At 56.1% G+C, this 137,970-nt stretch overlaps 8 protein-coding genes across 11 annotated transcripts in view; 4 read left to right on the forward strand and 4 right to left on the reverse strand.

Annotated features, from left to right (window-relative positions):
* FGR (FGR proto-oncogene, Src family tyrosine kinase) overlaps positions 1-1,667 on the reverse strand; it is a 19,240-nt gene extending 17,573 nt beyond the window's left edge. The window contains exon 1 of the mRNA XM_065421803.1: positions 1,635-1,667. The gene's annotated coding sequence lies outside the window, so the exon portion shown is untranslated. The remainder of the gene's footprint in view (positions 1-1,634) is intronic.
* A 26,941-nt stretch (positions 1,668-28,608) lies between these two features.
* Positions 28,609-45,238, forward strand: LOC135893874 (digestive cysteine proteinase 2-like). Its single transcript, XM_065421831.1, has 11 exons — positions 28,609-28,660; positions 31,452-31,511; positions 33,608-33,700; positions 34,260-34,432; positions 38,353-38,596; positions 39,782-39,977; positions 40,890-41,083; positions 42,811-42,902; positions 43,258-43,419; positions 44,083-44,272; positions 45,051-45,238. Exons 1-11 carry the CDS (start codon positions 28,609-28,611, stop codon positions 45,236-45,238), a joined length of 1,644 nt encoding a protein of 547 aa, XP_065277903.1.
* Positions 45,239-49,317: 4,079 nt separating this feature from the next.
* On the reverse strand, positions 49,318-78,282 carry LOC135893925 (uncharacterized). The gene is made up of 12 exons (XM_065421895.1): positions 78,048-78,282; positions 67,625-67,693; positions 65,898-65,957; positions 62,722-62,814; positions 61,434-61,606; positions 59,875-60,115; positions 58,372-58,564; positions 57,506-57,699; positions 55,590-55,681; positions 54,688-54,849; positions 52,641-52,830; positions 49,318-50,329 (listed from the first exon to the last, which is right to left on the reverse strand). The coding sequence occupies exons 1-12, from the start codon at positions 78,280-78,282 to the stop codon at positions 50,142-50,144; spliced, it is 1,890 nt and encodes a 629-aa protein (XP_065277967.1). The 3' UTR covers positions 49,318-50,141.
* A 6,286-nt stretch (positions 78,283-84,568) lies between these two features.
* On the forward strand, positions 84,569-96,062 carry LOC135893878 (digestive cysteine proteinase 2-like). Its single transcript, XM_065421834.1, has 11 exons — positions 84,569-84,620; positions 85,842-85,898; positions 87,384-87,476; positions 88,279-88,451; positions 89,178-89,418; positions 91,037-91,238; positions 92,038-92,231; positions 92,914-93,005; positions 93,565-93,726; positions 94,788-94,977; positions 95,875-96,062. The coding sequence occupies exons 1-11, from the start codon at positions 84,569-84,571 to the stop codon at positions 96,060-96,062; spliced, it is 1,644 nt and encodes a 547-aa protein (XP_065277906.1).
* A 5,372-nt stretch (positions 96,063-101,434) lies between these two features.
* Positions 101,435-111,523, forward strand: LOC135893717 (veficolin-1-like). The gene is made up of 8 exons (XM_065421624.1): positions 101,435-101,537; positions 104,283-104,423; positions 105,445-105,498; positions 105,914-105,949; positions 107,201-107,334; positions 108,432-108,561; positions 109,217-109,351; positions 111,276-111,523. The coding sequence occupies exons 1-8, from the start codon at positions 101,435-101,437 to the stop codon at positions 111,521-111,523; spliced, it is 981 nt and encodes a 326-aa protein (XP_065277696.1).
* A 3,768-nt stretch (positions 111,524-115,291) lies between these two features.
* On the reverse strand, positions 115,292-121,196 carry IFI6 (interferon alpha inducible protein 6). The gene is made up of 5 exons (XM_065421853.1): positions 121,141-121,196; positions 117,877-117,983; positions 116,617-116,679; positions 116,087-116,248; positions 115,292-115,563 (listed from the first exon to the last, which is right to left on the reverse strand). Exons 2-5 carry the CDS (start codon positions 117,947-117,949, stop codon positions 115,457-115,459), a joined length of 405 nt encoding a protein of 134 aa, XP_065277925.1. The 5' UTR covers positions 117,950-117,983; positions 121,141-121,196; the 3' UTR covers positions 115,292-115,456.
* Positions 121,197-126,611: 5,415 nt separating this feature from the next.
* On the reverse strand, positions 126,612-128,564 carry LOC135893644 (heat shock 70 kDa protein II-like). Its single transcript, XM_065421496.1, has one exon. It carries the CDS (start codon positions 128,562-128,564, stop codon positions 126,612-126,614), a length of 1,953 nt encoding a protein of 650 aa, XP_065277568.1.
* A 4,402-nt stretch (positions 128,565-132,966) lies between these two features.
* The window catches only part of FAM76A (family with sequence similarity 76 member A), a 20,296-nt gene continuing 15,292 nt past the window's right edge, over positions 132,967-137,970 (forward strand). For all 4 annotated transcript variants that reach the window (XM_065421644.1, XM_065421645.1, XM_065421646.1 and 1 more), the window contains exons 1-5: positions 132,967-133,114; positions 133,572-133,636; positions 135,210-135,264; positions 135,836-135,988; positions 137,074-137,231. In XM_065421644.1, coding sequence (XP_065277716.1) covers positions 133,034-133,114; positions 133,572-133,636; positions 135,210-135,264; positions 135,836-135,988; positions 137,074-137,231 — 512 coding nt within the window. In that variant the 5' untranslated portion in view covers positions 132,967-133,033. The remainder of the gene's footprint in view (positions 133,115-133,571; positions 133,637-135,209; positions 135,265-135,835; positions 135,989-137,073; positions 137,232-137,970) is intronic.

The following is a 137,970-nucleotide window of genomic DNA, read 5'->3' on the forward strand; positions in this document are numbered from 1 at the left end:
CGACACGCTGCACTAGGGGGAGGGTATTTATTTCCCAGCTATGGCCCCATAGTCATCGCTGTCTTCTTCCTCCCCAGGCTATTTCCTCGCCCCCCTCCCATGCCAGACAACAGAGAGGACCATGCAGGGCCAGCTGCAAGGCAGGGACACTTCAGAGCCGGGAGGCAAGGAAAACATTGGGGGGAGAGGGGGAGCAGGGGTGCCAGCCATCAAAGCCCCTGCGGGATGCTCGTCCGGCTCCCCGCTTGGTTACTCATCCCCACCCTCGAAGCTGCTCCCTGCCTATCCAGCCTCCCCACCGCGGCGGCCAGCAGCCAGGGAGGCTGTGGGACAAACACTGGAATCTGTCGCCAGTGCCGGCCAGGAGGGGGAAGCCTCGACCAAGCGGAAAGGCCTTGCCCTCAAGAGCGGCGGTGGGGGCACAGCTCAGCCCCCGCCCCCAGTCTCTAGGCCACAAACTCTAAAGGCTGGGAACAGAGGAGAGGTACCTAGGCCAGGCCCTGCCACGCTGCTCTGGGCACCTCTATCCTCAGGACACCCCTGTGAGGGAGGGGTTGTACTGATGGCACAGAGACTGAGTGACTTGTACAAGATCATGGAGGAAATCTGGGGTGGATCAGGGATTTGAACCTAGATCCTCCCAAGCCCCAGGCTGCACCTCTAACCACTAGGCCATCTTCCCGCCCACAGTCTGGGAAGCAGAGTTCTCCTTAACTGCAGCCGACTTCTGAATCTCAAGCTCCGGCTCCCAACAGAGAACCTGCCCCCAACCCAGCGCAGCCAGGCCTCAGCTGACGTGACCTGGCAAGGCAAGAGGAGGGTGGCCTTCAGCCTCTGCAGTCACTCATTCCTGCGTTCAGGGCACGTAAAGCACCATCCCCCACGTAGGGGCCCAGCCAGAGCCAGCTCCACATTTGGACACACAACCTATTCCCCACACCTAGAACATTTCAACAGTGGCCCCCCTCGTATGAGACAACGGCCACCTCTTAACGGAGTCCAGTCCGGCCCTCCTCAGCTAGGACAGACAGCGTTGAGGGGGAACATGGTACGGCTGGAATCTGGCCTGAATCAAATGACCTGGATCCAAAAAACAATCCATTGGAGCGGGTTCAGAGGAGAGCCATGGGGAACCATTACAGCAATAGCCTTAAGGAGTTCAAGCTACGTCACTTAAAGAGACGGTTATGGAGTAGGGAAAACAAAGTTTTGATAAGGGGCTCTCCTGTCTGCAGCCAAACCGCTGACAAGATAGAGTGGCTGGAAGTTGAAGCCAGCCGGATTCAGATGGGAAATAAGGCGTACATGTTTTAACGGTGTGGGTATCTATCCGCTGGCACGGCTTTCCAAGGGTGGATTCGCCATCGCTAGCCATTTTTAAACCAGGATGGGACGTCTGTCTAAAAGATCTGCTCTCATTTGAGCAGGAGTCCATTCAGGGCAGTCCTCCGGCTCGTGTTATGGAGGTGGTCAGACTCCATGAGCCCAGGGCTCCGTTCCGGCCTTTGAGATCTGGGGGAATCTGGACACCCCCCACTGGTGAAAATGAAGGGGCCCACCCCCCCAAGCACAGAGAACATCCCTTGTGGTGGAGGAAAGAGCTAAACACACACAGCTGACCCGACAGGACTCACCCTGTGGCTGGGCTCAGAGCTAGCACCTCTCTCTGCACCTCGGTTCACTCAGCCGAGGCAGGAGCTTTCCATGTCCCCGTAGTGCAGCGGCGTCGGGAAGCCCCCAGAACTAACCGCCGGTTTATTCCGGCTCCCACTTCTGCACGCCCGGCGCGGCCGGCTGCCCAGCGTCTGTTCTCAGAATGGAAGAGGAAGGGGAGGCGCGGCTAATCGGCCTGACGCTGCAAGATACTGAACCTACAGCGGGGGTTATGGGGAACCTGCTCCTCGCACGGGGATGTTCCCAGGCAGGTGAAGCAGGAAGGGAGGTGCTGAAATTTCTTTCCCCTTTCTTCCCCATCAGAACGCTCGCTGCATGGCTGCCTACAGAGGGGTTGGGGCTGCTTCTTGGGAGAAAGGGCCCTCTCTCACGTTGGGCTGAACTTTTCTGGCCCGGTCTACATGAGACTTCCCTCCCCCACCGATAGCCCTACAGCACTCTGCAGTGTGGACACTCCCCCTCTCCATCATCATCGTGATCAAAGGCCTCCCTTCTACCGCGTCTCATCCAGTGCAAAACCACCTGGGCTGGTTACTGGCTGGGAGGAGCTGCTGCCTCACCAAGAGGGTGCTGGAAGTGAGCCCAGAGGCACAGCGAGAAGGTGGCGAACAGCAACACATGGGGCACGACTCTCCAATATCCCGGCACCTTGCCCTCCAGAGCGTTACTATTATCTGTATTACAGGAGTGCCTAGAGACGCCAACTGAGATCAGGGCCCCACTGCACACATATTAAGAGACAGTCCCTGCCCTCAAGAGCTTATGATCTAGACAGACAAGGGGTGAGGGGGGAAAACGGAGGCACACAGCAGGGTTGTGACTTGTCCAAGGTGACGCAGCAGGGCCATGTCAGAGCTGGGAAGAGAACCCAAGCCTCCTGGGTCCCAGTCCGATGCCTGATCCACTACGCTCTGAATAGTAGTAGTGAGACACGACATGTCTGTATTGCCCCAGGAACCCAGAACGGCTTTGCGGAGAATACACTGACAGGCCCACTGAAATGCAGCCCCTTCTGTGGTGGGGGATGGCAGCCACCTGCCCACAGTCCAGCACTGCCGGGAGGAAGAGGTCAGGTCAAGGGCACCAGGCAAAGCCCCTACGGAGAAGGGCCAGGGGTCTTTAGCAGAGGGGGCCTGGGTTCCCAAGGGCTCATGCCGAGCACTGTTCACCCACCCTGCAAGGAGGAAGGCCGAGTTACCTCTGAACCTGCCACCCAAGTAATCCCAGCTACCCTGCCCCTAGCTGCTGCACCCCATGCAGAGAGGGTGTCTTGGTACAGGGGACGCGAGCCTCAGCATCTCTGCCCCTTTAGCCTCATGCTCTCCAGCCGGCTCCCCAATAAGATGGGGGGGGCTCATTCCCTCCTCTGTATATTACCCCACTTCTCCATGGCAGCAGCTTGGGGGGGGGTTACTTTTTTGTGGGGGAGGGAAAAGAGACCAGGCAGCTCCCCAGCAAGCTATTCTCAGATGCAGCAATTACAGAGGCAGAAAGCTGGGGGGGGGGGGGGGGGGACAGGAGAGGGAAGAAAGAGCCCCCCCTCATCAGCCCACACCTCGGTCCATAGCGTCTTGTCTAAGATGCAGGGAATTGTTATAGTAAAGGCCCATCCTGCGCTGGGGGAAAAGGCCTGTGCCCCCTGCCCACCCTGCCGCCTTGGGCCCCCTTCCCACAGGCAGTGAAAGTCCCCGCTGCCAAGGTGGCACCCCCGCCCAGCCCGCCACGAATATGTAAGAGGGAGCGGGTCCCAGGAGCCGCACAAGGGCCGCTATTGAGCTGTGAAGATGCCGTCTGCCCTCATGCGCCCGCCCCCAGCTGTGAAAGTGCAGGACTGGCCCAGTGCCAGACCCACTGCACAGGAGCACCCATTGTTGGGGAGGGCCCTTCTGGGGCAAGCCGGCTGGATCCCCCCCTCAGCGTTCAGTTCCGGCAGCTGAGCCGGGGAGGGGAAGCTAGTCTCCCCACCTGCCAGGGGCACAGTGAGAGAACGGCTGAGAAGAGGAACAAGAAACCGGCTGTGGTTGGGCTGGGGAAAAACTGGGGTAAGAAATCCTTGCATGGAGCATCCCTCCGAGCTACCTGAGCTAGGACAAGGCATTGCAAGCAGCAGCTCCAGTGCCCTAGGCCTTCCCCTCGCCCGCCCCCCGCCCGCCACAGCCCCCCCCAGCCCCAGGCCCTCCCCCTCGCCCCAGCCCCCCCCAAGCCCTCCCCCTTGCCCCGCCACAGCCCCCCCAAGCCCCCTACCACCACATGAGCGCAGCCAGAGCTAGACCTTCCCACTGCGCCCCCCCCCCCAATCAGCATCCTCTCCTCAGGGGCTTCAGGCAGCCGGCTCCGGTCACTGGGCAGGAATGAGACCTGCGCCTGTGGCTCTGTGCCCGCTGCAGACGGCTGCCTGTCATGCCAGCCCTGGACCCATCTGCTCCCCCACACCTAGCCAGCGGGGATCGTCTGAATGCCGTGGGCCTTTTATTGCAGTGCAGATATCGAACTCCTCCGTCTCCCTCTTGCTACGGCGGTGTCCACACGGGAGCCGGAGGCAGCCGTACCAGCTCCACCAGACATACCCATGCTAGCTCTGAACGAGCCGGTGCCCTCAAAATAGCCGCGTAGCCGCAGCAGGCCTAGTACAGTCCCGTCTGAAACCCTGGGGACCTACTTGGGCTGCTAGCCCGTCCCGTCACTCGTGTTGCCGTGGGCTAGTACGGGTTCATGAGCTGGAAATTCCACCTCCACTGCAGATGTACCCAGTGTCTGTCCAGCGCCCAGCACAGCGGGCCCTGATCTCAGCTGGGGCGCGAGGTGTTCCTGTCAGACAGATCATACCTCCCCCCGGCCCGCACCATCTTCAGCACGGTGGAGCCCACGGTCCCTAGCTCTGGTGTTTCTAAGGTGCCCACTACCATAGGATCCAAGTGACAGCCCTATTCCAGGGCAGAATTATGGGATGAACCAACATATACAACAGGGACCGGTCGTTTATACAGCCGGATGGATCCAAGAGTGCTTTGCAGGCAGTGAGGCAGACTCCGCTCTGTGTCCCCTGTAGGCCCCGGTTCCTACAGGGCTTTGCTCCCCCGCAGGTGAGCCACAGCCCTTCCTAGGTGAGCCACCTCCACCATCCTGTTCTAGTGACCTCACCCAATGGTGGGAAAGGGTAGAATTATTCCCCCACTTGGGCACTCAGGTAGTTACCGCCGCCCATACGGGGCCAGGACTAGTGCCCCTCTGTGGGGAAGGGGCCAGGAGCTTTTTCAACATATAGGACCTTTGTTTAGATCGGATCAGTAAGACCCTGACTTGTAAGAGCAGAAGAGCATCCTACTCGGGCACTGGTCCAGGAGAGACCGGGGGGGGGAGGAGAGGGGCGTGCTGTGGGCTGGGTCACCAACGCTTCCTAGATGACCTTGGGTTCCACTCCGAGACCTCCCAGCCCAGGGAGAACCAGCCCAACCCCATTTAGCTCGCGAGCTGCCAAGAGCGACCGCAACAAGCGGGTTAGCTGCAGTTCATCTGTGCGCCGATGCAGATGGCGCCCCCTTTGAAACCACCTCCGCACCTTTGGCGGCTTTCTCTGCGGTCGATCCCGCTTGCTCACATCTTTCCCTTTAAACCACAACTGCCCCCTTACCAGCTGTGCTCACGCACCCTACCCCAATGCTCAGGGCCTCGGGTCAGTCACCCCACCCACACAGCTCCTTACACGGAGAGTGGTACCCCCCCATGCCACACGCATTGCGAGGATCACGCCATTAGCCTCACAGTGCCAGGACTGGGAACTGACTGGGGAGTTTCCTGGACATTGGCCTGGAGCAAGCTCTGCCCAGTTGCTCTCTCACCTTTCTGGGCCAGAAGCATCTTGCTTGCCAGAGGATGTGGAGCAGGACGCTGGTGAAAGCATCTCAGTGTGGCTGGTAAATAGCCCATCAAGGTTTCTTCTCCTGCCTGGGTTCAGGGAGATTTCAGGTTCCGATACCTGCCAAATCGCCAGGCTCAGAAACTCCTGCTGAGCCCTATGGGCCAGGTTCTTGCTAAGCAGCTCCCTGGCTCACGGTCCGTCCATCTCTGCTCTAGGGCACGAAGCTTCTGGACATATTCATGGGCCGGGCAGGGAAAACCCGCCTCCCGGTTTGAAAGAGACACGCCGGCTGGAAAGTAAAGGAGATCCTCTTCCCCCAGCCCCCGCTGCGAGGAGAGGAGAAGGGAGGGCCTTGCTGGCCTGTGGCATCGTGCTGACGGACGGGGATTGCTATGCACAGAGGATGCCGCGCTCCAGTCCTGCCGTGCCAGAGGAGAGAACACCCCGCAGAGGCACATCTTGCAGGGAGGCAGAAATCGTTCCTCGGACTCTGGCTCTGCCGAGCGCCGTGGCTGACAGCGCATCCTGCCGTCATGGCCCCTCCACACGCTGCTAATCCCCCTGCCAGCAGCTGGGCTTGCCCAGTAATTAAGGTAACAGTAATTGGAATCCTATCGAAAGCACCAGAAGGCTTAAAATAGCCTATTGTTTGCACTGCAGCCATGACGGGAGGAGGGCCTGACTTCCATGCCCCCCCTCCCCCCGCCTATTGCACTCCCCTTTGAGAGATCCCAGCAGGCCTGCTGTGCCCGGCGCGGGCTGCATAGCCACAGTATGGCATGGGCACTGCCTTGCACAATGGCTGGGGAAGGGCTGCTCAGCCTAGGGGGTGAACTGGGTGCAGTAGCCACTAAGAGGCAGCCCGGGGCTGTGGCTAATCCTCATGCACCCAGCTCCCCCCAAGGGGCTTCCAGGCCAACGAGGACAAGGCTGGCGCTTTGCCTTCCTCTGTGTCCCAAGGGCGACGGCTCAAGGGACGGGCGGCAGAGCTTTTCAGCTCAGGGCCGCTGATTGAAATCCAATTCAGCCGTCGCTATAAGCTGGCACCGCTGGGTACCTGCTCAGTGGCATGTGAGAGAGGAGTCTCACTCCAGTGGAAGCCAGAGCCCCACGGGGAGGTGTGCCATCCTATCGAGCCACCGAGCAGAAGGCAGCTCAATCGGCACAAGCCATTGCCAACGTGACCTAGAGGGACAGCCCGTAGGGGTGAGCGCAGAGCGTTCACCCTCCAGCCCATCCCGCTCTTGGCCTCAGGGCCGCACCTGCCCCGTTTGTAGCACGCACATTGGCCATTCCTCCAGGGACCTGCGTGGAGACGCACCTGCCACAGCACCACCGCTGGCCTTGAACCAGTCAGGCGGCCATGAAAAGCCCTACGGAGTCCATCGCCAGCCCAGGCCCACTGGTCTCTTCGCTTGGATTGTCTTATTCATTGGGGAAAGCGGTCCTGAGCCCCGCAGCGAAAAGGCAGAGCGCAGGGGAACTAAGCAGCTACGGTTCAATCAGAGAAGAGCGTTGATCTCTGGGGAAGAGACCCCGCCCCCACACACACTTTATGTACTATGCAGTGCGCTGCCCACAACACACCCGGTGGTGTTCTGTCCTCGAGCCACTTCTTGGAATACAGCTTCCAACTAAACTCGGCCCTTCCGCCTTATGTGGTAGATAACTTGAGTTCCACGCATTGTATGGGGCTGTCTTTTGAATGAAATCTTTAAAAAAAAAATTATATATATGTCTTGTCTGCCCTGCGTGGATTTTAAAATTCTGGTGTCCTGAATTCGATTTCTCCTCCACTTATTACCAAGCAACATTTAGCGGCTGTCCTCCACCCCAGAGATGGCTGCATGGTATGGACGCTGAATAGTCTGCGTAGTTCACGGCATGTTCGGAGATGAACAGCACTATCTTTATACATTTCAGTGTAGCCACACGGTGTGGAGGGGAAATAAGGACATTTTCTCTCTCTAATTTAAAAAAGGGGGCACTGGTAGGCTAACAGCGTAATATAGCTTTTAAAAACCTCACATTTCAGCGGCTACATTACCAGTAATGACACCTCCCCCAGTGAAAGTAGCCTAGTCACTTTCAGTTTTCTTTATAGTCAATTTCTAGTCAGTTTCCTTTTCCAGTTCTCATGCATTGGACTTGGGTTTGCATTACTACAAGATAAGGCTAAAGTATCCATTTAACTCCAACACCGATGCCTAACAAACACTTGGCAAAAAGCACATCTTTGTTAGAGAATCATTTCCCCCCCCCTTCCTACAATTAAGGTAGGAGAACTCGCCTCTGAAACCTCCAGGGTGTCCCGCCATTAAAGCAGGCCTGGTCACACAGGACATTCCTAACGTAACATACAAGCAACAAAAAACAAAAGCCTTAAAAGATGCGTGAACCTAAACTGCCTGACACGGTGTCTCTTTAAGAGAGGATCTAGCAGTGACTTTTAGACCTTGACATGGTGCTGACTCCAAAAACTTACAACCGAAAGTTGGGAACCCGCAATCAGGGCACCCGCAGATACTGTCAGAACAACTTGGCATAAGTGACTTCCTCAAATCAGTTGCAGAATTAGGACGAGAACTCAGGAGTCTGGATTCCCAGCCCCCTGCTCAAATCCCTGGAAGCACTAGAACAAATACTTGTCTCATCAGTGATGTTGGTCTAGGCACAGCGTGACGTCACCAAAAAGTCAGTGGAGTGGCTTCAACTTGACACCAGTGGACTGGGTACTTCTGGGTTCTAATCCCAGCTCGGACGCGGACTTGCTAGGTGACACTGGACAGGTTTCTGCAAATCCTTGCCTCAGTTTCCCCATCTGCCAGGTTAATGATGCTCTGGAGTGCGGTGAGCAGGAGTTAATGCTTTGAGAGTACTAAGTGTTCTGGGGTCATGATTTGCAGAAGGTCAGAGGCCGTGTGCAACCGTGCAAGCAAATCTGGCATTTGCACATGCAAATTGTTATTTATCCACGCTTACGGTAATGCCTAGGATCCCAGGCATGGACCAGGGTCCCGTTGTGCTAGGTGCTGTACAAACACAGAGCAAAGAGATGGTCCCTGCTCCAAAGCGCTTACTCCAATGCGGAAGCTGACTGCGTGCGTGCAGGCAGACCCTGGGCATTTCTGTGCACGGCCCCAGGCACGTGACCTTTTTAAAATGGGACGTCTCCTCCTCAGACAGGAACCTGCGGGCTCCCTGCAAGGCTTGCCTTCCAGCGCTCGAATGCTGACCAGTGACACTTACCCACGCGCCGCCGTGGTGGTGGTAGGGTGGGCGAAGCAGCTCGTTTCCTGCTGGGGGACGAAGGGGGCGGGCTGGCTGGCAGCTATGATTCGAGGCCAGCGAGGCAGCTCTCGGGAACCGCTCCAGCATCCTGAGCGGAGATGGCAGCTCGGGCTGCAATCTGTGCACGCAGGCAGCCTGCGCCGCAGAGAGCTGGCCGGGCGGGGAGCTGTCACAACTCCAGCAGGTCTCACCTCCCACAGTTGCACCCTGGCTCTGTGAGCTGAGTGCGAAGTCGAGAGCGTAGCGCTGTGAGAAAGGGAGGGTGCCGGCTGGGGGAGGAGGGTGCTGAGCCTTCCCAGAAGCTGCCGACTGAGTTTTGTCTCCTCCGTGCAAGAGACTCACCAAGCTCCATTCTCTTTGGGGGAAGCGGCAGGACAATAATTCAAGGAGATGCTTCCCCCAGTGCCCCGTGACTTCAGGGCAGGGACCATTCCGGGGCTACTCAGGGTGCAGGAAGAGTACAAGTACAGGGTTAGAATAGGGGGCACTGAAAAGCACCAGGCTTCCCCCTACATCCATAATGCACCATTCTTGCCCCTTATGGAACAGCCCATCGGCACCTCAGCCACAGCGCACTGCCCCAGTGGCCCAGCACGTCACGCCAGGGGGCACGACCCCAGAATGCACTGTGCTGCCCGAGGCCGCGGCAGGGCAGTGCTAGCCCTCAGTGACTCGCTGGTGATCCTGCTGGCTTACCCAGAAAGGGGTGAGGTCGGGGGGTGGAGGGACGCAGTGGAGAGTGGGGGAGCCCAGTGAGTCTGTGCGAACAGCGCTCCTTGCTTCGCAGGAGGAGAGCTGCCCGGGAGCCGGAGCAGACGTGGGGTGGGAAGGTTTTGGCCCGTGAGCTGTGCCTCTGGGTACGGAGACAGCCCCCCTCTCTGGGGCAGGGGCGCCCAGAGACACTAGTGCATTCCCCTCCACTCAGCCATGAGGATGGGTGACCCAGGGCGACCGGAAACGGCGCAAGGGCCCGTGTAGACAGGACTGAGCTGATTCCACGGCTGGCTCAAGAGGAGATGCTTGCAGGGGGTGGGGAGGTTTATAGGCGAGGGTCCAGTCACCTCCCAGTGAAAAGAGGTACACGAAGTGAAAGTGGGTCCGTGGCGCGGGGGGGTGGGGGGGCAAGCGCTGTCGCTGCAGCACCATGGGACAGAGAGGAAGCCACACCATTCCGGTCCAGCATGCTCAGCTCACGGAGGAAGCTGGGTGGGAACCAGTAAGGGGGTGGGGGAGGGAAGGCTTCAGAGCTGCCCGCAGAGGGGAATCCCAGGGCTGCCTTGAGAGCCACGCTATGAAGGGGGGTGGGGGAGAAGAGAGGTACTTTAGGGGAGATCACAGCTTGGGTTGCGGCTGGAGGGCTGGACGTGGGGCCTCCTGGGCCAGAAAGCCCTTCCTCGTAGCCTTTGGGGGAGCGACTCTCGGGGCGCCAAGAGGGCTCTGGGGTACACTTCCCCCCCTTGGCTGGTTCGTCTGTTTTCCAGGCACAGAAGCCGACATACTCAGGGCTCATCTGCCCCAGACCCCTGGGAACAGAGCCCCCCCGCTACCTCTCCGCCAGCCACGGGGAGGCAGGAGCGGACAATGGAGATGGGGCACCCTGCACCCCCAGCAGTTCAGCTCGCTGAGTAGCTATGGGGCTTCCTGCCCAAAAGGGAGCGGGGGTAGGGAAAGGGATACATGGGGGGGCCATGAAGGGAAACCACACACAGAGAACTCACCGCACCCAAAGCGCATCAGTTTGGCAGCCCAGGTCGTCCAGGGGCTGGAGTCAGGGCCGGCTCCAGGCACCAGCCCAGCAAGCAGGTGCTTGGGGCGGCCAAGGGGAAGGGGCGGCATGTCGGGCTCTTCGGCTGCAATTCAGCGGGTCCCTCGGTCCCTCTCGGAGGGAAGGACCTGCCGCCGAATTGCCGCCGAATTAGAAAGTGGCACGGTGGAGCTGCCGCTCATCGCGGCTTTCCCCCCCCCCCTTCTCTTTTCGCCGCTTGGGGCGGCAAAAACCCTGGAGCCAGCCCTGGCTGGAGTCTGGCTGTCATCAGCCCAGGTCTCGCGCTACCAGGGCAGATAGGGCCAAACGCTGCTCTCAGTTACACCAGCGCAACCCCACCAAAAGTCAACACAAAAGCAGGAGGGATTGTGCCACGCCTGGGGGATGGGGGAGGCATGCTGGCAGGACTGTCCCTCCCCCACAGCTCACTCCCCGCACAGCCTGCACCGTTTGGATCTGGATGGGCGGCTGGTGCCCCCAGGTATGCCAGCACCACCACCGGGCAGGGCGGAGGAGAGCTCATGCAGTAAAACCCACAGGCTGAAATCAACATGCCGCACACATCTTACCCAATGTCCAGAGCACCCACACACACAACAAACAGCCCCATGATAGCGTTATCACCCCACACACACCCCACGCCTGCCTCGCCTCACGCAGTCACGATCCGGGCCCAGAGGAACCGAGAACGCCGATGCATACGGGAGCCGTGTCACTGCTCAACTCAGAGCCCACCTGGCTCCCTACCGCCCCCCGGCCCTGCCGGGGAACAGAACCCATCACCCGGTTACCTTCCCCTTTCCTGGGCAACCAGGGAAAATTATGGGGCTTTATGAATAGCTGTTAGGGTTTCCTTCCTGGCATCAAGGACCTGTTTCTCCAGGCTTCACAGCCCCCAGTGCCACGTTCAGGACACATTAGACAGCTGTCTGGGTGGGTGGACACAGCCACATGGAGAGTGAGCGTTATGTGAAATAGTTAGCGAGAGAAATGGACGGGCAGCGCCCTGTGCGCTCAGTACATGGGAGCCTGGTGCCCTAGACGATTCCAGCATATAGATCTGGCCAGTGGCTCAGGCCGCAAGGGCAGATACGTACATCCCGTAACCAAGGGAGTTAGAGAAGGGAGTAGCAGGCTGGAGGCCAGACCAGGTCCTTTCCTGCAGGGCCTGCACAACTCGAGGGCAGGGGGGCGTCTCCTGCTGCCAAGTGTCCCAGTCTGAACCCAGCCTATAGTGACAGCATCCTTGGCCATCAGACGGCCACTGTGGTCACGGGGTCTCCAGCTGGTCCCTCGTGGGCATGGGCCCCTATTGCACCCTTCTGCCTCTTGCTGAAAATCCCCAGCAGAAAGACCCAAGGGCTGGCTAGCCAAGAAAGCTGCACGGACCTCCCATTTCCCCGGCCTGCTGCGGAGGAGACATCTAAGGACAAGCCATGGTTTTACCAGGGATTCCTTCTCATGGGCTGCTCTTCGTTCCCCAGGAGATGGAAATGCAACCTCCAGCCCCTGGGGGAGGCGATCACCTCTCTTCATGCGCTGGGAACAGGGAGAAGAAAAGCTGGACCCGCTCCCTGCCTCCCGCTTCCCCCTTGCTCCTAAATGGCCTGGCGAGGTCTATGAACGTGGCCCACCAGGGACGGCTGCACGTTATGGTCACTGCACTGCTGCGTTGCGTCAGGCCCTGCCGCTAAGCGCGGGTGTTAATGTAGCAGAGTGCAGTACAGATCCACAGACATGGCACAGGGGCCTGCTACCGCACCCAGCTATTGGCGTTGGCCCTTTAGCTCAAATACGAGAGGCCCGTGCTTTGGGGCCGGACGTCCCAGGTTCAGTCCCGGCCAGCAATGAAACCATAGGGTCGCTGCATAGAAACAAACGCTCCTTCAGAGCCTGCCTTGCTCTGCGTCTTGCCGAGTCCTGGCTGGCTGTTCGGGAAATGCCTACGTGCGCACTGGGGGAGGCCATTCTCTGCCGGTGCGGACAGGGACAATCGGTCACGGCCTCATTCCTAAAGACCCCCCTCAGCACAAGCCTCAGGGCTGGGAGCGGGCTACTGGCACGAGCTCTGAGTTCAGATCTACAGGTGGGTGGGACTCAGCATTTACCTGTGAGGAAAAGAAGGGGATAATTGTCCCCAAAACATCAAGAAGGAAGCGGGGGTGGGGGGGGAAACCAGAGCTTGAGAAATAATGGTGTGTTTCTCTGAGTTTAAGACACGCAGGGAGTTTTACACAGGCCAGCCCTGGCTTTCTTGTCCCTCTGTCCCAGCTAAACTGCATGGTATATGCCTAGGACCCAGCACTGCGCTCAGCGAGTTGTGTGCACACAGCTACTTCCGCTCTCCCCCTCCCCCATATAAATACAGCGCACTCGTGCGACAGACCGCAGCTCAGCAGAGCCCACAAATGCTTTTTCTGCTGCACAACTCCCCAGCCCGCCCCCCGACTGACCCAAAGCTCTCGCACCATCCCGGCTTGGGAACGGATTCTTAGTTTTAGCAGATCTGAGACAGCAGAGTTTGAATCCAGACCACCCCAAAGTCTGGGGTGTCCGTGTTGGGGACTCATCTAAGGAAGCCGATGGTTTCCCCCAAATGGGGAGGAAGCCATGGTCTCGCTAAAGCCCACTGCTCCTATAAGGCAGGAGAATTGCTGGGCTTCCCATCACCTCACTGCCCTCAGGGTCTCACGCCACACCTGGGCCCGAGCACCCAGTCCAGGCTAAACTCCCCCCGAAGTCCAGAGGGGCTGTGGCGGAGTACGAGGTGCAGGACAGAGGCCTTTACGTAGAAGGCAGCAATCCCTTCCTTGAGAAGGAGGCAGGCCTAGTGGTTAGGACAGGAGACAGGGAGTCAGGACCCCTGGGTTCTGCTCCAACCTCTAACAGCGGCTCACTGGGTGACTTTAGGCAAATCACTCAACTTCAGAGACTTGTTCCCCACCCCCCATGAAATGGATTCAATAATCCCTGCACACCCCGCTCCCAGAGGGGCCTGCATGGCTCCATCACCGAATGTCCATAAAGCGCTTGGAGCTCCCTGCTTTCAGCAGGTGCTTGTCCCACTCTGGTCCAAGTCAATGCGGGGTTCTGTTCGATCTAGATTCTCGCACCATGCTCAGAATATCAGAGTATCACAATTACCCCTTCCCTGGGGATCGAGCCGTGTGACCACCACGATTCATGCACCCGCCTTCGTCGTTAGCTTGTCCTTCCACCCTCTATTTAGTCACCTGTTGCATATTCACTAAACCCTAGATTGTGAGCTCTCTGGGGTGGGGACTGTCTTTTTTCTTACTTGTTTGCAACTGCTTAGCACACCAGGACCCTGATCCCTGACAGGGTCCTAAGACCTTGCTGATAATTCCTTTTGTTGTTGCTTTTGCAGTAAGGTAAAGTTCCACTTAAACCTTCGCCCTCCACTTGGTTGCTCCTGGAGTTCCTCCCTCTAGAGTGCTCAGCCCACACCCTGGATCATCTCTGTAGCGAACCCCTTGGATAGGAAGTAGGACTTTGTGGTTAAGGCACTGGATTGGGACGCAGGAGATCTGGGGCCAGTTCCCTGCTCCACCAAGGACTTCATGCGTGACCCTGACCAAGTGAGGGAATCGCTCTGGGCCTCAGCGCCTGATCTGTAAAATGGGAAGATTTTATCTTTCTTCCACTCTTGGCCTATTTAGATGGTGGGCGCTTTGGGGTCTGTCTCTGTGCATCTGACACAAAGGGGGCTCAGGCTCCGATGGAGCCCCCCACGTGCTACCATCCCCCTTAGATCTGAATGCACAAATGAGGAATCTGCCCCAGTGAGTCTCCACTACCCACTTTGTCCTTCATCAGCCGAAGGGCACCTGCTACCGGCGTGGGAGGTTTCAAGCAGACTCTGCCAGCCTGTTCCAGTCAGCAGGAAAGTACTAGCCACCCAGCTATTAGTCCACAGACGCTCTGTTGTGGGCGTGGGGAAGGGGAAGATACCAGGCGGAACAGGGATAAGGATTTTTGAGCGAGGCGGGAGTTCATTCAAAACAGCAGCAAATCGAATGAGCAAGGGGGTCCAGTGAAAGGCGTGGGTGAAACCCGGGAAAGGAGGAGTTGGCCCAAAGAGGAGTGGAAAGAAGTTAGAGCTTTACTAATGGGCAGAGGGGCTCCCCACGGCCAGTAGTTCCCCCCCAGCCCTGGCCTCGGGCTGTACCTCTCCGACCCAGCCGGCTGTCACCACCTGACAGCTGTTCCGTGACCTCTATAGGAAAGAAGGTGGCAGGTTCCACCCTTGGCCTGGCATCACCTGCAGCTCTTGTTCGCAGCCTGAGCAGAGCAAACGGGTCATAGAGACGTCCCCCTTGGCGCTCCTGGAGGGCATCCTGCTCAGGTCAGGCAGCCAGCAGCTCACCCTGCTGCTGCACCTGTCCCTAAACAGGCAGGGAGCGGCTGCAGTGTAAACAGAGCGACTCCAGCGGAGTCAATGGGGCTACCCTAGTGTATCCGAGGGGCCGGAGGTCTCCTTCCATCCTGGACGCTGCCAACAACTGTTCCCTGCGTCGCAGCCCCGAGTCGCCACAAGCCCACTGGCTCCAAGGAGCGCCCCTTCTGCGGGCGAAGGGGACAAGTGCAGAGTGGTGTCAAGCCGCTCATCCCCAGGACCACAGCCCTCCCCCGGGGGACTGATCGGACGTACACCAGCGTATGAGCAGAGCAGCCGCAAAAGAGACCAGCCTCGGCCGCCAAAGGTCAGCACCTGAGCCCCTGCCAACTTCAGCTCTTTGCTCTGAGCATCTGATCCGGGCCCATTAAAGGCAGCCCCATGACACAGAATAATCCACAGGCGCACACCCTTCCCACAAGAAAGAGGAAGTGTACTATTAGTAACAGCCTAAAGGAAAAGCACATTACAGGGGTAGCCATGGTAACCTCTTGCCACCACCACCCCCCATCCCTAGCTCTCGCTTGCTGGCTGGGAAAAGCAGGATTTCCGCTGGAAGAAGAGCAATTCCCGGATCTGAGGGGCTGCGAAGGGAGGAGGAAATCGGGCTAGGGGAGCAGGGGACACACAAATACAATCCAGAACCGGGCCCGGAGCGGGGAGGGGAAGCGAGCCCCCTTCCCCACAGGCAGGGGGGACTTAGACAGGAAGCTGCAAGTTCCTGCTCCCAGCTGAGCCACCGCCAGGAGTTAGCGCAGAGAAATCAACTCAGAAAAAATGGGACCAGGGCTGCGCTGAAGGCCCCTTTCCCAGACACTGTCAGCATCCCCGCTGGGGGCCCTTGGGACAAGGCTCCCAGAGCGAATGCCCACCCCACACTCAGCCAGGGGACAGTGGTGCGTAGGGTTGGTTCCAAGGACCAGTCGTCTCAGTGGCTGGGGATGGGTCACCATGCAAGCATTTTCCGGGGGGGGGGGTTGGGATGGAGATACAGCCCCCCTCCCCCGAAAGGGCAAAATCATCTGAATTGCGAGGACTACAGGGGTGTCCCCTGCCCACCCCGCCCCGGCCATAGCCAGAAATAACAGTTCTGCCATCCCCCCAGGTCCAGATCAGGCAGGAAAACAAGCCGCTTGCTTGTGCAACATCCTTTTGTTGCTGCTGCCGATTAATGCCCAGCAAAGCGGAGCGGGGGCTTCGCTCCCCTCTGGGCCAACCTCGCCGGGGGGTTACGCCGGATTGACACGGGGGGAGACGGGAATGGAGCGAGCGGGGCGCCTCGGTCAGAGGGGCGGCAGCCCCCTGGAGAAGGCGGAGACACCAGCCCCCCCACACCGCGATCCTCATCCCTCCCCCCCTCCATCCGCCCCCCATCGCGCCGCAGCTCCCGGAGCGGGATGCCCAGAAGCAGAGGGGGATTCGGACAGACCCCCCACACACACACACGCCTTGTGCGGGGAACCAGAGCGACCCCATTCCCCAGCTGGCTGCATTCAAACACACGCAGCCCCCGCCGCCTCCCTCCGCGCCCCCTCGGCCCTGCATCCCTCCCCAGCGCCCCCGACCCCCGCCGCCAGGCGCGCACCTGCCCGCCCAGGACTTGCCTTACCTTGCGCGTCTTCCGCCCGGCTCCAGCCGGCGGGCACGGGGCTGAGCTGGCCTCTGGCAGGGAGGCGGGCAGGGCACAGCGCGCCGGTGGGTGCCTGCGTGTTTCCCTGTCTCTTCAGTTCTTCTTACTGGTGTACAGCCCTCAGCCGGCCCCCTTCTGCTCTTCCCCCCCCTTAGCAAGGTTTCATTGTGCGAGTGGGAGCCAGAGAGAGCTGCGCTGGGAGCTTACACATCCCAGCAAATCCCCATCAGCTGGTGGAAGAGACCCCGCCGCTAGGTCCCACCCAGTCATTGATTGCTGCTGCCTGGGGTCCTGTCAATCAGGAGCGTCTCCGGGAGGGGGGATTGGAAAGCCCTTCCTGGGCACACCCCACCCCAATCCCACAATCAATCCCACAACATCGGGCTGCCCAGGCCAGGGGTAGATTGCAGAGCTACCAACCCCTTCCTCCCCCACATCTCCCCTGACCTGCAGCGGGTCACTAGGGTCCTGCAGACCTGGCCTGGTCGGTATCTTCGGAGGGAGAAGGGAATCCAGGCGACCTAGCTCTGGGCATTGGCCACAGCTAGTGGGGGCGGGGGGAGGGCCTGCCAATCAAACCATTCCAGGGTGTGGCTATATCAAAAATGTATCGGTAGGAGGGGGACTGAGGAAATCCCTAGTACCACCTGTTAATGCGACCTCTGGGCACCCAGCTCCTCAAAGGGATCCAGACTCCTAACTCCCATTGATTTCAAATGCATTAAAAAATCTCACTGATTTCAATGGGTGTTAGGTGGGATCAGACTCTGAATAAATAAATCATAGAATCTCAGGGTTAGAAGGGACCTCAGGAGGTCATCTAGTCCAACCTGCTGCTCAAAGCAGGGCCAATCCCTACACAGATCTTTGCCCCAGATCCCTAAATGGCCCCCTCAAGGATTGAGCTCACAACCTGAGGTTTAGGTAGGCTAATGCTCAAACCACTGAGCTATTCCTCTCCCCCTGTTGTTTGTTGCTACTAGGAGCTGCAAGAAACCCCACAATGAGCAACTGTGAAATAACCCGCTCACAGGGTCCTTCCTAATGCCAGCTAGTTAGTGGCTGAGAGGTGAAGTGACTCCCCTAAGATTGCGAGCAGGTCAGTGACCCCCATGATTCCCGATTCCGTGCCCAACCCACCTGGCTTGACCCCTTGTGAGAGTATGGGCTGAAAGGGCTAAGGGGGCTGCCCCCTCCACTTCTTGCTAGAGGACACGCCGCTGGCGCAGTTTTGAGGCAGAGGAGCTGGGGGCAGCACTTGGCGGGAGCTTGCCCAGGTGTGGTGCCCGTCCTGTAGAGAGCTGGGTGAATAACAGATCTCTCGGTTCACTTGCCATTCCAAAAGATTTTTTTTTTTTTAAGGTTTCAGGTTGAATCAAAATCAAAAGTGTTGGAGATTTTCGGCAAATGGAGGAGTAGAAAAAAAATGGCAACTCAGGTCAAACAAAATGTTTTGTTGGACCCGAAATGAAACGTTTTGTTTAGATTTTGAGCATTTTCAACTATCAACCATAAAATTGAAGGACATTTCAAAGCACAAAGTCACCTCGAATCAAAATGTTTCGATATTTCCTGAATTTGGTTTTTTAATTATTTTTTTCCCCCAACCAAAACAATTTGGCAAAACCGACCCAAATTCACGAAATGTTTTGGAGTCACTGAATCTGCATTTTTTGCCCCCCCCAAAAAAGTTTCCCTAGAAACAGTTTCCTCAGCTCTAATTCTGCAGGTAATGAACTGTACTTCTGCAGTGGATTTCAGTCCAGCGTCTGTCAGGAGCAAGGCCCAGATTTCAGTGGAAGCTAGGAGCCTAAATACCTTTGAGCATCTGGAGCTCAGCTCATTAAAGCCAACCTGTCATAAATATAGGGGGAAGAGTAGCAACCTTTATGTATGCAGTAGCATAAAATCCCTCCTTGGCAGCTGTACTGGTTCAGAGTGTGTGGGGGGGGGAACCCTGATATGGTGTTAGCAGTGGGATTTTATGCTACTGCATACATAAAGATTGCTACCCTTCCTCCTATATTTATGACACAACCCAAAGTCCATAACAACCAGTACGGACCACTCCCAAGCACTAATGCAATTCTTCCCCTCCCCCTCTGGAAATGGGGTATCTTTCCCCCAAAGAAATATGGGAGGTGGGGGGGGAAGCAAACTGATTCAAAACTGAATGGAGGATGAAATTCTCGCCTCCCCTCCCCCCCCGGAGAGAGGCTGTGCAACGCTTACTCACTGCTTAAGGGGACTTACAGGATGCAGATCCTTGGGCGGGTTCTTGGCACAGTGGGGGTGGGGCATGGAAAACGACCTTTGTTGCACAATACAACCATCACAAGTCAGTATCGCATCTTTCCTCCAGAAGAATCTCAAACCGCTTTGTAGGCGGCCTCCGAAGGAAGCCGTCGCCCATCTCTGCGCTGCAGCCACCTCTGGGGTGGAATGCAGCTGTTCTGTGTTAGCAGCCAGGCCATGGTTATCTCTGGAGGGGAAGTGCAAAAGGATTTCCTTAGCCAGGTCAGCAGTGGGAAGGCAGGTGGTTACCCAAACTCAACTATAACCAGCTTCACACCTCTGCAGGAAGTGCCTCTGTGGTTTTGATGAGTGCAAATACCCCAGGAGCCTTTTTGCAAAGCTCTCTCCAAAGGCCTCCAGCACCACAGCAGCCCCTGGACAGTTCAGTACCTGCCCGGAGGGAAGGGCACCCCTTGCTGAATTACCACCAGCGCTCCCCGCAGCACCAAGGTTCAACCTGGCACTTTCCCGGTCAGGCATTAACCAGGCCCAGCTCTGCTTAGCACCTGGGAGCTGGGACAGTCACAGCCCACAGGGCTGACACCTGGATGCTGGAGAAAACCAGTGAAAACACTGGAGCCCAGAGCTTCATTGCAGCAAACAGCTCCCTTCCAGGAAGCCCCAATCTTAGACATGCCGACACCCCGACATAGACACGCCCCAAGGACCCCAACGTTAGCAATGCCAGCCTCCAAAATAAGGAATGCAGATCTCCAGTGGCTCCCTCGACAGCCCCCCGTCTATCAAAAGGGTCTTAAAGCCCAATGCCAGACTCAGAGGGGAGACCCGACTGGCTTTAGGGGAGCCACTCTTGAGTTGCGAGGAGAATCAGGCCATTAGAAAACCATCAGAGGCAGGTGTGACCCCCCAATGCACTGGGTGTCAGGACACCCGGGTCCTATTCCCTGCTCTGCCATTGACTAGCTGTGTGACCTTGGGCAAGTCACGTTCCTCATCTGTGCCTCGGTTTCCCTTCTTGCTCTTTCTCTGTCTTGTCTATGAGATTGTCAGCTGTTTGGGGCAGGGACTCTTACTTTGGGAACGTTATCGCTGTAATGCTTAGGAGCGCCAGTCATGGACCAGGCCCCCATTGTGCCAGGCGCTGTACATTTTTGTTGCTATTAGATGTATTATGGTAGCTCCTAGGCGTTCCCGTCATGAACCAAGATCCCATTTCACCAGGCGCTGCACAAAACACAGCTCAAAAAGAAGGGCCCTACCCCCAGGGTCTTACGCTCTAAGCAGTAAGAAACAACGCCCCAGGGATGTGCATGGAGGGGCTCTCTGTACATAGCTCCCATCTGCCTTTTGCTCCACTTCCCCCCCTCCCTGTTTTTGCTCCGTGGCAGGGGGCCGCGGGTGGAGCCGGTGAGGTCCCCTCTCCACAGCATTGCCCCATGACGTGGACCCATGTGAAATTCCAGGCAGGCGGTCACACCGCTTGGAGCCGTGTTAACTCGAAGGCAGCCCGGCTCCGTTGTGAACTGCAGAGCCAGGGAAGGGGCAGCTGTCCCACCCAGACCCAGGGTTGCTCCAAACTCACAGTGCCTTGCGGGACAGTCCAGGGAAAACTCTGGAAGGGGCTCTTTTAGGGGGAAGGGGGTTAAGGGAAAGGGGGGCTTTCCCCTCGCAGCCCTGCAGCAGGGCGAGATTCGAAACACTTGTCTGGGATGGGTAACTGAAAGAGGTGGCTGGTGTGTGACCCCACAGCCGGACTCACCAGGCTCCTTCTTGGAAATAACTCTGGACTCTGCTGACAGCTGCGGGGGCTTTGATCTCGCAGATGAACACTGCCCACCTGGGGGAAAGGTGAACTCTGAGCACGTGCCCTCACCTGCCTGCACCAGGAGCTCCTGGAAGGCCAGGTGCAGTTGCGGAGGGTGCCTGAGCCCTGGCGCTCTTCCCCTGTCCCAGATGGGGGCTGTGTGTTTCATTCACTAATAGAATCAATGGGGGAGACCGAGTGGAGACACCTGTCTGACCCCTGCTGGCTTTAAGGGAGCCACCCCTGAGTTACAAGAGAATCAGAGGCAGTGTGACCCCACTGCACTGGGTGTCAGGACACCTGAGTCCTATTCCCTGCTACTGACTAACCTTGGACAAGTCACTTCTCCTCTCTGTGCCTCAGTTTCCCCTCCTGCACTCTTTGTCTGTCTGGCCTATTTAGATTGTCAGCAGTTTGGAGCAGGGGTGATTACTATAGGCACATACAGTGCCTAGCACCCTGATCTATATTAGGTCCTTATCTGCTCCCTATTACTGCAGTAATGGCGGTACCTCAGACACTTAAATATATTCAGCTTCACTACACCCTTGTGTGCTATTATCCTCAGGTCACAACTAGGGAAACTGAGGCATGGACAGAGCCGGCTCTAACTTTTTTGCCACCCCAAGCAGCAAAAAAAAGCGCCGCCCCGCCACCCCCTGCCGCGCTGCCGAACCCCCCCCCCCCCGCCGAGTGCTGTGCCGCCGAAACCCCCGCCGAGCGCCGCGCCGCCGAACAGCCCCCGCTCCCCCGCCGCGCTGCCGAACACCCCCCGCGCCACGCTGCTGAACCCCCCCACGCGGAGCGCTGCCGAACAGCCCCCGCCCCCCAGCCAAACACCCCTCACCCCCTGCCGCGCCGGTGAAACACCGCCGCGCCGCCAAACAGCCCCCGCCGCCGAACACCCCCGCCCCCTGTGGAGTGCCACGCCGCCAAAACCCCCGCCGAGCGCCGCCAAACACCTCCGCCCCCCCGCGGAGCGCTGCACTGCTGAAGCCCCCCCCACGCGGAGCACCGCCAAACACCCCCCGCTGAGCGCCGTGCCGCCGAACACCCCCCGCCAAGCGCCACGCTGCCGAAACCCCCCTCCCCCACCAAGCGCCACGCCGCCCCCCATCACCCCAAGATTGGCCGCCCCTTACCAGGTGCCGCCCCAAGCACGTGCTTGGTTGCCTGGTGCCTGGAGCCGGCCCTGGGCATGGAGCAACTAAGTGACTTGCCCAAGGTCAGCAGCAAAGCTGGGAACTGAACCCAGATCGCCAGAGTCCCAGGTAATATCACTAACCACTGGGCCATCCTTTCACCTGAATTCCACAGGAGCCTCTTGATGGCTACAAATAATTACTGATGACACTAGCTCCTAACTCAATGTTCATAACAAAGGATCCCAAAGCCCTTTGCAACCCAGGCACTCAGGAATCACCCCACATCACCCTGCGACACAGCACCTCGCCCCTGAGAGATTTTTTAAACTCTGACTGTAGAAGAGGCAAAACGATGCCCAACCCCCTGTAGACTGTAAGGGGAGGGGATGACTGGCACAGCCCAGGAACATTATGGGGTGACAGGTGAGTTAGACTCCCTTAGGCCTCCTCTTACCCACATGCGGATGGGTAACGGACCTGACCGGCTGTGGACGCACTGGGAGAATAATCCGAATGCTCGTTCTGCCAGCTGTGAGGTAATGGGGTCAGTGAGGTGCATTGTTTGGCCATCAGCATGCTCCCGATGTCAGCCCCTGTTCCGGTTCGGTCCATGGGGAAACACCCCCAAAGCTGGAGAATAACAGGGCTCAGCCCGAGAGCTGAGCCCTGTTATTCTCCAGCTTTGGGGGTGTTTCCCCATGGACCGAACTGGAACATGGGCTGGGCGGAGACCCACTGGCAGGACAACATGGGCAAAGCTGCATGCCTTGCTCGGTCCAGCTGGTCCCTTCCAGATGTGCTAAACTCCCTGGGAACCATGGTGTCAGCATGGAAACCCAGGAAGATTGGCAGCTGGGCCAGGCTGTGAGCCTTTAGCTGTGCAGGAGAGGGCTTAGGCCTTGTGACTTGAAGGGGACAACAAGCAGGGGCTGCACACCCCAGTCCAGTCCTCCCTGCCCAGCACCCCAAGGCCGCTGGGAGGGAATGGGAGTGCGTGGAGGGAAATCATTGCAAAACAGATGTTTCCTGCAGTGTGAACAAACCAAGTCCCTGATTCTGTTTTTGGACGAGTTGGGGAGAGGAACCTGCTGCTGATCAGCCCGAGGATGCTGCTAGCACTTACCACATTTCCAGCTTCAAAATAACTCCAGCGACCAGCGCTAGCTACGTCCCCTCCCCCAGCCCGATTCTGGCCGCTGTCTCCCTGCCTGCAGAGACGATCCAGCCTCCGGGACCGGAGCACAAGGCGCCGAGGTATTTTCGGCACTAATCAGGTGCTATTTTTTGCACGCCTGGTGGTTATTTTTAGGGGTGCGTTTTAAAGACCTGTATGGCAAAGAGGCTGAGTGCTGCTGATGCCTCATGAGCTCACAGTGAGGGATTCTGAGCCCCTCCTGCCTATAGGGGTAGCTTAAGGTTCAGGCTGAGTCCCCACTCAGACAGCACTTATGGACCATCAGCTTCTGCATTCGCCTCCCTGTTCTACTTCCTGTGTGTCCGGCCCACTACCTTTGTGTCCTATCCCTTGTTGTGCATGGCTGCCACTCTCCACCCCCGAGGTGGCTGCATTGCACATCTGTGTATACCAAGGGACTGGGATTTGCCAAGGACCCTGAGGCCAAGAATTTCAGAAGTGACTAGCGATTCAGGGGGTGCCTGAATTTTTGGGTCCCGCCCTGAGTCACTGTAAAAGGACCTGGATTTCCAGAAAGCGCCGTCTGAAAAACCAGCCCCCTGGAAAGGGGCTCTAGCTGGGAGCCCAGAAGCTGAGGCCCCTGAAGTTCGTCAAGGTTGAAAATCTTGGAGGTGCCTGATTCCCCTAGGCGCTTTAGCAACCCCCCAATGCCGCATGCCCTGAAGCTCCAGTTGACTGCGGTAGGAGCTGCAGGGTGCTCAACACCTTTGCAAATCAGACCACTTACCCAGGGGCCTCAACAGGGACCAAGGAGCCTGACTTTAGGCCTCTGGGGTTCAAAACCTTGGCCCGGATGTAGAAAGCACGTTGGGATTGGAAGGCCTGAGAATAAACGTAAGATGGACACGAGAGCGGCTAGAAGAGCCCATGAGATCATATGGTCCGAGCTCTTGGATAGCAGCACAGGCCAGTTCATTCCACCCACATACCCCTATGGGAGGAGACAAAGGTGCCACCGATGCCCGGCGGTGCATTGCATCTCTTTGCTCAGCAGCGGACCCGTGAGCCTCGGTGGAATGGATGGCAAGGCAGGACCGGCCTCAACGTAGCCCCCATGTTCAGCGGCTGGTGACGTTTGAGCAGGCCTGGTGCTCCGCAATGGGTCACAGGAGAGATCCCTTCTACCACATGTCACACAACAGGAAGGGGCTGGACCTTCATTCACACAGGAAGGCGCTTGTGTTGCAACTGAGTTAACAGCTGGGCTGCATTGCAACATCCACTTGCAGGCAGCCTGCGATCTGCTATGGCAGGGAAGCCATGGGGAGGTGGGGGAAGGGGGCGGTCATTCGGGTGGTGAACAAGTCTTGCAGAAGGTTAGGCCTCAAGCCTGCAGCTGTGGAGTGGCTTGGCTCCTCACACAGCTGCTCCAGGCCTCGTACAAGTGGGTTGCAACAGCAGGGAGCCAGGATTTTGCTCTGCTCTGGGTCAGACTGGTGCTGTCCACCGCACTCAGCATGGATGAGACGCCACCGGCCTTGCAGGTGCACTGGGTCAGCCAGTTCTCCTAACTCCATCCCACACGCCCCGGCTGCCTCCCAAACCTCCCGGCGGCAGCGCAGGGCACTATGGGAGCGGCTCTGCTGCAGGAGCTGGGAGATCCCGCCTGGCTGGGAACCTCATAGCGTGCACCATGGAAAGCATTTGGGTGCACGCCAGCTGGCGCTGGAATGCCCAGGGCCCTGAATCTTCACCGCCCTGCCCTTTGTGCCAGCATTTCCTACCTAGGCCAAGTAAATGCCAAAGGCTCCCAAGGCAGAGCTCACCACGCGCTCTCCCCAGGGGTGGTGCTTTACTCCCCCTGTGCACGGGCACCGGAAGCTCCACAACGTGCGGGCAGCGGTGAATCAGGCCTCACACTTACGGGTGGCAGGGAGCAATGCTGGCTGCAGGAAGGGGGTCCCATGCTGGTGGAGGCGGTGGGATCGGAGAGTCCAGCTGATCCCAGCCCTTTGTCCGAGACGAATCCCTATGCTAATTTAGTCCCCAGTGGCATCACCCCCTCCCCAGCGCAGTTCTGAGGCCCTGTGTTTTCGATCAGCCCAGGCCCGGATTAGCTTTAACCCAAGCCAGGGGACGCGGCTGTGAGATGTCCCCCTTTGTGGCTGCAGCATGTCCTGGGAAGAGCCATGTGCCTTCACTCCAGTACAGCACCTGCAGCTGTCGCGTCGCCGGAGCTGAGACAGGCTGGGCTTGCGTGGCAGTACCCCAAGGACGACCCACCCAGTGTTTGCGATTCCTGTCCCCGTCAGCACAGACCAGCGCCCCCAGCAGGCACTGAGCCGATTAGTGAAGGGCGTGGGAAGCGTCTGAGATGAAGAGGTGCCACTGTAGTCAGCAGATCCCTTCGCGCTGGCCTCTTCAGGCTCCTGCTGAGCTCCGGAGAGATTCCGGCTCTTCGGCGTTGGGAATAACCCCTGGCTGGCTGCCCGTCCGGGAGCCGCACCGCTCAGTGAGCCATGGAGGACCGCCTGGAAGACTGCCTGGCTGGGGTGGGGGGTGGGGAAGCATGCGTCGAGCCGGAACCCAACTAACCACTTGCAACTTCTTATCACTGACCCAGTCACCACGGGCTGCTCGGCACAAGATTGTGGAGAGGAGGCTGCAGTTCCACCTCAGCCACTTGCATGAGACCCAGCGCCGAGGCTGGCCCGGCTTCCTCATTCGGCATCAGCTGCCTCGGCTGTGGCGACAATCACCCTGCACCGGAGTGCTGACGGGCTGCAGTCTGGGTCAGGGTTAGCGTGTCAGCGAGGAGACCAAAGGCAAGAGCCTGTTGCACTAACCGCCTCCCGGCGGAGTTCTGGCACCAGAGCCGCGGGGTCTGAAAGGTCTTTGGGAGTTCAACAGGGAGTCATGGGACCTATTGGGCGTGACACGTGGTGGCTTCGCGGGGTCATTCACAGCCAGCCTGGCACGCCCAGCGAGGGCTCACTCGGCCGTTCCATAGGGCAGCGGGGGATATGGCTCTCCCAGGTGGATTTGAGGATGCGGGTGCTGCAGGGGCCCAACTCAGACACAGACAGAAGGCTGGCACGTTCACCCAGGGGCATGGCGACCTTCAATGGCCACGAGCTGCTGGGGAGATGGTACCCAGTCGGCACTGCCAAGGGGGGACGGCCCTCACTCCCACGCCTAGAGGCAGACAGCAGCGATTGGCTGCCATTCTGACATCACTGGAGGAATTGCCGTGTCCACCTGTAGCAAGGCGGAGCACTCGCTGCCGCGGCGCCTCCTGCTGGTTGGTCTGGGAATTAGCTCTTCCAGCTTCGGAGCGCCTCCTGCTGGCCTGCTTCTCCCTTTTCTAGTACCACCCTTTAGTTCAGACCCCACGTCCCTCCCGGCACCTCTGTGCCCCTTCAGTCGGGCACTGCCCCCTGGCAAGACCCCACACTCAGGGGTCCTCCTCTCCCTGGGGACCCCAATTCCCTAAAGCCCACCTTGCCTCAGTGACCGACTGCCTGTCTTCATCTAGCCCCTTCCCTCAGGGGCAAACTGCAGTCTGAAGTGGCCACTCAGCATTGCCCACGGGTTTGGACCTGCTGCCGTTTCCTGGCCTGGCAGCACCGCTGCAGCCCCACAGGCCCTTTTAGCCCGGCCTCAGCCTGGGGACTCGCCTGGCCAGAGCTCCCTAGCTCTGCCTGTCCTTCCCCAGCACTGCTCTATTTGAGATACCCTTCCCCAGCCAGGTCCTTCCCCCGCCACCACTGGAGTGAGACTCCCCCTGCCTAGCTCCCAGCCCTTTTATCAGGACCAGCTGGACCCTAATTGGGTGCGGCCACCCCTGCAGCTGCCAACCAATCAGCCTCCCTCAGCTGCTTTCAGCCCCGCTACACCACCCAATCAGAAGAGAGCAACTGGCCATTGTCCCCTCTGGGTCTGGATGTGCTACAGTGCCTCAGTTTCCCCTCCGGCTGGGCACAGGAATGTGAGCCCCGGGCCAGTGCATGTCGTGCGTGCCCCAGCCATAGAGGAGGCGGGCCTGGCTCTTTACTTCCAGCTGCAGTGACTCCTGCCGACCCTCCTTCAGTCCTGGCCCCCAGCCTTGGGGAGGGAGAAGCTCATTTGTGAAGCCAGTTGACGACCGTCATGCAGCCCCCACACAGCTGCCATTCCAATGCCAGGCACCCTCCTGGTTTATTAACACAAAGCAGCGTTAGGTCTTTTTCGTCCTTTCTGGCCCTTTCACGGACACACCCATCACCCTGATCTCGGGGCTGCGATGCCTCTCCCCACCCCGGCCCCCTGCGGGGCTGGGTCCTGCCCAGCTCTGAACAGGCCACCAGGCTTCCCTGGGCCTCTGCTCTTTCCCCTCTGCCAGTCTCTGGAGCGTCCATCCCTGGCCTCTCCCGCACAGAGCCAGACTCGATAGTCCTGCCTGATTCCTCAGTCCTGGGTTCTCCCTGGTGCCTAAGATTCCCACCAGCTGCGTTCCCACAGCAGGCAGCCTAGGCCCTGCACACGCGGAGAGGACAAGGGCCTTGTTGCAGGCTCATAAGGGGGAGCTGCCGTTTCTGCTGAGTGCTCTGTTCCCTCCTGGTCTTCCTTGGCACGCGGTGCAGCCCCCGGGACCCTTCCCTAGCCCGCCTGGTCTTGCCTTGGCCTAGCAGCTGCGGGGGGTCCTTGTTCTGGGCCAGGCCCGTTGCCTTTAGTGGTCGCATCAATCATCTAGGGTCTCAACTAGGATCAACTAGTTTTACTTTGCATTAAAGTCACCCCCCAGCATGAGTCGCGTCACCTTCCCCCAGACCCCCGAGTGGGGCTTGAACACCTGACGTGGCAGGTGAAATTCTGACCAGGGGGTTAGGGGGAGAAGACCTTCGTGACAGGTCTAAGCTGGCTGGAAAAGCAGCTTGAAGCGCCCAGGTGTGAGTCAGTCTGACCCAGGCTCTAGGGGCCGGGCCGGCTGGCTCTGGAGCTGATCGGCCCACGTGCCGAAATGAGCCCGCTGCAAGAGACGCCTGGTCCAGCTCGGAGGCAGGAAAGGCTGCACGGGGCTGCAGGAGGTGCCTGGAATTTTGGTCTTGAGTCACAGCCTCCTTGGCTTCCTCCCGCCCCTCGCTCCTGCTCTTCCAGTCCTGGGCCCACACCGCTCTGCCAACGCCCCTCAGGCCTGACCTGCAGCCCCGCTCCCCATGGGCACAACAGGGCTGCTAAGCCGAGTCAGCAAGTTCAATCCTGCAAACGCGTTGCCGGGCCTGTCTGTAGCAGGGCTGCCCCACCACCGAGGCCCCATCTGCCCCCCACCCCCTGCTCTGACTCACCCTCCCACCCTTGCACCCACTGAGCACTCATGTCCTCTGCTCGCTGCTCCCCTCCATGCCTCCGCTCTTCTCCCTGCCGGAGCTAGGATCCACTCTCGCCCTTTCATTTCACCTCCCCACTCCTCCCTCTTTTGCCCGATCCACCCTTCTCAGCACTGGAGGCACCAGCAAATGAGCTGTTTGCAAAGACAGGCTCCTTCCCCTCCTCTGGGCAGGGCCTGGCCGTGGCCATTGGCTCCCTGAGTTCCTGGTCTTGCCAGCACTCAGACGGCTGCAACCCAGGGCAGGTTGAGCAGGGAGCTGCGAGGATGGGGGCGCTCCAGTGGGCTCTGCTCTTCGCACTGTGGAGCTCTGTCGCAGGTGAGTCTGTCTCTGCAACCGGCTACGCTGGAGCTGGGGAGAGTGGAGCTGCCGCAGCCCCGAGGGATGATGTTACAGGGAGAACGTTTGCTCCCTGCCAAGTGGGAGCAGATGGAAGGCGACAGGTGATGGGAGCAGGGGAACCTGTAGGGCTACCTGAGTGTCTCTCCTCCGCCTGCTTGGGAGGAAGGATGGCGGGGTGCTTAGGGCATAGGGCTGAGACTGTGGCTTCCCCCGTGACCTTTGGGAAGTCACTTCCCCTTTCTGGGCCTCAGTTTCCCCAGGCGAGAACCATACTGATCTTCCACGCCAGTGTGTGAGGCTATGCTCTGTGAAGCGCTTGGAGATCCTCACCTGGATGGTGCAGAGTAGCTGGGACGCCTGGCTGTGCCCAGTGAAATGTGGCCAGACAAGCTGGACTGGATGGTTAGTTCTCACCCGGGGCCACTGGCTCCTGCAAGCGACCGACTGGATAGTCCTCAGCCTTATGCCCCGTGCAGCGGCGCTGGAGTAGGGGGAACATAGCAGGCGGGGGGCAGCCGTGAGGGGCAGAGGGGGCTGAGTGAGGCCTGGGAGCAGGGACCGCCGTGAAATGTTCCAGGGGGGATCCAAGATTCTCGCGTTGATAACCTAAAAGCAAACCTGTGCGGCCGGGCTCTCTCTGGGTGTGAGCTAGAGCCCCTCTTCCGGGCAGCACGTGCTCTACAGCCCAGCAGCAGCTTGCCCTGACGCTGTGCTTCAGCCTGGCATTAGCTGCGGCGACGCTGGCACTCCTACGGCGCTCCCTCGCTGTCCGATCTGGGACGCTCTCAGGGTGTGCAGCGGCCCTGACCCCGGCCAAGTCCTTTGTGTAGAACTGGCCTGAAACTGGCAAAAGTGGCACAGAGCCACCTGCTACCCCCCACCCAGCATCACCGCCAGGGAGGGGCATCAGGGGAAAGGCAGCTTCCTTCTTCGGGCTTTGCACTCTCTAGCAGAGCCTGGGTCCTGCGTGATGTGCTAGCCCCTAGGCACTGCTCTTACCCAGAGAAGCGGAGGGTAGGGTGACCAGATGTCCCGATTTTATAGGGACAGTCCTGATTTTGGGGTCTTTTTCTTATATAGGTTCCTATTACCCCCCCACCCCCGTCCCGATTTTTCACATTTGCTGTGTGGTCACCCTAGCGGAGGGCCATGGGCCACCTTCTCTCTGTGCCACGTGCCAGCTGCCTTTCCTCTCGGCCCCCCAGCCTCCTTTGGGGGACCAAAGGGTGGAGGGAGCAGAGGGCTCTGCAAATGGGGGGCGTTGCTTCCAGACAGGCTGCGGTTACCCCTCCAATTTAAGGACCTGTCCCCCTCCAAGGAAGATGCTGACATGAGGGAAAAGACGAGCTCCTTAAAACACAGGGCGTGTTGGCTTTTTAGCCTGTGGCTGATGAGTAAACCCCAGCCAAATTGTTGGGGAGCAGAGATCCTGCCTGCACGCCCACGTCCCCTGGGGTAAAGGAGGGGAAGCATGTGATGTGTCTTAAACTGTGAGGATCAAATCCTGACCTATGCAACGCACAGGGCAACGGCGTAGGCCATGGGACCACACCTTCCCAGCCCCCCTAATGCAACCCGGTGCCGCCCAGCCGTGGCCAGTGGGAACTGGTGGGCACTCGTCACTTTTGAGACCCAAACCCATTTACGTAGGTGCCTAAGTATGCATGTAGGAGCGTGGCATCAGGCACTCCCCTGTGGAAATCTTGGCCAAAGCTTTTTTGATCAGCCATGCAGTATGGAGAGAAGCTGGCGAGGATCCGAAGGCAAGCGAGGAAGCTGATGGAAGGGATGGAATAAGGCAGTTGAGCAAAGGCTGAAGGAACGGGGCATGTTTAGTTTGGAAAAGAGGAGAGTAAAGGGGGGACATGAGAGCAGTCTTCAAATATTTGAAAGGCTGCCATGAAAATAGATGGAGGAAAGCTGTTCTCTCTTGCCACAGAGGGCAGGACAAGAGGCGCCGGGTTCAAACTACAGCACAGCAGATTTAGATTAAAATCTCAGGCAACACTTCCGAACGATAAGGACAGCGGAACCAACGCCTTGGGCGGTTGTGGAAGTGCCTTCGCTGGAGGTTTTCCAAAGGCGGCTGGGTCGCCGTCTGCCTTGGATGGTTTAGACACCACAAACCCAGCCTCCTGGCAGGGGGTTAGACTAGCTGACCCTGGCGGTCCCTTCTCACCTTGTGTGACTGACGGGGCCTCCCGCAAGGACATGCGATCTGCACACCGCCAGCGGATGCTAGCGTTTCCCAACTGCAGTGAGTCACCTGTTCCTAGGAGAGGGCGAGCGTGCACAGACACAACACCGCTGCGGGGGGCAAGCGCCAGGTGCAGGGTTCTGGGGACATCCCCTCCAGGTACCCCGCCTGGCGTCCCAGTGTACTCTGGGACCAGACTTTGGGGGACTGCGTACTGATACCCATGCAGCGCAGACAGCTCAGTTATGTACCTCACCATTGCATCTCAGTGCCTTGATTTGAGGTTGCTCCCACCACTACAGGACAGGGCCCAGGGCCTGCTGGCTTGTCACCACTATCTTACCCACCCTCGTTGGAGTGAGTGCTCCATGCAAACCCCGACAGCGATTTCGAGAGCCAAGAGCTGTTGTAAACAGCTGCAACTCCACTGAAGTCCATGGCACTGCACCCACCAGCCCCAGGTCTGAAACTGGCCCTCGGGTGTAACTGGAGTCCTCCAACAGGGGGAACATGGTGGCTATGTTAGCAGGCCAGGGACAGCTCCGTACCTCTGTCTTTCTTTTCTTTCAGGAGTACGCTGCAAAGTTTTAAGCAAAGTCCCTGAATTTGGAGATATCTACCATGTCAAAGGTAACATTCTCGCTGTACAACTCAGGGCCGGATGGGCAGCAACCTGGGGGGGGGGGGGTGTGTAACCAGACTGAAGTGTACCCCTCCCTGTAGCCGGGGATAGGCCTTAGACCGGAGTCCTCCTCTGCAGTCTACTCTGTCCGCCACAAAGCTCTCCAGTAGCCCAGGTTGGCTGGCATCCAAGAAGCACCTCAGGCTCCTCCCAACCCAACAGAGTCACAGGTGTGCCCGGTGCAGTTGTGCAAAGCTGTGTAGGGCTAATTGCTGCTGAGGTTAATTGAGGCCTTGGATCTGATCTGCCCTTCCCAGGAGAGCTCGACCCAGTAACTCCGTCAAGTCCCAGCTCTCCTAGCAAACAGAGCTCGGCACCCAGCCACGCTCCGGAGCACCGGGGGCCACATCCTCAGAGGTATTTACGCTCCTAACTTCCAATGGACAGCAGGAACCTAAATACGTCTGAGGATCTGGGCCCGTGTTCCTCTCCTGCAGGCTTCCAGTTTGGCTGGTTTCCTCCGACTGGAAGGTCCTGGAGCAGGGATTGTGTTTTCCTGGCTGTGTGGGGCCTGCGCCCAGTACACTCTGGGTGTGTTACCAACAAACAAAAGAATGAGAATGATTGTTCTAGACTCAAGGCAGAAGAATGTCTTGAGACCGGGCCTCTGAGGAGAGTCTGCGGCTTTCTCAATGGCGTGGCTTTTGGCAAGCCGGCTGCTCGGGCCGCACGTTGCCTGCACAAACCCTCTTCAACAACAAAGCTGCACTTTCATGTCTAGCTTCCTATGATTATCCCTCCAACGGCAGAGCCTGGCCTTTCGACACACACCGATCGCCCCCAGCGAGAGCCTCACACCGAGTGCTTGCTCTGGATAAATTCGCGCAGCAATTACAAGCCCAAGAAACCAAGGGTGTGAGCTGGCAGCGCTGGGGGGGGGGGGAGGCTCGCTAATGTTCGCTTAGCCTGGGTTCAAGGCCCGGTCTTTGCGTAATCCATGCCCAGGATTCTGTGTTGTGCTGGGCATGGAGGAACTTGAGTGGCCTGCAGAGCCCCCAGGAACCGTCCATCACTGGCGGGAATGAGCATGGCTTAGCCCAGGGGCGACTCTGAACCCCAGGGAGTGAGAGCCGGCACCAGAGCTGTCAGGAAATGCTCAGCCCCAGACCAGAGCCCTCTAGTCTCATTCCCAGTTCTCAGAAATAAACCCGACTGAAGCAGGCACCTCCCCAGAGCTGCACACTCGGGGTAGCTAGCCCCTGCTGCGGCTGGGCTCTGGTCTCAGCGCACGAGGTCAGAGCTCGCCTGAGGATTTCTCCTCCAGCTCAAAGCGTAGCCATATACCTAACGTGTTTGGAGCGTCGGAGCTTCCTCTGGGTGATCTGGCAAATCCACCCACCATAGCTTAGGGCAGCGGTGCCCAAACTTTTCTTGTCGCGCCCTCCCTTACCAGTAATGGAATCTGTCCACGCCCCCCCCCCCCATTACTGCACAGTCAAGGCTTCCTCAGCAGAGCAGCAGGGGCTGAAGGTGGAGTTGGGGGCAGAACTGGGGGTGGGGGGGAGCTGGGGCTAGAGGTGGGGAGGGAATGAGGGAAGAGCTGGGCTGGAGGCGGAACGGAGTTGTGGCTGGCGTTGGAACTGGTCTGGGGCTCCCTCCCTGCCCCCCAGAGGGGCTGGCCCGGGCCCCGCCACATGCCCCCTGAACATTCCTCCGCGCACCCCCCAGGCGGGTGCACCCGACACTTTGGGGACCACTGGCTTAGGGCAGTGGGGACAGCTGGTCGGAGGCTTGCACTGATTTATGGCAATTCTCAAGCACATGTGAGAACAGCTCTGGCCTCCTGCACCTTGCAGAGCCCAGCACTTTCCGCTAAGCTCCTCCAGGCGCCTCATCCAGAGAGCACCAAAGCGAGGTGCGCCCGCACGCCTGTGCTTCCGAGCTGTACATCAGTGCGACAGGCTCACCCTTGTCACCCGTGTCGGCTAAAGGGGCCGGGTAGAAGTCAGCGTTCTCCCGGGGAATCTCCGCTAGCTACAGATGTGCCCTTGTCCCCCGACTCCAAGGAAAAGACACTGACTAATCTGTCCCTCGTGTGCTGCAGGAGTCATCAGCCTGCCTTACGCCGAAATCGAGGAGCCCTTCGAAGCCTGGTACAACCTGAGCGGAGGAAAGAGCCGGATCCAGTACTACCACGGTAAGCTGCCGGGGTCCTTGCGGGAGGAGGACTAGAGAGAGTCTCCTGGGGCTCTGTAGAGCAGGATGTGCCTATGGGTGGTTCAGCCGAAGGGCAGAACTTATCACGTGCCAAGTCCGGGGTGACACCATCTCCTGCTCGTGCAAGGGGCTGGCTGGGTTGTTCAATAGCTCAGGAGTTGCGGCCGTGGGCGAAGAAGTCGAGGCTGAGAACCATTGCAGATGGGCTGCTCAGTCCCGCTATGGGTCAGGCACGGGTTGCCTCTGCTTGGACGACTGGGTGGATTTGGACAGCAACGCGGACGTCACGTACCGAGGATGAAACAGTGGAAGTGCAGGGTCCTCGAGTAACATTTCCTATTGTCACCTGCATGCGGTGCCTGGCTCTCCCAGACCCAACGACCACGCCCGTGACTCAGGGCAGCGTGGCATCTCCTATCCTGGGGAGGAAGCAGGATCCCACCCCCTCAGTCGGTGCTCTGTGGGAGGAGGATGGAGAACACTTAAGAGCAGCCCTGCGTAGAAACTGCCTGCCTCTATTTTCCCTTCCTGCCTTGCAGGGCAGGTGATAACTTACCAGTTGGGATCGGTGAAGCCGTACGGTACCAGCTACAAGATTACGCCGGAAACTACTGAGACGGAGGTGAACGTCGTGAAGTGCTTCCAGCTCAATGGCACGAAAGAGAAGCTGGTCAAGCCGCAAAGCGTCTTTCCCCACACACATGGCTTCAAGGTGAGCCCCTTCCGCCGGGGATCTGGGCGGGACGGGGGAGGAGTGCAGGACTCCAGGCACCGGGCCAGACCCTCAGCCGGCGTGACTCAGACCCACCGGCCAGACTGACAGCAGCTTGGCCGGGTCACAGCAGCGATTGGGTTCACTGTAGCTGAGAGAACCGTTAGCCCCATTCCGATCTCCAGCCCGTGTGGCATTGTAGACAGCGCCTGACAGTTGGCCTGCCCACGCCTTGCCTGCCTCCTCCTTACAGGTATGTGGGAAGCCGCAGACAGTTGTTCAATAGCTTATCGGTAAATGCCAAGTCTCTGTCTCCTTGCTTGAGTCCCTGTGTCTTTCAATGTTCTTCCTGGCCTCTCCTGGCCGGTGAAGGTTCATGCATACACTTTGTGTAGCTTCCCAGATCCCCGCTGTGGGGTGCAGCCGGGAAGGTGGCCTGTTACAGCTCCCCAATTATCTCTCCCAATACTTGGAGCAGTTTAGAGCAGCCTCAGGGCTGCTCTAACCCTAGCTGAATATCCCTGGGGACATTCCAGGTAGAGATTGGTGGCATGTTTTACACTCGGCCCACTCCTCTCCATCCCCTGCTGAGAGCCAGGAAGCATAAGCCGTCTTTCCCCACACACATGGCTTCAAGGTGAGCCCCTTCCGCCGGGGATCTGGGCGGGATGGGGGAGGAGTGCAGGACTCCAGGCACCGGGCCAGACCCTCAGCCGGCGTGACTCAGACCCACCGGCCAGACTGACAGCAGCTTGGCCGGGTCACAGCAGCGATTGGGTTCACTGTAGCTGAGAGAACCGTTAGCCCCATTCCGATCTCCAGCCCGTGTGGCATTGTAGACAGCGCCTGACAGTTGGCCTGCCCACGCCTTGCCTGCCTCCTCCTTACAGGTATGTGGGAAGCCGCAGACAGTTGTTCAATAGCTTATCGGTAAATGCCAAGTCTCTGTCTCCTTGCTTGAGTCCCTGTGTCTTTCAATGTTCTTCCTGGCCTCTCCTGGCCGGTGAAGGTTCATGCATACACTTTGTGTAGCTTCCCAGATCCCCGCTGTGGGGTGCAGCCGGGAAGATGGCCTGTTACAGCTCCCCAATTCTCTCTCCCAATACTTGGAGCAGTTTAGAGCAGCCTCAGGGCTGCTCTAACCCTAGCTGAATATCCCTGGGGACATTCCAGGTAGAGATTGGTGGCATGTTTTACACTCGGCCCACTCCTCTCCATCCCCTGCTGAGAGCCAGGAAGCATAAGAGCCGGCAGAACCAGTTCCATGCCCTCTGGGGAAGCCCCGTGTCTAAGCAGCACAAAAATAGCACAGCAAGCCAAGGAGCCCAGTGTGGTTGTTAGCGGTGTCAGAAATGGACGGCCCCAATCAGAGCAGGGGGGTTGCCTGGCCAGCCAGACCCTGCAGAAGGAGGTGAGCCTGGGAAGGAGGCACCAGTGCTGGCCAAGAATCTCTTCTCCCTTCCCAACCCTGGGAGATTTGTTGCAACTAGTCCTTACTGCAACGAGGTGGCAGCTTGGGCGAGCCCGTGTGGTGACTCAGCTGCCTGCTACCGAGAGTTCCCCATTGTGGGCGTTGGGCAAAGTTGCTTTCACATGTCCCGGACTCTGAATGAAAACTGAAATCTGCTTCGCCCGGATGATAATTTGGCAATGGCTGTTTAAAAGACCTGGGCGTATGGGGAAAACTCACGGATATACGGCTACTTGCTTAACGCAGCTCCCTGGGGAACGGGGCTGTGGAAAGATTCAAGCTCGTACTCATAGACTCATAGACTTTAAGGTCAGAAGGGACCATTATGATCATCTAGTCTGACCTCCTGCACAACGCAGGCCACAGAATCTCACCCACCCACTCCTGTAACAAACCCCTAACCTATGTCTGAGTTATTGAAGTCCTCAAATCGTGGTTTAAAGACCTCAAGGTGCAGAGAATCCTCCAGCAAGTGACCTGTGCCCCACGCTGCAGAGGAAGGCAAAAAACCTCCAGGGCCTCTGCCAATCTGCCCTGGAGGAAAATTCCTTCCCGACCCCAAATATGGCGATCAGCTAAACCCTGAGCATGTGGGCAAGACTCACCAGCCAGCACCCAGGAAAGAATTCTCTGTAGTAACTCAGATCCCACCCCATCTAACATCCCATCACAGACCGGCCATTGGGCATATTTACCTGCTAATAATCAAAGATCAATTAATTGCCAAAATTAGGCTGTCCCATCATACCATCCCCTCCATAAACTTATCAAGCTTAGTCTTGAAGCCAGATATGTCTTTTGCCTCCACTGCTCCCCTTGGAAGGCTGTTCCAGAACTTCACTCCTCTGATGGTTCGAAACCTTCGTCTAATTTCAAGTCTAAACTTCCTGACGGCCAGTTTATGTCCATTTGTTCTTGTGTCCACATTGGTACTGAGCTAAAATAATTCCTCTCCCTCCCTGGTATTTATCCCTCTGATGTATTTATAGAGAGCAATCATATCACCCCTCAGCCGCCTTCTGGTTAGGCTAAACAAGCCAAGCTCTCTGAGTCTCCTTTCATAAGACATGATCCATTCCTTGGATCATCCTAGTCGCCCTTCTCTGTACCTGTCCTCAGACTGGGAGTTCTTTTGAGCGAGGCCCGTCTCCTTGTGATGCGCGCGGTGCAATGCCTACCACAGTGGGGCCTGATGCTTGCCTGGAGCCACTGGGTGCTTCAGGAATACCAGGGCCAATAACACAGCTGCTCACTGTATATAGTCAGAGGCCACGTTGAATGACCCAAAGCCACTTTCACGGCCCGCGAGCTCTGCAGAGCCAGCCCAGCTCTAGGAGAAGGAGCCGGATTCTGTTCTGTCTCGTGCATTGACAGCATTACTAACTAAATTAGGTGGTGGAGTCTCCTTCCTTGGAGGTTTTTAAGGCCCGGCTTGACAAAGCCCTGGCTGGGATGATTTAGTTGGGAATTGGTCCTACTTTGAGCAGGGGGTTGGACTAGATGACCTCCTGAGGTCCCTTCCAACCCTGATATTCTATGATTCTATGATTCTATGAAATTCCAGGTTCCGCCTGCACAATCACCAGGGGGTCACCCAGATATTACTGGGGGCAGGATCCTTATGATTGGGCTGATGCTGCAGAAGGAAAGGACTCAGCTTGACTCTCAGATCCCAGGGTTGGCAGTAAGAAATCGTCTGGTTTGCAAATGGTCTGAATTTGACAGGGGGGCACTGAGAGCCAGGGGACAGGGGACCCCCCAATGCTAGCCTTTGCATCACTCAAGACTAGCGCTTCACTTGGAGGCAGGCCCAACAACACGCAGTCTGAAGAAGAACTTCATGCCGCTGGCCCTGCTAGCCAGCAACAGAGAGGACATGGGAGATGGCCGCCGAGACCATGGGAATGGAGGAGGCAGCTTGCGGAGGGCATAGCCAGAGGTAGACAAGGGAGGACTGGGTTGGAAGGGAGGATGGGGGAGGGGTCGCCCTGGGGATCTTGGAAGCCAGAAGGACTTTTCTGATCGTGGCTGAGGAGTTTTTGGCTCCATGAATGAAGGATGCGGGTGCAGGAAGCGCTCTGGAAATTATTTATTATGTAGGATGGTAGCAGCTGACCTAGGAGCTCCAGTCACGGACCAGACCCCAGCTGCGCTAGGCGCTGGACAGACACCAAACAAGAGACAATCCCTGCCCCCAAGAGCCTAACTAAACGTCCCTCTCCGGGGACGGGGCAAGGAGATGAGACAAGCCTGGGTCTGCAGCTAGTGCCTAGCCCCATGACCTCCGTGCACCGGGCGGCATCTCCTAAGGCAAGGCTCGGGGCTGGATTCGCACCAGCTGCCTCGGGGCGGGAAAGAGGTGCCGTGGGCAGTGTGGGTCAGTCCCACCAGCAGAGTGCTGGAAAGAGCCACTGGGCCTAACTCCGGCTCCCCTCCATTGCCTCCCCAGTTCCTGCGGGAGGAGTACTTCAAAGGGCACTACTGCAGCGTGTGGCAGGACGTGTCCGACTGGGGCAAGAAGAAGAACGTCTACACCTTGTGGGTGACCAACACCAGCTGCGGCTCGTCCCCCGTCCACTATGAGATGCGAGGTTACAACAGCGTGCTGGGCTCCCACTACGACAAATACGAGATCGACTACAGCGACTTCACCAACAGCTACCCAGCCTCTGTCTTCGACCTCCCCATCAACAGTAAGGCGGGCCTGGCGGGTCCTCTCCATCCCTGGGCCAGCATTTATCCCTGCCCGAGACAAGCCTCTTCTCTGTACTGCAATAGCACTCAACTGGGAGCAGGTCCCTTCGCGTTAGGGGCTGCACCAAGACGTGTGCAGACACCCGCCCGGCCCTGACGGGGACGTAGACAGAGGGGGAGGAAGGGATCCGAGCGGAGGATTAGGAACCGAGGCACAGCGAGAGAATGTGGCCTGCCCCAAATGTGGCAGAGTCAGGAATTGACCTCAAGAAGCCCAGGGCAAAGAGGAAGTGGTGGTCGGTGCTCTACATCCTGTTGCCCTGGGAGAGCCTGATGTCAGATTCAGGAGGTGCCCAGAAGCAGCAGTGAAACTATTTCGACAGAGGCGCTCAGGGGCGGGGCAGGGAAACTAGCCCCCTCACCCATCACCGGCTCCAGACAGACATTGAGCAAGGGCAGCTCAGCCACGTGTCAGAGACAAACGGGCTGGGGGCCGCTGCCCGCTCTCAGATGTTTCCACTGGTGGCTGGCTGGGGACCCAGCAGCTAAGCCAGCTCGGGTGATAAGTTTCGCAGCTGATCCGGGTCTCTCTGCGAGGTAGCCCGGTACTGTGGGAGCCCTGCTGGCATAGCCTGGCCCGTGGCATCTGGAAGGGCCAAGATCCGGTGCCGAGTGTCTTCTCTTTGCATCCAACCCTGAGGCCAGCCAGGGGAGAATGGGAGGTCGGGCAGGCCCATGAGAGGCCGAACCAGCATGTGGCTGTGACAGGCGTCTGCAGGCAGAAGATGGAGGCTGCCTGCTAGGAAAGTCGGGGTAGAGAGAGGAGGGGATCTCCCAGCTCCTTGGGGCGAGGCGGGGAGGGGATCTAATGATCGCTGTAGAGCTCTGGCAGCAGGACGTTGCCCGCTCCCCACTGGGCCCTGAGCAGTGAACATGGCACTAGCATTGGTGAGGGGTGGGGGTCTGCAGCCTCGTCTGAGCCAGCCCGCGAAGGGAGTGAGGAGCCGTCCATGGGGAAAGCGTCCTGCAGAGAGGCAAAGCCCCGTGCAGCTTGGGCAGCTGGGAGAGCTTCGGTCCACCCGCCCCTGCAGGCATCATAGCAATCACTGAAGCCTCTTGTACAGGTTGCATCTAACCGGGCAGGGGGAGTCTTGGGGTGACGGCTGCCTGTGCTCGTGCCCTAGGAACGAAGTCCTGTGGGGAGCTCCCCGGGCTGGGAGCAGAGCGCTGGATCCTGGCCAACCCCATGCAGGACTTTGTGGGGCGGCAGGAGGACCGGTCCCACCAGGTGTTCCACCACTACCGGAAGACGTTCGAGAAGAGGTACGACGGCGAGCAGGAGATGGAGCACAGGCAGCACACCTTCACCCACAACATGAGGTACGGGGCTGCCCGGGGGCAGCGGGGGCTCCGGGGTCACGGAGGAGGAGAGAGCTGGTGCATCGGGCGCTGAAGGAAACGGCATCTCTGCTGGGTCAGGGAGGCCGGAGGGTTCCCCCGGGGAGCTGGCTCTGCCTTGGCTGCTTGCAGAACGGACCGTCCTGAGCTGGCCTTGAACGTGATGGAGAACGGCCTGTCCACATGGGCCTCAGTCGGCAGCACCTGGGCTAGCAGTGGACTCTAGATGGTGGCTGGAGAATGGAGTCCGAGGCTTCTCCCCCGCAGGGCCTGGGGGCACGTCCGCACTGCAGGCAGCTCGCGGGGACACCCCCAAGCTAAGCTCTCCTCCGGCTAGCTCAAAGCTAGCTCCAGCAGCGTCCAGCAGGGTGGTGAGATGCGCTGGCCGCTCGAGTGCGTGCCCAGCGTCCTTGCGGCCGGGGCTGCAGCCTGGAGGCCAGCGCGGGTCACCGCCTGTGCGCTGCGACTGTTCCTGGAGCTACCTTTGATCTAGCTCCAGCAGCGCTCCCTTGGGTCTGCCTCCAGGAGCTGCAATCTCAGCTCCCCGGGGTATGTCTACGCTGCAAGCGGGAGCTGGTCTGTTGGCTTCCTTTCAGGCTGGCATCACTTGGTTCCCCCTGTCCCCAACACACAGAGCCCTCCCGGGTTACAGCCTGCGTGCACCGGGCATCCCCCGAAGCCGCCTGGCTGCCCTTCGAGGCTGCAGCAGCGCTCTAAGGGTTAATCTGCTTGTTGCGCAGGGGAGCACGCTGTGGGTGCGCCCAGTGGGTAGGGATTCCTTCGCCAGGGCTGTAGGGCGGCGGCAGGAGCTCTCTATGCCTGGTGGGCAGAGCAGCGCCCAGAAGCCAGAGCTGCCCGGCTCCCCCTCTCTTCACGGCATCCATCCCCTCCCAGGTTCGTCCACTCCAAGAATCGGGCCAACTTGTCCTACAAGCTGGCGCTGAACCACCTGGCCGACCGCACCCCGGAGGAGATGGCCGTGCTGCGGGGGCGGCTAAAGAGCGGGGCCCCCAACAACGGGCAGCCGTTCCCGTCGGAGCTGTACACTGGCCTCATCCTGCCCGAGATCCTGGACTGGAGGCTGTACGGTGAGTGGGTTGTTACGGGGCTGCTTCTGGGCAGACAGCTCCGTCCGGATGGAGCATCTCCTCCCGCCTCCCTTTCCCCACCCCATTGGCACAGGGACCCCACTGCTGCTCATAGGGCTCGAACCCTCGAGGGGCTGTGGACACTACCAAACTTTTGAGCAATTGGTTGCTTCCGTGTTTGGGTGCCCAATGTGGGACCTCGAGGGTCGATATGGCCTGGGTGCGGAGCACCCCCGCCCCCCTCCCGCTGCTGGGGAAGTCAACAGGAGCTGGAATCGCAGAGCGCTGTCTGGAAGCTTGGCCTGATGGGTCGCGAGTTGAGACTCCAAAAATCAGAAAAAAAACAACAACAGGGCGCTTCTGAGGGCGTCGGCCTTATGGGCTGGCGCGGTTGGCATCCCACTGTTACCCAGACATCCGTGCAGCGCTGTTCGGGCAAACCCCGGGAGAGACAAGCAGCCTGGCCCAGGGCTGGCACCAGACTGAATGCCTCAGGGAGGGATTAATGGGGAACGAATGATGCCAAAGCTGGTCTTACTGCAGTCGTGCTGCCATCCAGAAGCTGCAGCCGCATTAGCTGAACAGACTGGGGGGTCATTTTTCAGCCTGGTGAGTGACCCCGTGATCCATTCATAGAATCATAGACTCTCAGGGTGGGAAGGGACCTCAGGAGGTATCTAGTCCAACCCCCTGCTCAAAGCAGGACCAATCCCTAACTAAATCATCCCAGCCAGGGCTTTGTCAAGCCTGACCTTAAAAACCTCTAAGGAAGGAGATTCCACCACCTCCCTAGGTAACCCATTCCAGTGCTTCACCACCCTCCTAGTGAAAAAGTTTTTCCTAATATCCAACCTAAACCTCCCCCACTGTAACTTGAGACCATTGCTCCTTGTTCTGTCATCTGCCACCACTGAGAACAGTCTAGATCCATCCTCTTTGGAAGCAGCTATCAAATCCCCCCCTCATTCTTCTCTTCTGCAGACTAAACAATCCCAGTTCCCTCAGCCTCTCCTCATAAGTCATGTGCTCCAGCCCCCTAATCATTTTTGTTGCCCTCTGCTGGATTCTTTCCAATTTTTCCACACCCTTCTTGTAGCGTGGAGCCCAAAACTGGACACAGTACTCCAGAGGAGGCCTCACCAATGCCGAATAGAGGGGAATGATCACATCCCTTGATCTGCTGGCAATGCCGCTACTTATACAGCCCAAAATCCTGTTAGCCTTCTTGGCAACAAGGGCACACTGTTGACTCATATTTAAGTCTCTCATAAATGAGCGGGGGGTTTGGGGCTTGTGGTTCACCTAGGCAGCAAGTGACAAGGCTTCTGCTCCCATCACAGACTCCCCATGTGACCGTGGGCAAGTCACCGAGGCTCTGCCTCAGTTTCCCCATCTGTAAAGTGGAGCTGGTGATACTTCCCTGCCACACAGGGCCATGCGAGACCTAATTCATGGCTGCTAGTTAGTGCGTGGAGATCCCTGGCGGGAGAGGAGGGCTCTGCCAGCACCCAGGCCAGGGAAGCACCAGACCCAAGAAGCTAAAACTCCCGTCTCCAGCACTCTACGCCCTGCATTACAGGGGAACGTTGGTAGCTCTTGGGCAGCGAGGGAGGGAGCCAGGCAGAGAGGGAACTGGGTGGATTAAAGCTCCCCAGATGGAGATTCCTGGAGGCACCTGGCCAATATGTCTCAGTCCCTGACCCCTCGCTCGCTCCCTCCCTTCCCAGGCGCGGTGACCCCAGTGAAGGACCAGGCCGTGTGTGGCTCCTGCTGGAGCTTTGCTGCCACCGGGGCGATGGAAGGTGCCCTGTTCCTCAAGGTGAGAGCCCGCCCACCTCCCGGCGAGGAGATTGCCTGCTCTGCTGAGGGCAGGAGCTGCGTGCCTACGTGTCACGGGCAGCCCCGCCGGCTCCCCAGCGGGACGGCGCGGCCACACCAGAGAATGCTGGGCAGCCCCGGAACAAGGGTGGGGAGGGGATTGGGGACGCTCCAGCAGCTGGAGGGGTGGGAATGGTCTTTGTGCTGAATTAGGAAGATCCAGGGATATTGTGGTGACCCCCCTGCATAGGCCCAGTCGTAGCTCAAGACTGGCTGGAGGTGGGGATGGCGGAGCTGAGAACACCCCGCCTGGCCGTGGCTTTGCAGCTCAGGACCTGGGTTTCCTCCCTCCCCAGACCGGAGTGGTGACCCCGCTGTCCCAGCAAGTCCTGATCGACTGCTCCTGGGGCTTTGGGAACTACGGGTGCGACGGCGGCGAGGAGTGGAGCGCGTACGAGTGGATCAAGAAGCACGGAGGCATCGCCAGCACCGATTCCTATGGCCCGTACAAAGGCCAGGTGAGCGCGGCGCCCTCTGGCTCAGCTACCAGAGGTGCCCGTGGAGCGGCTCCATTGGCACGGGAGCTCTGGTCCCGCTCAACCTCCCCGGTGTGTTCCAGGTCTGTGAGCCAAAAGCAGGTTGCCACGAAGGGGGAGCTTCTGCCTCCAGCAGGGCCAAGACCTCTAAGGGCTTTGGGGCTCTATCCCATGGGGCCGCTCCAGCGACCCCGCTTAGAGTCAGTGACCAGGGTGCAGCATCCACATGGGAAGCAGCCACTGGGACTGCCGACAACATGCCCTTGCTGGTCCCAATTACAGTTGCATGGCCCTGGTAAAGCACTAGCCTGGGACTTGGAAGACCTGACAAGACACTTTCCTCGCTCTGTGCCTCAGTTTCCCTGGCTGTGCAATGGGGGTGAGACTCCCTTGCCTATTGGGGGTGTTGGGGGAAGGCACTTGGGCACAGTGCTGATTGGGGTCACAGAAAGGAAATAGGGGCATTAAAGCGTAGACTGGACACGCCAGCAGCCAGAGACGCTGATGGCTTCCTCTGAGCCCAGGGGCGTCCGCACGTTGGTCTGACCAGCCGAGGTGCCCCCCCCCGCTCCTGGGGCCGCCGGCCTGGCTCGCGCGTGCAGGGGTGGAGGAGAGTGGTTGTCATCTCCTTCGTCTGTGTCGCAGAACGGCTTGTGCCACTACAACAAGTCCGAGCTGGTGGGCAAAATGAAAGGCTACGTCAACGTCACCTCGGGTAACATCACGGCCCTGAAAGCCGCCATCTACAAGAACGGCCCCGTGGCCGTCAGCATCGACGCCTCCCGGCGGTCCTTCTCCTTCTACTCCAACGGCGTCTACTATGAACCCAAGTGTGGTGAGTGCGGCCGTTCCTGGCCGGTCGGCTCCTGGGGTGGCTTTGGCTGGCCCTGGGCAGTTGGCTTCTGGTGGCCAAGTCCAGCAATCCTGGGACGCTACCACACAATGACTCCACCGGCAGCCTGGAGCCCCTGTGGCTTGACGAGGGCATTGCAGGGGATCTGACGCTAGGGGGCAGCCACGTCTCCTTTCCCAGCTGCATACATTCAGACCAGACAAACAAGCCAGTTCAGCAAGATGTGGGGGGTTCCCTTGGGGCGGGGGAGGCTTTGATGAAAGGAAACTAAACCGGAGGAACGCCTGGCTCAGAGGAGGATGATATTGCCACACGGCAGGGCTTCACCAGAGCCACAAGCTGGCTGGGAGGGTTACAGGTTCAGTCTCCGAAAGGAGCACCTGGAATAAAACCCAACGGATTTGCCGCCTGCTTACCAGGCTGCAGAACGGCATCTGTGAAGCTTGGAGCCACTGCTCAGGATCCTGCCACTGACTCTCGGGTCAGAAACGGCTCACGAGGAGCGGGGTAGAAGCCAGGGCACTGGACGGGGAGCCAGGACTCCTGGTTTCTAGTCCCAGCTCTGCCGTTCATTTGCTAGGTGATTTGGGGCTAGTTACGTAAACCCGGTGCCTCGGTTGACCTGGGGGGATAACAACACTTATCCACTGCTGCAAAGTGCTTTGAGACGTGTGGATGAGAAGCGAGGCCCTGGTTCTGTCACTAATGAGCTGGCTAGCGGGGCAGCGCCGTCAGCTCATATCTATTTTGGCCCCTCTAGGTAACCAGAGAGGTGACTTGGACCATGCGGTCTTGGCTGTCGGCTACGGTGTGCTCCAAGGGGAGCTGTACTGGCTGGTGAAGAACTCCTGGTCCACCTACTGGGGTAACGACGGCTACATCCTCATGTCCATGAAAGACAACAACTGCGGGGTAGCCACGGACGCCACCTACCCCATCCTGGAGTGACCCCCGGCGCCAAACCAGGCTGGGCTCACCTACACCATCCTCGCCCCACCCACAAGGGTCACCGGGCCTGGGCTGTTGCTTTGCAGGCCGGTGTGGATTTCATCCTAGCAGAGACACCCGCTGGAGAAGCGAATGTATACGGTCCCCCTGCCTCAGCCCTCGTCGGGAGCAAATCAGTTCCTCGGAACCTCACGGATCCGAGTGAAAGGGAAAGCAGCCACTCAGGGGGAGGATGGTGGGAACATACCATAGCAATCAAGGGGGGTGTGGTAATTTGGGGAGGGGGAGAGGTGTGAAAAAGGGGGCTGCCTGTACTGTCCCCCTAGGATGGCAGCCTGGCTACCGAGCAGCCCAAAGAAGCCCACGGGGATGCAGCGGAAGTTGCTCACGCCACTGCTGGCAATAAAGTCCCTGGGAAAGTGCTATCTCTCTTTTAAACCAGCTGGGGGAATTAAAGTGCACTTGCTTCACAAGGCGGTTTTGGCTTCACGCTGCTCTGTGCGCGCTCCCGACCATTGCCATCGGGGCAGGACACCCTGTGCACGCTGCCCCGGCCCCTCCCCTAAGCCATCAGGTCATATTCCTCTTCACCCCCAAAGCAAACCTCCTTCTCCCTCAGTACCTGGCAGCGGTGGCTCCCCTCCACTGCAGCTGCTCTCTTGGTGCTGGCATAGCCCTCGGGGGCACGCAGGGGTCCTCACTGCTGTAGGGGTGGCTTCCTGCCAGTGCTGGGAACCCCACTTGCTCTGAGAATGGCCAAGCCAGGGGCAGCTGCCTCCAGTTAGCAGCTGATCTTCATTTCCTCCCTGGGGCCAGCCAGCCAGCAAGCTCAGACCTTCTGCCCCGCCAGCCGGCGCTAAGGCCCCTCCCTGCCAGGCCCAGGTGGAGCTCACGGCTGGGCAGCATGGGTGCCCCTCCCTGCTGCCAAGCCACGGTGGGAAGTCTCCAAGTGCCACCCGTTCATATGGGGCCCAGCCCCACCAGCCTGCTGTGGGCTTCCCTCCTCCAGGCTGGCAGCTGGGGTTTGAACGGAGCCTTTCCCCCGCGGAGAGAGGAGGCAGCAGGAGGCGGGGCAGACTCAAGTTGCCCCAGTGCGTGTGGGGAGCAGCTGCCCCTTTCCCTGGAGCTGAGCTCCCATCCCAGGGCAGCTCCAACGAGGCCTCCCCAGCCTGGGCTGGGGGAGCAGACCCAGCTGTGGCCTTCGGCCTGGCAAACCGGCTTCATCCCTCCAAGGCTTAGAGGGAGGGTGTCCTAGGAGAACCGGGGACCGCTGCCTGCGGAGGGCAGATGTGGGATCATGTGATGGTCCCAACGCTGGGAACCAAACCTCGTGTTTCAGGGCTGGAGCCGGCTTCTAGGTGATCAAGGTCAGGGAGGGACCTACTGCGGGGAGCAGGTTCTCCCACAGCTGCTGCTCCGCGGTTCTTACACCTTCCTCTGAGGGGCTGGCCCCTGCCTGAGACCGAATCCTGGCCTGGGAGGGCCTAGAGGCTGATCCAGCAGGGTGGGTCCGCCAGGCCTCGCTAGGCCTGCAAACAGCCCCCGAGGAGCTGACCAGACTCTCAGGGCTCGTCTTCGCTGCCGTGCACGTGGGTGTCACCCCTAACTCGAGTCCTGTCCACGCACGAGAACCCACCCTCCGGGGTGTGGCTACAGCTCATGTTAGCACGACGCCCCAGCGGCTTGCAAACGCGCTGCGTGGCCGCGCTCCCTGGCTTAGGCTGACCCAGGAGGAGTCCACGTGAGCGTGGATTGCCTGAGTTCGCTCTGCGGTGGAGAGCTAGCCGCTAGCTTGCTGCTCGGGCACGCTAAGAGCTAGCGTTGCCCCGAGTCTGCAGGGGAACCTGGCCAGGGGCGTTTGCATAAGGACCAGGACGCAGTCAGGAGGAGGCGGCTGCACCCAGCCCATTGTACGGGCCCCAGCAGGCAGGGGACACGCCTTCAGCAAGCCTCAGGCCACAGCAAGGAGTGAGGTTCTGCTCCTGCATCAGTGCGGGAACCAAGGCTCCGGCACCGTGGGAGGCTCGGAACCGTAGGACTGGGGCTTCTTCTTCCATATGGAAAAACAGGCTCTTCCAAAGCAGCGATGGGTGTGGCGGGGCTGCAGCAGCGGGCGATTGCGTGAGCTCCACCCAGCCGTGTGCTGGCGTTGGCCTGGTGCGTTGATCGCCTACCGGCCGGGACTCTGCAGCCCAGTTCTGCGTTGCTGTGGGAGGTGTGTGGGGGGGTCACACCAGGCAGCCGCAGCAGTCCCATTGCCGGAGCTGCGACAGTGGCTTGCAGGGATCGCATGAGACCATCAGAGCAAGAAGCCCAGGTGAGACCGGCCCAGGCCTGTGTGCTGCCTCCAGCGCTGAGCGGAGGCTCAATGCGGCTAGTGTAATAAAGCCCCGAGCCCAGCAGCTCCGGTACTACCATGGCGACAGAGGGTCGCTAAGTAACAGACACAGCAGGCACCGGGTCTTTGGCATTGCCGTGCCAGAGACTAGCGCGACACGCCCGGCGTGCTGACCCCGGGAGCGCTGGGTCAGAGCCAGCCAGCTGGAGCGGTGGCCGGACGCGGGATGTGAGCAGGAAGGCATGACTTCTGGAAGTGGCTTCCCCCTGGCCAGAGTCACCTCCGTGGGGAAACTCGTGAGCTGAACAATGCTCGTGGGTTGCACCCTGGGGTTTGTGGTCCGTGCTGTGTAGGGTGCCAGGCTGAGAGCTTTGCACTCCTGCGAGTCACCCCAAGGACTGCGAGCGAGGTGGACTCCTCCAAACATCATCCCCTAGCCCCCTGCATCCCACTAACCGAGGGAGCTGTGTCCAGTGAGGGATTCCTAGCAGAACCAGAACTGACCTCGCCTAGGACGTGATGCTGCTGCCGGACGGGGGATCCCAAAGCGTGGAAGGACCGTTCCCTAGGCTGGGCTCCCAGCTGTGACTGCTCACTGGTAGGCTGCCTGGGGAAACCGTGCAGAGAGAGACCACGGAATTCGCTGGCCTGCACAAGGCAGCTAGCCAGGGCCCACGGGGGAAGGGGGTGGCTGCAGGGCGCCCAGCTCAGAAGAAAACAAGAGGCTCAGAGGCTGAATAGCTGAGGATGTGGAAAGCAGCTGAACTCCCAGGTCCCACAGAAAGGGCAGGGGTACGCCGGGCTGGCAAACCCGTGTGCTATGCCCCATCGCATCCCGCATGCTCAGCAGCAACTGGCTGAGTCAGTGCTTGGCTGGGAGACCGTCAAGGCCCACTCAGCCCACTGCAGGGGTGGGTGCTGGTCACTCCCTTCTCTGAGTCACTGTGGCATGTCACAGTTCAGGGCCACTGCACCTGGATTCCCAGTCCCTGGTCCCCTCATCCAGCCCCTGCACTGCTGGAAGAAGGAGCCTTCCTATCTCTGGAGGCTACACTGTCTCCCCTGGCAGCGACGTGTGCACCCCGACAGGACTCAGCGGCCAGCAGCCCCATGTCATTGCTGACCCTCCCCTCAGACACAAAGAGCACGACCCCTCTGGGCAGCCTCCCTAGCTCATCACGGAGGAAGCCGGAGGTTTTGGCAGCTGGGTCCGGAGCAGTTGGAGATTTCTGGCCCCCGGGGAGACGTAGGGGGACAGTTTGGGATCAAGGGGTAAGGCACATTAGCTGGACTCTTTGGCTCGGATGATCAGCAGGGAGATAAATAACAATGCTGATGTTTAAAGGAACATCACTAGGGTTCAGAGTTAACAACTAACTGAGAAGAACAGGGCAGTTCTCACACAACAGAACTCTCATTTCAGGCTCCCTGCAGACTCAGAAAGACGACGACGCAGCCGTTAGACTCTGTTTGCATCTACGATTTTCTTCACAACCACGGGGGCTGGCATGATCCTTCTCTCTTTTACACAAGAGCGGAGGCTCGGGAGCAGAGTCCCACAGCACAGAGGGGATTTGCAGCTGCGGGAATCCAGGTGTCCTGGCTTACAAGAGGGGTCATTTATGCTTTCCCTTGTGACCACACCGGCCTAGCTGGGTTCCCCACCCCACTCCATTATTGGGGGAGCCCAGCAAACAGACAACCCTCCAAAGACCAGAATACTTTGTGCCTTTACCAGCGAGTTTATTGACAGGACCAGAATCAGTCGCATCAGCAGTTTCTCTTTGCCAGCTGCAGGCCTGGGAGTTGCCCTAGTTACTGTAACTCACCAGATTGCTAGCCAACTACAGGGAGAGAGGGGAAGAGGGGCCGGAGCACCATCCAGAGAACCCCTCCTTTCAGTTCCCAGCCGGAGCTAGGGCTCCCCCCACCTACAGCAGCTGGTCTGACTTCTCCGGTGCCAGGAACGCTCCGTACCTAAAGCATTGCAAAGCTCCGCAAAGGGCTCTTTGCATGTGGGTGCTGCAATCAGGAGGGGAGCTTGCCACACCTGTAGGCAGAGCCCAGCTAGCTTTGATTTAGCTAGATCAAAGCCAGCTTGAGTAACAGCAGCCGCGTGGGCGGCGGCACAGGCTAGCTGCTGGAGTCAGTACCCAGGGAGGGGACTCGGGAGGCTGCCGTGGCGACACTGGCGGTGTTACTCGAGCCAGCTTTGATCTCGCTAGATCAAGGCTCGCCGAGACTGCGGCTAGCTAGATCCAACTTCGCTCGGGTCTGCCGACCTGGGCTTGCAGTCACACCTCGTATTGCAGCACACCCTGGGCTGGGCTGAAATCCGCCCCAGCGAGAGGAGACCCTAGTTGCCCTCAGCTCCCATTTAGTTTCCCTGGGATTTCAGGGCACTCAGCATGAACAAGCAAGTGCCTAGGCCATGCAGCATCAGGCGCTAAAGCAGCCCGGCTTGGTCCCGTCCAGAGCACAAGCAAGCACAGATAACGCGCAGACTGCTAAGGACCAGCATCCCGAGGCCAGCGCGCTTCCCTCTGACCCAGGAGCGGCTGGAGATCACGCCAGGACGGGGTACGTTGCCGCGGTCGCCACCCCGCAGTTGTTGTCCTGCATGGACAGGAGGATGTAGCCGTCGTTACCCCAGAAGGTGGACCAGGAGTTTTTGATGAGCCAATAGCTCTCCTCTTGCAGGACCCCGTAGCCCACGGCCAGCACCGCATGGTTCAAGCTCCTGCTGGTATTCCCTACGGCCGAGAGGAAAGGAGATTAGCAAAGGGGCTTCTCGTGCTGCTCTTAACCCCGCTGCGGTTACTCTCCCCCCCAGCATCTGGGCTCTTGCATTCCCAGGAGGCCAAAAGACAAGTCTCACGCAGAGAAACAGCCTCAGCCAGCCAGCTACAGCAACCCTGGAGTGATCCGTGGGGGCAGATCCATGGATACTAAGGCCCATAGAGACCATTACGCCCATCTAGTCTGACCTCCCGCCTAACCCAGCCCAGCGTGCCCCACTGAATCGTTTCTGCATCGGATGCCGCGGGTTGGGACTCTCCTGAGACGTAGCTTCCTCCCTGGTGTGAATCAAATGCCCTCCTGCAGGCAGCTTGGAGAGTTATACAGTCAGGTCTATTTTGCATGGGGCTGTGCCAAGAGGGAGGGGTGGTATTGGCCGCCCGGCTAGCCTCGTTCTGCCAGGGAAGTTATTTGGGGCACCTAGGATGGACTGTGATTGCCCCCTGGTGGCGGAGCCCGGGCAAAGCTCTTGCAAAGCTCTTAGCACAGGGGGGTGGCGCATTGCATTGGAAGACCCCCGAGCATTGCTCCAGTTATCCGGGATTCGTCAAGCCGGAGAAGGCAACACCTTTCTAAGAGCTGTCGTTGGGGAGGTGCGTGATCGGAGGCAGAAGGGAGGCAGGAATGCTGGGGTGCCATCGTGACCGAAAGCACCGCTGTATTCCCCACCCGCCCCGACACACTGTTGTGATCGTCTTTATACCGGATATGCCTTGTGAGGTCTCTTTTGAAAACTAACAACTTGCTGGTCAATAACATTCTGGTGAAAGATACGCAGCAACATTCTATGTAAAGTTATGAATTCCCCCTGCACGATGTTAGCGTACGGTCAAACCCCCACAGCCCTCCCTAGGCAAGAGTTGTTAAGCAGGTCTGGCTTAAACAAAGCAACGTGGGTTCATCTCCGTTTACATGTAAGTAGTAAACAGGGTCCTGGGGCTGGAGACATAGCAAGTCTGCATTTCAGCATGCACAGGGGAGAAGGAGCCACCTTCACCAGCAGATCCCATGTCACCTTCTTTACTGTGTGAATAAATGTGGTTTTGAGGGGGAAATCTCAGAAGAATCTACTCCAAATGGTGAGTGGATTGCAAAAGTGAAGGGCAAAACCACCCAAGGGATCTCTCCCTCTCTCACACACATCTGAGACGACAAAGGAACCGGCCGGGGGAGATCCTGACCTGAGAATTTGGGCAGCATTGTCGCTGGGAACCTGTCGTGAGGATTTTACCTTGACCCAAGCCTCGCTGGTGAAGTTTTAGCTGCCAGAAAGTGTTTTAGCTTTATTTCTCTCTCAACCATGTCTGACTTTCATACCTTAGCCTTGCGCTCACTCAAAACCTCCCTCTTTGTAGTTAAATAAACGTGTTTTATTTTTAAACTAAACTAATCCAGGGCTGTGTTTAAACCAAACTGTTTGGTAACTCCGGTTAAAGTAGCAAATTGTTGAATATTGACCCCTTGGGGACTGGTAATAGCTGAACCGTCCAGGAAAGGGCTGGGCAGCGCAGAACACACGTTTGGGGGAAAACCTGGGACTGGGAGTGTATTGGGGTCACCCTGTGAGCAGTAACCCAGGCTGGTGGAAGCCGGAGTGTGGCTGGAGTGTTGCTACCAGGCTGCCGGGCTCAGAGTAGCTGGACCAGCGCTGCAGCCGTACACAGACACTCAGTCTGTTTGTCAGCAGCCCTGGTTGGGAGCTACCACCCCAACGTTGCGGGGCAGGTGGTGACGCAACCCCTCACGGGGCTGGATTGCAGCCCTGAACGGGACGCCCAGCCCTTGGATTTCTAGGGTCTCTGCTGCCTCCCTTCAATACACCTTTGGAGTCTGTGGAAGTGATCAGGGGCCAGCCCGGCTCTGTGCTGCTTGGGCGCTCTTCAACCTGGGGGATGTCCTGCCATGCACAGAGGTGGCTCTGTACAGTTGCACTAGGAACCAGCACCCCCAGGCTGGCAGCCACGTGCGGCCCCCTGATGATTTTCCCGGCGGCACTGGGAGAGGGAGGGGGTGCCCGAGTACAGAGAGCAGCGTGACGCACTAGAGCCCACCCGGCCCGTGGTGCTGGAGCCAGCAGAGAAACCCTCAATGGAACAGAACAGCCTGGGACTCTCCTGGCCCATGGGGGTGCGCGGCCACCCTGTCTCCTGAGCAATCTGGGATCCAGCAGCGCCTGGCAAAAGATCACCATGACACAGCCTCCCCTGCTAGCCATGCAATCTCGTCCCACCGGGAGCGCCACGCGGCTGGCAGGGCTGGACTCACCACACTGGGGATCGTAGTAGATGCCGTTGGAGTAAAAGATGAACGACTTGAGGGAGGCGTCGACGCTGACGGCCACGGGGCCGTTCTTGAAGACGGCGGCTCTCAGGGCAGTGACGTCGCCGGCCGGGACGTTGACGTAGCCCGTGATGTTGGCAAGGAGCTCAGTAGAGTTGTAGTGGCAGTATCCGTTCTAGGAGGCAGGCGGGACACGGGAGTTTAACAGCAGTAGGGTTTGAGTGTCCCCGTCCAGCCAGAATGCTCACAGAGCAACCCCCATCCACCCCCTCACTGCAGCCAAGCCTGGATAAGAACCAGAGGATCAGCTGATCCGTGACACGTCACCAGCTCAGACCCAGCCAGCCAGTAAACTCAGCCCTCTCCTGCCCGCTCAGCCCAGGGAGAACCAGCAGCGGTTCTGGCAGCTGGGCCGGCCCATTAGTGGGACACTCCACGAGGCAAGGAGAAGGGTTCGGTGCATCTGTTAAGCTCTGGCAGAGCTGGGACATGGGTGGTCTGGCCTAGCAGGTAGGACCAGAAGGAAGGCTTGGTGGGAGTCAGGGCTCAAGCCAGGGGTCAGAGCCGGAGGCAGAAAGCAGGAGTCAAGGCGAAGGTCAGAACCAGAGTCAGGAGTGTAGGCAGGGACTGCAGGCGGAGTTAAGGATCAGGAGCCAAGGTCCAAATCAGGGACCAGAGCAGGGCCTGTGGTGGCAATAAGCCACATGCTGCCAAGCTGCACGGACAGCTTCCTGGAACGCCCTCCATGCTTAAATAGTGCCCGTGGACCAGTCAGAAGCGCTGCAATCGGGTCTGCGTGGGCGGCACTTCCTGTGGTGCGTATCCTCCCAGGGTTTATTCATTGCAACGCTGCGGAGAGCCGCACCAATCCCCCGGCACTCTGCAGACCTGGGTTCTAGCCTTCCGGAGCCTTACAAGTCCCCTCTCATCATTTAACAAAAACCCCTCGGGGGCCAGGCGCTGCAGAGGGGCTGTACCGAGGGTTACAGCACTAAATGGGAAGCGTGGAGAAGAAACACTCGTGGGACTCAGAGCTGAGTGGAGCAGGTAGGTTTGCTTGGATCTGAGATTTCTGTAACGGACGAGAATTCTGCAGCGAGGGGAGATTTCAGGATCTTCAGACGCAATTGCCTGTCTATCCGTTCCTCCAAGAGTTTTATACCACTGCCCGTCGCTGTGGTATCGGAGCACCTTCCATGTAAAATCAAAGCCCTGGCGCATTGTCTAAAACTGGTTATAATGTCAAGGATCGGAGGTAGGAGAACATAGCTAGTAAGTTGCATCACGACGGAGTGGGGTCCCTGGAACGTTAGCCAGACTGGCCCTGCAGCCCCCCTCTCCTCCTGCAGCCCCAGCGCTGGGTGGCCCATCCACTCCACAGATACCTTCAGAATTCAGACCGCTCGTTCTGGACCACATCCTGCCTTCACTGAAATCAACGATAAATCTCCCGTTGGCTTCAGTGGTGCAGGATCCACAAGGAGCACCAGGAAATTCAGCCACTGGCCTCATCGCCTGCTATCCCAGTGCCCAGCCTGGGCTCTGGGCGCTGGTATCCGCCCAGAGGTATGAACCTCTGCCTGACCCCGCTAATATCTAGGGTATGCTGGAGACTCATCTCATGCCAGGGCCCTGCACGGTGCGTGGAGGGATGGATTTCGCCTCTTCTGGCCGCGTCAGAGCACTAGAGGCTGGCGAACGGAGGCTCACAATATCCATTGTCTGGCGTCAGGGGAGGAGCCAGGACCATACCTGAGACTCACCAGCTACACAATAGACACGCTGTGGGGCGGGGGGGGAGGGGGAATCAGCTGCTCCCAGGATCCCATCCCAGGCCACTTCCATCTTTGCTGGGCCCTGCACCAAGTTCTCCCGTCAGCAGCCCCAGCCCTTTGCCAAGGGAGCCCACAGGGTTCCCCGGGGCTCTCGGAGTCACATCCCCCCTCGGCCCAAGGTCACGCTGCACGAGCAGGTCAAACAAGTTCTCTCTGCGGCTCCCCTAGCAGGTGCCTAGAAGACCAGCCCGACTCACCTGGCCCCTGTATGGCCCGTAGGCCTCGGCGCTTGGTATGCCACCGTGCTTCTTGACCCATTTAAAAGCCCGCCAAGGGAGGCCGCCGTCGCAGCCGTGGTTCCCGAAGCCCCAGGAGCAGTCGATCAGGGCTTGCTGAGACAGGGGGGTCAGGCCTCCGGTCTGGGGAGGAGAGGAGGGCAGGGTCGGGCACAGAGAACTCAAACTTTAACTTCACCGTCCCCTTTACGTCAAGGCTGACACATCACACACAGGCTCACCAAGACCACGTCCAGGGAGATACTACATCCCCCCTTCCATGCTCTGGGGACCGCTCTCCCTCCATCCCCGGGCTGGGATACATGGACCGCGGGAGCTGTGTCTCGGGGAGCATCATCTGGTCAGCGATGCCGGTGCGGCCAGCCAGAACTGCTCGAACTGGGGAGCACCTGGGGCAGGACTCCAGGCAGAGTTACACCCGTGGGGCTGAGAGCAGGGACTCTCCAGTCAGTAGCTGAGACTAATCTGCTCTGGAGGCCGCGTCTTGTGGTTAAGGCACTGGCCGGGCCCACAGGGGGTCTGGGTTTGATGCCTGGCTCGTTGTGTGGCCCTGGAAGTCACTTCATCTCTCTGTATCCACTTCCCCACCTGTTCCATGGGGATAGCAATACCAGCCTTCTCCTACCCCCTGCCTTGTCTCTGCAGAGTGTAAGCTGTTCCGGGCAGGGGCTGTCTCTGACTGTGTGTGCGTACAGCTCCCAGCACAACGGGGCCGTGATCTCAGCCGCGGCATCTCGGGGCTACCACAATACATATGAGAGTTGAAAGACCCACAATGGGGGGTGTCTTGGCTGCTCCACCCTGTGGTGTGATCCCTGCTCGTACAAGCTGCGGGTGTGACGAGGAGGCAGCCGGGTTGTTACCTTGAGGAACAGGGCACCTTCTAATCCTCCTGTAGCAGCAAAGCTCCAGCAGGAGCCACACAGAGCTTGGTCCTTCACTGGGGTCACCGCGCCTGGGGGAGAGAATAAGAAATGAGCCCCGTGCAGTAGAGAACTCAGATCTCCCACATTTCAGCTCTCTGATCTCCCTGGCCCCTGAACGCCTGGAGTCACCAGCCACGTGGCCTCTTTACCACGAGATGGCCGTTCTTCACCCCCCTTTCCCCTGGCAATTGCCACTCGCCCTGCTCCCCCAGCCCAGGTGCCTCGACACCCTGAAGAAATGCAACATGAAGAGCAAGCGGAAAACTTCTGGGTCATCTCGCCGGAGAGCAGAGGCCCACGCAGGTGACTCGGTGGGTCATGAGCATGAAGGAGGAGTCCAGTTTCCATCACACTCCTGGTAACAAGCTATCACTCGCCCTGCTGGAGTCGGGGTTATTCGAGTGGGAGGCCAAAGTCAGAGAGGAGTCTAAGCTGGCGTCGATTACACCTTCCGGCCCCCTCAGTGCGGGAGTGACGACTCGGGATACATCGACCCTGGAGCTGGAGGGGTCATTTCCACCTCCGGGAGACACACCCATGCTAGCTTGGATCCAGCTAACCTCCATCTCTCCCCAGCCCAGCCAGCGCTGGTTAGTCTGACGCCGTCATGGGAATGGACTGAAAGGGCCCCCCAGCCTGTCTCTTCTCCCCACCGCGCTGACCTGGGAATTCCTCCTACTATTCCTCAGTGTTGGGAGCTGGGAGCGATGCTCGACACTGCCCCCCTCTGTCGAGTTACGGTAAAACAACTCGTGCCAGGAGGAGCCCTACACCAGGGTCGCCATCTCCAGAGCAACCCCCAGCTGGGACGGCCCTGCAGGCACCCTGCCCCCAGCTCCCTCCGGGCTCTCTGACTCCCGGAGCCGAGCACTGAGCACTGCCTCCCCCTTTCGTGGGCTCTGATTTACTACCCTCGGGAGCCCCACAAGCCCCACCCTTCTTCTCCCCAGTCCTCCTCTCTGGGGCGGTGCTGGTTCAGGCCAGCGGCAGCCTACAGCAGCTTCTCCTAGCTGGGCCCCTCTTCGCTTAGCCCGGGGGTTCTCAAAGTGGGGGTCGTGACCCCTCAGGGGGTCGTGAGGTTATTTCGTGGAGGGTCACGAGCTGTCAGCCTCCCCCCCCCGAACCCTGCTTTGCAGCCAGCATTTATAATAGTGTTAAATATATAAAAAGTGTTTTTAATTTATAAGGGGGGGTCACACTCAGGGGCTTGCTGTGTGAAAGGGGGCACCAGTACAAAAGTTTGAGACCCACTGGCTTAGCTTCTTCCTCCCTGGGCGGGGAGAGGTCAGCAGGCAAGCAGCCCTGCTTCCCCAAGCTGGTGTCTCTCCTGCTGGGAGACAGAGGAGGCAGCAGATATCCTGCCTTCCTTACCAGGGCTCATCCGGGCTGGCTGCGAGAGGGGAGCCCTGCCCATGTCCCTGTTTCCCTCCAAGGCTCCGGGTCCTGGGCCCTTAAAGAGACAGACTATTCCCCTGGGACCATCTTCCTCTCCTCCAGCACCTGCCTCGGCCTTTCCCTAGGGCTTCATCCACCCAAGGAGTCCCACGAACCCTAGAGGGACACGCCATGGAACAGGGCCCGACTGACCCCTAGCACTTTGAAGGGGACAGTCCCCCTCTCCCAAGCTCCATCCAGGCCCCATCTAACAGGATGGCAGCTGAAAGGTGGGTCTGAAGCAGGGAGCCGCCCAAGGCTCTGGCAGGCCTAAGGGCTGCATTTCAGCCTCGCCTGGAGGCCGAGGGTGTCCCCCACTTGTCAGGGGACTGCAGGAGAACAAGGACTTTGCAGCCAGTCGGGGAGTGAAGCAGCCCCAGGGATGTGTGGACAATGCGGACGCAAGTGGCCTTCCTCACCGTACAGCCTCCAGTCCAGGCTCTCAGGCAGGATGATGCCAGCGTATGGCGCCAGTGGGAACGGCTGCCCGTTGTCGGGACTTTGGTCCTGCAGCCGCCCCCGCAGCACGGCCATCTCCTCCGGGGTGCGGTCGGCCAGGTGGTTCAGTGCCAGCCTGTAGGGCAGGTTGGCCCGATTCTTGGAGTGGACGTACCTGGGAGGGGATGGATGATGTGAAGAGAGGGGGAGCCGCTGGTGGGCAGCCCTGGTGGACCCGGGCACATCCCTGCAGCAACCCCTCACACACACGCTCTCAAATAACTGCAGTTTGGTGCTAGGTCACGTGACAGCCAGAGCACAGAGCAGTCATCTCCCAGGACATGCATCTCCTCCCCTCTCGCTAAGAAGCCAACAGCTGAATGATAGCTAGAAACTCAGGGCCTGATTCACATTTACCCCCCATCTGCACTGCCAGAAGGGTGAATGGGGGGGCCCTTCATTCTAGTTAGGAGTGGGGAGCACGGGGCGGGGTGGGGGGCCCAGCTGTCTCTGGCCTTCTCAGTTCTCTGTGAGTTCTCAGAAGAAGCGACTCAGGGTAGAGGGGTGGAGTCCCGGAGAGCCGTCTTCTAACCCATCGAGGGCCGGGAGCAAGACGAGGTTTCCTGCGCTGGCATCGGCCCGACACTGACATTATGGGAAGGGGCCAGGATCAAATTCATCCCGTGTCGCTCGGGGCTGGGCCTGACTCTTCGGCACAGCCAGGCCGGGTCAGGGGAACAAGGCTAATCTGGGATGACGCATTCCCCACCCCCACCATTCCCCACCCCCTCCCTGAAAACCAGCCCAGGAGCCCGGCCGCCTCGCCCCGACATCCGAGCTCCTGCACCTCATGTTGTGAATGAAGGTTTGTGCCCTGCGCTCAAGCTCCTTCTCGCTGCCGTACTGCTTCCTGTACTCCCGCCGGTAGTGATGGAACAGCTGATGGCCTCGATCCGCCTGCCTGCCCACGAAATCCCACATGGGGTTGGCGAGGATCTGATGCTCCACTCCGTCTCCCGGAGGAAACTTGCACTCCATGTCTAGGACAGAGCCGGAGGTTACGGCACATGCCGGAAAGCCATTGCTCACAGACACCCGCCGGCAACCCCCCGGTCTCTGTACCGCCCCCTGCAGATCCCACAACCCAGCTGCATCTTCACCAGGCCCCACAGCTTCATGCCACACCCCAGGACCCATCCCCAAGGAACATGGCTCCCCCAACGCCATGCACTGGTGTCTGATGAAGACGAGGACCGTACCCTGCTAGCACAGAGCCCTGCCCCGTTTCCCGCTGTAGTTTTTGCTAGCCAGGCTGTATCCCCTAGGCCAGGCACAGCAGAGCCTTCCTGGCAGGGCTAGGACATTGGCAGCTGGGCGAAGCACGTGCCTGTCAGAGCTGGGAATGAGAGTAGCTGCATATTCGAGCCAGTGGCTGCTTTCCGTGTCCTAGACAGGTGCAGCCCCGGGCCAAGAATGCACGGAGCACCGCACCTCAGCCTGAAACAAACCCTTCGTTCCTGGCCCAGAGCGAGATCCACCAGAGAAGCGCAGCATGCCAGCTTTAGCCCATGGGTCCGTGAGGACCGGTTCAGCCAACGCGTCTGCAGGGGGTCAACAAGTCACCGGGCCCCCTCTGTCCCAGGGCCCCTGGACATGCCAGTGTGAAGATCACTGCTCATCGGTGTGAATCCGGAACTCCCTGCCTTTATCTGAGCACTGCCTGGGCCACATTTCAGGGTCTGTTTAACAGGAAACCTCCATCCGCTCTTGCCCCAACACACAGGGCCAAACCGGCACAAATCCAGAGTGACACCATCGTTCTAGTGGGACTCATCTGATCTCTGGGGTAAATGGGTCCCTGGTCCAGGGCTGTGTCCGCCCTGCTCCCACCCAGGGCATAGCTGCATGGGGAAGGTGGGTGCTGGACTGAATGGCTCCTCAGGGGGCCTAGATCTACTGGTACCAGCCTTAGCTGGGGCACATGCCTTGAAAGGATTAACCAGCCGTATGTTTCCACGTCTCTGATCAATGCAAACCCGCGGCGATTTAGCAGCAGCCAACAGGATCGCATGGAGACTTGGCCACTCCTGATTGACTCACTACACTGCGATGGTTTCCCTTGGCCTGCAGGAGTGACGCGAGTGGGCTCATGTTCCCACCTCAGCTCCTGCCCATGTTTTGTGGCTTCTTCTGGCAGCGTCCTGGCTCGGAGATCCCGGCACTGGGTCCCCACCGGACTCAGGTCACGTACCTCCCTGCTCAGGCTCAGGAGCTCCAGCTCCCTCCCTTAACCTGAGGGACAGCTAAGCATTTCCCCAGCATGGAGGGAGGAGGGGGAACTGCCACTCACCGCGTGGGAGGTCCAAGACCCTGGCTGGGTAGCTGCGGGCGAAGCCGCTGTAGTCGAGCTCGTACTTGTCGTAGTGGGAGCCCAGCAGGCTGTTGAAGCCCCGCATCTCGTAGTGGACGGGCACGGGGCCGTCGGCGGCGCTGGCCACCCACAGGGTGTAGACGTTCTTCTTCCAGCCCCAGTAGGACACGTTCTGCCACACGGTGCAGAGCTGCCCTTTGTAGGACTCCTCCCGCACGGGCTGGGGAGGTGATATTACAGTTGCGTTTCTCAAACTGGGGGTCCTGACCCAAAAGGGGGTCACAAGGCTATTGTAGGGGGGTCGCGAGATCACAAAAAATACTGCGATCGCCTTTAGATCCTTTGCTAGGGTTCCCATATTTCAAGTTCCCAACTAGAGGACACTGCTGGGGAGAGGGGGAGCTGGTGGGGGAGGGTGGGTACCGCAGCTGCAGCTCTCCAGCCGCCCAGCCCTGAAGGCAGCGCTGCCGCCAGCAGCAGCAGCAGTGCAGAAGTAAGGGTGGCAAAACCAAAGCACACATTTCAAAAATGAAAACTGAACGTGCAGGACGATTTCAGGGCCTGCCTCAGTTTCCTGGAGCCACAATTGAAAAAACGCTGTGCTTCCAAACAGCAGCACCTCTGGCAGTAAGTGTCCAGATACTTGTTTGTATATAGCTGTGGATAAAGCCGCAATCCTTGGACAATGTTAGGATAATTGCCCCCAATCACTGGAAAAGGCTCCCAGCTCCCCAAGCTGTAGCCTGTTGTCTATTTTCTTTCAGAAAACGTGTTTCTTAAATGTCCCCGTATTTAGTCCCGAAAACTCTGGCTTGACGCTTTTTGAAAGTGCTGGGCCTTTAGTGCTGGGCGCCTGACGAACAAAACTCTGGCTGCAACCGGGCGTGGTGCACGGCTCTGCCAATGCACCTCCCGCCCGACCTGCAGCAGTTCTGGCCCTGGCTCCAACAGAGGAGCTGCCAGCCCCGCCCGGTTGTGGGATGGACGTTGCAAAGGCACTGCCAGCTATGCCCTCGGCTTCCAGGCCAGGCAGAACCGACCCTCCGGAGAGTGGCTAGCGTGGGTGGAATTTTATTTCACCAGCAGCTGCGGCGCTTGGGGGAAGGCGGTTCAGTCTCTCCCCCCTGCCCCTGATTGGGGGCCATGTATTCCCTAAAGGAGCGGCAGCATCAACTGAGAAGCTGCTTTCCACCCAGGTGCGCTAGAGGAATGCCAGGCGTCAGCCCCTCCACGCCTCTCCCTCCAGGCGGGACCGCGGCAAAGGACACTGGGAGCGCTGGCGTGACTAGACCCAGGCTTGTCCCCTGCATTCAGCTTCTTCTGAGCCCCCAGGGAATGGACACAGGAGAGGAGCGCGTATGGGGGGTGGCTGGGCTCCTCGTTCAGACTTATCCGGGTCTAGCAGGCTTGGGGAGACTCCATTTCCTACAAGCTGCCTTGGCGGGGTGGGGGGTGCCCAGCTGAACCAGCAAGACCCAGGCCAAAGGACTCCGTTCGCTGAGAACCAAAGACCTGACCTGCCTTTTGCCAGGCCTCACCTTGAAGCCGTCCAGCCTGGGGAAGACACTCTGTGGATAGACGCGCTTCCGAGGGCTGCCGCTGATCCGGAAGCACTTCCGGACGTTCAGCTCCTGCTCCGTGGTCTCTGGGGTGATCTTGTAGAGAGCACCAAACAGCTTCTCTGCCCCATATTGGAAGGTGACCACTTGCCCTGGGAGTCAGGGAAGAGACGCGGGAAGGGCAAGACATTTCACGGGCCCAGCCTCAGGCGAGGGAAGGGGAGAAACCGCCGGGGTCTCCGCCTCTCCCTGGGCAGGCTGAGAAGGGGGAACGGTACCGAGGCTCTAACTCTCAAGCTGCGAGTGTCACTGTCCGTAGCTTTTCAGACCCACCTGGGGCAGATCCCGGGGAGGTGGGAGAGCAGCCCTTGGAGCTGGTGTGACGCTGAGCTCCCTGCAGCCAGGCCATAGCCACGGCTGGCTTGGCTGCCCACCGGCACCCAGCCACGCCCGGCTACAGAGCCGAGGGAAAGCGAGCACCAGGCCATGGAGAGCTGGGTGTTCCCCTGCCAGGGAGCGGCACCTAGCGCCTCCCCCCGGTTATCCCCACTGTGCAGCAAGAGGGGAGAGTTAGGAGGGGAGACGACTGACCGGGAGCAGCAGAAGTGCTCTAAAAGTGTGTGTGGGGGGGGCATAGGCGCCTGAACCATGGCCCTGCCCTTGCCCCCCCCAAGGGCCCCCCACCGCACCACCCATTCCCCTTCCAAGGCCCTGTTCCTGCGCCGTCTCTCCCCCCCCCCCCCGCACCCCGCTTGTTCCTTTTTGCCCCCTCCCCCTTATGGCCAGTAAAAAGGGGGAGGGGCATGGCCCTGTGCTCCCCCTCCCGTCCCCCCGCGTCTGCCGCCCCTGCGACTGACCCACCTGGAGCAACTTACAGCCCTGTACCACCTAGGGTGCCTTGCACCCCCTCCAGCTCACGCCCATTTGCAGAGGTGGAGCATGCGCCCTCCCCTTGCACTTGGCCCTCTGCATGGGGGGGACTCCCGCTCACACCCCGAGGGGGCCAGGAGAAAGGGGAACCAAGGGAACACCAAGCGCAGTGAAGTAAATGGACGGGCTCCCGCTGGGCTCCGGATCAGGCCCCAAGTCGAATGAGGCTCCCCTCGTTCGTGGATTGGGAGGCGGGGGCATGTCAGGCTGGGGGGTGGGGTTTTCCTGGGGTTCATTTGCAGCATTCAATACGTCACCTCTGAGTTTGGCCCCAACGGTGGGCCCTGGCCCTGCCACCCGGTGAGGAGCAGAGAGGCCAGGGGCCCAGCACGCCTACCGTGGTAGTACTGGATCCGGCTCTTCTCTCCCGTCTGGTTGTACCAGGCTTCAAAGGGCTCCCGGATTTCAGCGAACGGCAGGTCGATAACCCCTGCAGGCCACCAGAACAGGAGCCAGGTTAGCCCGAGTCCGTGCCACAGAGACAGAGGGACGAGGCCCAGATTCATCGTACAGACGCAGGATGAGCTCAGACGTGCCCGATTCAAGCCACATGCGGTGCCGGGCTCTGGGCACACCAGGGTACTAGGGCCAGCTGCCCGTAATGGAAATTAACCCAGGTCAGAATTCCCATTCTGCCCCATTTCACACCCAGAGGAGTCCAGCCTCCGTCAGCGAGAGCTGCCAGAGACGCAGATTTGTGCGCCCAGCTCCTCCTTGTGTCCTGAGCTACGGCTCGAGACCCAGACAGCTCCATGCGTCCCCCTCAGAAAATGCTGCATTATAACACCGCAGCGAAAGCAGCCACCGAGCAGCCTGGCCTAACGGCGAGGAAATTAGGCCAAGCCACTTCACTCTCCGCGGCACTGCCGCTCCTTCCCATCCCAGAGCCTCTGGCCAGGAAGCTGCTCGGTGGAGATTTCCTCCTTGCGCTCTCCAGAGGCCGGGTTGTGTCCGTGACCCTGTTCGGACTCTGGCCAATTGGTGCCCGCATCAGAGAGAACGGACAAGGGGGAAGTTTTACTCATGCCAGCGATCCAGAGCCAGAGTGGTGCACAGTGACCCGAAAGCTGCCCCCCCAGGAGCAGCTGAGGATTCCCTGGGTGAGGGGGAACCCTGGACTGGCAGCCCCTCCTGGCTCCGCCGCCCCCCATTCGGGCACAGGGCTGGTTGGGAGCAGGGAGAGAATGGGGGTAGAGCATGACACTCTCGCTGATTTCTAGTTGATGGGAGACAGTTCTAGTGGATGAAAGTCACAGCAGCCACAGAGCTGCTCTAACTTGCACTGGGGGCCAATTCATCCCCCAGCTGGCTTAGAGGACGTGTACAGACGCCAGCTTCGATCAGGCTCGTGTACTGAAAACAGCAGGGTCGCCGCGGCAGCACGGGCTAGCTGCCCATGTGCCATCCTGGCCAGGATCCTAGGTACGTGAGGCAGCTCGCCCGAGCCACCGTCCACGTCGCTATGGCTACCCGGCTGTTTTTCGGGTGCTACCTCGACCACAGCTAGCGGGCGTGGTCCTAGAGACGCCCTGGCCAGCTCCCCCGGCCCCTCAGCCGTGCTTAGCGGGAGCTGCGCTCCGTCCCAGGGGAGAGGCCAGGACGGTGAAAGGGGAAGGAAGGCAGGAGGGGAGGCTTCTGGGAAAGGCCGTTGCCGTGGCCATGTTAGTCTAGCCGGTTTGCTAAGGTCGAGATAAAGCCCCGTTTCTGGCTGGCCGTGACCGGGGCTGTTTTGGAACAAGGACCCAGCAAACAGGTCCCAGCTGTCCCGCGGATCGTGTAAGCAACAGAAGCAGCCTCTGGTCTCCTCACCTAGACCGCTCCCGTGGCTTACAGGGCTGCTTTTCTGAATCTCTCCCCCCGTTCCTTCCCATTCTCTGCACTGATTGTATTTTTCCTCTTAACAAGAGACACCGGGCGCGTGGCCTAGCGCCTGGGCAATACCCCCTGGAGCTCCAGTCTCACCCAGGGGCCTAGACCGGGCGTACTGAACAGCGCCGGGTACGTGCCCGTTCCCGGGAAGTGTTTTAAATGAACAAAAGGACTTCCCAGTAATTGTAATATACAGTCATTGCCTCCCTCTAACGGGGAGGCAGCGTGGCCTAATGGCTAAAGCACGGGCGTGGGACTCAGGAAACCGGGCTTCTATTCCCGGCTGTGCCACTGATGGGTGACTTCGGGCAAATCATGCCCCCTCCGTGCCTCGGTTTCCCCACCTGTCAGATGGGGACAATGATCCTGATTCTCCTTTGTAAAGCACTTTGAGATCTGATGATGGAGAGCTAGGTATTAATTAATTATTAACTGCCTGGCACTGCTGCAGAATGGACACCAGTGGGTCTGAGGAGCTAGCTAGACAGGCCAGTCCTGCCAACACCTGTAGCTATCGTTTAAGCTGATGGTGGCATGGGGGTGACAGCTTGACAGACAGACTCATTAAGACAGTCTCTGCCCTGCGGTGGGGGAGTTGGGGACTCAGTCGGAGGCCAGACCCTTGCGTCCGAGGGGCTCTGTGTGGGCACACGGGTCCGGCGGCACAGATCCAGCTGTAGGCCTGAAGCCCCAGAGCTCAGTGTTGCAAACACAGCGAGCAGTCCCCATGGGGGACTCAGGCGTGAGAGGCACTGGGAGACAGAGCAGGCAGAGGGTTGGTTTGTTAACTTGCTTACTAGGGATGAGGTTCTCCTGCGTCCTTTCCCTTCCCATATGCTGTCTTTGTCTGAGAATGGTGGGAAAGGATCTGATTCTATCTAGATATTGACATGGCCCCGCCCCATAGAATCTCAACTAAAAACAGCAATGGATTCATCCTCACAACCCCCCTGGAAAGTACCATCATCCCCATTTCACAGATGGGGAAACCGAGGCACAGAGCGACGCAGCGACTTGCCCAAGGTCACACAGGGAGAGCCACAATTGAACCCACGACTCCTGAGTCCTGGCCCAGGGCATTAAGCACAAGACCCGTCCTCCCACTATGGCCGAAGAAGAGTTTCAGTGCTAAGAGGTGACCGGCTGGTCTCTGTTAAGTACGACCGTGATGGTCCAAAACATTCCCTTTGGCCAGAGCAGTGCTGCCGGATCTGGGGGGAGGGGAGATTGCTGGAGGACACTAGCTGTGTTTATAAGGGGTGTTTTCAGTCTCTCTGGGTAACATTAAGGCCTGTTGGGCCCCAAGAAGGCTCCAAGCCGTGGGGCCCGCACATTTGTGGCACTATACAAACCATCACCTCTGGGGCTCAATTTCTCCATCTGCTAAATGGGGACAAGCCTGGCTCCCTACTTACCAGAGCAGCTGAGCAGTTTAATTCAACAAGTGCAGCACCTTCCGATCCCTGGATCAGAGGTGCCAGATCAGGGCTCAGGATTACCCTGAGTGGTTCCTACCAGAGGGCAGGGCAGCGCTGTTTCTGTGGTCGAGGCATCACCATGAGATGCACACACCACAGCCATCTGCCGGAGGGAGAGCAGGCTGCAATCCCCAGACCCCGACCACAGAGTACCTGGCCCACTCACCTGAGACGTGGTAGACGTTGCCAAAATCAGGGACCGCCCATCCAGATGTACCCCCGGCTCCTGTAAAACAACGATCAGCTGATTTCTCGGCATCGGACATTTCCCTCCCCAAACCCAGCCGGAGGGGCTAGGAGACAGGGAACCTTTCCAGACTAGAGTGCCTTGCAATCAGCTACCCACCTCCCTAGAGTTCAGCAAGGCACTTAAGGAAGAGCCGGTCTTTAATTACACGATCGCACGGAGGGTACTCGGGTGCTTAATGTCAGGCATGTGCTTAAATGCCTTGCTGAATCGGGGTCCTACCAGGGATGGGGAAGAGGAGTTGTGCCAACCCAAGATGGGTTTGGTTACACTCAGAGCCCTTTGTTATTAGCATTTGCTGATTTCCCCCCTAAAATTCCCATGGTTTTGAAAAAGCCACAATTCGGATTCTACTGATTTTCACCCAAATTTTGGCTTTTTGGGGACCAGGGAATTTTTCGCTGGGGAAGTGGCTGGGGCCACGCTGAAGGGCCAACAGAGTCAGGCAGGGCCGGCTCTAGGCACCAGCGCTCCAAGCATGTGCTTGGGGCGGCACTTTCCAAGGGGCGGCACTCCGGCTCTTTTTTTATTTTTTTTATTTTTATTTTTTGCCTGGGGCGCAAAAAGCCAGGAGCTGGCCCTGAGCGGAGGTGAGCTGCGGCGGTGGGGGGCGTGGGGAGGGCTGCAGGAAGTAACCCTGGGGGGGGGGCGGCAGAGGAACCGCTCCCCCCCCAGCTCACCTCCGCTCCACTGCCATCTGCTCCCCCGAGCGCGCCGCCACTCCGCTTCTCCCCCCTCCCTCCCAGGCAAGCCTGGGAGGGAGGGGTAGGAGGGGAAATGCAGCGCGCCCGGGGAAGGAGGCGGAGCCAGGGATTTGGGGAAGGGGTTGGGAAGGGGCGGAGTTGGGGCGGGGCCAGGGGGAGCAGGAAAATATTTTTGCTTGGGGCGGCAAATAACTTGGAGCCGGCCCTGGAGTCAGGAGAGGCCGCATCCCCTGCTGGCACCTTCAGCGCAGCCCCACGGCACAGATCCCTGTCTGCTTCCCCTGTCCGGCCCCTTCAACGCAGCCCCGTCCCCTTCCCCTGCACATTGGGGGAGCGAGGCGGGCTGGCAGCTGTCCAACTGCTGCATCATGAGTAACTCCCCCCCGCAGCTCCCACCCCCGTCAGTACCAAGCACCCCTGCCCCCGCTCCCCACCTCCTGCCCTTCCTTTTCAATTTTTCACCAATTTTCACCCGTTATTTACATTTAGGAAGAAACACTCCCAGGCGATTTCAAACCAAATAAACCCCGAAAACGAGGGGCTTAGGGCTACCCCCCCTAAACCCATCCCGGCTCCTGGGCTAGCATCACACCATTGTGGATGCAGCAACACAGATCTGGCAGGGGTAGTGCTTTGCAGTGCGGATGCTCCACGCAGGCGAGGCTAGTCCAGGATAACTCTGCAATAACAAGAGGGGTGATCTTAACGGGGGCTAAAAGCGCAGTGCGGACACAGCCGCTCGGGTTTTAACTCGAGTTCAAGTCCAGGTTGACCTAGCGGCTTTCACTGGAGCTGCTAACCCGAGCGGCTGCTATTTTAACCCGACTTAGCGCAGCCTCGTTAAGAACACGCCTTTCGTTTTGCAGCGAAGACCGGCTCTGAGGTGCTCTGGACAAAAGCACCTGGGGACAGCAGGTGTGTGTGTGCGTACATTATACTCACCGCTCAATAGGTAAAAGGCAGGCAACAGAAGAGAGGCCATTTTCTTCCAGAAGACAGTTTCCATCAGGTCTGGAAGTGGGGAAAAGGGACAGGAATTAATCACATGAATCATCTCTCTGGGGAAGCGCATCTGGTCCCTGCATTTCCATCAGTATCTGGCCACCGGATCTGCTGCATCTTCTCTAGCCGGCATCACAACCAGGTATTCTACGCCTAGGGCCCTTTGTAAAGCATTTTCTAAGCCAGGAAGGGAACACAGCTCAGCGGACTTGCCTGACAGAGCAAGGAGCGGTTGCATTTCCATCCCAGCATGCTTTGCAGGCCGCTTGTGCATGGTTATGCCCTCACAGGTGAAATGCAGCCACCTCTGGGGCGGGGCATGCCGACTGCTTGACAGCTTGTAGCAACATGGATGGCAGTTTCAGGGCAGAACCAGAGGAAGGAACCTGTGTGGAGCTGACATTGCCAGGGGATTTAGGGAGGCGGAAGGGAATTAACCACATTGGGATGTGACTAGGACTCTAGGGACATCCTGACTGCTTGGTAAAGAGCCACTGGGGTATGACAGCCACAAAGGGGCAGCGTCCTCATTCAGTGTGTCAGCTAGAAACAGCAAAGTACCACACATAAGGGGAGAGCACCCGCTACTGAGCCCCCTGCCCTGCTCGCTTCAGCACAGCGCCCCCTAGCGCCATGCTGGGGCATTGGGGCCACTCTGCCTACAAGGGGAGGACCCCATACTGAGCTCCTGTCCCCACTCCCCACCCCCTAGTGCCACATTGGGACAAACAGACTGTGAGTGGAAAGCGCCCCCTACTGAGCCCCCATCCCACTCTTTGCAGCACAGTACCCCCTAAGGCCCTTTCTACACTAGGACCACTTTGACAGAGTAGCTATACTACAGGGGCAAAGTGCTCCTAGTGGATGCAGATTATACTGGCAAAACTGCACATTGTACTGGTATACCTTATTCCAGCCCCCCTAAGTGAAACAAGTGTGGTGCATTGAAACTGGGTAAAAACAAGCTATCACTTTAACAGGAAGGGGTTTCCTGGTCCTGCTTGCAAGCTAGGGGTCTCTGTAGGGAAGTGTGCGATCTAGGGCTTCAGCAATCAGTCTGCAAAGGGTCAGCCTAGAGCAAAGTGGGGTAAGTTGTGTTTCTCTGCTTTAGGACTGCTTTCAGGCTAACTGGCCTAGAGTCACTCAGGTCATACAAAAACAACAAGGAGTCTGGTGGCACCTTAAAGACTAACAGATTTATTTGGGCATAAGCTTTCGTGGGTAAAAACCTCACTTCTTCGGATGCATAGAGTGAAAGTTACAGATGCAGGCATTATATACTGACACCTGGAGAGCAGGGAGTTACTTCGCAAGTGGAGAACCAGTGTTGACAGGGCCAATTCGATCAGGGTGGATGTAGTCCACTCCCAATAATAGATGCGGAGGTGTCAATTCCAGGAGAGGAAAAGCTGCTTCTGTAATGAGCCAGCCACTCCCAGTCCCTATTCAACCCAAATTAATGGTGTTAAATTTGCAAATGAATTTTAGTTCTGCTGTTTCTCTTTGAAGTCTGTTTCTGAAGTTTTTTTGTTCAATGATAGTGACTTTTAAATCTGTACTAGAATGTCCAGGGAGATTGAAGTGTTCACTTACTGGCTTTTGTATGTTACCATTCCTGATGTCCGATTTGTGTCCATTTATTCTTTTACGTAGGGAATATCCAGTTTGGCCAATGTACATGGCAGAGGGGCATTGCTGGCACATGATGGCATATATAACATTAGTGGATGTGCAGGTGAATGAGCCCTTGATGGTGTGGCTGATGTGGTTGGGTCCTCTGATGGTGTCGCCAGAGTAGATATAGGGACAGAGTAGGCAACGAGGTTTGCTACAGGGATTGGTTCCTGGGTTGGTGTTTCTGTGGTGTGGTGTGTAGTTGCTGGTGAGTATTTGCTTCAGGTTGGGGGGTTGTCTGTAAGCGAGGACTGGCCTGCCTCCCAAGGTCTGTGAGAGTGAGGGATCATTTTCCAGGATAGGTTGTAGATCGTGGATAATGCGCTGGAGAGGTTTTATCTGGGGGCTGTATGTGATGGCCAGTGGTGTTCTGTTATTGTCCTTGTTGGGCCTGTCCTGTAGTAGGTGATTTCTGGGTACCCGTCTTGCTCTGTCAATCTGTTTCCTCACTTCCCCAGGTGGGTATTGTAGTTTTACGAATGCTTGATAAAGATCTTGTAGGTGTTTGTCTCTGTCTGAGGGGTTGGAGCAAATTCAGTTGTATCTTAGGGCTTGGCTGTAGACAATGGATCGTGTGATGTGTCTTGGATGGAAGCTGGAGGCATGTAGGTACGTATAGCGGTCAGTAGGTTTCCGGTATAGGGTGGTGTTTATGTGACCATCGCTTGCATTTTCTGAATATTGGCACAACATTAATACTCCTACAGTCTTCTGGAATTTCTGGGGAACAAAGGTCTCCTTAGCCAACTCTTTTAGGATTCCTGGTCCAAGTTATTAGGGCCTGCTGATGAGCAAGGTAGTTCGTCAATCCTCATGATATGAATACATCATCCTGCTTCTTTCCAAATACAAAACAGAAATATTTACTGAACCCTTCCTGCATTATTATTAACAATTTTACTATCTCCATCTAATAATATGCCTATACTCTATACCATTGCTTGGATTTTTTAGTTCCGAATATTCTTTTAAAACTCCTTATTTTCCTTATCCCTACCAGATATGGATTTTCCGTGATGTTTTTAGCTTCCCTTATCAATTTTCTACACATCATAACTTCTAATTTACATTGATTGCTATGTCGCCTTTCTTCTGTATATCATATGTTGTTGGGTTTTTTAATTTCTAAACGCTGCCTCTACTTCAGCTCTGAACCAGAATGGACTTTTGACCAAAGTTGTCCTCTTTCTTGATTTGATAGCATGGCTTTTTTGTCCATCTAATAAAATCTTCTTAAAGAAGTCCCAATTTTCATTCACATTTTTCTTTCTAATTTTTTCTCCCAATCAATTTAACTCAAAATGCTCCTCATCTTTGAGAGATCAGCCCTTTTGAAGCACCAAATGTATATATTACTGGTTGGGCCTGCCCTCTGTGTGTCCATAGTGAAATAATCAGCTCACGATCACTGGTCCCTAGACAACCACCACCATCCAGTTCCGCAACTGATTAATCTTGATCTGTCATAATGAGGACCAACATAGTTACCTCATGTTGGGTGCAATACTTCCTGCAAGCAATACAAATCTATCATTTTAAATACCTGGAATGATGTTTTATCACCAGCTGCATGAGACCTCCAGCGTATGTCTCCCAAATTGAACTGCCCCATTATAGCACCATTTCTGCCAACATATTAAACACCCATCTGTAAGGAGTAACTCATCCTGTTCTCTGTTTTGATTCGCTGACCTGTAATGTCAAATATATAATTTTTTCCTCATCAATGAGAATTTTTAATTCCTCCTACTTGTTACCCAAACTCCTAGCATTGGTATGGAAGCAATTGAAAAATCTCTTCACGTTTTTGCCACATCAGTTCAAGTTGGTCGGGACATCTTGAGTTTGAGTTTTGTACCGCATTTGCCTTCTTAGCACCCTCCCCATTGCACAGGTGGTTTAATGTCCTGAGGGCAGCTCCAGCTAGTCTCCAACAGAGAAGATTAGTCCCCCTAGTTGTGAGATGCAGACCATCCTGTTTGTACAGCCCTCTTTCCCACTGGAACTTGGCCCAGTGTTCCACAAAACCAAAACCTTCAGCCTCACACTGGTCATGCAGCCAACAGTTCACCTCCAGCATTTTCTGCCTTCCCTCAGAGAAGATCATTTGGCTTTTTCTTTTCTTCTGCTCCCTTCCAAGTGCCTGAGGTCTTCTATAATCTGTGTAGTTCTATGTGATGTCATATCATCATCAGTGGAGACAACTTCATAACCCCATCCAATGCTGGGGTTACAGTTCGTATCTTCACTGCATGGAGATAGCACACCGCCCTACCATCCTGGTGTCCATCACTGAATTCTCCTTCTTCTCTTCTTAATACGGCGTCACCAATTGTTTACATTCTTAGGATGGTAGAAGAACCTGGCTTGGTTGCTGCTTATTTCAAACCGCAATGATACCCTTCAGGTATGTCCCCTGCAGCTTTCTATTCCATTCCTCCAGAGACACGTTCTTCCGTAGTTGACTTGTTCAGTATCTGAAGATGTTTTGATACTTCTACTCGGTTTGAATGCCTCCTGGCTCTCTTTCCCCTCTTGGTCACAAACAGCCTGTCCACCTCTTTGGTTCCTACTATATCCAATTCCTTCATCACTGATCCTTCCCCTTGTGGCATCTGTGAAAATGATTTCCAGCTCTGGTTGTCCAAGAAGTCTTTGTTTTTTTGCAATTTATGCTTCCAGACCATGTGTCTTCTCCTCCAGTATGGCCACCAGCTTGCACTTCATATCCCAGGTATCTATTCTGTCTTCTGGCAGAAAGGAAAACTTAGCACTTCCAAGGTAGGTCCCAGCATTTGTTCTCTCCTCATCTATATCTGCTGCCTGGTGGAGAGCCATACTTAAAACAGTAATCACACTCCCTCCGAAATTCGCACTGTTTGCTACTCCGGTTCACGTCAACTGACTTATACACTAAACCTCAGGGCTCAGCACCCTCCCTCGCCAACAGGAGCGAATAACTACTCAGACTCCCAACACGGCTCAAAGCCAGAGATCCCAGGGACGAGGGCCTCACTGAAACACAAACAGACCTTTGCACCAGGCTAGTTCAGGGGCTTGGAGCCCATCCACAGAACCTCCACGCAGAACAACCAGCCAACACATGGGACAAACACAACACTCACCAAGTCCCTCCCGCTGCAGACATAGACTCCTTCACCCCCCGAAACATCCAGATTTGCTGCTTCTGTGACCCCGCTAAAGGGAAGGGCTGGTGGCATGGGCCACAATTTTTCACAAAGAAAAGGTTCCAAGCCAGGGAGGTCCATGTTTCAGCTACATCAGAATAGCTTAACAGTTGTGGGGACACATCACCAAGACTTGTTTTGTCACGTACCAGCCAGTCAAAACCCAGTTCCTTTTTCAAACTCCCAACACAAAATGGAAGAGAGAGAGAGAGTGTGTGTGTGTGTATGTGACATTTTGCAGCATATTACTCAAGAACAAAGCTTCAGGGCAGTGAGTGGCAATTCCCAGCTCCTTCGGAAGAGCCTGATGGCCACAGGGATGTCTCCTTTGGGGTGACTTGCGCTTTATTTTGTCACGGACAAGCCACAAAAACCCAGCGCTTTACTTGAGTACGTCATTCATAAATAATTAAGTAATTAGTCATTTAAATTTTTATCTCATTCAACCATATGGTTTGATGAAATGTCTAGAAATGTTATCTTACGCGGCTGTATTTGTAAATCGTTTGGGCCTGTGACTAAGGAACTGGGAACTATGAGTAAGGAGCTGGTACCACGAAAAAAAGAGCTGGTACCACGAATAAGGAACCATCTTCAGCCTTCTTGCAGACGTCTGTAACATAGACCAGGCCTAAGGGTTCCTCTGCTCCTTTTGCACCCATAACCAGATTGTTTATCTGGGTCTCTATTTCCGTCCAAACCCTGATTACAGCCAGTGAGCCAATATCTGATGTAATCACACCATTCTGAGCACATCATTTCAGGGCAATGGGGAACTAGCCAGCAAGGCTTTTATGGTCAGGGTATGTCTGAAAATAAATTTGCCCTCCCAAATCCATGAATAGAACCCAGGAGTCCTGATTCCCTGCTCCTACAGACAAGGCTAGATCCCAAGAGTCCTGACTCCTAACCCCTACCACTCTAACCAACTAGACCCCCACCCCTCTCCTAGAACAAGGAATAGAACCCAGGGGTCCTGACTCCCAGATCCCTCTGCTCTAAGTAAAACACCATGCTCCCTCTCTACACAGTCATTTAATCAAACATGTTCTGAATCTATCCTATAGGACTTCATATCACTTGACAACCTCCTATTGGTTGATCATTTCAATCAGTAGAGAACTGCAGCCATCTCAGGGGTGGGGCACGCCAGCTGTTTAACTGCTCAGCAAGATGTTCCCCTGTAGTTTGGAGTCCCCATACCCATAATTTACACGGGGATTCTTTTGGGCAGAGGCTGCCTCAAGCTGTGTTTGGGAAGCCCGCAGTGTATGATCACTGCTAGCACAAGTTATTATGAGACAGTGTGGTCCCGTGGCTAAACCACTGCACTGCACTGGGACTCCCGGATCTGTCCTAGACCGGCTGTAAGAGAGTGGGCACATTGTGTCCCCTCTCTGTGCCTCAGTTTCCCCTTCCACCTTATGTCTACTTCGATTTTAAGCTCTTTAGGGTAGGGACCGTCTCTCACGGTGTGTCTGGGCAGAGCCTGGCAAAACAGGGCCCTGGTCTCAGATGGGGCAGGGACTGGCCCAATGGGGCCCTGATCTCAGTCGGAGCTGCATGCCCAATAACTTAGCACCATTTCACCTACTTTTGGTGATTTAGGGAATCGAAGAATCACTGTCCCCAGACATGGTTTTTGCCCCCAAATAAAGATGAGTGGCTCTTACCTGGGCCCTGGGTCTGGGTTAGCAGTTGGGAATGTGGTCTGATCCCACCGCTGACACTAACCAGCGGGACAGTGCGGTTAAGGCGGATAACAAGTAATCATATTCATCTCTATCTGTGGCAATAGCCTCAGCACTGTGAGTGGCTGGTGGCTCAGGAGAGGAAAGGGAACCATGGTAGAAACTTCCGGACTCTTAACGGCAACATACTTGCTGTTTAGATGGCAATAAGGTTCAACGGTTAGAATGACTGGGAGTCAGGATTCCTGGGTTTCATGCCCACTTCCAGGAGGGGGGGTTCTAGTGGGTTAGAGTGGGGGTGCTGGGAGTCAGGACTCCTGGGTTCTATCCGCAGCTCAGAGAGGGGAGTGGGGTGGAGCGGGGGGCGGGGGGGAAAGCTGGGAGTTACGACTCCCCCATTCTCTTTTGTTCTGCCACTTTTCTCCATCCCTGCCGGGGGACAGGAACCCTCCTCTCCCCTGGGGAGGTTTAGAAGCTCAGATGCATTGAGATCCCAGCTGGATGGTGCTAAAACAGGACAAAGCCTCATCCCTTCCCCAGGGTCTCTCAGAGCCACCAGCTGTTATAGTCCTCTTAGCTCCCCACCAGGGGGCCCATTTGGCCCATGGCAAGGGGGTTGCTGGGAATGAAAGGGTTAATGGGAACAGACACCCCACCCCTCAACCCCCACGTCATTATAATCAGCCCGAGGGCCCGGCCTTCTCAGCTTCCAGGGAAAGTGGAAGGTTTTTGGCTGAGGCCAGAGAACAAAGCAAAACAACCCCCCAGGGAGAACTGTGGGCAAAGCCAGGAAGAGAACATGGGAGCCCTGCATCCCACTGCTCGAACCCATTCGCCTCCCAGAGCCATGGATAGAACCCAGGCGTCCTGACTCTCAGCATGGGGAGCAATTCACCTGCCAGCGACTGAGGTTTGGGGGCTCTCTGCTCAGATCCCACAGGCCAGGCTGTAATGTAATGGCCAGAGACTGATGGTACCCTCTAGTGGCCACCCCGTAGGGGGAATTTGGGACCTGTTAAGAGCAGCCCCCCATATCTCCTGTAGCTTAGAGGGCTGGAGAATTTGGACTGGAGAACCTCTGCTCTTACTCCAGCTCTGCCTGCATGTGGGGTTCTGCACTACCAGTGCCTGTTCCTTACAGCGCCTGAATTTCATTGCAACGGGTCCCTGGCAACGTGGGTCTCTCAGCTCCCTCCTGTGAGGTTGAGGAATCCTGCAAGGACCAGGGCTGAACTGGGCTGGCTAAGGCCTGCATGAGCCCCAGAGGGCCTGGAAGACCCTGGATTCCTGGTGCTCTACCACACAACCCCCTGCCCGCAGCCCCTGCTTTGCTACACACACCCCTGGTGTTTTTAACAGACCTTTGTTACTGAGTAAACGATAAGAAAATTCTCAGACAAAAAACTTTGTTCAGCCAGAGCTTGGGATGGGAAATGATCAGTCACTTCAAGACAAAGAAACGGAGCTTTAGAAACCCAAACACCAGATAGGCTAGAACATCACAGCTAAGGTGAAACGCAAACAAGCCCAAGCATCTGAAAGTCTAACACTTGACAATATAAGTCGCACAGCCAGAATCTCCCATATACTGGGCAAAATCCTCAACTGGTGTAAATCGATGCAGCCGCATTTATTTAATCCACCTAAACTAATGTATACCAATTGGGGATCTGGCCCCATTGATTTCAGTAGAGCTATGGCCAATTCACACCAGCTGGGATCTGGCCCCATTCACTCCAGTGGAGCTACGGCCGATTCACACCAGCTGGGCATCTGGCCCCATTCACTCTAATGGAGCTACGGCCGAGTCACACCAGCTGGGCATCTGGCCCCATTCACTCCAGTAGAGCTACGGCCAATTCACACCAGCTGGGCATCTGGCCCCATTCACTCCAATGGAGCTACGGCCGATTCACACCAGCTGGGCATCTGGCCCCATTCACTCCAGTGGAGCTACGGCCGATTCACACTAGCTGGGCATCTGGCCCCATTCACTCCAGTGGAGCTACGGCCGATTCACACTAGCTGGGCATCTGGCCCCATTCACGCCAATGGAGCTATGGCCGATTCACACCAGCTGGGCATCTGGCCCCATTCACTCCAGTGGAGCTACGGCTGATTCACACCAGCTGGGCATCTGGCCCCATTCACTCCAATGGAGCTACGGCCGATTCACACCAGCTGGGCATCTGGCCCCATTCACTCCAGTGGAGCTACGGCCGATTCACACCAGCTGGGCATCTGGCCCCATTCACTCCAGTGGAGCTACGGCTGATTCACACCAGCTGGGCATCTGGCCCCATTCACTCTAATGGAGCTACAGCCGATTCACACCAGCTGGGCATCTGGCCCCATTCACTCCAGTGGAGCTACGGCCGATTCACACCAGCTGGGCATCTGGCCCCATTCACTCCAGTGGAGCTACGGCCGATTCACACCAGCTGGGCATCTGGCCCCATTCACTCCAGTGGAGCTACGGCCGATTCACACCAGCTGGGCATCTGGCCCCATTCACTCCAGTGGAGCTACGGCCGATTCACACCAGCTGGGCATCTGGCCCCATTCACTCCAGTGGAGCTACGGCCGATTCACACCAGCTGGGCATCTGGCCCCATTCACTCCAGTGGAGCTACGGCCGATTCACACCAGCTGGGCATCTGGCCCCATTCACTCCAGTGGAGCTACAGCCGATTCACACCAGCTGGGCATCTGGCCCCATTCACTCTAATGGAGCTACGGCCGATTCACACCAGCTGGGCATCTGGCCCCATTCACTCCAGTGGAGCTACGGCCGATTCACACCAGCTGGGCATCTGGCCCCATTCACTCCAATGGAGCTACGGCCGATTCACACCAGCTGGGCATCTGGCCCCATTCACTCCAGTGGAGCTACGGCCGATTCACACCAGCTGGGCATCTGGCCCCATTCACTCCAGTGGAGCTACGGCTGATTCACACCAGCTGGGCATCTGGCCCCATTCACTCTAATGGAGCTACAGCCGATTCACACCAGCTGGGCATCTGGCCCCATTCACTCCAGTGGAGCTACGGCCGATTCACACCAGCTGGGCATCTGGCCCCATTCACTCCAGTGGAGCTACGGCCGATTCACACCAGCTGGGCATCTGGCCCCATTCACTCCAGTGGAGCTACGGCCGATTCACACCAGCTGGGCATCTGGCCCCATTCACTCCAGTGGAGCTACAGCCGATTCACACCAGCTGGGCATCTGGCCCCATTCACTCTAATGGAGCTACGGCCGATTCACACCAGCTGGGCATCTGGCCCCATTCACTCCAGTAGAGCTACGGCCGATTCACACCAGCTGGGCATCTGGCCCCATTCACTCCAGTGGAGCTACGGCCGATTCACACCAGCTGGGCATCTGGCCCCATTCACTCTAATGGAGCTACAGCCGATTCACACCAGCTGGGGATCTGGCAGACTGAGCGATGGGTCCTCTTTCTGTTTAGGGTAGCAGCAGCGCAGTGGGGACCCCAGATGGTTGGGATCTCAGGAGAGCTCAGTGGGAACTGGCTCAGTGATTCTCCACGTGGCTGTAGAGTTCCTGTAGGCCCAAACAGAGGGTCTGTGTGATTCCTGCCCAAATGGGAAGGGGCGTGGGGGGGTATCATGAGGGGTAGATGGGGGCTGGCATCACCAGTGTCGTGCCAGTGGCCCCCAGCACAGTGTGTGGGACTCAGCCTGGCCTCCATGGGGCCTGACGGGATCAGCACCTGTGGCCTGAGAGTTTGGGGGTGTCCAGCCACCCTCTCTGGGACGCCAAGGCCCCTCACCCTGGGCACTTACCCAGGACAGAGATGGTGATGGAGGAGAGGCAGGATGTCCCAGCCGTGCCCTGAACCTCGCCGTGATATTCCCCAGCATGCTTTGCTGCGATGCTCTCAAACACCAGCTCCCGCCGGAACGGCCCCAGACTAGTGTTATCTTTGTACCAGACACAGGTGGCATTAGGAAGGATGCTGTGGGTTGAATGGCACATCAAGTTCACAGATTCGCCTTTACACATGTTAGTCCCCGGCATGGTCACGCTGTAACTCCTTTAGGGGCATCTGGAAACAGAGAAACGATCCATAAAAAGGAAGAGAAAAATTGGGTTTGTACCGTATTCTATTCTGTGGTTGTGTATGGGAGTGGGGTAGCGTCACTTTAAATAGTCAGTGAGCCCTCTGGGGTGCTCACCATGTTCTGTGGTTCAGAAAGCAACCAGAGCAGCTCGGCCTGTCACGTAGCGCATAGTTAGTAAACATGGTTATTTGCACCCCACCAGCCTGTGTGGTCTCTTCATCTGATGACTGTTATTTAAAAGGCAAAAGACACAGCATTCGAGCCAGTCAGAAAATAGGCCGGGGGTGTGTTTGTGTGTGAAAATTTGACTTTTCGGCAAAACATTGAAAACCAAAATATTTCAATTCACCGCCTGTAGAGCCCATTATCCACTATTGGTTCCCCATGTAGTTCCTCCTAGACTGGGATCAAGTCTTAACCTTCTCTTTGTTAAGCTAAACAGATTGAGCTCCTTGAATCTAGCCCTGTAAGGCCTGTTTTCCAATCCTTTAATCATTCCCATGGCTCTTCTATGACCCCTCTCCAACTGATCGACATCCTCCTTGAACTGTGGGCACCAGACACAGGATTCCAGCAGCGATCGCACCAATGCCAAATACAGAGGGAAAATAACCTCTCGCCTGTATATCCATCCCAGGATCCCAATAGCGCTTTTGGCCACAACATCGCACTGGAAGCTCATGGCCAGCTGATTATCCACCCCGACCCCCAAGACGACTCTTCCCAGGCTGTTCCTATGGTACAAAGACACAGCCACAACCCACTTCCCCTCCGTGGCAAGTCTCCCTGACCAGGTCCCCAGCACTTACGCCAGCCGGAGATGTACCTGGCCTCGCAGCACAGAGTATTGGGATTGCCTTCACGTATCGGTCTCTTCCCAGCCTTGACGCTTGGCACTTTCGGGGTAACAGACGGTGAGAGCTGGGTTAGCATTCATCAAGGGAGCCCTGCTCCGCCCCGGGACACAACAAAAGGGTAGATCCCGCCCTGCCCATCCTCTGGGATAATAATATTTCCTAGAGCCAACTGACAATTTTTCAAGCAAAAAGAACCCAGGAGTCCTGACTCCCAGACCCCCCTGCTCTAACCTTTACACCCTATGCCCACCCCAGAGCCAGAAAGAAAACCCACAAATGCTAACTGCAGCGAGGGTGACCAGATGTCCCGATTTTATAGGGACAGTCCCGATTTTTGGGTCTTTTTCTTATATAGGCTCCTATTACCCCCCCACCCCCGACCCGATTTTTCACATTTGCTGTCTGGTCACCCTAGCTGCAGCCCCCCTGTTCCAACTACCAGATGAGCTGTGTCTAGACACAGAGCTCACCTCACTGAGGGCTGGGATTGGCCTGAGCCGTACCCATCTCTGTATCTATCCAGCCGGCATCTCAGCACCGCGCCATGGTCCTGCCAGGACGGGGATATTCACAGTTTGGTGTCCCCAGCCTGGTCCGAGGTTTGCTCTGGGTTCCATGTGCCATTTCAGTCATACTAGGAGGCAGGATGTGGGCACCTGGGCCCTACGGAGCAGGTGAAGAGAGGTCCTGGTTCCTGTCCAATGAGGGGATTCCCACATGGATGGGCTGTGAAGACCGGAGGAATCTGGAGTCATTTAACCCTGCCGGGGCCCAGGGGAGCAGCAATCTCAGGAACCCGAAGCCTGGCTGCCAAGGCTGGAGCAGGCCCCAGGATGCTGAGTGCCTCCCAGCCTGTGTGTTTGCCTGGCCTGGGGAATGAGGTCTCATGGGAAACTAAGGGGAGCAGCTAATGTTACTTAGAGACCCTGGGGAAGAGCTGGGAATGCCCAGAGGGACTCAGACGCCACGTGTGGGGCTGGGGGAAACATTGGAGCAGGGCTTTAAAGTCCCATCAATCTGATTACCCTCTTGCCTGCTTCTTTACAATATGACTTGGAAACAGGGCCGTAGCAACAAAGAACGTGGCCCCCTCCGAACGGTGGCCCCCTCCGAACATATGTCCGGGCGGGGCCCCTTACAATGCAGAAACTGGAATGCGGTATTTATTTTGCCACTTTTAGGGGCCCCCTTCCTTGCGGGACCCCCTCCAGTCGGAGGGTACGGCGGGCGCTCGCTATGCCTCTGCTTGGAAGGGCCAGATGCTTTGCTCCCAGCACTTCTTCAGCAGAGGCAAAGGGCTCAAGAGACTGCCAGTAGCCAGGAACCTGACAAAAACACCTAGAAGTTCTGACCCACGAGTGCTCCCCTGCTCTAACCACCGGACCCCATTTCTCTCTTAGAGAGCAGGGCAAAAATGGGGGGCGCACTGCCCCCTTCTGGAGAGGATGAACCCTGCAGAGAGAGAGAGAGAGAGAGTGTGTAGCCTTCTCTAAGGTGATTCAAGTGTCCTGCATTGAACCGACCATGCTGGAAAGGAGCTGGTCCATCCAGAAAAGGGGCCTGCTGGGAATGTCTCTGCCCAGTCCTGACAGTAGACACCTGTAAGGGAAACAAATCATTCTGGATCATATGCCACCCGGCCCTGTCTGGTGGAATCGTCCCACGGGCTGGGCCGCTGAGCAAATTGCTGCCCAGAGCCACCAGGGAGGGGCGGATCCAGTGCCCAGAGAATTGCACCCAGGGGAATTAGGAGCCAGAGTGTCATGTTCCAGTGTGACTTAGGAGCCTACCTCTGATTGACCCTCAGTGGGACTCCGGGCTCCTGGGTGACTTTTGAAAACTAGACTTAGGCTCGAGAGTTAGCCCAGACTCTGCTCCCGGGGTTGCCCCATCCCCCCTTCCATCCACACCGAAGAGCCTCTCACCCAGGTTGGAGGGGCTTTCGGCCCAGGCCGGCAGGGACAGCTGAGGGCGGAGCTCTGGTAACCCACCTGCTTCACTAGTGCTAACCTCCAGGGATCAAAAATCATGACGTTGGCCCAAACGAGCATGAGATTTTTAAAGATGATATTGTGGGGGGTTTGGTGGTTCCAATTTTCCCTGAGGACAATTAGTGTCGCTAAACTTACCGGGGAAGGGAATTTCGGCCTCCGCTGCAGGAGCTCTCAGCCCCACATCTGCCCACCCCCTGCCCAACAATTAATCCTGTCCCCAACCTCCACCTCAATCTATCCCCCAGTCCCCCATCTGTTCAGCCCATTCCCCACCCCCAGATCTGCCCAGCCCCTCCCTCAGCCCAGCCATCCCCTCATTTCAGCCCCCATTGCCCCCTCCCCGAGTTCAACTACCCCCCCCTCCCTCACTTCAGCTCCCCTCACTCCCCCCTCAGTCCGAAATGGATACCTCTGCTCTGGGGAAATCTTTGGGCAGCAAAACTTTTCAAACTAGACTGAATAATGTGCTAGAAAATAAACTTTAAGGAAGAGGCCTGGGCCAGAGGGTTGCCTGGGGACCTAAAAGGTCTTTTCTTTCTCTGTCTTCTAGGAGCTGGAGCTGTGAGTGGAAAAAAACGATCCAGAATGAATTTTGCTGAGGCTCATTAAGGCACCATGTGGAAGAAGACTCCAACCTCTGGCCTATATTCCCGTTGAGCATCCAACACTGGATTCTGGCAATTGTGTTGTGACTGCAGAATCCCCCGCTGGCCTCTGCAATAGTGACAACCCGTGCCAGTTGCACAGATAGGGGCTGCCTTTCAGCGAGGCCGGCGTCACCTTCGGCCCCGTTCTCCCCGGCATCCGTCTCTTGCCTTGCGAGCTCCACGCACCACTGCCGGGGGCAGCTCCTTCTCTTCCTCTGCCCTTGACTTTGCACAGCCCTGCAGAACGGCTCCTGGTGAGACACCGCTAGCGTAGGACTTCGCCGGAAATGCTCTGAGGGTTTATTGCTATGAGGCTCAGCAGATATTTCAGCCCTTCCAATTAACGAACGGAAAAGCCTGATTCTGCCTCCTCCATCGGCGCCTCCATCCTCTTGAGCAGCCCTGACAAACACCTTCTTGGGAAATGGCCTGCGTGTGCTAATGCAATGAGTCCCTGCAGCTTCCTGGCTGCCAGAGACAAGGTGACCTGGACTCAGATCCCGTGTCCAGCCTGTGGCTGGTGTGAGAGGCTTCATGGCATCAAATCAGTTACTGGAGAATCTGGGTGTCTATTCCCCCTCTCGGCTTGTTGTCTTTTGCCTTAAACTTAGATCCTAAGCTCTTTGGGAAATGAACTGTCTTTATGGGTGTGTACAGCGCCTAGCACAACGGGGCCGGGTTGATGCCCAGATGCTCCCACAATACAAATATATCAGTATTAATTCCTGAGGATGCTCTTAAAATCAACAGCTCAAATTTCTGCTTGCTGTAAAGCCCAAGTAACTCCATGGACCTCAGCGAAATCACACCAGCTTTACACCTGGGAAACAGAGCAGAACTTGGCCTGAATTACTTATGAGCATAAGCATGAACCGGGGGGATCTGGTAGAAAGAGCAGAGTTCTTATCTTCTTTGTTTGGGGTTCCGAGGGACATACTGACTCAGTTGGCAGAGAACGTGTTTGCCGGTGGCCTTGGGCTGGAAACCAGCTGTAGCAAGTGGAGGGAGCGAAGGCTACCTGAGAATTAGTTACTAAGCATTTTCCTTTTTCTGCATTCTTTATTAGAATTAGACCAGCTGTTGCCACTGACTGAAAGCTCAGGGATGAGTCAGACACAAAGCGTTCAGCATCTCTCCAAGATCGGGGTTCATGGGGCGTGGGGATCAACCTGGATGCTTCTACAGAGATTCTTAGCATCCTATGTTGGACCCCACATACAGCACCGAGCCAAACTGCCAAAGGGAGCCACCAATTTTGGGTGCCCCCAAGTTGACTTCAGATGCCCAGCACCTCAGAAAACCTATGGTGTCTCAAGTTGCCCCCCTCACCCCAACTGATATCCCCAAAATGTCTGCTCTTAATGCTTAGAGAAATGGGTAAGGCCAGGCTGCAGAAAGACAAATCGCGTTCTCCTCGACTGCTGGTTCCAACAGCAGATGGAAACAAATTGTGTGGAAGAGAGAAATGAGGTGGGGGTCTTGAAGGAGCAATAGTCTGGGGTGACACCACAATCTATTTGTCTCCGACGCTGTGACAAAGTGGGAATATTCTTAATGTTTTCTCTGAATACTGTGTGGGTGCCTCAGTTTCCCCTATGCAGTTCTTAAGTATCTAGGTGGTGGGATAAGGGGATGTGATTGTCACAGAGTCCTAGAGGGCCAGTGTGATGCTGTCTGCACAGAGAATGGCCGACGCCCTGTCTCCTGCAACTGGTGGCCTGGGCCTCTCCCCTGCAAAGGTGCCAACTGAAGGTGTTGGAGAACAAAGAGATCAGGTGACCTCCTGGCCCGGGAAAGAGACGAAGGCAGAGGAGGGGCTGGAGAGTTTCAGTTTGGAGCTGGCTGGGGAAATGGAGGGGGGGGACAGACGGGGCTCTGGCCTCCCTGGCCCCAAGATGGACCTGACTAAGGGGTCCTGTTCTCTGTATCTACAAGCTCTGTTTTGGACCGTGTTCCTGTCGTCTAATAAACCTCCTGTTTCACTGGCTGGCTGAGAGTCACGTCTGAGTGCGGAATTGGGGTGCAGGGCCCACTGGCTTCCCCAGGACCCCGCCTGTGCAGACTCGCTGGGGGAAGCGCACGGTGTGAGAAGGGGATGCTGACTGCTCCAAGGTCAGACCCAGGAAGGTTGAAGCTGTGTAAGCTTCTTGCCCTGGAGACAGTCTGCTCCGAGAGAGGAGGCTCCCCTAGAGTCCTGACTGGCTTCGTATGGAGTAGTTCCAGAGCATCGCCCAGTGACTTCATGACAGACGCCCATCACTGTGGTACTTGTACTCACCGGGCAAGTGAGATCTGCACGGTGAGATCCAGAACGGGCGTCGCAGCGTGCAGAGACTCAAGCACGGCCAACTTCTAGAGCCTGTTCATCCCCGCGAATGGACGTTTCCAAGGCCTTCGAGTTGCCAATCCCCCCCCACACCACTCCCCAGCCCAGGGACGGCTTCTTTCGGCCTTGATCTGTCCTACAATGATTGTCTTTCCATGGGCACGTGCTGAGCGGCTGCTTCAAACCCTGGACCTGCAGCAGCCAATAGGCTGGGTGCAAAGAAATGACCAGGCCCTGCCCCTTCTCTATTCTTGAATTCAGTAGCATGTCTTTAACCCACGCACGGGGCAGGGCCGACTTTCCCCATTGGTTGACAGAGGGCCGGTGATTTACATCCAGCCTCTTTTTTAGGGGGCTTCTGGGAGGTTTGGCTTGCAAAGCGGGAGCGAGGGAGCGCCTGGCTGCACGTGCTGCACCCATGGCGATCTTCAGATGGATGCTGATTCTTCTGTTGTGGAGCTGTTGCCCAGGTGAGTTTATTTCCCTGCTAATCCTGCCCCCCCCCCCCCGTATATTGGAGGCTACTGAAAAGGCACCTTTGCTGCCCTGCGGTGAGTGCGATACTGGGCTATCTAGCCTGACCGCAGGGTGCTTGGTCCAAGAAACCGGGGAGGTGGTGAATGTTGCATTGTTCACGGTGCTTGCTGTCCTTTCCGTGACTCCAGAGGCCAGGCCCCGACTGAGGGAGGCAGCGTGGCGGCTGCATCCGACTGTCAGTCTGGCAGCTAGCGGCTGTGAGTCCCACGGGGGCTGTCTGCCTCCAGCAGCCTCCATGCTCACCAAGTTCTGTCTCTTCTCTGCCCCGAGGGCCATGGTCTGCCCTGGAGCCAGTGGCACTCGGGGTGTGGTGGGAGTTTTCCCCAGCCGAAAGGGGGGGGAGCGCGGGAGGGAGCAGGGGGTAGGAACTGGAACTCCAGGGAGTCTCTGGGGCCTCCCTCGTTCTGGCCTGGGCAGGGATATTGCCGTCCACGGTAGGTACATTGCTTGCTGGGACACTGAGTGCTGACATGACGCAGCCTCTACCCACCAAGGGTAGCCAAGGACTGAGCCCACACCCCAGACACTCGCTGGACTCTGGGAGTTGCGGGCACGTGAGATCAGCGGGACCGGTCCCATTGGGCCCTCGGACTTGGTCTGGGGGAGTGGGACCAGCAGGCATGTGAATTAGGCATGGTGTGTAAAGTAGTTACGGTAATTCTGGGGTATAGCCCCTGCGCTGCTTTGGGGGGAGGGAGTGCCCCTACAGAACTCTAGCACCCTGGCCAGGCCATGCTCATCTTCTCTTCCCTTGTCTGCGTGCATAGGTGCTGGAACTGGCTTGAAGTAGTCATAACAACCCAAATCCCTGGCTTCTGCCTTCAGCACCCCCACTATAAAACTTGTTCCAGCCTGCGTGTGAGCCCCAGGCATCTGGGCATCGTTTCAGGGGGTCACATCCCCAGCTTGGGATTCTCAGGGGGTCAAGAGCTTGTTAACGGGTCACCCCAGGTGATGAGCCGGCGGAGTTTCCTTCCCACTCAGCTATCTAACTCCCTGCCAGCTGGACTGCTCTTTGCACCGGGCTGGGATAGACACTGCACGGCCCCCGCAAAGCTGTGAAGGCTTCGCGTCCTTTCAGCTTCCCTGGGCTGGTCTTGGTGGGGAATGAAGTGGCTGTCAGTGCGGGGAATAAGAGGACCCTTCTCTTCCAGGAGCCGAGGGCAACCTGCAGCCAGTCCCCAAGTTCGGAGATGTCTATCACGTTACAGGTAATGCTCCAGGAGTGGGCTTAACCCCGTGTATATTGGGGGCTGGGGGCTGTCCCAGGGAGGTGGTGTCTTAAAGATGGGCGTTCTGAGGCTTAATTAGCATTTGCAAAGTGCTTGGAGATCCTGGCTGGAAGGTGCTGTAGAATCTCACAGGGACAGATTTTCACAGGTATTTAATGCAAGTAGGGGCCTAGTGGGATTTCCAAAAACGCTGCCGTAGGTTGGGTACTGGAAATCAATGGGAGCTGTTTAGGTGCTTATCTGCAGCTATAGGCACCTAAATACCTTTGAAAATGTGGCCCAAAGTACTTTGGCAGGGCAGAAGTGGTGCTCGGCTCCAAGTCAAGTTTAAGCCTGGCGTCTGGGTACAAGGGTTGGGTGGGGAGGAGGTCAGCTCTTCTCTTGAGATGTCAGACAGATCTGGCTGAGAAATCAGTCCCCTCCAGGTCTGGGAGGTGTTCCAGCCACCAAAGCTGCATAGCTGGGTCTCGGCTTCAAATGAGACCGCCCCCTCCCCCAGCCACACAATGCGAAGGAGTGCAGATGTAGGGCCCTGATCCCCACCTGTTAGAATACTGTTGTCCAGGTTTGTTCCATCTGTATATTTTGAAAGACGGTTGCACCTCCTCTATTGACAGGGGCCCGGCCGCGGTCTGTGTTTGAATGCCACACTCCCGTGTAAGAGTCCAAAGAGTAGGGAGGAAAGTAATTCTGTAGAAGCCGTGATATCACCCTGGTACAATCAGAGCTGCAGGCTCAAGTGCCACAGAGGCAGGACTGCTAACGTTATGCACTGCAGCACGGTTCTTTGGTGGCGTTGGGGGGCCGGGGGAGGAGCCTTCCACTCCCATTTCTCAGTGCACTAGGAAGGAGGTGCATATAAGCTTGTTCAACGACATCTTGAAACAACCTTAGATCCCCCCCGTCCCCACCTCTAGCCCCTTTTGGACCCTGGCAAACGAGCTTTGTCGCCTCGGAAGTGGTTTGGATAGGACCCCTATTGAGCTGAACTTACAATCTCCTCCTAGCTGGGCAAGTGCCCTGGGCCCCCTCCCGAAGAGCTCTCACTAGAAGGGATGTCTCTGGCGACTGAAATTTACCTCTGTGCTGCCCCATCCCCGCCAACCCTCCTCTGTCGTGAATTCGCAGCCCTTAACAATGATTTGCAGTGCCATTGCTGAACCATGAAACCAGGTTAGAGAACACTGGGGCCTTCCCTTACTCGGCTTTTCTACCCTCCCACTGGCTTCAGGGAGAGTTCGCCTGGGTACAGGGTGAACCGGGGATCAGGATTAGGCGCCTGCGTTTAAAATCAGCTGGTAGGTTGCTCTTAGCTACCCCTGCATGGGCCCTGCAGCTGGGGAGCGCGGTCTGACTGTATGGGCGGGGCACAGCGTCTCTAAAGCGATTAACTGTAGCTATGACCTGGTCCCTCGGTCTCTATGGGACAGGCTAACCTGGCTCCTGTCACCTCGTGTCCTGCAGGGGTTATCAGCCTGCCCTATGCTGAAATCAAGGAGCCCTTCGAAGCCTGGTACAACCTGACCGGAGGCCAGAGCCGTATCCAGTACTACCACGGTAGGTCACCTGGATACTGTTGGGGTCGCGGTCCAGGGAGGCAGCGTCCTTTCCCCCTAACGCACATTGAATGGATTGCCCACGTCTGGCTGCACGGCCGGGCCCTCTCCTCTGAGTGCATCCAGTGCTGCGGATGGGTCTCTGTCATAGCACGCCTGGAGAAGCAGCACCTGGGCCAAGGCCCCGCAGGCTAAGAATAGATCAGTTTAAGTTCTGTGGTGTAGATAAACTGAGCTTCTAGCGTTTGCTCTGGGGTGCAGCTAGGAGCTTAGGATCTGGCCCCAGGATGGTACCAGAGCTGCGGTCCTGACGCAGGCAGCCCCCCAGTGGAGGCCGGGGGTGTCAAAGAGGGAAATCCAAGCCAGGACGCTCGGGATCGCCCACAGCTCTAGTTTATTCCGTGATTCTTTGCTAGAACGCGGTTAATGGCTTCAGGTCACAGCTGCTGCAACTAAACTGGTCACCCTCCCCTGTCCAGCAAGCCTGCTTCTCCTCTCCGCTCCTGCCAGCGGCACGCCAGGGCAGCTCCACTGGCGAACGAGTGCCGAGCAGGAGGGGAGCACCAGTGAGCACCCCATTTACTCCTACTTAGCAGCTCGGGGGAGTCCCACATCCCACTGCAGTGAGTGCCGGGGCTACCTCTAGCCCTCGGCATGGCCCGTGTCTCCCAACCCCCCGTCGCTCAGCACAGAGTGACGGTCGCCTCTGTTACGCTTCCCCTTGCCCTTGGGGAGGGCGTGAGCGCCCGCAGCACTGTTGTAGCCCTCTGTGGTAACTGCTTGCCCTGGGTGCATCCCTGCAGGCCAAGTGATCACGTACCAGCTTGGCTCTCTGGAGCCATTCGGCGCCAGTTTCAAGGTGACCCCAGAAACCACAGAAACCGAGGCGAACGTTCGGAAGTGCTTCCGGGTCAATGGCACGGCCGGGGATCTCATCAGCCCGCAGAGCGTCTTCCCCCGCCTGGACGGCTTCAAGGTGAGCCTGTGTCTCACGGGACCTGCCAAAGACGGGCCCCGGATGCCAGGCATCCTGCTCGGCGAATGGGCTCTCCGTCCCCCCCTCAGGAGACCCCTTAGCTACCTCGCCCTGCTCCATACCACAGGGCCAATGGCCTGACAAAGCACACGCGCCATGGGGCTCTGCGGCAGACTAGTGCATGATGGGTAATTGAGCCAGCACATTAGTGCATGATGGGTAATTGCGCCAGCACACCCCTTCCCCTAACAGCGATGTGACAAGCACAGAGCCAGATCCAGCCCTGCCCTAAGAAAGGTGCATCGCCACTCAAGTCAGCTGAGCTTGTGCCAGGGCTGGCTGGGGAGTCAAACCGTCCCTCCCAGGGGTGCCCAAGTGGAAAGGGGTCCGGGGAAGCCTGCCCCATCCCCCTTGTACACCCTGAGCACGGGCCAGGGGTAATCAGCTGAAGGGGGATGGGGACTTCCCCCTTTGTGCTCCCCCGGGGAGAATGTCCCCCAAGAGGGGAGGACTGGCCCGCGTCTAGACTTCCAGCCCCGAGGCGCGAGCTTGGCCTGACTGCTACACAGCGAGCCTTCGTCCTGTGGCTCAGAGCGCGCACAGCTGCTGGCCAGGACGCCGCGGGCAGCGCTTCGTGTTTGCACCGCGTAGGATCTCTCTTGCTCCGGCAGTTAGCTGTCCCACCTCATTCGGAAACACTGCCCCTAACGCCCGCTGCCTCCCCAGCCCGTGCGGGAGGAGTCCTACAAAGGGCAGCTCTGCACCGTGCTGCAGAACGTGTCCTACTGGGGCCGGAAGAAGAACGTCTACACCCTGTGGGTGGCCAGCTCCGCCGACGGCCCCGTGCCCGTCCACTACGAGATGCGGGGCTTCAACAGCCTGCTGGGCTCCCACTACGACAAGTACGAGATCGACTACAGCGGCTTCGCCCGCAGCTACCCAGCCGAGGTCTTCAGCCTCCCACACGGTAAGCGCCCTGCTGCCCTGGTCTATAGGGCTTCTGCCACCACACCCAACGTTGCAGTAAGGGACCGTAGATCCAGGTGAGACACCGCCCATCCCCTCCATACCCTGCAAGCGCTTCTGGCTACAGCAATACCTGGCCACGCCGCAGGCAAACGGGTTGGTGAATCAAGGGACTTGAAACCAGATCAGTGCCTGTGTAGATGGCGCTGGTGTCCTCACGGAGCACAGTCCGTTGGTGAAGCTGTACAGACTGAAAGGAGAGCCCGTGCCATGCAGATCCTGGTTGGCAAATGCTAGTTGTGAACGTACTGGCGCTGGCAAACCTTGCACTGGGCAGAGATGTGTCAGCTTTCCATACGGCCCCTCAGCTGGTGTGAAGCAGCGTCGTTCTGCTGAAGTCTGTTTACACCAGTGACAGCCATGTGGTCCTCCAGAGCCAGGCTGGCTAACCCACTAACTGATGCCAGGCTCCATCTGCCTCAACTTTTCTGATGCCCTTCTGCTGAACTGAACTGGAGAGGTCACACTGGCCTGGCCCAGCCTGCTCCCTGGTGTCAGGCCATGGTGTGGGGTAGGTGCCGTTAGCACAGGCAGTGCCACAGGCTTGCATGGGGGAGGGTTTTGAGAATAAACCAAGCCCTGGGAATTTCCGAGATGATAAAGATGCTCCCTCTAACCAAACCTCCCCCTGCTCGACCATAGGGTTTGAAAACGTAACTGGACCAAGGTCCTAGAAAAGAGCTCTCCATCCCTTACTTCTGAACCTAGCCTGGGACATGGGGAGGGCCCTCTGCAAGTGCCTAACGCAGTGAACAACCGGTGCAGGGCCAGATTCTGCTCTGACCCTGGATTTACACTGATGTAACCCTCCCCTCCCCCAACTCAAAGGGAATTACTCCAGATTAACAGCCATGTACCAGCACAATCTGGCCTACTCCCTACCTATAGGCCAACCACAACTTTTTACTGCAGCAAGAAGTGAACTGGTGAAGATGCAGCTTGATTTATGATTGATTGATTGATTGATTGATAGATAGAGTGAGAGAGAGTCCAGCGGAGGGCAACAGAAATGATTAGGGGGCTGGAGCACATGATTTATGAGGAGAGGCTGAGGGAACTGGGGTTATTTAGTCTGCAGAAGAGAAGAGTGAGGGGGGATTTGATAGCTGCTTTCAACTACCTGAAAGGGGGGTTCCAAAGAGGACGGAGCTCAGCTGTTCTCAGTGGTGGCAGATGACAGAACAAGGAGCAATGGTCTCAAGTTGCAGTGGGGGAGATCTAGGTTGGATATCAGGAAACACTATTTCACTAGGAGGGTGGTGAAGCACTGGAATGGGTTACCTAGGGAGGTGGTGGAATCTCCTTCCTCAGAAGTTTTTAAGGCCTGGCTTGACAAACCCCTGGCTGGGATGATTTAGTTGGTGTAGGTCCTGCTTTGAGCAGGGGGTTGGACTAGATACCTCCTGAGGTCTCTTCCGACCCTGATATTCTATGATTCTATGATTCGATAAAGTCAATCCTGCTCTTGATAACCTTTGCCCTGCCAGTCTGCTCCAGGAATAATCTGTGCCTGCCACAAACTTGTCCATGACAGTTGCTTCTGCCTCTATCCTGTCTAGGTCTAAAATGCGAGCACTGGCCTGGCGCAGGGCCGGAGCACCAGATCCTGGCCAATCCAATGCAGGAATTTGTCGGGAGAATTAGAGAAACAGACCGAGTCCATCACCGGCTGTTCCACCACTACAAGGAGAAGTTCAGGAAGACATACAGCACCAAGAAGGAGATGGAACACAGGAAACGCACCTTCATCCACAACATGAGGTACAGGGCTCTCTGGGAACGGAAAGGAGGAACAAGAGGGTCTGTTTAAGTATCTCAAGGAATGATCCAAGGGACCAGCAAAAAACTGGTTGCTTGATAGAGGCGTCTTCTAATAACGATGGAAGAGACTCCTGCCCAGCCTGTGTGGGGCTGCGCTGGGGTACTCTCTTGAGAAGAGAGGATGCCTGGTCAACGTGCCCTCACGTCGTATGCCTGGAACGAACCCAGGACACAGTGTGAGTGTGATTTTGGTTGCTGTTCTTTGGGTGTGCAGCTCGAGTGTTCGGGACTCTCGGTCCAGGCTGAAAATCCGGCCCCAAGCATCTCCAGCTGGGCACCCAAAAAATCCAGGGGTTGGGGCTGGGAAGTTTGGGTGCAAACCCCTGGCCTCTCCCACCACACGTGAGGCAGCCCCAAGCTGAGGGAACTCCCCAGACCGCTAGAAGTGATGCAGGCTGAGTCTCTTGCATGACATTCCCCCCCCAAAGAGTAGCTTAGAGAGTAAGTGCTAAGGGACGACTGCTCTGCATCACGGCCCATAGAACCTGACCCAGATACTGTCCCAGGCCCTTTCCTCTCGTTACAGGGCTGAGCTTCTCCGGGCTCCAGCCTAGGTGGGAGGAGGAGGTGGCTTCTTCTGGGATTGCTTCTCCCCCGTGCCCTGGCATGGCTAGGAGCCTCCCATGCCGGTTATGATTATTTGTTTTTTTGGGGTTACTGGCTGCAGGGAGGGTGGCCACAAGCCAGTGCTGCCTGCTGCCCGGCTCCCCCTCTCTTCACATCATCCATCCCCTCCCAGGTACATCCACTCCAAGAATCGGGCCAACCTGCCCTACAAGCTGGTGCTGAACCACCTGGCCGACCGCACCCCAGAGGAGATGGCCGTGCTGCGGGGACGGCTAAAGAGCGGGGCCCCCAACAAGGGGCAGCCGTTCCCGTCCGAGGGGTACAAGAGCCTCGTCCTACCAGAGAGCCTGGACTGGAGGCTGTACGGTGAGTGAGACATGCTGGGCTCTACCTCCCATTCTAACCTGCCAATGGTGCAGCGGGGAGTTTAAGCCCTGCCCAGGGGGCTCTCTTCTGGAGCCACTGCATATGACAGCCTGAGATGGGAAACAGATCCCAGAGAAAACTAGCTCCGATGCACTGCACACCCCGGGCACTGAGAGTTCGCTGCCTTCGCCTGACCAGAGCTAGTGTAACCCAGACTAAGGGACCAGGCCTATGTCCCTCTCTAGCGACCGGGCCGTAGGGTTCCCCACCTCCTCCTGACCAGAGCTAGCATAACCCAGACTAAGGGACCGGGCCTACGTCCCTCTCTAGCGACCGGGCCGTAGGGTTCCCCACCTCCTCCTGACCAGAGCTAGCGTAACCCAGACTAAGGGACTGGGCCTACGTCCCTCTCTAGCGACCGGGCCATAGAAGGGGTTTGAGTCTCACACGGCCTCCACCTAATGGAGCATGTCTTTTAGTTCAGGCAGCAGCGGGGGCTGTTTTAAGCTCTGAGGGTCCCAGGTTCAAGCCCCACAAAGGGCCGAAGTGGGGTCCGTTACTCTCTGCGAAAAGGAACTTTTCTGCAAAGCGGCCACTTTCCCATGGAAGAATGTGGGAGATGTTAAAACCCCCACATTATCTCACTGCAAACCCTCCTGCCCTGTAACCCCTCCCTCCCCAGGCGCCGTGACCCCAGTGAAGGACCAGGCCGTGTGCGGCTCCTGCTGGAGCTTTGCTACCACCGGGGCGATGGAGGGCGCCCTGTTCCTCAAGGTGAGAGCCCTGCTGCCTTGCGTGTCTCGGGAGGGAGCAGTGCAGAGTCTCCGAGGCAGGCTGGGGCATCTGAGCCCACACCCACTTGTCAGGCTCTGGCTGACTAGCTGCACAGCCGAGCTGCCCGGGACTGGGAGTTAAGGTCTGAGCCCTGAAGGGGAACATGGCCTTGCTCCACGCCACGGGGGACCTCTGGCTGCTGATCAAGAGTAGCTATGAGATGTGGAGCATGGTGTGTCTGGTCCTGCTAGACACAACATGCCTGGGAGGCGGAGGCCACCCCTTACTGGGGAGAGGAAGCAATTGGGAGGCGGGGGAAATCATCCTTGAATGGGACAGCGGGCAGCCGGGCACACTCCAGTGACCCCCCTGTGCGCAGGCCCAGGGTGGAGGCAGCGCCCAGAGGGAACCTTTGGTGCTTTCGGCTGGAGGAGGGAGACACCTGACCCCCCCTGAGCCGGAGGAAAGCCCCAACCCCCCTCTCCTCTGGGCTTTGTGCATTACCCGGGACTCTGGAGCTCTCGGCTGGGACCCTGACTTTCTCCCGGCTGCCCCCCAGACCGGAGTGCTGACCCCGCTGTCCCAGCAAGTCCTGATCGACTGCTCCTGGGGCTTCGGGAACCACGCCTGCGACGGCGGCGAGGAGTGGCAGGCGTACGAGTGGATCAAGAAGCACGGCGGCATCGCCAGCACCGAGTCCTATGGGCCGTACATGGGCCAGGTGAGCACTGGGCCGGCGGCCGAGGAGAGCACGGAGCCGTTCGGCTCGGGGGGCCTGATGAATTTCTCCACGCCGGGGGGAGATTCTAGGAGGGCCTTCGGGGTGCTGGGCACCCTCGTGCCTGCTGTCCCCATGAGGGTTGAGGGTGCTTCGTACCCTATCTGGGGCATGCACAGGCCACTTCAGACACTGCCAGGCCTGTCAGAGGCAAGACGGCCTTGTGGTTACAGCAGTGGATGGCGACCTGGGTTCAATCAGGTTCCCTCTGTGAGCACAGGCAGATCGCCCCCGGTGGACTGAGCAGGGCCGGATTTCCAATTAGGCACAGTAGGCCCGTGCCTAGGGGCGCCCTGCCGCTCTAAAACCGTGGGCAACACAAAGGGCCGCTGTAGGCAGGGGGAGGGGGGCTGAAGATGCTGTGCCTAGGGGTGCGTAAGGTGTAAATCCGGCCCTGGTGCTGAGCAGCTGCAGGGCCCACTGCCATCCAGTGCAGATGGGGGTGCTGAGCACCCCCGGAAAGCAGAACCGCCGCCCTCCTTCCCTGCCTCAGCTCTGCGGCCGTAAAACGGACTCAGCCCTGCCCTGCCCCCCGGGCTGGCTGAGATGTGACAGCGCCAGGGGCTGCGTCGGTGCCCAGACAGGAGAGCGGCGAGGCTGGCGCTCCCACCCCGCAGCCCCTCGTGCGGGAGCGGGACTTCTCACACGTGAGCCGCTCCATTGAACTCAAGGAGATGATGGCGGTGCACGAGGGCCTGCGCGACCGCTGTCACTAACTCATCCTAACCCTGGCAGTGGCTGGAGGGGGCCTGCGTAGATCCAAACCCTGACGCAGGATGGGGGAGATTTGGGTTGAGTGTTTCTCCAGCAGGACCAGTGAAACTTCCTCCTTAGCCAGGGGGAGCGTTAACAGACTGGACAGCCCAGCGTTGACTGGCTGCACTGGGCCAGCGCCTGCCTTGTCTGCTCTGCCGTGGTATCCAGATGGTGCCATGCAAGAGTCTGGCTGAGGGGCAGGGCTCTGGATTTGTCACCCAGCTCTTGCACTGGTCTCTCCCCTCCAGAACGGGTACTGCCACTACAATCAGACTGACCTCATAGCCAAGGTCGCTGGCTACATCAACGTAGACCCCGGGAACGTCACCGCCCTGAAAGCGGCGCTCTACAAGCACGGCCCGGTGGCTGTGAACATTGACGCCTCCCCCAAGACCTTTGCCTTCTATGCCAACGGTGTCTACTACGAACCTGCCTGCGGTGAGTCTGGGGGAGCGCCAGGGGCTCTGCTGGGGGAGGACTTTGCTTGTCTCGAATTGGACAAAGCCAGGTTCCCTGCGGGCAGAAGCAGCTGCATTGACTCCTGCCACAGCTCGATCAGACCCAGGGTGCATCTCGTCTAGGATCGTGTTAATTAATCATAACATCACACAGCCTTGTTCTCGTGATTGTGTTATTTCCCTTGGCCTCCGGGTGTTCCTATGAGCTCCAGATCTAACAGACGTTACTCTGCTGAACTTGAGACTGGAGCCGCCAGAGCCTCGAGGGTGCAATAGAACATCACTAAAACTAACTTTAAATAAAAATAAAGGCTACAGTCCCATCCCCCCAGCTGCTTCAGAGGAAGGTGCAAGAAACTCCTAATAGAACAACCTACCCATGGGGGGAGATTTTACCCTAGCCCCATACAGAGCGTGACTGCCTAATGCCCTAAAGCAGGAGGATTCATAACTCTTATCTTTTATCCTACCTAACCTAACTGTGGATGTTCCTTCTCTGCGTCCAATCCGCTAACTCTTGCTAAACTTGAGGCCTCCGTGATATCCTGTGGCAATGAGTTCCGCAGGCTAATTAGGCTTTGCATTAAAAAGTAGGTTTTAAAATGTTGCCTTTTTTAATTCATTGGGCATCCCCTTGTTCCTGGGTGGCACTGACCTTCCCTGCCACTCATTATCTTGCACCCCTTTTTATAGCCCCCTCTTATTCATTCCCCTCTACACTAATTCCTATAAGGCAATGACACGATGAATATAGGAAGACATGTAGGGTGGTTCCTCTGCACAGGGCATGGCCTGCTGGCCTCCTGCGTGGGGAACCCACAGCCCAGTCTCTCACCTCCCAGCAGAGGGAGACTGAATCTCCTCTCCTTTCTCCTAGGAAACAAGAGCACAGAGCTGGACCATGCGGTGCTGGCCGTGGGCTACGGGGTCCTGCAAGGGGAGAGCTATTGGCTCATCAAAAACTCCTGGTCCACCTACTGGGGTAACGACGGCTACATCCTCATGTCCATGCGGGACAACAACTGCGGGGTGACAACGGCGGCAACGTACCCCGTCCTGGCCTGAGCGCGGACGCTGCATGCAGGACCTGTTCCCCCAGCCTTGCCCGAGAGACCAGCTAGCCCTGGGGAAAGAGAACCACTCACCTGCCTCTGGCTGAGCTCCCAGTAGACTCCAGTTACGTGAACCGGTTGGAAGCCTGACAGCAACTCTCTGGCTGGGGCAGGTCACTCCCGGAGTGTTGCTTTAATACCCACCACAACGGGGCTGGTTCCCTCAAGGCCCTGTGAGATGCTGGGTGGTCTCCAAGCTGAGGGGCCCCCTGCACCTCGCACCACCTCGGAACAGAAGCCCCGCAAGGCGGGGGCCATGCTGATGTGTCTCTACGCATCACGCACACCTGCCACTGTCACCGTGCTTATAGCGTGTCAAGCAGTGAGGGGGGGGGGGGTGGCGAGCCACAGACGGGGGGGGGGGCAGAGGGAGAGCTAGGCATGGCCACTGCTGAGTGATGGGTATAGAAGCCAGCACAGCGAGGGTCTCTGCTACACTGCACAGCAGAAGGCTGCTGATTGTATGGAGAGTGCCAGGACAATAAACTCTAGGGGAGAAGTTTGCTGTGTCTGTGTGTTTGGTGGGGGTGGGGGAGCGGGGGGGAGCAGGGTTTGGCCGGGCCTTGCCCTCGCTGCTGCCCGACACTGCCCCAGGAAGCGGAGCAGGGCACCCCTCCTGCGGGGGGCAGTCACAAGGCAGGGCACGTAGCGCCTCTCAAACTCAGCACTCCTACAACCCTGCGGGAGCCTGGCCATGGGAGGGGCGAGGGGAAAGGCCTGGCAGCGCTGGGCTCCTTGAACCAATGCTACCCTCGCCCCAGGCTCATCCAGCCCGGCTCCTGCTACCAGCCAGACTCACTCCGCGGGGAGGGGTCGCTCTAGTTCAGTGGAGAGTCCGAACAGCTGCATGCTCCAGGCTGGTATGAGTCAGGAGAGCTCCAGTGCCAGCAGCGGAGCGGTCAGGGTTCCCTCCCCACTCTGAACTCTGGGGTACAGATGTGGGGACCCGCATGAAAGACCCCCTAAGCTTATAGTTCACCAGCTTAGGTTAAAAACTTCCCCAAGGCACAAATTCCCTGCCCTGGAATGGAATCGCTGCCACCACCAAGTGAGTTAGACAAAGATTCAGGAAAAGGACCACTTGGAGTTCCTGTTTCCCCAAAATATCCCCCTAAGCCCCTTCACCCCCTTTCCTGGGGAGGCTGGAGAATAATAAACCAACCAAATAGGTAACCAAGGTGAGCACAGACCAGACCCTTGGGTTTTTAGGACACCAAAAACCCAATCAGATTCTTGAAAACAGAACTTTATAATAAAGAAAAAAGTAAAAGTAAAATCAGGATGGAAGGTAACTTTACAGGGTAATAAGATTTAAAACACAGGATTCCCCTCTAGGCAAAACTTTAAAGTTACAAAAAAATAGGAATAAACCTCCCTCTTAGCACAGGGAAAATTCACAAGCTAAAACAAAAGATAATCTAACGCATTTCCTTGCTATTTCTGTAATGTTAGATGTATCATTTCCGTGGGAGCCGGATTACTTGCTTGGTCTCTCTCTCTGTCTCAGAGAGAACAACAACACAGAGCACAAAGCAAAAACCTTCCCCCACAGATTTGAAAGTATCTTCTTCCCTTATTGGTCCTTTCGGTCAGGTGCCAACCAGGTTATTTGAGCTTCTTAACCCTTTACAGGGTAAAGAGGGATTTTATGCTACCCTTAGCTGTAGGTTCATGACAGGAGCTATGCCAGTTTATACCCACTGAGGTTCGGTCCCTGTGCCACAGGGTTCACTCACCCGTGGGGCGCCTCCTTGTGGCTGCGTCTGGAGATTAGCTCCACTCCAGTCTGACGCCCCCTTCTTCGCACCGTGCCCCCCACCCCCAGAAGCCAGGGTGCTCCCTCTTCGTGGTTCAGCCTCTGGCCGGGTCACTATCGTCCTCCCCTTCCATGATACCAAAGTCCCCCGATCAGCTGTTCTCACGCCACTCCAGATAGTCTGGTGGGGGAACCTGGGCCAGCCCATTGCTCCGGGTCCAGACCCTATGTCTGCTTGCTCCCAGACCCTGTTGCCGCCTATCAGGTTAATTGTGCTAACAACCTGTTCTGCCTTGGGTGGGGTGGGCCTGCCATCACCCCCTGGGTATAGGCACTGCCTCACTCGGGGTTCTCCTTCCCTCCAGGGAACCCCTTGGACACAGTCTGGAGGGACACCTGCATCCAGGGGTGAAATGGCCAGTGGGGGCCTGAACAGACACGGTCTGTGATTTTGGGTTCAAGGAAACTTTCCAGAGTTAAGAGGACTTCCTGGGCTGGGGCTGAAGGAGAGGGCTGGGTGGATCAGGTGTCCTCAACAATAGTGCAAGCAAAGAGCAACGCTCCCGGGAACGCACCAGCAGAGCAGGTACAGCCTGGGTTCACCTTAAGGAAAGCCCACCAGTCATCAATCCAAGGCGCGACAGAATAAACGTCACAAGAACATTCCGGTTCTACCAAAACTACTCCCGCCCCGGCTCTACCTGCCCCGGGGTCTGGTGTGTGGTGCCACTGGTGTGATGAACATCGCCCAAACCTCAGCCCACCAGTGGCTGGCTTATACCTGATCTGGAACTGACCAGAACTTTGCATCCAGCTCCCATAACAAGCACTGCGGCCAACCTCCCCCAAAAGGGAAGAAAAACAATTCCCCTTCCAGTCTCCCCGGGCCTGCCCTGGCTCAGGACACGTAGATTTCTGTTTGCTCCCAGCAGCTGAACTTTGCCCCAGCCCTACTTTGCCTGGCAGCATTGCTGACATATTTCCAGTAACAAAGGAACAGTGTGAGCACAGGCTGTAGCGGTCTGTGACGGGAGCTAGAAAACCAGCGAGCTGCAGCGAGCAGTCCACCCCAGAGCCCCCCCCCCCCCCCCGTCCCCAAAATGCCCTGACTGATGTTAAGGCTGGTGCATGCACAGGTGAGCAAAACAAAAGGCAGCCAGGCTGTGGGCCAATTGCTGCTGCTCTTGGAAAAACAGAGAAATTCAATGTTTGTTCAGTGGGAACTGACAGTCAGGAATCCTCCCCCAGCCCAGCGGTACAGGGGTGTTGCAATCAGTGGAGTAAAATGAGAACAAAACAGCAAGAGGCACCTAGAAGGAGGAAGTGGGGCGTGCACGGGGTTTTCCCAGTGCATCAGCGGGCAGTTCACAACTTAGCACCAGTGAAGGCTGTTGTACATTGGTAACGGGACAGGCTCAAGCAGACGCTTGTGCCTCAGGACTCCTGGGTTCTACTCCCGCCTCTGCCACTGACTCATGCCAGGACTCTGCGTAAACCGCATCAGCACCCCAGGCCTCAGTTTACCCATCTGTAAATTGGAGCTTACAGCTGATGAGATTTCTCAGGCTTGGTTAATGTTCCCAGTGGGGCTCTCTGGCTGGAGCAGTAGATATTGTGCTGGCTTGGAGGAGAAGTAGCTGTAGTGGGAGCCAGCTGCGTTTAATTTCAGACCCTCCAGCAGGGCGTGAAGGGGCAGCAGGGGGATTTTGATCCACGTGGGGGGCGGTGATGCTTTTCCCAGGCCAGAAGCCGCTTTGAGACGCACTTTCATTTTCTTCGGAGAGGCTGCTTGTGAGCAGGCGCCCTCGAGTCACTGTCGCTTTCCCTGGAATGAAAGCGAACAGGCCCAGCTGACCGTTCGCCTCTGCCGCAGGTGAGCCCTGGGGAGCAGGGCAGTTCTACCCATGGCTACTAGACAAGCTTCTCCTACCTTCACTGACACCTCGAGGAAGGGGACTGCACCGTAACCTTGGAAGGAGGCTGCCCATGTGGGCCTGATTCTGATCCCCCTTGCATGGGCTTTGCACCGGGGTCATTCCAGGGACTTTAATGGAGCGGCTCATGATTTACGCTGCTGGGACCAAGAGCAAGATCAAAGCCTGCTCCCCTCCGGCCCCAGAAGGGGCTGCTGCCTCGGTTGTGCCAGAGGGCAGCTAAAGACCCCTCCGCACTGTGAGCTAAGGCACCCCCACACCCGATTCCCCACCAACTGGCTGGTACCAGTTCCTCCCCGGCGGCTCCTCCTCCCCCCTCCCTCTGTTCTGGAAGCTCAGTCCTGGTCCAGCATCAATAACACCCCAACCCCCCCAGCGCAGCAGAACTCCGCAGGGAGGGGAATTATCCCCGAAGCTGAAGGGCTCCTTACCCTCCCGCCGCCATCACTGGAGAGGTGTGAACCCGAAGCCACGTCCCTTCAGGCTGGGAGCTCGGCTGAGTGTTTGTACAGCTCCTAGCGCATTCCTGGTGGGTCCGTAGGCGCAGCCTCAATAAACACATAACCTCGCCAAAGCCAAGCAGGGGCAGGCTGTGTCAGTGCTTGACCAGACTTCGAGGAAACCCAGGTGCTGCAAGCAGGGTGGGGTTAGCGGTGTTGTGGTTGCTGCTTTTCCCTTTGCCTCGGTGCTGAGCCAGTCCCCTGGGGTCCTGGATCTGCATGGTCATTCCAGGTCCCATGGCACTTTCTGCAGGGGTAGGGGTGTTAACCCTGGTGTTCTGACCCATTTCCAGTCTGCTTCCCTAAAATATTCCTTGGACATGAGATTTCCTTCACTTCCTGTCCTAAACTGCGCTGTTGATTGTTCTGCGCTGTTAAACAGCCACCATGTTCCACCCCAGAGGTGGCTGCATGGGCTGCATGAAGGGACGCCTGTCTATGTGGTTTGCCAAGGCCAAGGCTGTAGTGAAGGTTCTTTACAAGTTCCAGATGTTAGATAGACAGATGCTGTCCTTGGGAATGAAAGGCACCATAGAAATGTAATACTAACACCCCCCGGCAAACCGTCCTTTTCACAGCAGCTTTGGGAGGGAGGCAGGAAAGCATGTGTTACCCATTTCACAAATGGGGAAAGAGACACGCCCAAGGCCTCTGAGTGGGTCAATGGCAGAGCCAAGATTAGCATTCAGGTGTTCTGGGGCACTCAGTCCTGACCTCATTCCCGTGAGCCAGGCTGCCTTTCAAACAGGAATGAACTTACCAGCCACCAGAATGCAGCCAACTCTGGGGTGGAGCGCAGCAGCTGTTCAACAGCATGATCAATGCCACATCATAGCTCAGGACAGGAAGTTCAGAAGAACCCTCCAGCTGCCTGAAACAGCAGAGGGGATTTAGTTGGGCCGAAAGCGCAAACAGAGGCTCACTGAGAGCGAGATATCGCATTCCGCCTTATCCGTAGCTAGCGGGAACCTCTGAGCCCAACTCTTGCGCCACACGCTCATTGAGAAAGGCTGGCCCCCCCGCAGAACAGGCATTACACAATACAGGTGTTTGGCTGCCGGGAAAGTCAGCAGGGTATAAGAGGCAGAGCAGTCAGGCAGCCCGAGGGGTAACGGCGTGGGGGCAGCAGGGCAAGATGAAGTCTTCCACGGGCCTTCTCCTCGCCCTGGCGTTCCTGATGGCTGCTACTGGCCCTAGAGCAGGCCTTGCCCAGGAGACAGAGTCCGGCTGCTGTGCACGTGAGTAGCTGAATCCAGAGCAGAGCGGAGAGCTCCCATTGAAGTCAGCGGGGGCTGGGGATACTCAGCACCCTTGGGGATCCCTTTGTGGCGTTTTGTTCTACAAACTGGGGGCCAAACTCAGTCCGACGCTCATGGGCGCCAGCAGGGAGCAGGCTCTGAAGAGGAGCCGCAGCGGGACGTTGCCGGGGCAGCCGCATCTCTGAGGAGCTCCCCGCCGGACAGGCAGGATGTTCCCTGTCACAGAGTGTGGGGGAGTCAGGGCCTTGCACCCCCAATTCCTGTGATTCACCAGGACTCTCAGCCAGCCAGTAAAGCGGAAGGTGTATTAGACGACAGGAACACAGTCCCAAACAGAGCTTGTAGGTACAACCAGGATCCCTCAATCAAGTCCCCAGGGGGGTGGGGAGCTTATCCCTCAGCTTTGGGGTTCCCTCCATTTCCCCAGCCAGCTCCAAACTAAAACCCCTCCAGCAGTCTCCTCCAGCCACCTCCCCCAGCCAGAACCGCCGAGAGCGGGTTCGGGCCCTGGTGAAAAAAAATTTTCGGGCCCCCCAGCAAGGGTGGACCGGCTAAACAGGGCCGACGAGGGGGGGGGGAAGCCGGGCCCAGAATTTTTTCGGGCCCCCCAGCAAGGGCGGGCCGAAGTGGGGGGGAGGGGGAAGCCGGGCCCCCTTCCGGACTGCCGGGCCTCAGTAATTTGTACCGGCTTCCCCCCACCTCTCGTCGGCCCTGCCCGCAGCCCTCGTCCAGCTTCCCGGGCCAAAGGCGTCACCTGGCCCCAACCCCCATCCTGGGCTCAGGTTACATGATCAGGTAGCCTCACCCTGGTATCCCATCCCCACTGCAGACAGTCTCAATACAACTCCCACACAACATTCCCAGGTCAGTCCGCCCCACTCCCCGCCCCTGAAAGGCAAGGCAAAGCCCCTTGGAGTCCATGGAAAGGACCTGACCGGAGAGGGGTTTGGATCAGAATAATGGTAAGGAGGTGGGGAGACACCCACAGCCCCATGGGTGGGGGAAGGTGGGGAGAGACACCCACACCCCCAGGGATTTGTTTAAGCAATCCCACCCGTAGCTGGAGCAGAGGTTCATGCATGGCTGGGTTTAGCCGTGCTCACCTCCGCGTCAGGCTCTCAGCCTCCCCCAGCCGGCAACTAACACCGTGGGCTGGGCTCCCTATTGCTGGTGCCGAGAAGCTAGGAGACCCTGAGGGATGGGCTCTGTCTGGGGAGCGCATAGACACTGCCCAGGAAGTCACTCCTTGGAGCCATGCGTGGGGGACGTTTTGCACTTGAGAGCAAGGAACTGAGGAGTGAATCCAGAGGTTGTGTCCGGTCTAGAGAGGATCAGCTGTGGTCTAACAGGCAGAGGATGGAGCAGGGCATCAGGACCATTCCAGCTCTAGCCTCTGACTCTCTGTGTGGCCCTGGACAAGTCACTGAATCATTCTGTGCCTCAGTTTCCCCATCTGCCAAACGTGGCTAATGTTACTTCTCTCCCTGAAGTCAGACACCAGCCTCATCCTTTCTCCCTCCTCCTCAACACTTGCCCATCCCCACCACCACACAGATCCAAGGAGCACAGGTACATTGATCGTGTAACCAGGTGACAGCACTCCAGCCATGTTTGTCCTGCCTCTCCCTCCCTCCCCCACCTCCCCTTAGTCTGGTTAGGCCCCTCACCTGTTCTATACTCTTAAATCTTGCTTGGGAACCTGCTGGGGCAGGGAAAGTCTCATTACTCGGTTGGAGAGGTGCCTAGAACATCTTTGGGGGCTCAGAAAATAGCCAGCGACGTTGTGATGAGTCCATCCCCACTTTCCAGTGAGCTCCAGCTCTCTCCCCTCCCCCAATACAGGTTTTAATTATTACTTTAAACTTCCCAACATTTAAAATGGGCAGATTGTCTCCCGAGTTGGGAGATCGGTCGACGCTCACAGGCAGGGATTGATCCCCAGCTGAAATCTGACACAGGGCCCGACCCCTCCCCTGCTTCTCAACACTACTGTCCATATCAGGTGAGCAGGGTGATATCTAGGGGTAAAAGCACAGGCTGGCAGTCAGGAGAACTAGGATCGATTCCTGGCTCCACCGCCCGTTTGCTGTGTCATCTGGTGCCAGGCACTTAGCCTCCGTGTGCCTCAGTTTCCCCAATCTGCACCCTGGGAATTCAGGTTTAATTTATCCACATTTGCCAAGTGCTTTGTGAGCCTCCGGTGGGGGGATGTTTAATTCTAGTCTTACTGGGGGGGGAGGGAGGGGGAATCTCACCCTTGGCCTCCTGATCAAGTTGCTTCCTTCCAGTCACCATGGCCAACTACATCCCTAAGCCAACGAGGGCAGAGATCTGGGCAGACTTCCCAGCCCTGACTGTTCAGGTAGGCCCTTCACGCTTCCTGCCAAATCCCAGTGTCACATATTCCTTGTACATGGGAGGTCGCAGGGCTGCTTCTCGCAGGTCAGGCTGCGGTACCAGATATGGACAGGCAGCGGGCTACAGAGAGACAAGAGATGTGTTCCCTGTAAGATACTTGACTACGCACCCAGGTCTGCCTGGTACCAGCCCAGGTTACACCTAGTGACTAAACGTGATCCTGCAGTTTCAGCATCTCCCCAGGTGCATGATCCTTTCCCCTGGTCACTTCCTGGCCCCATGCTGTGCTGCTACCGCTACCTTCAGGACACCACCACACTGCGCGCCTGCTCTCCTCACTCCAGCCTGCTTCTCCGCCTCTTTCAGAGCTGAAGGAATTATCCCAGTGCGGAGCGGACAAGAAGAGCTTTTTCCAGGGCCAGCCAGGGATCCCAGGAATGCCGGGCATGCCGGGGACAAACGGCCTCCCTGGGGCTAAAGGAGATCCAGGCCCTCAAGGGCCCCCAGGTGAGAGGATGCTGTCAGGACTCAGCAATCACAGCCTCGATATAAAGCAGGCCAGACAGACATCCGTACCCAGGCAAGACAAAGGGACGGGCAGACTCCATGTGAATGCTCGGCACTAACGCACCCGACAGGCAGGGCACGGGCTCAGAGAGTCTGGGGAGCAGGTTGCCAAGGAGGAGAATGGAGAGCAGGAGATCACCTCATGGGAGATCAGCAGGACACTGCTTTGAGGAAGCTCACAGCCCTAGCACTCTGCACCAGAACACAGAGCTCCTCAGGGACACACACTGGGGAGTGTGAGTGTGAGCGGCTGGACTGAGGAGCCTATCAGGCCTGGCCAGGGAAAGCAGCTTTTAGATTCGGGTTATAGTTCGGCGTGGGCAGGGAACGTTTCAGACAGGTTGGCAGAATCCAGGTTTGAGTTCTGCAGGGCCGTCTGCACTCTCAGGCTTGTGTTACTATTAACACTGATCATGTGTATTACAATAGGTCAGAGCAGGAGGGGGCTGGGTGCTGTCCAGACAGTCCCTGCCCCCAAGGGCTTACACTGTGAATGGACCAGAGAGGCAGTGGGGACAGGATAATGCACAGCAGAAATGTCAAAGGGCTGGCGAGGAGCCTGTGCCCAGCAGATCTTGGCTAGTCGTCTCTGCCACTAAAACACTGGCACAACATCCTTTCCGTGAGCGAGTGAACCACGTACACAGAGACTAGCTGGCACCTTGGCCTGCCCAATCCTTGACCTCTGCTATTTTTTCTAGCACGGACACCCCTGTCCACCAGGAACTGGGCTGAGCCGCTCATTCATTTCACCCGAGCCAATAAATGGTACCCACCGGGGCTGGATTTGAACCCATGACCTAGAAGCAAAAGGCTCTGTGTCCCCTTAGAAATCCCCATCCAGTCTGCTCCCCACCCCCAGCTCCCCAGCCGCATGGCCTGGCTCTTATAGGCTGTTGTCAGGTAGCGCTAAAGGCACAATAAAGGGAACCAGGTCCATGCCTCTGCTCTCTTTCTTCAGGCGAGAAGGGCTCCCCTGGGGCAATGGGGAAGGCTGGACCCAAAGGAGACAAAGGTAACTTCAATGGGACTCTTTGGGGGAGGATGGGATGCAGGACTGGGCCTCTCGGGAAGCCTCACCGCTCTATCCCCCGGCTGCACCCTGTGAACTCTCTTGCCATGTCTGGACTCTTGCCTGCAAACTGGTCTGAGTGCTGCATTCCCAGAGCTAATCGCCTTCCCCGCCTCTGCTCTGGAGAAGAGACATTATCACTACCCTGCACGGGGAGAAGGACTTAGCGGCTGGGGGTGAAAGCCTGGCCTCACAGAGGTCCACACTGCTGCCAGGACCCCCTGCAAGGCCCTTTCACCACCCTGAGGTGACATTTGAGAGCCACCCTTCTCCAGAGCATGCGGTAACCTTGCCCTCCCCTCACTGCCCAGCTGTCGCATGCCCCGTCTTACCAATGGCTGTCTCTCTCTTCCCTCAGGAGAAGCCAGCAGTTCTGCCAGCTCTCAGCAGCAAGGTACACGCCTTCCTCAGCCTCAAACCCTACCCTCGCGCACCAACAAAGCTGCGAACAAACAGATGCCACAGGCCGTCCACGGGGATCGAACCCGGGACCTCCCACACCAAAAGCATAGGCTGCTACCACACCAGCTAAGGGATTAACTCCATTAGCTGCAATTTAATAGCACGAAGTAAAGCCACCAAGTGAGAGTCCGGCCTCCCCCAAACAATGTCCCGAGGCCCCACCAAACACAGCTGCCCCGGCTAAGCCCATTTTCCTTCCTTTTCTCTAGCATCAGTTTACTCCTCTGGAGCCCCAGAGCACCATCAAACCCCAGTTAAGGCCCCTCAAATGCATCTACCATCAGCTCCAGCATGAAACAGCCGGGCAGCGCTAGTTCATTCCTCACCACCTGCAGTTCTGATTTCACCCTCAGGTGTTTATTCAGTCCAGCTGGAGAGACCCCTCCCAGCTACTGTATATCCCAGCCCCGCACAGCCAGGGACCAGCTCCGAGTTACAGCTGGGCAACTGCCTTTTCTGTGAAAAATGCAGCTTCCGGGACACCAATGTTTCCAGAATTGTTGCTTTTGCCAAACTGTTTCAGTCAAAAACAACCCCCCCCCCCCCCACATGTCATCTTGACCCTTTCTAAATGAACGCTTGGATTTTTCGGTTCACGCCGCCGTTTTTGTTTCCAGATTTCCTTTCATTTTATTCAGAACAGCCAAACGTTTCCAAATGGTCAAACTCTAAACACGGGACCAACACGGCCTCAACAACGCGGCTGCAAATCCAAACAAACCACCTGTTCGACCCAAACCGAACATTTCTTTGCCTTTTTGATTTGCCAAAAAGTTTCTGACATTTTTCATTTTCAGCCAGTGTACAGAAAAATTAGTTGCCCCGTACTGAGAGTCCCTGACTGGGGTGTGTTTATCAGTCAGCCAGCAGATGGCTGTGAAAGCCAATGTCATTCATTCTTCCCGCTGCTCAGGGGTAGGCAGAAGGCACTACATAAGATCCTTCAGTGGAGAGAGACAGCTGTTTGCTGTTCACTGAGACCTGAAGGATGGACATTGGACTCACTAGGAGATCCCCCCACAGCTCCAGCGGCAGGATTGGGTCCTGCCCAGCTCCCCGGGTCATCCAAGTCAGAGTGGCTGGTGCTCTGGGACCCCCATCCCCATCCCAACCCCTGTGTTGGATTGAACATTGCTAACTGCCTTGGCCATAATGAACTCACCCAGCTGGTGTTTCCCCCGAGGGGCAGGTGCCAGGAACTGCAAGGAGCTACTGGAGCAGGGAGAGGGGCTGAGCGGCTGGTACACCATCCGCCCCGAACCGGGGAGAACGCTGACCGTCTTCTGTGACATGGAAACGGATGGCGGGGGCTGGCTGGTGAGTCCTTCTAGCCGTCAAGCAGGCCAGGGAGCAGGGGATACAGGAGGAAATACACCTCCCCACACATGCCTCCACCTACTTGGTGTTACCCCCCCATTGCACAGAGTGGGTCTGTGGCCCCTCTAGCGGCCAGTCCACATACCAGGTTGAAGATTCTGCTGCAGGTCCCAGTTAGGGGAGATGTTCAGAAGAGCTGGTCTCTCATGTAGGCACCAGGTAGCCAGTCTTGCCGAAGAGCTCAGCACCTTGGCTGTGGTGGGGGGGCTGAGACTCCCCGGAGTCCCCACCAGAGCCCAGGCCACGTTCTTTATAACATCCTCCCGCTGTTCGTAGCGCACGAGGGGCTCTCCAGACAGAACAAACAAGGGAGGGCCTTTTCTCTCTCTTTCCCTTGCCAGGGAGGGGAATCAGAGAGCCTGTCTCTTCAGCAGTCTTTCTGCAGCCAGCCCTTTGGGGCTTGGCTTATCAGCTGTCTTTAGTTCGGGTCTCATTCCAGCTTGGGGCACTGGTCCATGCAACTGCAGGGGCAGTGAGGCCAGAGGCTGTCTCCCGCTTGGCTGATCTGTCTGCGTGGTCAGCGCTCTCGGGGGGCATGGCAGTCCTCGCCCTGTTCACCGCCCCTTCCAGGGCCTGTTTTCCCTGTCTAAGCTCCCACCCGCCCCCTCCAGGCAGAGCAAACCTTACAGATGCGCCTCGTTAAGAGCTGAACCAGCCCAGGAGAGCTCATTAGTCTCCTCTCCCCCAGAGCAAGGGTGTGCTCCCTGGCCCCCCGTCCCAGTTACTCAGTGCTTTGAAACTCTGGCTGCCAGCGATGCTGTAGGAGCTGCTGGGTGCTCCAGCCATGGAGCCCTGTGCCTGTAGTGAGGGAGGTCTAGGGGCCAAACCCTGCTGGCGCCCCTGGCGGTAGGCACCACATAAGATCCTGCAGTGTGGAGACAGCTGTTTGCTGTTCACTGAGATCTGAAGGATGGACATTGGACTCACTGGGAGATTCCCCCCCCCTCCCCCCCCCGCAGCTTCAGCGGCAGGATTGGGTTCTGCCCAGCTCCCCAGGGCTCGCTGAGTTTGGGCGTGACCTGCCCCTTGCCTTCCAGGCGTTCCAGCGGCGCCAGGATGGGTCAGTGGATTTCTATCGGGGCTGGGAGGCCTACAAAAGAGGGTTTGGAAACCAAGCATCGGAGTTCTGGCTGGGCAACGACAACATCCACCTTCTCACCAGCACTGGTAAGGAGACTTCTCGCCACCCAGCTGAGAAGGGAGCAGTCACAGGGAGAGAGCAGGGGAAGGCTGGACTGAGGCGTAAAATCACTGACGTTAACAGAGCTACCCCAGATCTACACAAGCATAGCAGGGATCAGGATCTGGGCGTGCCCCTCCTCCTGGGACAGGCCGCTACCAAATCTCCCTCTGGAAAGAAGAGAAGGCCAGGCTGGAGCAGCTTGTCTGCCCCAGAGTTTAAAGGGCCAGCTAGCCGCAAAGCATGCTGGGGAGGGTTCCTAGAAAGGGTTAACCCCAAACAGAGCTCGGTGGTAGCTAGTGAGCTCCAAAAGGAGACGGCTCAGAGCTGGTGTGATCAGGAAAATCCAGACCCCTTTCAGACATCAGGTGCTTCCTGGGCTTAGTTCCCCACCATGGCATCACAGCCCCTAGCCCCTCTTGTACAGGCACCGGCCCAGGGGAGACTCCCACCTCCATTTCCTCCGGGGTTTCCCATCCTTGTGTCCCCAGACTGCCCCAACCCGCAGGGGGACTGCATCTTCCCGCAGTGAATGTAGCTCCTGCTCCCGCGTCGTGGGAGGAAAAGGCGTTGGTCTCGGGCCATGGCTGCTCTCTCCAGCAATGCTGGGACTTTGATGCTTTGCTGTCCTTTCGGCCTCAGGGACCTACCAGCTGCGGATTGATGCCAGGGACTTCAATGAGTCCAGCACGTTTGCCAAGTACACCAGCTTCAAGGTGCTGAGCGAAAGGGAAAACTACACGCTCGCCTTGGGCTCCTTCTTGGATGGCAGCATGGGTGAGTTACCGAGCGACTTCCACTCAGGCCTGCTGCTGCAGGGTGAGCGGGGGCCAGCTAGCGGCACCCCCTCCTTGCTATTCCACGCCTCGGCCCCTCCTGAGCAGAGCCTGGCATCTGTGCCGCAGTGTTTCAGCTCGCTCTGGCGGCTTTGCCCTCTAATGCAGGGTTGAGGCCCTCAGGCCAGTGGCCTCTCTGGTGGCGGAGCCCAGATCTTCAGACGGGGAAGGCTTAGTTGCATGAGGCTAGCTCGTCACCAGGGGGCAGCCTTTCCCTGGCGTAAAAGACTGGAGTGAGGGCTGCTGAGGATCTGTCCCTGAGCCTGCAGTCTCCCCATGACACTCTGTCAGAGCATTAAGGACAAGGGTAACCGAGCATGTCACAGACAAATCAATAGTAGCCACCCCACCAGACCGTGGGAGAGGAGCAGTAACAGCTGTCAGGCAGAAGGGGCTGCTACAGGACTGAGGTGCATTTGCGGGGCTGGAGGGGGAGCCCAGCCCTGGAGGAAGAGGGGGAGGGTATGTGCAGGTCAGGATCCCATTAGCAAAGCTGGGTGGGGGAACCACTGTCTCTGGATCCTGTCAGTGCCCTCCCTGCCCCTCGCCTCCATGACCGTTAGCGAAACTTGACGAAGTGGAGGAAGCAGCGTTGGTGTCTCACGGTTACGGAGGGAACGCCTACGCTGCGGGTGCGAATCCCCGCTCCGGAGGACGAACGGGCGCTAGCGCCGCTCAAGTTGGCGCACTGAAAGCTGCCGTGTGGCCGCAGCTGCTGGGGCTGGCCTCCTGCTACGACCCCGCCGGGGGTCCTGGGGACGTACTCGGTGTGTGCCCTGAGCGACTGGCTGGGCTGCCGTAGCCACCCGGCTACTTCTAGCGTGCGACCTCGAGCAAAGCTAGCGTGCACCTACCTGCACCGGGAATCCCGCTGCCCAGCTGCCGTGCAGACGTCCCCTAAGAGTTTGCAAGCTACTGCCTGGATTTCTCGATCACAAGGATAATGGGCGGGGCCCAGCACCTTCCCCACCTGGCTGGGGGAAGACGCCTCGAGTGGGGATAGGCTGCTGGGGTTGTCACATAGGAAAGCCGCCACTGGTGGTTCCCAAGGATGAAATACCAGCTGTGCAAGGCGGGGAGGCAGGGCTAGGATTCCTCAGCCCCCCATTGTGACTGTCTTAGCACTGGTGAAGAGCCCCAACCTGCCCCCACCAGAGCCCCTGCGTGTCCACGCACCAAGTCCAGCCGGGGCGGTGTCTGCAGGAGCATCCCCCCTGCATGTCCACAGTGCCTCAGCCCAGACCTGGAGGGACCAGCTCTAGGAGTGGGAAGGCAGCCCAGTGTCCGCAGGCCGCTCAGGCCTTGGCTTCTCTGCCGAGAGTTTCCAGCTAGAACTGGTGGAGGAAGGGGAATTTCTAGGCGACTTTATCTGGATAACGTAGCAAAATTCATCTAGTAAATGTTATTGGGCCAGTGCTAGCTCCAGCCAGGGTGTGAGTGGGGCTGGGGGCTCCAGTGGTGTATGGGCACCGCCTGTCTCCTGTGACCCACCAAACTCATTTCACACCAGCCAGCAGACAGCCTGGGGAAGAACTACAGGACTAGGGCCTTATTCTCCATGGTCCCTGCACCTTGGGTCAGCATTTACACCCAAACGCTGCCAGATCAGACCGGTGAGTCTTTGCACAAGTGTAAATGACTGTGCAAGGTGGGAATCCAGGCCCCATACAGGATGCTTCCTACTAATGAATAATAATATGCAAAGAGACAGGGGCTGGATTTGAACCGGTGACCTAGAGGCAAGGCTCTTTATTATGACTCCAGCTGGGGAAAGCCTTTGCCCTCATGGGAAGGCCGAGAGTTTGGCATGGAATGAAGATGCCGCAGGCCAAGCCCGGTGTGTATTTGCCTTCTTCCCCTTGCAGGAGATTCTCTCTCGGCACACAACAATCTGGGGTTCTCCACGCGGGACAAAGACCACGACACCTTTGGGGGCAGCTGTGCCATCCGCTACAAAGGCAGCTGGTGGTATGGGGAGTGCCACTCCTCCAACCTCAACGGGCTGTACCTCAAAGGTGAACACACCTCCTATGCCAACGGGATCAACTGGTCCACCGGGAAGGGGTACCACTACTCTTACAAATACGTGGACATGAAAATAAGGCCGCAGTAGCCAACCTCTCTCTCTGGGGACTCTACTGATGCTGTGGGGACCTACTGACTGCAAACAGCCCTTCTGCGGGGCTAGTAAACCGGGAACTGGCCATTAGCTGGGATCTCGCGTGCTACTGGGGTACTGCAGCCTGCAATTCAGTCTCATTTCCAGGTGCTAGCCCTGCAGGCAGTGTCCCCCCAGGGGTTAAAGCAGGAGAGCACCCCCCCCACACACACAGCTCCTTCTTTTCCTTGGATGGACCAATGAGAGCTCTACCTACTTAAACCCCTGCTTGTCCTGCTATAGGAAAGATGAGGTGGGAGTCAGGACTTCTGGACTCTTTTCCCACTGACCTTCTGCCCCTCTTTCTGCCTCAGTTTCCCCCTGCTGTAAAATGTGGATGAGAATATCGGCCCATCTCACAGCTCAATATCCTTTGCAAAGGGCTCTGAGATCCTAGGGTGGGGGTTGCTACAGAAATGCAATGTGTTACTTTATTAAACACCGCCCGTGCGGCAAAGTAATTCCCTCTGAATCGAGCTGTACTCTGTCTGAATGCCAAGCTACCACAGCGAAGGCCCTTTTGATGACCCAAGGCTGGTATTTTACCATCTCCATTAGCCAGTTTTCAGCAGGGCTCGGCCTCCACCCTTGGGGTCAGATTTTCAAGAGGCCTCTGTGCAAAGTCAGGCCATAAGGATCGTAAAGGGAGCGGCTGAGATCTCAAGGGTCTGGCCTTCGTGGAGGGTGGTGAGCGCTTGAAAATCTAGCCCAAGCAGTCTGCATCCGATGGCAGTTTGCAGATAGGTTTGGTATTTCTCTTCTCTTTTTCTTTGGGGGAAATAAAGCGCCTATGATGTTTAGATTCAGTCCCTCTGCACAAGATTTGGGGATTGAGACTTACATGACGTAAGCCGGCATGTCTCCAGTGACACTGCTCAGGCCAGGAGAAAAAAGGAGAGCCAGAAAAGTCTTTTTCCAGCCTCGCTGGTTTCTAGGGTCCCGAACGCAGAACAAGCGAGGAATCTCCCTAGAGAAGCTCTTGCTATAAGCACCCTCAATGCACACGCAGAATAAGAACGAAAGGATGAAGTCTATCGAACTGGCTCTGTCTTAAACCCCAACCGCATCTCAGATCATTTAACGGGAGAAAATGTTTGACTGCAACCCGCAGGCGTCACATCATTCGTTGTAGCGTCTGCAAGCCCTAGCCATGTGCCGTGACCCTGTTGTGCCGGGCGCTGTACAAACAACAAAAAGACAGTGCCTGTCCTCAGGGGTTTACAATCTAAGTTTAAGACAAGAGACAACAGATGGGAGAGTAGGTATAAGTAAACAACGAGGCACTATCTATCATTAAGATTGCGGAGACTTTGGAGGGTCTATTGGGCAGCATTCACATACTGTAGGCTAGCTGCTTTTCTGATAACAGGTACAAACAGGGGGCCAGATTCTCATCTGCTAGAATGGGGTAACACCAGAGTTACAGCGGCGCAAATGACAGCAGTCTTGCCCACAATCCCTACGCGTGGAAGTTTATCATTTGAAAGGAGAGGGATAGAGGATGGGGGAGGTGCAACAACAAAAGGCAGCTGCTGGAGCAGTGATGTTTAGCGTCTCTTAATTTAGCTCATCTAATTAAACAACCTACGCTACATTGGTCACAATCCTCTGGGGGGTGGGGGGGGGAGATTGAGCTTCGTACTCCTCATGGGAATCACTATCCATTTTCTATGGAAACCGAAGGAGTATTAAGGACCTTTGGAGCATTCACCTCTGTAGCAGTTCTGCCCCGTCTCGCACAGGGCCTTTGGCCATCACTAGAACTGAGTACCTTGCAGGGAGTCGGACCGTAAACTCCAGCCTTCCCCAGCTGGCAGAGCTCCTACAGTGCTCAGATTGTGCGCAAAAGCAGGTGGGGCACAGCAGAACAAAGGCGATACAGTCTCATCACAGGCAGAAGACCCTGGAGAACTCCTAAGATGCTGGGGTTGCTGGAGCTTGCCAGGTGAATGATTCATTTCTCTATCTAAATTGCACTCTGGTTTCTAAAGGCGAGTCATCAGCAGGGTTTATCTGGTGGGTGCTCCCTCCCCCCGTCCCTCGCTCCTCCCATCAGAGCGAAAGGGGGGGGCTGCTGTTGCATTCATTGGCTGCAGTGAGACGCCTCAGCTGAAGGAGGGTGGCCCACATGAGGTCTGCAGGATTGGGCTCCTGATCGCCGGCGCCCTTTGGCTGCTGAAGGGTCAGGACATGAGCAGGTCAGTGGCCAGGCCAGAGAACAGGCACTCATGCAGGACGTAAGGGCCACCACTCCTGTTATGTGGAGTGAGTCCACATGGTCTTGCACTGAAACTCATGTAAGACCCTGTGCATGTCCAGGGGCTGTAGGCACCGGAGGGAAGGACTATTAGCCACTCCAGTGCTAGCAACAGACAGGCAGGGAACGGATCCTGCCCTGGAGTAGCTACAAACAAAAATGGAATCACCTTAAGTGCTGCATTGGTGCCCTCAATAAGGGCCCAGGCTCATAGGTAGAGAGTGCTGGGGGGAGGGGTAGTACGCGGGGGAGGCGGGGGGGAGGTAAACTATACAAGGCCAAGGCAGTTGCCTCCTACTTCCTCCCCGTGGAGGAACATAGGGAGAGGTGATGCCAGGAGCTCTCTGCCTGCGGTGCTTGTCAGTTTCATCACATGGGCTGGGTACTGACCCACAGGCACAAGGCACCTGGGGAAGGAATTGCTACCCCCTCCCCCAACCCTCTTGGGTGGGCACAGAGGAACTTGGGGGAAGGCATGAGCGGCTGACACAGGGCGCTTACCTGTGCTGGTCAGTTTCCCCTACATGGGCAGGGCCTTGTTGAAGGGGAGAACAGAAGCGCAGTGACCAGTCCTCTTCAGTGAGGAGACGAGAGCCAGGCAGATCGGGTGAGTGGGGGTCGGGGAGAGAGGGTTGCTGCTGTGCTGGGAGGTGGGGGGCTCTGAAGTAGGTTGTACTCCAGGGGAAGAAGCCTGGCACATACCTTATGATTGCCCAGCAGCAGCTCCCCCATGCCCTGTCTAGAGCACTACAGGGACCGTGTGAGGCAGGAAGCCCCGGGCACTTCCGCTGCAATTCCTGCTGCTGCCGGCCAGGGGAATGATGGACATACACCGTGTGGTCAATCAACACGACGATCCCGATTCCTGTCTGCAAACCTTTTTTTTTTTATTTTTATTTTTAATTTTTCCTCTGCAGCCTCTTGTAGGCTGCTGGCCGGTCTCCCACTCCCCAGCCCAGAAAGGATTAAACCCCATAGCCACAGTCTGTTCAGGCGCTTTCTTCGGGGAACCATTTAACGGTTGCATCAACCACCTTTGGCAACCCCCTCCCTCCAAAGCTGCTTCCTGCCCCCCCACTACCTGCCCCCCATCGCTCCTCAGCCACGGGGGGGGGGGGGGCGGGGGGGGGAGGGGTCACTGTGCAGGGAGCTGCCCTCCCCCGGTCCACCCAACCCCCATACATTCAGATGCCCCCCCCGCACCCAGACCCACCCTGCTGTGCCCCAACCACCTTCACCTGGACCCCCCTCCCCACAGAGTCCCATTCCCCCTGCACCTGGAATCCCCCAACAAGCCCCTCTGCATCCAGATCTCTCCTGCATCCAGACACCCCACCGAGCTCCCACACCCAGATTGCCCGGGGGGCTGGGGTTGGTATAGCTTTGTTGCTCAGGCGTGTGGATTTTTCACACCCGCCTGACATAGTTATACCGCAGTACATGGGTAGTGTAGACCTGGCCAAACACACCTATTGATTTCAGTAGGAATTAGAGCAGACACCTGGAGAATTACATCAAACCCCTTCCCCCAAATACAGAAGTCAAACTATGCCTATGCCCAGGCTCGGTATGGCGAGCCCAGAGGTAGCTTTCCCGACAGCCGGCGAGAGGAGAGCTGCGGGGGAGGGGGATTACTGCTTCTTGGACTTCTGCTTCTTGCCGCAGATGAAGTTCTGGTGGACGGTGTAGCCCAGCTTGGAGCCGACCGACCCCCAGGCCACGCTGCCTGCTTGAGCCCCTGGAAGGAACACAGAACAAAGGCTAGTGAATAGCCAGCGCAGACCCCAGTCAATCCGGCGGTGGACAAGGAACAGATCCAACACCCGCACTGTCCAGGCGAGAAGCCAGCCTGGACTCTGTCGCTATATTAGGGAGAGTCACATGGTCCCAATCTGACCTCAACTGTTTCACGAGCAGGCGTCATGACTCCTGGCTTCTGTTCCTGGCTCCACTGTACAGGACCTGGGCAAGTGACTGCCACTGTCTCTGCTGCCCCCCACCCTCTGCCCTGGCTATTTAGAACGGTAACTCCCCGGGGCAGAGGTTCTCTCACCATACCGATCAAGAGGGGCGTTTGGTCTCAGTTGGGACCTCTAGCACTAAAAGCCCCCCAAGTGCCACAACTCCCAGCCCCCTGCTCTTCTTACAAAGCACCCCCCATCCTAGCGATCCTGAGTGAAAGGCAAATGAAAGGGGAATAAGCTCTTTAAAAGCCCAGGCTGGGTTTGAAGTGTTCCTTGCACGGGGCACGTCCCACCTACCGAGGCTCTGGAGCGTGGCCACGACTCCCCCTGCAGGCACGCCGCCTCCTGAACTTATGGCAGACCAGCTCATCAGCCAGGAACCCACGGAGTTGGCTGCTATGCCGGTGGCCTGGAACCCCAATGTAGCCAGCAGGGCTGGTCCCGCGTACATCAGAGCAGCTGGAGCAGAGAGAGACAGATTAGATCAGAGGCGTTTCTGTTTCAGCCCCCTTTCGAAGCCCAAACCACCCAGCCCGAGCGAGGCGTTCACCGCAGAGGCGGAAGGCCCTGTTTGGTTTATAGGGGGTCATATAGCATGTTAAGGACTGTCTGCAGCATTAGACTTCAGCTGCTCTCCCCTCCCATCCCCGCCTTGTGCTGTGAGGAGAACTAAAACTCAGCACACACACACACTCACCCTGCTACAAAACCATCTACTATTACCCTGGGCTGTATGGATGGGACTGGTCCAGGATAATGCACCTTTTCCTCTGCCCCCTCCCTCCCCCACCCCCGGCCTCCATTGCGGAGGGGCATTAATAACCCACCTCCTCCCACGACCACGTATGGGAGAGCATCTATTAATGTGCAGCCATCCTCCTCTTCATCATCTAAAGAGAATGACAGAGAAACAGTTTGAGCGTTACTGGGGCTTCTGGGTTAGAGAGGGCACGTGGGGGAGCATGTGTGTTTTAATGTTTGCTTATTTTTGCACATCCAAAATAAGAAGGGATTCTGGCAGGGGGAGAGAGGCTTGTTTAGGCCACAATCCTGCAGTCGGATCCATGCACGGGAACACCGACACTCATGCAGAGCCCCGGGTGACTTCTCTGGGTGCAGAGGGTAGTATCTTAGATTATAAACTATAAGAGGCAGGGGTCTCGTCTCCGTGTTTTCCTGGGTGAAGCAGTGATCTGGGTGCTGACCCATCGGGCCTTCCAGCCAGAAAAGGCTACAGTTAAAGTTGGGCTCAGAACCTGTAACTCTTGTGCGTATTTATCACAACACAGCCTTTAATACCACAAATAACACGGTATTGTACGACTCCCCCCGCCCCTTCCCAACCTTATCTGTGTGCTCATCTCTGCTCATGTTTCTGTACTTGCCACACTGGTCCAATCAAAGCCAGGTTTCTCTGGAACACCCAGAGGTGCATCTAAGCGAGGGCTAGTTCCACACCCAGGGCCTGATCCAGTGTGAGGATCCATGTGGGTGCAGCGACCCACTGGCAGGATCAGGTCCCAGAGCTCAGCATTTTATGCCCTGGGTTTCACGTATGGCACTGCTCTACAGAAAGGTCACAAGAGTATTTTCCCCACCCCTCTTCTTGTGCTCAGAAGGAGATGAGCTGTGATTCGTCACCAACGAAAAACCATTTAAAAAACCAAAACACACATTTTTGGGCAGAGGCCAGGTCTGGAATGTCTCAGGAAGCTGGGAGCTCCCGAGAAGAGAAGCCGTCATGCAGCCTTAACTAGAGACCTTAGTGCTACGAGGCCACTTCTAAGACACCATGCAAGCCTATGATGCTATAGCATGACAGTGGCTATCACACAAGCATCCATCGTGCACACGTGGGAGTTTCGGGGTCTGCAGGGAAGGGAGCAAGGACAGCACAGGCCATGGGGACTCACTTCCAGGGTAGGGCGATGGCAGAGCTGCCTCTGTGCAATCAATGCCGTTGCCCACGGCAAGGAGAAAGCAGAAGCGCGCAGTCCCCAGCGCTGTCTGTCCACGTAGCACCCGGCCCCCGCACCAAGCGGATTTTGATTTTGGGGGGCAATGGAAATAAGCAAAACTAAACGGACCTGTAAACTTGTCAGCAGAGCCGCCGGACAGAACCAGACACAGCAGGAAGAGAAGCTGGGACTGCTGCCACATGGCGCCCGAGGGGGGTTTTCTTCCTCTTAGGCACCTGTGGGTACAAAAGTGACACCAGCCCTCCGCTCTGTTACCATTCCGCTGCCTGCCAGTCAATTGGGGGAGGGAGGCGTGCGCGTGCACCACTGCCCTCTGCTGGAGATGACCGGTAAACGCTAACCTTCCCCAAAGGGTCCTCAAGCTTCCAGTGTGTTCGTGGAAGAGGTGAGAGAACAAGCAGTCTATTCCCCAGGATTTGGGGCTGGGCATTATGAGCCAGGCTCATGTCTCATAGACTTTAAGGTCAGAAGGGACCATTGTGATCAGCTAGTCCAGTGGGGCTCAAACTTTCCAGACTCCTGTGCCCCTTTTAGGAGGCGGATTTGTCTTGTGCACCCCAAGTTTCACCTCCACTTAAAAACTATTTGCTTATAAAATCAGACATAAAAATACAGACGCGTCACAGCCACACTGTTACTGACACATTGCTGACGTTCATTTTTACCATACAATTATAAAATAAATCGACTGGGATAGAAATATTGTACGTACATTTCAGGGTGATACTTGAGCCTGTTTGTCAGGCGTGAGCCTTGTCTGAAGCCTGAGCCCCAGGCAGGGGGCTGAAGGATGTAACTTAGCTTCGTGGGGTCCCCTGTGGCATGGAACGCGGGACAACTGCCCTGCTTGCCACCCCCTAATGCAAGTGCCGAGCTGGCAACTCCCCAAAACCTGTCCCGTGACCCCCCCTAGCTCAGGGGTGGGCAAACTACAGCCCACGGGCCAGATCCGGCCCCTCAGCACTTTGGATCCAGCCCACGGGTTTGCCCCCCGTGGCGCCGTGGGCCCCACGCCGCTCTCAGAAGTGGCCCCCGGGCGAGGGGGGGCGCAGAGGGCTCCGTGCGTTGCCCTTGCCTCCAGGCACCGCCCCCCCCCCCCCCCCCCGCAGCTCCCATTGGCCGGGAACGGGGAACCGCGGCCAATGGGAGCTTCAGGGGAGGTACCTGGAGGCACGGCAAGGGCAGCACACATGGAGCTCTTCACCCCCCCCACCCCCTCAGGGACTGCAGCGCTTCCTGGAGCAGCGTGGGGCTGGGGACAGGACAGGCATGCAGGTAGCCTGCCCTGGCCCCGGTGCCTGCCGCTGCCACCCCAGAGCCGCTTGAGGTAAGTTGGCCAGAGCCTGAACCCCTCCTGCACCCCACCCCCCCAACTCCCTGCCATAAGCCCCCTGCCTGCACCTCACACCCCTCCTGCACCCCAACCCCCTGCCCTGAGCCCCCTCCCGCAGTCTGTACCCCTCTTGCACCCCAACCCTGTTCCCTGAGCCCCCTCATACACCCTGCACCCCAACCCCCTGCCCTGAGCCCCCTGCTGCACCTGCATCCCTCCTGCACCCCAACCCCCTTCCCTGAGCCCCCTGCCTGCACCTCACACCCCTCCAGCACCCCAACCCCTTCCCTGAGCCCCCTCATACACCCCGCACCCCTCCTCTGCCCCAATCCCTTGCCCTGAGCCCCTTCCTGCACACCACACCCCCTCCCACTCCCCACACTCCCTCACGCACACCACCCCCCTGCATACAATTTCCCCACCCAGATGTGGCCCTCGACACAAAAAGTTTGCCCACCCCTGCCCTGGGGGCTGCATCCCTCCAGTTGAGAAACATTGATCTAGATGATTGAACAGGAGTACTTGTGGCACCTTAGAGACTAACAAATTTATTAGAGCATAAGCTTTCGTGGGCTACAACCCACTTCTTCGGATGCATATAGAGTGAAACATATATTTCTCCTAGAGCTCCAGGAAAAAAATCACAGCCAGTGTGGAACCGGACGTCCAACACTATCTGTGATTTGGGGGGCGTGTCATAACTATAAAGGGAAGCTCTCCTGTGTACAGTACTAAAATCCCTCCTGGCCAGAGACTCCAAAATCCTTTTACCTGTAAAGGGTTAAGAAGCTCGAGTAACCTGGCTGACACCTGACCCAAAGGACCAATAAGGGGACAAGATACTTTCAAATCTTGGGGGGGGGGAAAAGGCTTTTGTGTGTGCTCTTTGTTTTAAGACGTTGTTCGCTCTTGGGACTGAGAGGGACCAGCCATCAATCCAGGTTCTCCCCATCTTTCTAAACAAGTCTCTCATATTTCAAACTTGTAAGTAAAAAAGCCAGGCAAGGCGTCTTAGTTTTACTTTGTTTTCTCAACTTGTAAATGTACCTTTTACCAGAGTGTTTATCTTTGTTTGCTGTACTTTGAACCTAAGACAGAGGGGGGTCCTCTGAGTTCTTTAAGTTTGATTACCCTGTAAAGTTATTTTCCATACTGATTTTACAGAGATGATTTTTACCTTTTTCTTTAATTAAAATCAACACAGGATTAAATAAAGACTGGGAATGGCTGAGCCATTACAAACATTGAATCTATCTCCCCTTGTAAGTATTTTCACACTTGCTTCTTATCAAACTGTCTGTACTGAGCCATCTTGATTATCACTTCAAAAGTTTTTTTTCTCTTACTTAATTGGCCTCTCAGAGTTGGTAAGACAACTCCCACCTGTTCATGCTCTCTGTATGTGTGTGTATATATATCTCCTCATATATGTTTCACTCTATATGCATCCGAAGAAGTGGGTTGTAGCCCACGAAAGCTTATTCTCTAATAAATTTGTTAGTCTCTAAGGTGCCACAAGTACTCCTGTTCTTTTTGCGGATACAGACTAACACGGCTGCTACTCTGAAACCTGTCTAGATGATTGAGTGCCCCCTGGAATACCTCGAGCACCCCAGGGGCAGCCATACCCCTATTTGAGAACCACTGATCTGGTCTGACCTCCAGCCCGCTGCAGGTGACAGAACCTCACCCACCCACTCCTGTCATGGACCAGATCCCCCAACCTCTGGCTGGGTTATTGAAGTGCTCAAATCATGATTTAAAAACGTCAAGTTACAGAGAATCCACCATTTATGCAAGTTTGAACCTGCAAGTGACCCACGCCCCATGCTGCAGAGGAAGGGAAAAAAACAAACAAACCCAGGGTCTCTGCCAACCTGACCCAGGGGGAAATTCTTCCCAACCCCAAACGTCACTCCGACGAGTTTAAAATCCTAAATTCCCTGCTCAAGCCGGAGTCTCTCTCTCTCTCTCCAGCTCAATGTAATGACCTTGCATTTACCCCGTTACTGAGCAGACAGCTTGCGCCCCCTTTTTACCTTGCACAGCCGAGGACAAGCAGCCTCCCTGCAGATCAGGATGTAGCTGCTACAGGACCCAAGCCAGCCAGCTGCCCCTTTTTATCCCCATCCCTTTGCTCCACCCCTTCACCCAAGCTCTTCCCCTGCTGCTGTTCGTTTAATCTCTCCCAGTTTCGTTTCTCTTGTCGACAGGCTCTTCACTTTCCGCTAGAAGGAAATAAATGAGTCCAGGAAACTGAAATTTAGGCTTAAAGGGACCTCACCCATTTAAAAAGCACCCGTCTACTTACAAACATTTCCCCTCCTATGGTACAAGCCACAGTCACTAGCACTGGGAGAGAACATCTCCCTACCCCCATTACTTCCAGTTTGTTCCCTTTGTACCTGGCAGCATTTGGCAACTTCCACTTCCCCCTTTTGCACCTGATCCTGCAAACTTTTACCCTCCCACATCAGTACATTTGCTCACATGACAGTCCATCCCCCTGTCCTCCCCCCCAGAGCTGGACACCCTAACAACAGTGGGGGTGGGGGCTCCACAAACGGGTGCAAAAGCTGCCTCCCCACTCAGCAGTGGGAGCTGCCCCTCCAGCCCCAGAGTTGGCAGCTGAGAGCCTCCCTTCTCCAAAACAGCAGCAGCATTTGGCTGTCTCTGCAGCCAAACTTCTGGGGGAACCTGCAGTTTGGGGTGGGGGGAATCATTGTGATACTCGTAACCATGTCCCCGTGATATGGAGTCGCTGGGATGATGATGCACAGGCAGCCCATCATGCTATCGCTGCAGGCTACGTTCCCTCCAAGGTGCGCAGCCGTGCACACTGCACTCAGGGGTGTGGGGTGAGAGGCAAGCTTGGGGCGTGCGGAGCTTCAGCGACTCCCCCAGCCCCGGGGCAGCAGCAGCACAGAGAAGAGAGACACACCTCTCCCCTGGGGCCCCTGCGGCTGGGGAGAGGGCTGGAGGGGGTCCTCTCTCCCTGCTGCAGCCCCGGGCACCTGCACCCCAAACCCCTCATCCCCAGCCCCACCCCAGAGCCTGCACCCCCAGCCAGAGTCCTTACCCCCCCCTCACATCCCAGCCCTCCGCCCCAGCCCTAAGCCTCCTCCTGCACCCCAAACCCCTCGGCCCCACCCCCACTACACATCACCTCCATGTTGGTGCACATAACATTCATTCCGCACATAGATGGGAAAAATTAGAGCGAACATTGGCTGCAGGGTCACTTTAACTAATGGCTTTTCTTTTCCACAGGCATCAGATGACATTATTGACACAGGTGCCTTTTGTCCACCGCTGAGCTGGAGAAGAAAGACAAGGCGGGGGGCAGGGACGGAACATCTTTTATTGGACTTGGCTGGCTATTGGTGAGAGAGACCAGCTTTCCAGCTTACTCAGAACTCTGGGAAAGGTACTCAGGGTGTGTCAGCTAAATACAAGGCGGAACAGATTGTTTAGCAGAAGTAGCTAACCCCTATTTCAAGGGACCAGTCAAGGTGAAGTGGCCAGTTAACACCTCTACAGTCATAGGACAACATTATGAATTGAAGCTCCCATTCATAACTTCGCTAGCCATTACAAATCATGGATTCAAAGTCACTGGATTTATGGTTTATTACATGACAGGTGTAAATGGACTAAATGGGACACCCTTGTCACACTGTCTCGAGTGGCTCACAACTGTGAGTGCCGACCTTAGGGCAGACTGTCAAAAAACGGGGCAGACACCCCTACCTGGCGGTGTCTTCTATAATCAGATTTCACCAAACCAGTAACAAATGTGAGCTCCCAGATCACTATCCCAGTCTTAGCATGGAGTCACAGACTGTCCCCTTGATTGTCCAGCCTCTCTGGTCACCCAGACAAACCAAACTTAGTGATAATGGTCACTTAAACCAAAATTCACACCACATCAAGTTGCTCTGAGTCCCAAGAGACCGGTCACTTACCCTAGAACAATTGGTACTGTACTCAGATCATACACCAAAGACAACGCTAATAGTCAATTCTGTAGTAAACTAACTAAAGCTTTATTAGCTAAGAAAAAGAAATGAGCGTTATTGAGATGTTAAAGCAGGTAAAATATATGTACAGGTGAATCACCGTCTGTAATTCCAAATGATGGCAATGATGTAATAAACTGCCAGTTTCCCAAAAGTCTGGTCAGGGTACCCAGACTCTCTCAGGGGATCTCCGCCTTTTATCTGGTACGCTTCCCTGTAAGAGTCCATACGGTCCAGAGCTGAAGGATCTTTCCCAGAATCCATCTTTCAAGCTTTTTCTCACAGAAAACAAGCTGACAGCGACACGACTCATGTGGCTTTTCCTTTGATAAAGGTGAGTGAGGAATGGCCACTTGCTTTGAAATTAGCCTTTCCTTCATTTGCATTTGATGGGTTATTTAGTTACAGGGGTATACACATTGTAAATGATTGTTATTGCATTGCAACAGGATACAAATAAGTGGAAACAATGCAAGTAACATTCCACTCGTTTTCATGAAGTTTAAAGTCCCTATACACTTACCGATTTAACAATCACTTTGATCTATACTAATACAAATATGAATTGGCCTCAATACCCTCTGACATGACCTGGTCTGCCAGCATCACAGCCCTCAAGGAGGCCACAAAGGGGTCAGAAGTAGATTACATTTTCAATGAATAGTAAATACACCAAAATATACATTTTTAGGCCACTGAAACTCATCACAAATTCAGGTTGAATTCAGCAAATAGTTTTGGCCGGAAAAGAGCTGAAAACATCTAAATGGTTTATTTCTGCCATTTTAAAACTAAATGTTGCAACTTTTAATTTCAAAACAACGCTTCGTTTTGAAATTCAGATTTTTAAAAAAAAAAAATTTTTTTAAAAAGGGTGAAAAACATCCTAAATGAAAAAGGTTCAAAGCAAACCAAACTTTTTTTTTCCCACCTGGATTTTTGGGTTCAAACCCCAAACTAAAAAAATCAGTTATCTGCTCTGTTCCAGTCACAGGTTCAGTTATCTCAGGAACTGTGACAGCTGACTCCTTTCCTCTTCTTCATGGAGAAAGACCTGCCTTTCTTCTGGCGTTAATCTCTGGATGGAGGTATCCCAGCCTCTTGTCTCCATCAAGAACCCTGAACTAGCTCTCATCTGCTGGTTAGTCCATAACCTGTCCTGTGTCCTCCTGGACACCAGACCAAATGGCCCCAGAGAAATACTAAGGCCTGGTCTAAACAGTTTTTGTATTTCCCTAGTTAGAGATATGTTTTTTAACTGATCGTTCTATCAGTACAACCTCTAATGTAGAAGCAGGCATAAGCGTATTTCTACCAGAAAAGTATTCCTCTTCCCGAAGAGGAATAAACTCTACTAGTATAAAACACCTTTATGCTGGTATAACTGCATCCACACTGGAGGTGAGCAGGGATTATATCATTTGAACTGCATTGGTATAGTACAACTTGTGTACTGACAAGGCCTATGTGACCTTCTATTTTTACCAGCTTTAAGAATTTTCATGTAGCTCAAGCAGTAGAGGGCTGTCATTTAGAGCTGACACCAGGGTCATTCCTCAGCCCATCTTCCTCCTTTAAAGAACAGACCTTCACCACTTGAGAGATGGATCCGCCCAGCAGAGGGCAGCATAGCATTTCCTTGCCTTGTTTCACTCGCTGTTAGACTGCTTTCCGTTATTTTACCATTTGCTGTGAGGATTCTGAAATGAGCTCTTTCCTCATTCACAGCAGGATGCCAGTTTGAATTCATGTTCTACAGAGACCAATGATGGCTCTTCAGGAACAATGCAGAGTGCAGGCGGTATTTGCAAAGTATGCTGGGAACCCAGATTTCCAGGGCTTTTAGTCCCTTGACTGCAGTCACTAAAAAACAATTTTGGCTTTTAGAGGATCATGAATCTCGACCCTTCTTTGAACGTATGAGTTTTATATTTGACACAGAGCACACGGGTGAGTTGACAAGTTTTGTGGATTTTTTTCTTTTTCATAGCACACATTTTCCCCAGATCTAGTAATTTTGGCATATTATAGAAGAAACTGAAGACTCATAGACTTTAAGGTCAGAAGGGACCATTATGATCATCTAATCTGACCTCCTGCACAACGCAGGCCACAGAATCTCACCCACCCACTCCTGTAACAAATCCCTAACCTATGCCTGAGTTATTGAAGTCCTCAAATCATGGTTTAAAGACCTCAAGGTGCAGAGAATCCTCCAGCAAGTGACCCGTGCCCCACGCTGCAGAGGAAGGCGAAAAACCTCCAGGGCCTCTGCCAATCTGCCCTGGAGGAAAATTCCTTCCCGACCCCAAATATGGGATCAGTTAAACCCTGAGCATGTGGGCAAGATTCACCAGCCAGCACCCAGGAAAGAATTCTCTGTAGTAACTCAGATCCCATCTCATCTAACATCCCATCACAGACCATTGGGCATATTTACCTGCTAATAATCAAAGATCAATTAATTGCCAAAATTAGGCTGTCCCATCATACCATCCCCTCCATAAACTTATCAAGCTTAGTCTTGAAGCCAGATATGTCTTTTGCCCCCACTGCTCCCCTTGGAAGGCTGTTCCAGAACTTCACTCCTCTGATGGTTAGAAACCTTTGTCTAATTTCAAGTCTAAACTTCCTAATGTCCAGTTTATATCCATTTGTTCTTGTGTCCACATTGGTACTAAGCTTGAATAATTCCTCTCCCTCCCTGATATTTATCCCTCAGATATATTTATAAAGAAGAGATCCAAAGGTAAGTAGCTAAGGAATTGTTTTGGAGGCCTGGACACTCAATCAGTTTATAAAAGATATAGGCTGTTTAGATTACAGAGGAGACAAATAAGAGGGGATATATCTGAAAAGATACGCATCTCCGGAGTCAATACAGATTTACATCTGGGTAGCAGATCAAAATCTGTACCTAACTATTTTGACTTAACTGGAGTTGCTCCAGATTTACCCCAGTGTAACGGAGATCAGAATCTGCTCCTTACTCTGCTAGGTTCAACGGAGTCACTTCAGATTTACCCTAGCATAACAGACTAGAATCTTTCCCTAAAATTTGGAAATTTCTAGGTTATCCTTTGGAAAGGAGACATTTTCTATAGGTTCTACATTAAACACACAAACCTGTTCAAAAGTCCCTGTACAGCTGACAGACTGTGCCACTAAGGCTAGTATTTTGGAAGGAGCTTAAGGAAATTAAGTGCCCAACTCCCAGTGAAGTTCAATGGGATTTGGCACCTAACTCTCTTAGGTTCCTTTAAACCTCGCAGCCCAAATACATCTGTGGCATACACTCCATGGAGCGTGCTATTTGCCCAGTAATTAGTAAATGCACCTGTACGGACATGTATGAGAAGCAGAATTTATTGAGGCCGATGGCTGTTATTCATGGAAGGGTCCCATTTATGAATTGGCTATATCAGATGGTAAATCCAGGTAAATCAACAGCAACCAGCAAGCCTAGCTTCCTTGGTCCCTGCTAGGACTTCCTATGGGTAGATCACAGTGGTAGTTTGGGTAAACTGGAAAGTCCAGCTGCAAGTGGTGACCACGAACTTGTTTGGTTTTGTTCTGTTGACGCCCGTGGTGCTGTTACTGAGGCGTTTAAGTCCTGGGAGGGAGTTCCCCGAGACCATTTTCATAGGGCCTGATCTCCTCCTCTTCAGCCATCCTGTTGGACTCAGCCAGGAGAAGGCCAGCTGACATTTCTCCATCACCTTCTTCTTGGCCTGCAAGGTGAAGTAGTTAAGGATATCTTCCGAGGTCCGCTTCACACTGAAAGCGCAGGACTGAAGGTAGTTCTTGGTGGCCAATTTCCATTTCTGTGCCCTGTCCTCAGCTCGGTATTTCTCAGCCTCCGCCGCTAACGTCTGTATCTCCTCTCTGCTCAGTCGCCCCTTGTTGGCATCCACAGCGATGGGGTTGGCATTGCCGGCGACTTTGTCCACGGCAAATACAGTCAGGATGCCATCTGTGTTAATATAGAAGGTCGCCTCCACCAAGACCATGCCACGGGGGGCAGGGGAAATGCCCTTCAAAAGGAAACGGCCAAGCAGGTGGTTCTCCTTGGCAGTAGCTCTCTCCCCCTCATAGGCACGGATGAGCAGGTCAGGCTGATGGTCATCGAAGGTGGTGAAGGTCCGAGTTACCACCGCGGGGATGGCAGTGTTGCGTCTGATCAGGGTGTGCATCTTTCCTGCATCCGTCTCAATCCCCAGAGACATGGACACCACATCCAGGGCAAGCAGGCCCTTCGTGACCTCTGACCTCTCTCCGATCAGGATGGCGGCTTGAACAGCTGCCCCATAGGCGACAGCTTCATCCGGGTTGAGGCTTTTGTTCAGCTGCCGGCCGCCAAAGAAATCCTGCAGCAGTTCCTGGATCTTGGGGATGCGGGTGGAGGCGCCCACCAGGACAACATCATGGATCTGGGCCTGGCTCAGATTTGCATCCTGCAGTGCCCTCTCCACGGGCTTCAGGGTCCCTCGGAAGAGGTCAGCACACAGCTCCTCGAATTGGGCCCGGGTGATGTCTGCGTGGAAATCGATCCCTTTGTACAGGCAGTACAAGTCGATACTGGCTTTGATGTTGGAGGACAGGGTGCGTTTGGCTGCCTCGCAAGCCCTCCTGAGCCTCCACACGGCCCTCCTGTCCTTGCTGATGTTCTCCTGATGTTTCTTTAGGAATTCGTCTATGAAGAAGCTCACCAGGCAGTTGTCAAAATCATCCCCTCCCAGATGGGTGTCCCCAGAGGTGGCCTTCACCTCGAGGATGCCCCCATCAGTGGTGAGGACGGAGACATTGAAGGTTCCTCCACCCAGGTCAAAGATAAGCACGTTGTGTTCTCCATTGCTAGGGTTGTCTAGGCTGTAGGCCAGGGCGGCAGCTGTAGTCTCACTGAGGATCCTCAGCACATTGAGGCCGGCGATCGCCCCAGCGTCTTTGGTGGCCTGGCGCTGGGAGTCATTGAAGTGGGCTGGCACAGTAACAATGGCATGGGTGATGGGGTGGCCCAGGTAGTCCTCAGCCATCTCCTTCAAGTTGCCCAGCACCATGGCAGAAATCTCCTCTGGGTAGAAAACCTTCTCCTTTCCCTTGTAGGACACCTGCACCTGGGGCTTTCCTTCAGCTTTCACTATCTGGAAGGGCCAGAACTCCGCATCTGCCTGCACAACAGGGTCTTCAGATGTTCGGCCAATCAAGCGCTTGGCACTGAATATGATGTTAGGAGAGTTGAGGGCTGCCTGGTTCTTTGCCTCATCCCCTATCAACCTCCCCGTCTCAGTGAAGGCCACGCAGCTGGGCGTGGTGCGGATGCCCTGGTTGTTGCCAATTATTTCCACCTTGCCGTCTCGGAAGAGGCCCACGCAGGATTTAGTGGTGCCCAAGTCGATACCAATTGCTGGGTGTTTCAGTGCAGGCTTGGGTGAATTCTTCTCCATGATGTTACACTCTGCCCAAGAGGGATTCTCTTCATAGGCTGGTAACCTCTCATAAAATTCCCCTCAGCAGAGCTGGTGGTAAGCCCTTCTTTGATTCAGGTTTCCCTCAACAGGGCGAGTAACGTCATCAGTGCATCAAGTTCTCAGCAGGGCTGGTGGTACCCCATTCCCTGGGTCCCCTCTCACTCAGCTGTGCTGGAAGTGGCAGCTGTTCCTCCTGCTGCCTCTCTTGATCAATGCAGTCTGCAGCCCCTGCATACACCTTGATGACCTCACAACAGACATGTCACAATACAGTTGAAGGCCTTCAGCCAATAACAGCAGAAACTATGTCCACTTTACTCACCGTGGAGTGTTCTCTTGATTATCTCAACCATCCCATCATGGGGGTTGCCATATGATCATGATGAGGTGGGGAAGTGGGTTGCTCAAGTCCCTAAATCCTAACTCAATGCCTTAACAGCAAGACCAGCCTTCCAGAAAACATCCAGAAATAAATCCAGACTAGCCCCCAGATTGGAATGTGTAGATCAGGGGTAGGCAACCTATGGCACGCGTGCCGACCCCTGGGGTAGATCAAAGAATCACATCATAAGCAGGTGGCTCAGCACTTTCTGAAAACCAGGCCCCTTTAAGGTTCCTCAAGTTGGGCATCTCATTGGTCGATTTTGAAAGTCTTGATCTAGGGTTTTAATGCTCATACTCTTGGAGGAAATGCCATGGCATCTTTTGAACCAGACACATTCCAGTCTGGAGGTCAGAGTATTAGGATGATGGAGTTTGCCAACGTGTCTAGCCCAAACCAGCTAACTCCATTCTGTCTCCCTAGATTTCAACTGGATTGGGTTTTCTCCTTGCACTAAACTGTTGCACACCATGCCATGCCCCACCCCAGAGACAGGTGCACTTTTGCTGATGAGTGATCTTTGTGCAGCTTTGCTGTGTGGTTGTTAACAGCTACCATGCTTCAGCCCAGAGATGGCTGCATTTCAGCACTGGATGATGATCTCTGGGACACATTTTTTATGACTTACAAAAAGCAAGTTAATTATTCACAGAGCACTGGACACACGGAGAGTCAGAAACTGGAAATATCTGTTCATAAAACGTACAGAAGCAACTGACGGGCTATTGAAAAACCCTACAATGTGAAAGGGAATGGAAGCTGACTCAAGTTTTCTTTGGCAACTTGTACTCCCCGATCCTCCAAACTATTTACTCTCCAAGCTGTTGGTCATAAACTTCCAAAAACAGACTCTATGGAATGGGATACATACAGGGTTATTACAACACCAGTTCCAATCTGGCCCCAGTTTAGGAAGGCTGGCTGGTTTGTGGGCGGTTGAGGGAAATGAATTACAGAGCCTTTCACTTTTAGGTTGATATTGGTTCCAATCCAGTTCCAGGTGAGCTGGGGGGATCTCCACCATAACATTTTTCATGCATCATTTGAGCCATCCACTCAGCAATTTTGGCTCCCATAAGGACCAAACAGTTCTTTCATCCAGTGTCCAAGCCATCCGCTGCTGCAAGCTGGCCGCCCTGGGGAGATCTGAAACAAGCCTACCAGGTTTTGCAAGATAATAAACGAGCCTGAGTATTCTACTTGTGGAGTTGTACTGGGAGACCCGTGAAGCACAGGCACTTTTGAATGCTTCTTACTGAATTTCCTGCAGCAGCATAGCACCTTTGTGAACACTGCCATTCAGCTGATCAAACATTTTTCCTTAGTGATTATAGCAGCTGTGACACAGGCTGATGCTCAAAGAGCTTGGCAAAGAAGAGGACACCCCTTTCCTTAGCCAGGTCATGAGGTTTGGTAGACCTCATTCTGTGCTGCCATCAGCTTTTCTAGTCAGGTCCTTTATTCCTTGCATCAAGCCAGTTTTAGTCGTTACATTTTTGCAGGTAGTGCCATGTTCCCGCAAGCTGGACAGTCATGGTCCCCTACATCTACATGAACCCCTGCTCCCTACAAGGAGTCACTGTTTGGAGGGAGGGATAGCTCGGTGGTTTGAGCATTGGCCTGCTAAACCCAGGGTTGTGAGCTCAATCCTTGAGGGGGCCACTTAGGGAACTGGGGCAAAATCAGTACTTGGTCCTGCTAGTGAAGGCAGGGGGCTGGACTTGATGACCTTTCAAGGTCCCTTCCAGTTCTAGGAGATAGGTATATCTCCATATATTATCATTCTCTGTAAAGCAACAAGTTTCACATCCTTCATTATTACTCCTCCACACTGCATACTTATCTGGTAGTTAAACTAGCCACTGAGATAGTTAAATACAGCAGGACCTCCCTAATCTGCACACCCATTTCCCACAGAGAGTATGTCAACACTACCCACATGCGCAGCCACAGGCGCACTGTGATGTGGGCAGTGTAGACACGCTTTATTGTCGAGGGAGAGCTCTCACGGCAATAAAAAAACCCCACCCCAAACAAGCAGTGGTAGCTTTACCTGAACGACAAAAGTTTTAGCACTGAAAGTGGCAGTGTAGACACAGCCTAAATCACAACAGTTTCTCCCCACCCCTTCATAGGAAAGATTCAAGACCAGAGCATTGCAGTGAGGCCCTCAAATTTCATTTTCGCTACTTCCATAAAATATGCTAAAGAACATTTACTAGTATTTTATAAAGTGTAGTGAAACCTCAATTCTCCAAAAGTTTCAGGTATCCCTCACTGGAGTGGAGAGCAGTAGGAAATTATGCAATTATGTGCAAACTTGAAATATGGCACCCAAGAATCAGACAAAAGTATTGTGCGTTCTTTGTCAACATGATCATAAGTCATTTTCTTTACAGATGATACTCATAATACTTTAGATCCTCAGAAAGAATTTTTAAAACCTAACCTACATGCACTTTAGTATTTACATTTCTGTCAGGGAGGGCAATGATAATCAATTAAACCAGTTTCACTTTCAGGTTATTAAGTGGTGCAAAATTTTAGTTTTCAAACACTACAGGGAATGTCTATTAGTTTAAAAAATGCTTTCTTTGAAGTCTTAAAATGAGAAACTTGTCTACTGTTCTTTCAGTTTTATAAAAGCTTTCTTTTGAAAAAAATATATTTGGGTCCAAATTTAAATTCACAACACCTGATCTACATACATCAAGATGGCAGCTTCTTGCTGGTTAATTTTTATTATTAAATTAAAAGCATTTATGCATTGTAATGATTTGTCCTTGTATTGCTCCAGTAGTTAGAATTTCTAAGGCCTTAGAAATATGTCCTGATTCCCCAGCAACTGATGAAGCTACACCCTGTGCAAACTTCTAGTGCAGACGAAGAAAGCTGCAATTTGCAACGCTGGGCCTTCTTACCCAGACTTCACACCAGTGGCAAACTGCAGCTTGCTTTGTCTGTTTCAGGCTGGCAGATGTGCAGCTACTTTGGCAGCCAGCCATCAACGGCTGGAATTCCCATCACAAAGAAAGCCAAAGACGCAGGAGTTTTCGCTCCTAGAATCCTGCCTCTCTTTCTCCCTTCTCTTTTTCTCAGACCCACTTTCCTTCCGCCTTTGATGTATCTACACCCATCAACTTCCTCTCCTCTGCCCCCAGGTCTCCGTCCACACTGCCTCTCACACAGCTCTCCCCATCACGTCTGCTCCCCCGGCTCCGGTAGTAGTGCCTGCATTATGGTAGCACTTCAAAACCCACCTTGTGTGTCTCCTCCCCCCATTTAGCCCCCAAATCCACCTCCCCCATCTACCCCCACCTCCTCCTTCCCCATCTGCTTTCTTCCTCCCCCATCTGCCCTCCCCCTCTTCTCCTCCTCCCCCATATGCCCACCTCCCCGCACTTACCCTCCCCCACATCTATTCCCTCCATCTGTTTCCCCCCACCTGCCCTCCCACTCCCATCTGCTCCCCTCTTCCTCCCCCTCTTCCTCCCCCCACATCTGGCCCCTTCCCCATCTACCCTCCCCCACATCTACCTCCTCCATCTGTTCCCCCCACCTGCCCTCCCCCATCCTTCGCCCCCCCATCTGGCCCCTCCCCCTCCGGAAGCCTGCAGACCCAGCTAAGCAGCCTTCATTCATTCTAACTGATCTTCCCCACTTCGGTTCCTGGTCGCCATCGCGCGCGCGGGGGCTTCTGGGACACTTCCGCCTCTGCGAAGCCTCCTCCCCTCGCGTGAGCGGCCGGATGCTGGAGGGAGCCCCCGGGACGCGCAAGGGATGACGTCACCGCGCTGTCCACACCTCGGATGGGAGAACTCGCCGGGGACGTAAACACTCCCGCTCTACCCAACCCGAAGGCCCTCGACGTGCCCCGCCCTCTCATACAGGAGTGGCACTCCGGAGAACCAATGGGCGCCGCGAGACGGCGTCGGACCGCGCGCCGCTCCCGATGAGCGACGTTACCGAGAGCCAATGGCGGCGACGGGTGTGGCAGCCCCGCCTCGCGGCTGCCCGACCGCCTGTCCCGGGTTAGGCTGCGCCTGTCAGTGGGGGCGGTGGGATGGCGGCGCTTTACGCTTGTACCAAGTGCCACCAGCGCTTCTCCTTCGAGGCGCTGAGCCAGGGGCAGCAGCTGTGCAAGGTCCTGGGGCGCGGGGGGCGGGGCCTGGGGGACTTGGGGGCCCGGGGAGGAGTGGGGGGTGGGGGGCCCGGGGAGGGCACCTGGGGGGATGGGGTGTCCTGGGAGGAGTGGGGGCACCTGGGGGGACCCCAGGGAGGAGTGGGGGGATGGGGGCACCTGGGGGGATGGGGGGCCCGGGGTGGGGGGCCCGGGTGTCCTGGGAGGAGTGGGGGCACCTGGGGGGACCCCAGGGAGGAGTGGGGGGATGGGGGCACCTGGGGGGATGGGGGGCCCTGGGAGGTGTGTGTGGGGGGCCCTTGGGAGGAGTGATTGCAGGATGACTGGTCCATGACCATTGCTGTGAAGAATACCTCTGCTTTGTCCAAGCTGTTCTGTTGTTGTGTTGGGGGGGGGGGGGGATTGTTGAGTCTTTGGAGAACGTGTGTGGTAGAAGCACTAACTCTACTTTTTGCTGCAGGAGTGTCGAATTGCGCATCCCATTGTCAAATGCACTTACTGTAGGACCGAATTCCAACAGGAAAGGTAAATTTCTGCAAAGCTTAAACACTGGACAATAAAAAATAGTTGGTATCTGCTTCTTTAATACATATCCAAAATGGTCCCACTTCAGCATCTTGATTCTCTCAACAAGGTCCCCTTTTCTATGTGTGAATTTAGCATTTATTGACAGCTCTGGAAACTGAAATTTTCCATAGAACAGGTACAGCAGAAGCAGTACCGGTAGAAGCTTCACACACACTGGCCCACTAAAGTAACTTCACCCTGATCTTTAGGTATCAGCCCGGAAAGACTAAGGAGACAGTTTGGTGGCCTTTGAGAGTTCTGCTGAGAAAGTGAACTTGGTACGTTAGTGCCAATTGGGACAGGGCATGTAATGGGGGAACAAGACTGAGAACCACCAAACTAATTTCACATAAGCCAATGAGCAACCATCAGTTGGTAATAGCTTTGGGTAACTAGTGGCCTATGCTGTTTATGAACTGGCAACCGAAAGGTGAAAGGCTTCATATCCTGTTACCTAAAGCCCTGAGCCATCCTTTCTCTCCGCTCCCATTTTCTGTTGTAAAATGTTTCTGAAACTAAATTCCTGTCCTCCTCTCCTTCCACTGGTGATTCTTTGTGTCCATAACCCATAGGCCAATTGGTTACAGTAGCCCATTCCTTGAAATCCTCGTTATGCCCCTTGTGTTCTGCCTTCAATGATCCAACATTCTGTCCTACGTCATCCGAGTGCTTGTAGGGGCCAGTATTGTGCCCTTTGATGAGGCTCTAATCATAGTCCCAATCGCTGTCAGGCAGACACATTCTGTGCTCTTGATTTTGCAGCATGGTGTGTGGCATTTCTTCCTGGGTGGTGCTCGGCTGTATCTTTCAGTGACGTGCCTGGGTGCTCCTGGAAGCTGTTCCCCTTCTGTGTTTTGGCATGCAAAAATGATTCTTATTCTCTATGCTGTAGCGTAAATACCTGTCTTGTCCTTCTGCATTTGTAGCAGTAAACATGGTTTTCTGCTTGGTTTTAATTTCATTTTTGTGAATATATGAAGAAGAGGGACCAACCATCCCGTTGAGCATATTTCATACAGGCACTGTGCAAGGTGGTTCCCTGTTTTCTATCCTGCATATAGGGGTCAATGAATCTCAATCCTGATCTGCATCAACCCTGCTATTCTAGTGCTTGCCCTCTCCGGTACAGAGATTATCACTAGTGCTAGGTCATGTGGTTTAATGCGGGGTAAATGTCCACAGCAGATTAGTTGGTGACCAACTAACTCGTTTTGTTGGTGACCAGAATCCCAAGTGAGCAAATACGTGCTGAAATTAAAGGCTGAGGCCTTAATTAAATTAAAGGGGCTGCCTTATGAAAATGCTGTCTTTCAAGAATACCTCACTCTGGTAGATTATCATCACCAGGCAGGGATAGCAAATACATTTTATATAAAAGCCACTAGTGAACATGAATACAAATATCCTGTCAGGAGAGTTGTATGGTTAGGGGAAACTTAGCTCTCAAGCGCAAAGGGCTTAATCTGTAACCAGATATTGCTGGTACAGTTATACTTCATTCTTGCTTTTTCTTAATCTTTTGTTTTAATAGTAAAACCAACACAATATGCAAGAAATGTGCTCAGAACGTGAAGCTCTATGGAACGGTAAGTGCCGGGGACTCTCCCGTCCACCTCGTAATTATAAGGCTGTTTCCATTGTCTTTCATCCGAAAGTGTGTTACAGCCTGTCTGCATAGGGGTTACCTCACCCACTACTGAAATGCAGTGTCCTTTTGGGTGAAACATAAGACACTTTTTTATGGTGAATGGCAATACTTCTCATGACTTTAGGACAGTAAGTGACCTATCCCATATCCAGTTGAAACTAAATGGGGGATTTAGAGAAGTCAGAATGTGATCACCTAAATTGAAATTTGACCAGGAAACTGGAAGAAACATTTCTTCCCTTTAGGATGAGGTTTGAAGCTTAGGTCCTGACCACTTGTCATTAAAGATCCCATGACACCTTATGCAGAAGTCGGTATAAGTTCAGGTATCCTGGCCAATCACATATACTGCAATTAGTGTGGATGCCTGATCACTAGCTTATCTAGATGCATGTACAATTCTTGGGTCACTATGAAGATGAGAGTGTTTGAGTGATAGAAAAATGCACATGTGCCATGTATTTACAAAGCATTGCTAACCTGTACAGTATCTGTCCTCCTTTTTAAAGCCAAAACCATGCCAGTACTGCAACATAATAGCAGCATTTATTGGCAACAAGTGCCAGCGCTGTACGAACTCAGAGAAGAAGTATGGGCCACCCCTCTCCTGTGAACAGTGCAAGCAACAGTGTGCATTCGACAGGAAGGATGATAGAAAGAAGGTGAGTTTCTATGTAAAATGGGGACGGAAAAGGTGAAAAAGCTAACCACAGTAATAGCCTGTTCATCTTCTGCACAGAGTCACAGGATCTCAGCAACAGTAACATGTCAGCTATAAAGTATTTTCTGGCCAGCTCAAGAATTTACATTTGCAGTGAGAGATGTTAAAACACTAAGTTCATTGGATTATTTTATATTTTCAGCACTGTGGTTCCTTGATCAGGTTTTATTCTGAACTGGACTGAGTGTAGATGCTCACACAAGTGAAAAGGGACCCACTCCAAAATGGGTGGTATAGATAAAGGGAACTTTACATACTGTGAATTGTCCCAAAGTTAAGCATATGCACAAGTCTTTGTGGATTTAACATGAGCCCCAGGCCTGCAGTTTTGGATGCTATATAAATAGTTCCCACCATCTGGATAAAGCCCCTTTAGAGCAATAGTTTTCAACTTGTGGTCTGCGGACCTGTTGGTGTCGGCAGACTATGTCTAATCCTTAAGGGATCCACAAAAGGTTGTTGTTACCATAGGACAGTGGTTCTCAACCTGTGGTCTGCAGACCCCTGGGGGTCCACAGACTATATCTAAGATTTCCAAAGGGATCCATACCTCCATTCAAAATTTTTTAGGGGTCCACAAATGAAAAAAAGTTGAAAACCACTGGCATAGAGTATTAGTGTTCAGGTTCCCAAAGCATGTGCCTTGGAGGTCCAGGTGTTGAGCTTTGTGTTTATAAGAACCCAAATTGCACAGGATGTGATTTCTTACTCTACAATGTCATGGGGAACATGCAATATAAACAAGCCAGGAAGTGTCATCTCAGAACAGATGGTAGCTGTGCCAAGTTTTTATCACTGTGACTGTGCTGGTTGCACTGGCAGTGCTGAATGCAGTCAACACCCTTTCTAACCACATCAGGGACCCCTCGAGTCACTGCCTGTGTGTTGTTTGAGACTGCATATCTTGTGTCTGTAAATCCTGAGGGTGGTCGATCTGAAGTTGCCATCAGGCTACTTGTCTACTCCGTGCTTGGGAAGTGGGGAGGAAGCAAGATAAAATCCTCTGACTCCTACCTTGCCTTTCAGGTGGACGGGAAGCTGCTGTGCTGGCTGTGTACATTGTCCTACAAACGGGTCCTACAGAAGACCAAAGAGCAACGCAAACATCTAAGCAGCTCTTCACGGACAAGCCTGCAAGAGAAGGAGCAGTTCAGCAGGCTCAGCAGTGGCAGCCACTACAACAGGTAACTGGGGTGGGAGGGATAGCTCAGTGGTTTGAGCATTGGCCTGCTAAACCCAGGGTTGTGAGTTCAATCCTTGAGGGGGCCACTTAGGGATCTGGGGCAAAATCAGTACTTGGTCCTGCTAGTGAAGGCAGGGGGCTGGACTCGATGACCTTTCAAAGGTCCCTTGCAGTTCTAGGAGATAGGATATCTCCATTAATTTATTTTAAATTAATTTATTTTAATTTAATTTATTTTAACTTGCATGTAAATGCTGCATAGATGCTCCGTTCCAGCACTTTCCTCCCGCTGGAGGGCTGACTGCTTCAAACTCATCAGCCCCACTTCCAACAAAAGTGGGAGAAGTGTCTTGGACCTCACTACTGCGTAGCTGTGGTGACTTTTAACATCGTTGTACATCTTTTTTCGTAAAGCCTGGATAATTCTGACTTAATGAATATGCAAACCCAGTAGTTCTGACCTAAACTCCTAATCGTGTGACAACTCTATAGTGAGATCTGTTTTACAGAATGTTTACTGACGTTATGCTGTTTTCTCAAATAATTAAAGCTAAACTGCATTTGTCAAATTAATGACAGAAGTGCATTAACTCATTCAGTAGCCTTGCTCTTCCGGGTGACCGAAACTGGGGTACAAAAAGGGAAATGACTTGTCCCAGATGACACGGCAAGTCAGTTGGCAGAGCTAGGACTCCTGACTCGACCACTAGACATGTTTCCCCAGCATTCAGATTAAACAC

This window comes from Emys orbicularis, chromosome 23, assembly GCF_028017835.1.
Source record: "Emys orbicularis isolate rEmyOrb1 chromosome 23, rEmyOrb1.hap1, whole genome shotgun sequence".
Classification (NCBI taxonomy): domain Eukaryota; kingdom Metazoa; phylum Chordata; order Testudines; family Emydidae; genus Emys; species Emys orbicularis.

Excerpts from the sequence above, each read along its gene's own strand:
- LOC135893874 (XM_065421831.1), top strand. The coding sequence starts at position 28,609 with ATGGGGGCGCTCCAGTGGGCTCTGCTCTTCGCACTGTGGAGCTCTGTC. Across the intron at positions 42,903-43,257 it reads AAGGTGCCCTGTTCCTCAAG|ACCGGAGTGGTGACCCCGCT; the intron begins GTGAGAGCCCGC and ends CTCCCTCCCCAG. Across the intron at positions 43,420-44,082 it reads ATGGCCCGTACAAAGGCCAG|AACGGCTTGTGCCACTACAA; the intron begins GTGAGCGCGGCG and ends TCTGTGTCGCAG.
- LOC135893925 (XM_065421895.1), bottom strand. The coding sequence starts at position 78,282 with ATGCCGGGGACTAACATGTGTAAAGGCGAATCTGTGAACTTGATGTGC. Across the intron at positions 65,958-67,624 it reads TGCCTTTTACCTATTGAGCG|GAGCCGGGGGTACATCTGGA; the intron begins GTGAGTATAATG and ends GTTGTTTTACAG. Across the intron at positions 54,850-55,589 it reads AAGGTGCCCTGTTCCTCAAG|ACCGGAGGCCTGACCCCCCT; the intron begins GTAACAACCCGG and ends TCTCCTCCCCAG.
- LOC135893878 (XM_065421834.1), top strand. The coding sequence starts at position 84,569 with ATGGCGATCTTCAGATGGATGCTGATTCTTCTGTTGTGGAGCTGTTGC. Across the intron at positions 87,477-88,278 it reads CCGTATCCAGTACTACCACG|GCCAAGTGATCACGTACCAG; the intron begins GTAGGTCACCTG and ends GCATCCCTGCAG. Across the intron at positions 92,232-92,913 it reads CCTGGACTGGAGGCTGTACG|GCGCCGTGACCCCAGTGAAG; the intron begins GTGAGTGAGACA and ends CTCCCTCCCCAG.
- LOC135893717 (XM_065421624.1), top strand. The coding sequence starts at position 101,435 with ATGAAGTCTTCCACGGGCCTTCTCCTCGCCCTGGCGTTCCTGATGGCT. Across the intron at positions 101,538-104,282 it reads AGAGTCCGGCTGCTGTGCAC|AGCTGAAGGAATTATCCCAG; the intron begins GTGAGTAGCTGA and ends CGCCTCTTTCAG. Across the intron at positions 105,950-107,200 it reads TGCCAGCTCTCAGCAGCAAG|GGGCAGGTGCCAGGAACTGC; the intron begins GTACACGCCTTC and ends GTTTCCCCCGAG.
- IFI6 (XM_065421853.1), bottom strand. The coding sequence starts at position 117,949 with ATGTGGCAGCAGTCCCAGCTTCTCTTCCTGCTGTGTCTGGTTCTGTCC. Across the intron at positions 116,680-117,876 it reads CTCTGCTGACAAGTTTACAG|ATGATGAAGAGGAGGATGGC; the intron begins GTCCGTTTAGTT and ends CATTCTCTTTAG. Across the intron at positions 116,249-116,616 it reads ATACGTGGTCGTGGGAGGAG|CTGCTCTGATGTACGCGGGA; the intron begins GTGGGTTATTAA and ends TCTCTGCTCCAG.
- LOC135893644 (XM_065421496.1), bottom strand. The coding sequence starts at position 128,564 with ATGGAGAAGAATTCACCCAAGCCTGCACTGAAACACCCAGCAATTGGT.